The sequence below is a fragment of the Plecotus auritus genome, assembly GCF_963455305.1.
Source record: "Plecotus auritus genome assembly, chromosome: 2".
NCBI classification, from domain to species: domain Eukaryota; kingdom Metazoa; phylum Chordata; class Mammalia; order Chiroptera; family Vespertilionidae; genus Plecotus; species Plecotus auritus.
The window spans coordinates 32,542,095-32,672,374 of record NC_137771.1 but is presented as its reverse complement, the minus strand read 5'-3'; the positions used below and the strand labels follow the sequence as shown (position 1 = coordinate 32,672,374).

Sequence of the window (130,280 nt, the reverse complement as noted above, 5' to 3'; positions counted from 1 at the left end):
CACTGGCCCCCCAAGCCATTGCAGGTATGGCAGCTGGAGTAATCTCTAGGAAAACAAGGGACATGCCTGCCATGCCTCTGTTCAAAACCCTCCTGTCCCAGTGTCCTCGTCTGAAAGCCAAGCTCTTCCATACTCTACAGCAACACTGAAGGGCTTTGCAAGTCTCCCCATCCTGTCTAGCACCCTTGCTGTTCTTCTCCTCCCTGTCCCATCCTACACCCCTGTTTTTCTCCTCTGTGTCTTTGCTGCTGCTATTTCCTCTTCCCTTTGGCTTCCTGGCTGACTGCTATGTCCCAAGATGCCAACCAGCATAGCCTCCTCTTAAGAAGCTTTCCCTTGCTGCCCCCTGGCTGGGTTAGAACCCCTACGCTGGGCCCCCAGGACCTCTCTTACAGCGCTTGCCATCTGCAGTAATAACAATAGCTATCCGCTGAGCGCTAACTCCATGTATTTTTCTTTATTGACTCATTTGATCCTCACAACCATCCTACGAGGCAGGTTCTATGATCACCTCCATTTTTCCGATGGGTAAAAGGTTAAGTAAATTGCCCAGGGTCACACTATTTGGAGATCTGAGCCCCAGTGGCTAGCTCCAGAAAGCTGGCCTCTAATCCTGAGATGCCTCTGCCCCACTGGGTGGATATTGGGAGGGGGGTGTCTCTCTAGAATGCGAGGTCCAAAGGGTAGGGTGGCTTCTAACCCATCAGGATGAACTCAGCTGGCACTGGTAGGAGCCGAACGCCTGAAGATCTTGCTGCGGGGCTGTGAGGCCCCCCCCAGTGGCCGGGGCCTCGGGCAGCCCAGCTGGGACGGGCTTGGGGCCAGATGGGCTGCGCGGCTGCAGGGAGGCCAGGGCAGCCGCCCGGCCGCGCGTTGCCAAGGAGACGGGGCGGCGGCCCCGCCCCAGCGGGCGGGGGAGCAGGTGGCGGGACCGTGCGCGGGCGGGGGGAGGGGCCGGAAGGGGCCCGCGGGGCCGGGGCCGTGGGCGCGCCCCCAGTTCCTCCTCCTCTTCCCAGCCTCCGGGCTCCCTCGGCTGCCTCTGCTCTCGGCGACCCGGACCCTGCCCCCAGCTGGAGGCTGAGGCCGGGGGACCAGCGGTCCCGTCCAGGCTTCGGCTGTGCGTCCCCTGTGCGTCTCCGGCAAATCACTGCCTCAGTCTCCTCTAGTGTGAAGTGGAGGGGGCGGGTCAGGGGGTTTTCATGGACACTTCAGGGCCACTACTTTTTGTGGCTCCGGGATAGGGTTGGAGGACGCAGAGCTGGGCGATTCCTCATTCTTTTCCTAAGTGGAGGCATTTTCTCATCAAATGACGCCCATCCTAGGACTCGGAACCTGGGAAGGTTAGACTTAGAAGAGCTGGTGGAGTTTCCCACCCGTCTCATTATGCAGAGCAGGTAACGGCAGCCCAGAGAGGGCGAGGGACAATCTAGGGTCACACAGGGAGTAGGAGGTAAGAGGCCGGACGAGAAACCAGGTCTCAGCCTCCCAGTGCTCCACCCAGCACCTCCCGCCTCGGAGCCAAAACCGGGTGTGAGCGAGGGGGAGGGGCGGTTGCTGTGGGAAGAAAACAAACACCCCCGCGTGCTGTTGAGCAAGCCCCAGCTGCCAAGATGGCAGGAAGGCTGCCTGAGCGCAGACCTGAGACAGGGGCTTCCTGTCTGCCAGAGACCCTCGCGGTTGTCCTGCCACCACCCACACCCTCGCGGTCTCCACCCCTGCCTGCTGCACAGCTCTGTGCGGGTGCCCCTGGCCTGCAAAATGTGCGGAGGTTGTGGCCTCCCTTCCCCGGCCCCACCCCTAGAAGGTGAAGAGCTGGGACCCCAACCAGGCAGTCTTGCCCCAGAGCTGGGCCTCCTCCCCTCCCCAGCCCCCAGTCCGCAGGGAGGCCCAGCTTTCCTCAGGAATAAAGCCCCTTTCTCCTTCCTCTGGTAGGACCCATTTCTGAGCCCTCAAGCCTCTGCCTTGGCAGGGAGGGGGTGTATCTGAGAGGGCTGGGCTGGCCTCTCTTCCCTCAGGCAGGAGTCACCAGGGACAGGCCAGCTCTGGTTCCCAGCTGATGGTGGTGGGAGGTGATGCTGGCCAGGGGTGGAAGTGGAGGGGAGCAGGGCAGAGGCAGGGTCTGTGCCTTTAAGGTACAGCTTGCTGCTGGCTGAAGTGCCACACACACACACACACACACACACACCAGTCTCTTGCACATAGTCATGCAGTCACACAGCCACACACACACACACACACACACACACACACACACACACACACCAGTCTCTCTTGCACATAGTCATGCAGTCACACAGACACACACACACACTGCATACACACACGCTCCCAGGCTCTGTTCTCCTTCCCACCCTCTCCCTCCCTCTCTCCACAGAGATGCACACTCTGTCACACACGCAGAAGCACCCACACTTCTCCTTTTCCCCAAGGTCTAGTTTTGGAAAAGCCCACTAGGGAAGGAAAGGCAGAGTTCTGACCTAAGAAGTGGACCCTGCCTCCTCTGAGCTCCCTAGGCTGGCTTACTTAACAATTTGGTGTCACAGCCCTGGGTCAAGGCTTTAGGGACAAATGAAGGACTCAGGCAAGGTGAGGGTCAGGCTCTTGGAGAGGGAGGCAAGGGTGTTTACTGGCCATGGGACCAGCCTGTTGGCTACTAACCCAGGCATTGGGGGCAGGGGGACCATCCCCCCTTCTCCTACTCACTCAAGGTGGGACTCAAGGTTTAGGGAGAAAAGTAATTGTGTGGCTTCGCTATGGAGAGATGGACCAGTTGACCTTTGATTTATGGTGAAGGGGGCCCTTGATATTTCTTAGGCCATTTTATACCTTTAGTCAAATCTTGGACTAGCATTATGCCCAAAGCTCTGGGATGAGAAGTCCTTCCTTCTTAACCAAAATTCTTCTTGCTGTAGGTCCATGTAGGGGCTCAGCGTATATCCCCTATGGACCCTCAGCCTTCTTATCTCAAGTTCCTGATGACTTATAGGGAGCTTTTTTTTTTTTTTTTTTAAATATATTTTATTGATTTTTTTACAGAGAGGAAGGAAGAGGGATAGATAGTCAGAAACATCGATGAGAGAGAAACATCGATCAGCTGCCTCCTGCACACCTCCTACTGGGGATGTGCCCGCAACCAAGTTACATGCCCTTGACCGGAATCGAACCTGGGACCTTTCAGTCCACAGGCCGACGCTCTATCCACTGAGCCAAACCGGTTTTGGCTTATAGGGAGCTTTTATTTATCCTTCAAAGCCCCATGCACAAGTCCCCTCCGGTAGAGAGCTTCCCCTGCCTCAGTCCCTTGGGTGGAATGAGTTCCTGTTTCCCTAGGCATCTGGGCTTTCTGCACTTTCTACAGTTCTAACACTTCCATGATTTAATAACAAATGTGTACCTGACCTGTGGATGTTGCTTTTCTCCAATTATCTCATTTATTCGCCACACCCTACCTGCCTCTGGTGGGGATCCCCCTTAACTCTCGAGAATACTCTAAGCTAAATCAGTTGAACAGCTAAGCAGGATTTGAACCCACGCCTCCCTGGTGTTATATCTTGGCCTTTCCCTTGCCTCTCACTACTCTTCACAGGCACCTTTCCCTACAGGAGACTCAGCAGAGGAAGAGGAAGCTCATGAAAGCTCCCAGAGGGGGTTGGAACTGATGTCACCACTCTGTGCATTACAAGTATCATCTTCAGCCCTAGCCGGTTGGCTCAGTGGATAGAGCTCCAGCCTTCGGACTGAAGGGTCCCAGGTTTGATTCCAGTCAAGGGCACATGCCGGGTTGTGGGCTTAATCCCCAGTAGGGAGCGTGCAGGAGGCAGCCAATCAATGATTCTCTCTCATCGTTGTTTCTCTCTCTCCCTCTCCCTTCCACCCTGATATCAATAAACAAAAATTAAAAAAAGAAAATATAGTAAAAGTACCATCTTTAATTCAGCAAAGCTTTATTGTGTACCTCCTTGCTGCAGACCCTGTGCTGGGTGCTGGGATATGGAGACAAAACAGACACTGTCTTCCCATGGATGGGGACAGTAGGCACACAAATAGACAACAATGACCTACAGTGCCTGCACCTGAGATGTTGAGGAAGCTGTGACCCCACAGGAGGCCCTGGCTCAGACTGAGGCTGGGGGACTGGAGAGATTGAGAAAGAGCTCCCAGAAATGGTGACAAGGGAGGTTGAAGGGGAAGAATCAGCTATGTAGATAAGGCATATGCAAAGACACTGGGGATGACACTGAAGGATCTTGAAAGAAAGAAAGGTGAAGGAGCTTCACCTTTATCCCAGAGCGGAGGGGATCCTGTCACAAGTGTTTGCTGTCACTGGTCCTACTCCCCAAATGGCTGTAAGGTCAGACATTCCTCTAAGGGCCCTCTGACAGCTGCTCTTGACTCTGGGGGTGTGGGAGACCCAGATCCCTTCCCAAGGTCACCTCCAGAATCAGGAGAAAGAGCTTGACTATGACTCAGGACCAGCCACCCCACCTTCACAGAGGTCACGGCCAAGGTGATGCAGCTGACATTGAAGTTTGCTGAGGGAAATTCCTTGGTAAATAGAGTAGATTCATAAAATACCTGATGAAATGCCAACCTTCTCCCTCTTTTAAAAAAAGGACAACAGCACCTAGTCTCTAATCAGTTCCCTGGAAAAATGGCTGCTGTTAGAACTGAAGTCAGAGATGCCCCACCGAGGAGCTCCCTCAAGTCCTGTCATTATCTCCTTCACAATTTTTGCCGGATCGGATCGTCTTACCTCATCTGCTTAGTGTTTTCTTTAAATGAACTCACTTTTACAAAAAATTAAGAAGGAAAGGAAACTGTATCTGTACTCTAAATATTTTGGCTTTCTAAAAGCAGAAGGTAAATATAAAAATAAATTCCATGAAAACAAAACAATTCTAGCTTAGGTAGTCTTGCTTGCCAGGAGGCCTCTCTCTTTGCTATAAAGGGCGATGAGCAAGTGGCAGAGAGGCGTTAAAGACATACCAGCCTCGCCCTGGCCAGGTGGCTCAGTGGGTGGCAGCGCTGTCCTGTACTGCACCAAAAGGTTGCAGGTTCGATTCCTGGTCAGGGCACATACCTAGGTTGTGGGTTTGATCCCTGGTCAAGGCGCGTGCGGGAAGCAACCAATGTTTCTCTCTCACAACGATCAGCCTCAGACTGGGCCATTCTCCTTCTCCTTGACTTAATCAGAAGCAAGAACTGAAAAAGGAATAATTTCCCTGAGGTGAGCTTGGGGTTGGATGTTCTGTGGTCTATGCTCCCTGGCGTCCTTCCCATCCTTCGGGTCTACCTGACCCACGATGGGGAAGACTCTTTCTCAGTTCAAGCCCTTTGGTCCAGAGAGTGGAGGAGATGTAGCTAAGGCCATTCAGCAAGATAGTAGCCAGCTGGAGGCAGGGACGCAGGATTTGGGCTGAGGGTGGGGGTCCCTGGGCTGTGGGTAGAACACAAGAGGCCCAGCTCTATCGTTACCTACCTAGTTGTCCCTGAGCACGTGCCAACATCGCCCAGAGCCTCAGGTTCCTCACTGTGTGGCAGGACCCCTCCACTCCCACGCTCCAGTTCTGTTACCAGGATTGTGTCCCAGAAGATATAAACCCGTAGGGCCACCCCCTAGCTTGCAGAGCAGATTCCTGGCTCTCTTACAAGGCACACACTCCACCCCCATGGTCTGGCCCCTGCCTCCTCCAGCTCATCCCTTTCCCATCCAGCCACAGCCATCTGCTAAGCACAGTGCCTGCAACGTCACAGGCACGACATCAGTATTTGTTGAATGAGTGAATCAATGAACACTTCGCCATGTGCTCCGCGCTGCCGCATCCCCACGTCAGCTGTTTGCTGTGAATGCCCTTCCTTCCTTTCTTGGTCTCCAGGCTTTGCTTTCTATCTTAAAGCCCTGCGTAGAGGCACCTCTCTTCTAAGAAGCTTTCCCTGAAGTTTCCCAGAAGAGTTCATCACTCATCCCATCAACAGAGATCTATCGAGTGCTTCCTGTGTGTCAGGCATGATGCTAGGGGCTAAGAAGACCAGAATGAACAAGACAGACGAGGTTCCTTCCCTCTTGGATCTTCCATTCTCCTCTGAGCCTCCCGGAGCCCAGCTCTTAGTGCTGCTCAAACATTGGCCATAGGCATAGCAGTTCTACGTCTGTACCTGTCGCTCCTGAGCTGCTCAGGAGCTCTCAGCTTCCATCACTGTGGGCTCCCGGTGCCAGCCCTCAGCTCGAAACACAGTAGGTTGCATTGTCAACCACCAGGCACCCCTCCCCACCCCCAGAGCTGGAATTTATAGAACAATGTGGGCTTGAACAGAAGCCACGTTGGTCACCATGTACTGAGCCCACGAGAGCTTACTGTGTGCCAGGCACCTGATGCCCGTTGTCCACCGCCCTGACGGCACACTGGAAATTGGTAACTGTGAACTGGGACTCAAACCTCCAGGCCCGGCTTCTTTCCCAGCAGGCCCCTCAGCCCTGCGCCCTTCGGGAGCCTCTTCGCGAGGCCAGATTTCAGGAGCCTCCTGGTTCTGAGCCCTGCTCTGCGCACCCCCATCCCCCAGCACTGGCCTGGCTTCCTGGAATTTGTCCTCCTAATTGAAACCAAACACCGGGGCTCCTCGAGGGCTGTGCCCCAGAGGCCCCCGGTGGGTTTCTCTTTCCCTCCCTCCTCCCGTCCCCAGCTGGGGGCGGGGTGCTCAGCCTTAGGCAGCTATGGGGGAGGCACCTCCCCTGCACAGGGTGTAGGGTAGGAGATCCTTCCTGCTGCTGGGGCCCTAGTTTAACTCAGCTATCTCACAGCCTGGAGATGATAGGAGAAGACAAGGAAGCAAGCGAAGGGGAGAGAAAGGGAGAGGGGTCAGCTGGGAGAGTCCCAGGAACACCCTGGATGAGCCAAAGGCCTGTGAACTGGAGGCTAGATTTGTGAAAGTCAGCTCCTTTCAGACATCCCTTGTGACTTGTGCCTTGGCAAGTCACTTCACCTCTTCAGTTCCTCATCTGTACAAGTATGCGGATATGTAACACCTATCTCACAGGCTCACGGAGAAAATGGAATGAGTTAACCTGCATAAGCACCTGGCCTGTGGTTGGGGCTCAATGAAACCCCGCCTCGGTTACTGTCACAGCAGTTCCGTGGGTACATAGGCTTGCTGGAAGGATGTTAAGGATGGACTTGGAAAGGTTGCTCAGGGTCAGTGAATGTTTGTTGAACGAAGGAATTCATTCAACTTTCAACATTCACAGAGCTCTCCTGGGACACACTGTGTGTGCCCTGGACACACCACTCTGAGGAAGGAGGCACTGCCCTCAGGCTCAGAGTCAGGGGAGGGGTGGGCAGATGGTCACAGTCATTAGAGGCGATGACAAGGCAGACCCTCAGTGCTGTGACAGGAAGCCTAGGGCAGTGGTCGGCAAACTCATTAGTCAACAGAGCCGAACATCAACAGTACAGCGATTGAAATTTCTTCCGAGAGCCAAATTTTTTAAACTTAAACTTCTTCTAACGCCACTTCTTCAAAATAGACTCGCCCAAGCTGTGGTATTTTGTGGAAGAGCCACACGCAAGGGGCCAAAGAGCCGCATGTGGCTCGCGAGCCGCAGTTTGCCGACCACTGGCCTAGGGGGCTGAGGAGCTGTCAGGAGGACCTAACCCAGGCGAGGGAGGGGGTAGGGTGGTCAGAGATGGCTTCCCAGGGAAGGGGACTGGGTGAGGGCTGAGCTGGGGTCTCATTGGATGCCTCACCTTCCTTTTGCACTTATTTAACCAGCACTGGTCACTGCATGCCAGCTGGACCCCGGTGCTAATTGAGGTGTGTTGTTATGCTGGGAAGCCTAACTTGACCACTGTCAGATGGGGATCTTCCCCTAACTTGTGCCTCAAGCACCCTGTGTTTCCCTCCATCATTGCTCGCTCCCACCACATTATCATTTGTAGACATATGCACATCACAAAGGTGAGGCACATCAAGTAAAAAGACACAGAGGGAACTATTTTTAATAGTACATTTCATTAAACCCAACATAGCCCAAATATTATACACATGTAAATGGTATAAACAAATTATTAACAAGCTATTACTTTTTTCTTTTTTACTAAGTCTTTGAAGTCTGGCCTGTATTTGGCACTCACAGAACACCTCGATTTGGATTAGTACATTTCGTAGGCACAGTTGGTCTGTGTGGTGGGCAGTTAGCATAGTGGCTAGTGTAGGTATAGAATGCAGATTCCTCTAGGGCAGGGACCCTGTCCTGTTCACCCCTTTCTTCAGGGCCAAGAGGGGTGTCCTAAGTAGAGGGCTCGACATGCACAAAGTCACAGGCCTGGAGAACAAACGTGTGTTCAGGGAAGAGCCAGCCAGGTGACATGGCTGTAGTGTAAGACCCATCAGCTTGGAGGTGGGCAGTGGGATTGCAGCCAGAGCGAGGACTTGAAGAACATGCTGAGGAATTTGGATTTTGATTATGTGAGCAACTCAGCTCATCATTTACTTATAAGCAGAGGAGTGCCATATTCAGGTAAGCTTTAGAAACAGCCCTCTGGTAGCCCGGCTGGTGTGGCTCAGTGGTTGAGCATCGACCCATGAACCAGGAGGTCACGGCACATGCCTGGGTTGTGGGCTCGATCCTCAGTAGGTAGGCATGCAGAAGGCAGCCTATCAATGATTCTCTCTCTCATCATTGATGTTTCTCTCTCTCCCTCTCTGAAAAAAACCAAAACATATATAGAAAGAAAGAAAGAAAGAAAGAAAGAAAGAAAGAAAGAAAGAAAGAAAGAAGAAAGAAAGAAAAGAAAAGAAAAGAAAGAAAGAAAGGAGCCCTCTGGTAGGCATCATGGAGGGTGATTTGTGTGGGACTAGTGAGGAGGCAGGGAGACCAGCTAGGAAGCTGATGTCACCATAGAGATGAGTGATGATAAGGCAGGCGATGAGGAGGCAGGACTGACTGTATAACAGTAAGAAGGCTGAACACCAGGACTTGGAGACTGACTGATGGAGGGGGAATTGAAAGTCAAGAATAAGTCCCAAGAGAGAGAAACCAAGATGGAGGCAAAGGTAAACACCTAAACTGCTGCCTCGCACAACAATTTCAAAACTACAACTAAAAGACAAAACGGACACCATCCAGAACCACAGGAAAGTTGGCTGAGTGAAAATTCTACAACTAGAAGGAAAGAGAAAAGCACAGGGAGACTCAGAGGAGCTGCAAAAGGCTGAGGCATGGAGACACTTGCGCGGAGAGGTCTGACTGCTGAGTGCGTGGCTGGCTTTCTCAAGCAGGAGGGAGACGGAAGGTCCCGACTGTGCTGAACTCCAGTTCCGAGCAAGACTCTGGGAACCCAGACTCATTCTGGGAGAAACTGGACTGTCTGGCAGCAGGCGAAACTCGAGGGCGGCTTTCTCTCAGAGGTGCTTGCAGCAATTACCGAGGGACTCTGAGACCCAGAGACCTCATAGGGCAGCGCTGATGGGAAGCCAAGGCTGTCTGCTCCGCCCTGAGACTCTGCCCCATCCAAGCTGAGCACAGACACTTTTGTAATTTTGCAAGTCTTGTCTCATAAGGGTGTCTCCAGCACAGAAGTTCTCCCAGCGTAGACACAGCTGATCCTCACAGCCAATTGGCCTGGAGGTCAATTCCTCCCAGTGATACCAACAACAATCAAGACTTAACTACAACAAGGCTGTACACACAGTCCACAAAGGGGTGCACCAAGAGGGTCCACCTCAGGTAACTGGGGAGGCTGAGCCACTGGGCCCTATAGGACACTTAGCACACAAAACTACTCTACCAACTCAGGGAAGCTGCGAAAATACAGAGACAAAGAAACAGATCACAAATGAAAGAAATGGAGGAGCCCTAACCGGTGTGGCTCAGTGGATAGAGTGTCGGCCTGTGGACTGAAAGGTCCCAGGTTCAATTCCGGTCAAGGGCATGTACCTTGGTTGCGGGCATATCCCCAGTGGGAGGTGTGCAGGAGGCAGCTGATCAGTGTTTCTCTCTCATTGATGTTTCTAGCTTTCTATCCCTCTCCCTTCCTCTCTGTAAAAAAATCAATAAAATATATATATATATATATATATTTTTTTTTTAAAAGAAAGAAATGGAGGAAAGCAAACGACTGGATATAGAGTTCAAAACCACGGTTATAAGGTTTTTCAAGAATTTCCTAGAAAAGGCCGATAAATTTAGCGAGACCCTCGAGGATATGAAAAAAGACCAACTAGAAATTAAACATACACTGACTGAAATAAAAAATAATATACAGAGACCTAACAGCAGACTAGAGGACTGCAAGAATCAAGTCAAAGATTTGAAAAACAAAGAAGCAAAAACACTCAACCAGAAAAGCAAAAAGAAAAAAGAATCCAAAAATTTGAAGATAGTGTAAGGAGCCTCTGGGACAACCTCAAGCGTACCAACATCAGAATTATGGGGGTGCCAGAAGAAGAGAGAGAGAGCAAGATACTGAAAACCTATTTGAAGAAATAATGACAGAAAACTTCCCCCACCTGGTGAAAGAAATAGACTTACAAGTCCAGGAAGCGCACAGAACCCCAAACAAGAGGAATCCAAAGAGGACCACACAAAGACACATCATAATTAAAATGCCAAGAGCAAAAGACAAAGAGAGAATATTAAAAGCAGCAAGAGAAAAACAGTTAATTACCTACAAGGGAGCACCCATACGACTGTCAGCTGATTTCTCAACAGAAACTATGCAGGCCAGACGGGAGTGGCAAGAAATTTTCAAAGTGATGAACAGCAAGAACCTACAACCAAGATTATTCTACCCAGCAAAGCTATCATTCAGAATTGAAGGTCAGGTAAAGAGGTTCACAGATAAGAAAAAGCTAAAGGAGTTCATCAACACCAAACCAGTATTATATGAAATGCTGGAAGGTATTCTTTAAGAAGAGGAAGAAGAAGAAAAGGTAAAGATAAAAATTATGAACAACAAATACATATCTATCAACAAGTGAACCTAAAAATCAAGTGAATAAAAAATCTGATGAACAGAATAAACTGGTGAATATAATAGAATCAGGGGCATAGAAAGGGAGTGGACTGACAATTCTCGGGGGGAAAGGGGTGTGGAGGGTGTGGGAAGAGACTGGACAAAAATCGTACACTTATGGATGAGGACAGTGGGGGGAAGGTAAGGGCAGAGGGTGGGGTGGGAACCGGGTGGAGGGGAGCTATGGGGGGGGAAAAGAGTAACAATTGTAATAATCTGAACAATAAAAATTTATTAAATTAAAAAAAAGATTAAGTCCCAAGTTTTTAGTCTGTGATGCTAAGTTCTTTTTTTTTTTGTGGGGGGGGCGGGGGGCGGGGCAGGGGCTCGGAGAGTGGAAAGGAGGGAGAGGACAGAAAGGAACATCGATGTGAGTCTCCTGACTGGGTTTGGGGATTGACCCTGTAACCCAGGCACATACCCTTGACCAGAATCGAACCCAGGACCCTTTAGTCTGTGGGTCAACGCTCTAGCGACTGAGCCAAATCGGCTAGGGCCCTATTTATTTTTTTATGCTAGTGTTTTGAGTCAGGACACAGGAACAAGGGGAGGAGGAGAAGGTTGAGGTCTGTTGGGGATAACATCAAGAGCTCAATCTGGGTACACACTGGCTTTGAAGTATGAGCAGGGCATCTTGGTGGACAGGAGTAGTAGTGTTTGGGCTGTACTGTGCTCGAGTTCATACGTGGCAGTGGCATTCAAGCAGGGACTGGACAGACACTAGCATCCCAGATGACCTCTCAGCCTGGATGGTGTCTGACCCTAGGGTTTTGCTGCATGTGTGTGTGTGGGAGACACTGGATATTGGAGCTTGGGCATGTCTGTAATTTGGATACCTTTGCAGTCTACAGGTGATTTGTGTTTTTTTACTTTGGCCCACAACTGGAATTGGAGGGGGGCGGGGCAAGAGACGGGCATGAAGGCTGCATGGGGCAGAGGCCGATACCAACAGACCACCAGGTAAAATAGCGCCGAGGTCCTGTTGGACCCACATGGTAGAACCAAAGAGCAAGAAGGATCCTTGATCTTCAGCTGGCCTCCTGCCCTCCTCTCCCCCAATTTGATTTGTGGGAAAACTGAGGGCCTTGCCCAAGGTCACGCAGCAGGTCATGACTTCTCTGAGAGAGGGGCTCAGGCTGCATCTGGGGACTTCCTCCCCAAATCCCACACGCGAAGCATCTGCACCTCCTTCCCTTTCCTAGGCACGAGAGATGTTCTTCAACACACACGGAAAGGATCCTGGCTCTTCTAAATTAAGAGGATACAGAGAAGCCAGACAGCTGCCCCCACCCACGGTTGGGAGACTAAATGCTCCCCAAATTACACAGCAGATGCCAGGGCTGGGGCAACAAGACCCAGCTTGATAGCTTTGTGGTAACCTCAGCCAGCTCAACTTTATCCTTATGTTTTACCTCCTCAGTGATATGTAAACCTCTCAAAGGCAGGAGAAATGGCATTCAGAACTTCTCCCTTGGCGGGGCGGGGGGGGGGGCGTGTAGGGTGGGGGGTGGGGGAGGAGTTATTTTTGAACTTGCGCAATACACGCCCAGTTTAGTTAACCCTTTTGTCAGTACACTTGGTCTGCCCTGGGCTGGGTGAGAAAACCATTTCTCTCCTGCGAGATGGGTGTAGTGCAAACTATTGAGAGGCAAGAAGCGTGGGACTGGTGTGCCAGCTCGGCCACTGGGCCACTGTCAGGCTGAGGGACGCCCAACTGGCCCCTAATCCTTTTGGGACCTATGGGTCCCAAAGGACAACTCCCCGGACAAACAACACTATGGGCAATTGTATTTGCTTCCTCTGGGGTCTCCATTCTTCTGTAATTTCAGCCTAAGTTGCCTGTTCGATAGAAGACACAGCATTTCACTTCTGCACCTTCAAATCTCTATTTTGATACCGACTTACTATTGAGAACTGGAACCAGAACATTTTGAATCAAAGCTCACCTCTGACTCCTCCCGCTTCTTCATCTCCAGGTGCTGAAACTCCAATGTCCTTTTCTCTCCAGCCACACTGCCTCTAACTTCGCTGTATTGTCGCACCTCTCACTGCTGTCTCTCCTCCAGGTTAGTTTTCAGCGCTCAGCTCTGCTCTGCCACTTCCTGGGCCAGAAAACTTGAGGGGCAAACCCCTCCCCCATTATCTGAGGGCTAAAGCCCTGGTGCCCCAAGACCTAGCCCTTGGCCATTTTTGCAACCTTTCCTTCACCCCACCCTCCATTCCTTCAACATGCAAATATCTGCTGAGGCGCTACTGTGGGCCAGGAATTGTGTTGGCCATTGAGGACATAGTTGCACACATGCCCAGGAACCAAGTGTGTTTGGAGAGCTCGGGTGTGTGGGGGCTCTGAGGAGGGGCACAGAATTGAGAGAGGGACTGGGCTGCCGCCAGCTCTCTGCTCCCTGGTTTCCTGTTTACTATTAACAGCTGCCCATCCCGCCTAGCACACAGACGCCCAGGCGAACCTTGGTGTGTTTTCAGACTCGCAGCTCCATCGTGAACGTGAAGCAGGTCGCCTCCAGCTGCCTTGAAAATCTGCAAAGGAACCCCTTTCAGTCCCTCCCTCAGTACCCTGTGCACTCCCCAACTTCTGCCTTCCTCTCCCTCCTTGGAGGACAGATGGCCCCTTGAAGTTTTTTGTTTGCTTGCAAGGGGAAAAAAAATCCAGCTTCGTTGTGGAGAGGTTTTCTTTAAAATAATTTTATTTTATTTTATTAAGCATCAAGAGACATAGCAATCTGCTTGCAGATAGTGTACGTGCATAATTAATAAAATCTCATTATTTATTTATCAAGAGACACACGAGGAACTGGAGAATTAGGGCTATCCCCACTATATATGAAGAGAGGGAGAGAAGGAGTGGGAGAGGCAAATACTTTTTGAACATTAGATCCTTCCAGAGAAGTGAATCTTTTAATATGCAATGAATAAAAAGGCATCTACTCCTCAGCGAAGTGCTGCTCCATGCCCAGGAGGCATCAGAAAGCAGAAACCTGGTTCAGGGAGCTTAAAAAAGGAACGGGACCAACTCGGTGCTGGCAGTGCCCAGCATGCCGACTCTGGGGCTTTGGGTAGCTGGCAGGAGAGCAGTAGGCACAGTGGAGGGCCTGGCTGCAAGGGGGCTGGGGGGCGGGGGAAGGAGATTTGGGAGCCAATTGGGGGCTTCTAAATGGGGGGACTTGGGCACAGAACCCCTGCTAGGTGCGGGAGAAGAGGGCACAGTCACCCCACGGGCACCACATAAATAACCTGGTTCCTCTGGTCCACTGTAAGGCAGGTAACTTTAACAGGGAGGGGGGTCTAAATGCCAGCTTTGCCCTTGGACCTCTGCATGCCAGATGCCTGGCCAGGACCGCCAATATCAATAACCTAACTCATTATATAACGGCCCCCGCGGCCAGCCAGGCAGGGGTCAGACTCCCAGGCTTCGTGAGTTGGGGTGGACCTTCGCTCTCCTGGCTCCCTCTCCCTTCCTCCCTCCCTCTCTCATTTTTTCTTGAGACGAGCTTTAAAATAGAAAACAGGCTTGTACAGGAACCAACCCCATGCAAAGGGGTGGCGTGGAGGGATTTCTTCCCCCACCTCCCTCCAGTGCAAGCAACTCCTGCAGCGGAACGCTCGGCCTTCCCTGGGCGGTGGGCTCCGGGAGGGGGGCGGGGAGAGAGCCGGGGAGGGGGTGGCCTGGGCAGCAGCCCCCGCAGGGTTACCCGGGCGCGTGCAGGGAAACGTCTCAGCAATTCCAGTGCCGGCGCGGAGCGCGAGGGGGGGCGGGGGGCGCGCGGCGCGGGGCACCTTGAAACCGCCAGCGGCCGCGCGCTGATTGGCTGAGTCGCCGCCTCGGCGTTCCAGCCAGGCGCCCCTCCCCCCGCGCCGTCCACCCCGGAAGGAATTTCCTCCTCTGGCGGCCGCTATTGTTGTCCGGCTTCGCTGTTTGGGTCGGATCGCGTAACCATAGTATCCAAACTGTGTCCGCGCGGGGCCCCAACCTGGGACCCCTGTGCCCCTAGCCCCCCCCCCCCACTTTTTTTGCACTCTACTTATTATGACTTCATCGGACTCCGGGGAGCAGGGGAGGGGGATGAGGCTGGGGGGAGCTGGCCCGCTTCTGGCGGCCCTTACTTCGAGATGTTTTCAATTATAATTTTTTAAAAAACCTGCCTTGTGGGTTTGGGGCTTTTAAATTCTTGCCCCCCCCCCCCCCAATACACCGTTGGAGCAAACTTGAATGGGGTTTCCCCTCTGTTTCCCCTTTACCGTCTTCACTCCAGCCCCTGGCTTTGCTGTTCACAGCTGGAGGTGGGGTGACTTCGCAGCAGGAGTCGCCCCTCAAAACCAACCCCTCAAATCCCGGCTGTGTCCCGGCCCCTGGGCCTGGGCTAGAACCGGTGAAAGCGAGGCTGGTCGTGGAGTCGGGAACATCGGACCCTGCGAGCCCCTACCCTTAGCTCCTGGCACTTCCTGGCGGGGTTGGGGGATCCCTGGCGGTGGATCTGGGGGAGGCGGTGCGGGATGGATCCGCCAAACATCGGGGGCTGTCAAAGGGATAAGGGGTGATAGGGGAAGCAGATGACAGGTTCTTGGAAAAACAAGCCCCCTCGCCCCTCAAATTTCTTACTGGGATCTCTGGCCCCTTACATCCCAGTTCGCGCAAGCAGCCGGAGCCCAATACCTGCCCCCGCCCCCCCCACCCCTGCAAAAACACAAAAACAAAAGCCGGGTCCCCCGAAGTGCTCTGCGGAGAGAGGTGGGAGCCAGCAGCAAGCCCGCACCGGGCGGGCCGGGCGCGGCGCGGGAGCCCCCGCAGCGGGGCCGGAGTTTGTGCGGGGGGTGGGGGGGTTGTCAAACATTCCCAGAACTCGAGCATCCTCCCGGCGCCGGCTCGGGCGGGGGCAGCTGCGGCAGCGGCCCAAGTTCGGGGCAACACTGCCCCCTAGGGGCCGCCGACGGAGGTTTGCAGCCGGGCGACCAGGGGCCTAGAGGTTTGTCTAGTCCTGGACTGAGTGCCTGATAGGTCGGAGGTTGCAGGGATCCGTGGCCCACGGGTGACAGGCCAGGGGAGGGCTTCCAAGCGTCAGTAATGGGTGTGGGGGGGTGGGGGTGGGGGTGGGGGTGGGGCTTGTATGTTTGCTCTAGAATGTAAAACTGTAGCAGGCAGTTGGGTGCATCCTATAGGCTCCGGATGGACGGGGCTTTGAAGATCAATGGATCTAGTTGTCCCAGTGTGCAGTTGGGGAAACTGAGTCCCAAAGAGGGGTGCGACTTGCTCAGGGCAAAGACCTGAGGGTTGAGCCCAGTCCTGCTGGGGTCCTGTGGCTTTTTGGGTTCACAAAGTCCTTTTTCATCCCTGACCTCAGTGACTCCTTGTCTGAGAGGCATTCTCAGGCACTTCACACATGGAGTGAGTGGCCTTGACCTGCGCAGTCACACAGCTGAGGGAGAACTCGCGTCGCCTTTCAGTCCAGCCCTCTGTACCATGGGGACTTGAGAGTCTTGAACCTTAGGCTGAGCTAGTCTGCTCTTCCACTCGGGGCCCCTGAGACTTGGGTGGAAGTGCCTGCTCTTGGCTGAGGGGTCCCAACGAAGGGTCTGGGTCTACTGAAACCTGCATTCTGGGCCCCTACATTGCTGCCTCAGTTTCCCCATCACTGAAATGGGGGTGGGCAAGAGAATGGGAAGGCATCTAGCATCTCCACAGCGCGGTGACACTGCAGGCTCCTCCTCCTCTTTTGTCTGTCACGCCCTTTCTTTAGCGCCTCCCGGTTCTCGGTTGGGGTCGGCCAAACAGTTTCCTCCACCCGCCCTTCCTCCCTCCCTGCAGGGCTTCTGCGGCCGCCCCTCCCCTGCCCTTCTGGCAAGCGCAGAGCGGACTGCGGGAGGGAGCGGTGGGCCAGGAGCCAGCAGAGCGTCAAGTCAACCCCTTGGGAAAGCTGGGTGGGTGGGGGCTGCTGTCAGAGGCTGCAGCTTGGCGCTAGTGGGGGAAGGGCCCATGGGGGTTGTGTCCAAGGTAACTGGTGTTGGAGCTGGCTGCTGGCCGCCTTCCCCTCTCCCTAGAGACCAGGGGGGCTGCACTGGGAGCCCTTGCGCTCCTTCCTCCTTCCTCTTCCTTACCACCCACGAACAGTCAGACACAAAGTCTGGTCCTTTCTTCTCTTAAATCTCTCTGCAGTCATTCCCTTCTCCCCATCCCTCAGCCACCACCCTAATCTGCCGTTCTGTGGGTCTCCCGGGGCTCTGCCTTCCTCCCCACGGTCCCCTACGCCCAGCTTTCACAATCACAAAGTACACCCTCCTCTGCTGCAGGCCCTGCCCTGCCTTCCATTGCCCTCAGGACCACCCTACCTCTCCACCTCATTCTGGGCCTTCCTCTGTGACTTCCGGAACCCACCCTGCTCCCTGGGCTCCCACAGGTCATCACTCTGAGGTGCTGCCAGGCCTTGGGGAGACGAACTAGACCACCCATCTCTGCAGAAAGCCCACAGACCAGGGTAGAGACTACTAGCGGGGAAATGGAATGATGGTTGGTTTTATGGGGTCTTGAGAGGACCCTCACCCAGCCTGGGGAGAAACCAGGGAAGACTCCCTGAAGCAGGTGATGCTTGTGCTGAATCCCAAGGCAGGAGTAGGAACGGGGCAGAGGTAAAGGGGGAAGACAGTCCAGGGAGAGGGAATGATGTGGATAACACCGTGGGCAGACACAAGTCATGAGCAAGCACGAGCCTTAATGAAACCGGGAGACAGAGCAGCTGAAGTGTAAGGGCAGGCTGGAGAGGGAGCCAGATAGAGGAGTTCCTTGTGTGCTGACTGAGGGGCTGGGATTGCCATGTGCTGGCCTCAGGGAGCTGTGAGAGGGCTCTGAGCTCTGGGCTGAATTCACTATGGGACACCCTCCCTCTTGCAACCAGGCCCTGGGAATGCAGAAATGACTATTTTAATTTACTCAACCTACCCTTTTCCCATAAAGGATCTGAAAGGCTCCAAAGAGAACTCAGATATGGTTCTTGCCTTCAAGGAGCTGGTACACTGAGGAACATAAAGAATACACTGGGTCAAGCAGGATGAAGAAAGCACAGTGAGAACTTTCCAAAATACACAGCAAAGGGTCCTGTTCATTCCTGCTGTAAACCTCTTCTATAAACCTCAGGAACAAGCCCATCTCCTTTGTGTGGCATTCAAGGCCCTTGTGGTCTGCCTGTTGGCCTTGCCAACTCATCTCAGCCGAACCCCACACACTCCCTTTACTCCAGCTAGCTGAGTTATTTGCAGTTCCCCAGCTACACCACGTTCCCTCCAACCATCAGATCTGTGCCCATACTGTTTGCTTTGCCTGAAATCTTATCTCCTAGCACCCAGGCCTCTCGCCCTTTCTTTATTCAACAGTTGGCGTTTTGAAGATGCTGCTCAGGCATCCCCCCTTAAGGAAGCCCTCTTTGATCCTCAAAGCTGGGCTGGGTTCCTTTTTTGAACTCCTGTTGTCCCTTGTGTTTTCTTTTATCACAGAACCCATCACAGCATAGTTTAATCATCCAAAGGATGCCCGGCCAGCATGGCAGTGGTTGAGTGTCGACTTAGGAACCAGGAGGTCATGGTTCGATTCCCGGTCAGGGCACATGCCCAGGTTGTGGGCTCGATCCCCAATGGGGGGCATGTAGGAAGCAGCCAATCAATGATTTTATCTCATCATTGATGTTTTTCTCTCTCCCTCTCCCTCTCCCTTCCTCTCTGAAATCAATAAAAATATATTAAAAACAAAATCTAAAGGAGACTGGCAGCCTCCATTTCTGATTGACCCCTTGGTCTCTTGCAGGTTATACATATCCGGGGCACAGAGTAGATGCTCACTTAAGTTTTTGTTGTTGAAGACTGTGTACAAGCAGCTTGTGAAGAATAATAGTGGTAGGCATCCACTGAGTGCCCGCTGTGTGCCAGGCACTGTGCTGACCACTTGTCATAGTACCTTGCTCTCTTGCAACAACCCTATAAGGTTGACATTATCCCAGTTGGTAGATGGGGAAAATGACTCAGAGAGGGGAGATGACCATCACAATGACTAAGGTATTTGTCAAAACTCATTGAATTCCTTGAAGTTAAGAGCTGTGCATGCAAGTTATACTTCAATTAAAAAAACACACACAAAAAACACCAGGCAAGAAAACTACCATGGTATAATATTCCTTATGTCTGAAAAAACTTTGATAATGGTTTTTTTGTTATTACAAAAGAAAAAGAAAAGCACAGTTAGTGAGAAGTAGGGCCAGCCCTTGACCCATGTGGTCTGTCTCTAAAAGCCTTTGCTGATGGCACATCACTCTAGTCCACCGAGCCATCTGGTTGGGCCCCAAGGCGCTTCCCAGGAGAAGGTGGTCTTCCAGGATTTGAGGGTCCCACAGGCAGAGGAGGGCTGAGGAAGGCGTTCAAGGTGGTGTGAAAGGCCATGGCATGGCAAGGCCAGAGCGTGGTATTAAAGTCCATGGCATGGCAAGTACCAGCATCACAAGTGTGTAGGGGAGCGATGGGAGGTGAGGCTTCCCAGATCAGCTGGGTCCAAGTGTGGAGGGCGCTGAACCCCCGATGGAGTTGGACTTAGTGAATAGGTGGTGGCAGCCATCAGCTGCTAGAGGGCGCTGATCTGAACTTCTCTTGGAGAGACCCATTCTTGGGGGAGGGTGAGGGGAAGGGTTGCTGGCTCGTGTGGGGCTGGATTTGAAGGGGTCAGAGCTGGAGGGAGGGGAAAATCCCAGGGCATGGATGAGGCAGAGTCTGAAGAGGTTTGAATGCCAGCATCTAGTGGACACCCCTACCACAGTACCAGACGGAGAAGCAAGGCCAGGCTCCTGGAGCCAAATTCAGAGTTCAGCTGGGCTGGGATTGGTCAGATAGGACAGGAAGGAGGTGACCGCCATGGCCAAGGCCTGGGGTGGAAACCTGGCACTTGTACTCACTTCCACAGCGATGTGACCTTGGATGATATAATGATGTCTCCTAGCCTCAGTTTTCTCAACTGAAAAAAATGGAGATACTAATAGTGCCTACTTCTGCCCTAGCCGGTTTGGCTCAGTGGATAGAGCGTTGGCCTACAGACTGAAGGGTCCCAGGTTCAATTCCGGTCAAGGGCATTTCCTTGGTTGTGGGCACATACCCAGTAGAGGGTGTGCAGGAAGCAGCTGATCGATGTTTCTCTCTCATCGATGTTTCTAACTCTAGATCCCTCTCCCTTTCTGTAAAAAAATCAATAAAATATATTTAAAAAAAATAGTGCTTACTTCATAGAAATTCCAAATGAGATGATACATACAAAGCTCTGAACACTCTGCCTTTTTTTCTTCTTCCTAATCCTCCACCCGACTCATTTTCAGTTTTCTCTCACAGTCTCTTCTTTCCATGAGCACCCACTCCAGTGAATTCCATATGTGACCTTAAACACGAGCGTTGTTTTGGGTGGGAGAGGTCTCATTTTGAAGCTTCACTCTACCCCCTCCCCCCGATCAACACTGCATGTTTGCAGGCCTCTTTAGGTTGCTTCCAGTTGCTGTCCAGTTTTCTGATCACGCATCCACCATGTTTTACTGATCCATGCACCCGGTGATGGACATCTACACTGCCTCAAATTTCTTCCTCTCACTAATAATTCCTTGACAAACCAGCCTTGTACACATCATGGCTGTGTCCCCTTGGACCTGTGTGAGAATTTCCTTGGGATACCCAGGGGTGCAATGGCTATGTTATGGGACACACACCTACTTAATTCTACTAAACGTTGTTTGGTTGCTTTCTAGCATGACTGAAGCACTCGGCAGCCCTCCAGCAGTATGCTGCACGGCCCCAGGTGCCAGCCAGCACCTGTTATTATCCACCACTCTAGGTTTTGCCCTCGTGATGGACGTAAAGTGCCAACACATTAATTTGGATTATTTCTTGGATTGTTGGTGAGTATAAGCAGCTCTTTATGTACTTGTTAGTCATCTGGGCTTCTCCTCTGAGTTGTTTGTGTCCTTTGCATACTTTTCTGCTGAGTTTCCTGATCTGTCTTCCTGCTGTGTGCTCCACCGTCAGCAATGAGGACAGCCTACAGCAACTGTCTCAGAGCAGGCCTGTCCTCGGGGGAGGGGGTGGTCAGGTTGGCTCCAGTGAATTCCATATAGGACCCTAAATAGGGCCTGACTTCCGGCTCAGTGCCATTTGAAGTGCTGTCATTTCAGAAACCTTGCCTGTGTGCTTATCCTGTGTGGGCTCCAAGGACCCAAAGCTTTGACTTAGGCTGCTCCGGCTTCTAAGGACTCATAGTGCAGTGAGGGGAGGCAGACTAGACAGAGTAGAGTTTTTCCAAAGATTAAGCGATAGGACACATATAAAGCCCTTCCTCATTATAGCCCCTGTCCCATTTGATGGTCCTGGCTTGGGAATGGAAGGAAAAACCATGGCTGCATCAAGGAATCCAGGCCAATCTTATCTCCTAGCACCCGGCCTCTTCAGGCAGGGTGGCTCTAAACTTGGAAAGACTTAAGCTTCCAAATGAATGCCCGGGGCCAAGTTTATGGCAAGGGGTCTATCCAGGAGAACTGCTTAGCTGACAAAAATTTGGGTGAGTGGTGGAGTTGAGAGGAAGGGGTGAGGAAGAGAGAGGAGGGCAGGAGAGGAGAGAGGGGAGAGGGTGAGGTGTGTGGAGTGAAGAGGCCCAGAATAAACCTCCATTACAAGCAGGGATGTCTGATATTCATTTGCGAGTCACTGGAGTTGCTCCTCTGCCTCCTTAAATCTTCAGCAAAGCCCAGGTGTCCTCATTTGCCTTAGGTGACCGTTTGGTGGAAATGGAGGCAGGGGTTGCATTTCTGTTGAAGTCTTACGGCTTGTGACAAAATTAACATCCACAGGCCAGTGAGATAGTCCAAAAATTGATCAAATACAGCTGAAGCAGGAACTTAGAATCAGGGGTGATCATGGGAATGTAAATCAGCCCCTGGGGAATTTGCAGAAATGTGAAATGTAGAGGAGTTAACTTCCAAGGGTGAATGGAGCATTTGAGGTGATCTTATTTAAATCTAAGTGGGTTTTGTAACAGATTGTATTTTCTAAAAATGGTTGCAATAATATCTCCCATCCCATATGTTCCTCTTTCAATGTGACTCTAACACTCCTCCCATCAAATCAAGAGATGGGGTCTAAAATCAGTGGTGGGCAAACTCCTTAGTCAACAGAGCCAAATATCAACAGTACAACAATTGAAATTTCTTTTGAGAGCTGAAAACCGACTTCTGCGCATGGGCCACGAAGTTTCAATCGCACTGTACGTGCGCGCCTGCACGTGGTATTTTGTGGAAGAGCCACACTCAAGGGGCCAAAGAGCCGCATGTAGCTCATGAGCCACGGTTTGCCGACCACTGGTCTAAATGTCTTCTCTTTGAGCCTACATGGACCTTTATGACTGCCTCGACCTGCAGAGTGATGGAAGTGACACTATTTTTATGACTAAGGCTAGGTCATAGAAACACCAAGTCCGTCTGCTTTGTTCTCTTGGAGAATTCATTGTTGTGGAAGCCAGCTGCCATGACTGCCCTAAAACCGCCATGCTGTGAGGAAGCCCAAGCTCATTTGCATGAAGAGATCCTGTGGAGAAGTCCTGAGACTAAATGAAGAGAGGGATGCTCAGCCATCCCCAGCTGCTCAGCCCTCTGCTATTGCATCTCCAGATGCTGTCTGACTGTGGGACTATGAGCCAGAACCACCAGCTGTCCCCTTTCCAAATTTCTTGCCCACAGAAATAGTGGGAGGGAAGAAAGTGATGGTTGCTATTTTCAAGCCATGAAGGTTTGATATGTTTTGTTGCACAGTCCAGCCGTGGGCAAACTATGGCCCACGGGCCGGATCCGGCTGTTCTATCCGGTTCTCTTGCTCTCCCCTCCGCTCCTTTACTTTGAATTTATATTAGTTCACACAAACACACCATCCATGCTTTTGTTCCGGCCCTCCGGTCCAGTTTAAGAACCCATTGTGGCCCTCGAGTCAAAAAGTTTGCCCACCCCTAATCTAAGCAGGTTTAAACTTATTTTATTACTAGAGGCTCGGTGCACGAATTCATGCACCAGTGGGGTCCCTTGGCCTGGCCTGTGGGATCAGGCCGAAAATGGCTCTCCAACATCCCCTGAGGAGTCCCAGATTGCGAGAGGGCTCAGGCCAGGCTGAGGGACCCCACCGGTGCACAATCGGGGCTGGGAATGGACATGGGAGGTTGGCCAGCCTGGGAGGGACTGTGGGAGAGCTCCAGGGTGTATCCAGCCCGTCTTGCTCAGTCCCGATCAGCCAGAACCCAGCAGCAAGCTAACCTACTGGTTGGAGCATCTGCCCCCTGGTGTCAATGCACATTATAGTGAGTGGTTGAGCGGCCTTAGCATATCATTAGCATATTATGCTTTGATTGGTTGAACGGTGGACCGGACTCCTGGACACTTAGCATTTTAGGCTTTTGTTATATAGGATCAGTCTTCCCTGGTAAACTGTGGTTATTTTTTGTTTTTAGCTCTATTCCCAGCATTTAGCCTGAAACATACTATGTCCCACAGATGTTTGTTGTATAAATGAATGAAAGTAAACAGACCAGATAGCATGGTGTTGGGAAACCAAAGGGGTTGTGGGAGCCCCGAGGAGGCTCCTAACTGGGCCTGGGAGATCCAAGAAGGCTTCCCTGGGGGAAGTGACACTGGGCAGGGCTAGACCTACAAGAATATCTATTCCTTGTCTTTGGGTGCTGCTTGTTTGTTCTTGGCCCAAATGAGGCTTCCTGGCTTGATATGTGTCCAGAGGGCCCATCCCATGTCCATTTGGGGTTCTCCCTTCCCTTGCCCTGTTCCAGCTCTCTCTTGTCCCTCCCTCCCTGGGCCACAGGCTCACTCCTCCGGCCTCCTCTGACTCGGGGTTTGTGGGAGAAAATTAAGTCAATGGGGAGGGAGGAGTTGACAAATAGATGGTCTGGTAATTGAATTTTCTCTCTCTTGCCTCGCTCCACCTCCCAGAGAGCAGGAGGAATTAGCTCTCTATATGGTGGTTTTCCCTGCTAAGGAGCTCTGGTGTTGCACCCCTTCCCTGCCTAGACCTGCAAAGGAGTGGTGGGGTGGTGGCAAGCAGGAGCCTTAGGATCCCCTGGGCTAAGCCTTGTACAGAGGAGGAACCAGACCGAGGGAGGGGGCTTCGATGCAGGCACCCAGTGGTTAGCACCTGAGCCAGGATAGACGGGAAAGGCCAAGGAGCCAGTTCTTGCACTGCCCAGGAAAGTGGGAAGGACGGACTAGGAAGGGTTTGGAAGGGAGAAGGGACATAGGAGTGGCAGGCTGCTGGGAACCTGGGGCTCCTGGGGTCCTGGCAGGAGGGAGCCCCTTTACCATTGGTTGGGGTTTCCTTGGCTGGGGTGGGAGGTAGAGTTGGTAGGGTAGCCAGCCTCCTGGGCACCCAAGAGGTAAGCTATTACTCTGCAGGTCTAGCTATCCTATAGGACCTGGCCACCCTGCACAGTACCCTCTGAGATGGAGGCAAGGCCAAGGATTGGTAGTAACCTTGGGCAGAGGATTGGCAGGGCTGGAAATAACCAGCTACATGCTCTAAGTCTCACCATTCTGAAAAACGGGAAGGCCGCATCGCATGGGAAAGGCTGTGGTGGCTCTCTAGCCCTCCATCAACAGTGTCTGTATTGCTTCACTGACGAGGACATTGAGGCTCCCAGAAGGCCCTCATTCTAAGTCACAGGCTAGCAAGTGGCAGCACTGGGATTCAAACCCTGGGTGGTCTGAGCTCCCAAGGCCTCTCCAAAGGCTTCTTAGTACCATGGGGAGGCGGCCACAGGGAGGGTGTGCAAGCCTGGCCCCTTGAGGTTAGGGGTGCAAGCTTGACTCTGAGGAGTGGGGTTGCAAGCCTGGCTCCACTGGGTGGGAGGGGTGGTGCATCCCCTGACATTCTGAGCTCCTGGCCCTCCAGGCCCAGCAGGGGTGGGCGCCGAGCCCCTCCTCACAGAGCAGCGTGGCTGCAGGGCCCCAGGAGCGTTTGATTTATTAAGCTAATGTTCTAGCACATTTCCCCCATCCCATAATGAGCTGTTTCCACTAGGGGGTGTCTGCAGAGCGACTTCCGTCAGCTCCAGGAGGCAGGCAGGGCTGGCTGGCAGCTGTGGGGGGTCAGAGGTGTCTGGCTGCCTGGGAGAGGTGAGGTTGGAAAGTCTGGGTTGAAAAATCACCCCATGGTGTGTGTGTGTGTGTGTGTGGGGGGGGGGGCCTGCTGCTGAGAGGAGAGAGTAGGCCATCTGCCCATGCAGCCTGGGGAGATTGCACATTTCCCACCAACCCCAAAGGCCTGAGGGGGAGGACTCTGGCCTGGTTCCTCCCCATCCCACCCAAACTTCTGGGCTCAGCCTGCCTACTGCCTGCTTGTTATTCCCCAGAGCCTCAGTTTCCCATTTTATTTTTATTTTTTTATTTTTTTTATATTTATTTATTTATTTATTTATTTATTTATTTATTTTTTAAATAAATCTTTATTCAGATTATTACAATTATTTCTCCTTTTTCCCCCCATAGCTCCCCTCCACCCATTTCCCACCCCACCTTCTGCCCTTACCTCCCCCCCACTGTCCTCATCCATAGATGTATGATTTTTGTCCATTCTCTTCATGAACCCCCCATGCCCCTTTCCCCCTGAGAATTATCAGTCCACTCCCTTTCTATGCCCCTGATTCTATTATATTCACCAGTTTATTCTGTTCCTCAGGTTTTTAATTCACTTGATTTTTAGGTTCGCTTGTTGATAGACATGTATTTGTTGTTCATAATTTTTCTCTTTACTTTTTTCTTCTTCCTCTTCTTTAAGAATACCTTTCAGCATTTCATATAATACTGGTTTGGTGGTGATGAACTCCTTCAGCTTTTTCTTAACTGTGAAGCTCTTTATCTGCCCTTCAATTCTGAATGATAGCTTTGCTGGGTAGAGTAATCTTGGTTGTAGGTTCTTGCTATTCATCACATTGAAAATTTCTTGCCACTCCCGTCTGGCCTGCATAGTTTCTGTTGAGAAGTCAGCTGACAGTCGTATGGGTGCTCCCTTGTAGGTAATTAACTGTTTTTCTCTTGCTGCTTTTAATATTCTCTCTTTGTCTTTTGCTCTTGGCATTTTAATGATGATGTGTCTTGGTGTGGTCCTCTTTGGATTCCTTTTGTTTGGGGTTCTGTGGGCTTCCTGGACTTGTAAGTCTATTTCTTTCACCAGGTGGGGGAAGTTTTCGGTCATTATTTCTTCAAATAGGTTTTCAGTATCTTGCTCTCTCTCTTCTTCTGGCACCCCCATAATTCTGATGTTGGTACGCTTGAAGTTGTCCCAGAGTCTTCTTACATTATCTTCAACTTTTTGGATTTTTTTTTTTGCTTTTTGCTTTTTTGGTTGAGTGTTTTTTGCTTCTTTGTATTTCAATTCTTTGACTTGATTCTTGGGTTCCTCTATTCTGTTTCTGGGTCTCTGTATAATATTTTTTATTTCAGTCAGTGTATGTTTAATTTCTAGTTGGTCCTTTTTCATATCTTCGAGGGTCTCGTTATATTTATCGGCCTTTTCTAGGATATTCTTAAAAAGTCTTATAACGGTGGTTTTGAATTCTATATCCAGTCGTTTGTTTTCCTCCATTTCTTTCGTTTGTGATCTGATTCTTTGACCCTGCATTTTCACTGATTCCCTGAGTTGGTAAGGTAGATATTTGTGCTAGGTTTCCAATATGGCCCAGTGGGTCTGCTTCCCCAGTTAACCTGAGGTGGACACTCTTGGTGCACCCCTTTGTGGACTGTGTGTACAGCCTTGTTGTAATTAAGTCTTTATTGTTGTTGGTATCACTGGGAAGAATTGACCTCCGAGCCAGTTGGCTGTAAGGATCAGCTGTGTCTATGCTGGGAGAGGTTCGGTGCTGGAGACAGCCTTATAGGATTAGACTTGCCAAATTGCAATAGCCTCTGTGCTCAGCTTGGATGGGGTGGAGTTTCAGTTTTGGCTTCCTGTCAGCCTTGCCCTTGTGCGCATGTGCTCTTTCAGTCCTCCGCCTTCCCCAGCTCGAGTCTCCGCCTGAGAGTCCAGACTCCCCCCACAAGAGCGTGGGTCCCCAGGGGCTCGCCTGGAACTGGGGTTCACTGCAGTCCGAACTGGGGCTCAGTGCAGTCAGAATCCTCTGACTCCCTTCCACTAGGGAAAGCCTGTGGCAACTTCCGCAGCCTTTGTGCGCACTGGCACGCTCGCGCGCGTGCGCACTTTCAGTCCTCCGCCTTCCCCGGCTCCCGAGTCTCCGCCCGAGAGTCCAGACTCCCCCCACAAGAGCGTGGGTCCCCAGGGGCTCGCCTGGAACTGGGGTTCACTGCAGTCAGAACTGGGGCTCAGTGCAGTCAGGATCCTCTGACTCCCTTCCACTAGGGAAAGCCTGTGGCAACCTCCGCAGCCTTTGTGCGCACTGGCCCACGTGCGCCTTCAGACTTCTGCCTTTCCCAGCTCGAGTCTCCGCCCGAGAGTCCAGACTCCCCCCGTAAGAGCGTGGGTCCCCAGGGGTTCGCCCGGAACTGGGGTTCAGTGCAGTCAGAACTGGGGTTCAGTGCAGTCGGAGGCTTCCTTCCCCCTTCCGCCAGAGAAAGTCAGCCAGGCTCTCAGCCGCCCTTCCTCTCTGCGCGCACAAAGCCCCTTTGCTGTACCTCCAATTCTCTGTGAGCTTTCCTCTTTCCTTCTAGTTGTAGAATTTTCACTCAGCCAGCTTTCCTGTGGTTCTGGATGGTGTCCGTTCTGTCTTTTAGTTGTAGTTTTGAAATTGTTGTGCGAGGCAGCAGTTTAGGTGTTTACCTATGCCGCCATCTTGGTTTCTCAGTTTCCCATTTTAAGAAGCCATGTTTGTGAGGTTGTCCTGAGGGTCAGTGGTGATGCGTGTAGAGCTCTGTACAGAGTGATAAACTCTGCCTTGACTTTGGGGCAGACCTACTGGGCTACAGTACTCCGGCCCAGCCCTTGCCACCTGGGTATTGCTGGTCTGGTCAGAAGCTTTACTTTCTTCACATGGAACAAAGACAGTGCTTGGTATTTTGACTTAAACCTAATTCATCTTTTTCCTCACCAAACCTGAATCCCTGAGAGCCTGGACTCTGTGCCGGATTGGGTGACCTGCTCAGCAGCAAAACTGGCCTACTGGATGCTCATTCTTTGTGGTTTTTGTCTGTTGCTATTTTTTGTTTCTTTTTAAGTATTTTTATTGATTTTGAGAGAGAGAGAGAGAGAGAGGAAGGAAGAGGGAGAAAGAGAAACATCATCCATCGCTACCTCCTGCACACCCCCTATTGGGGACCAAGCCTGCAACTTGGGCATGTGCCCTGACCAGGAATCGAACCAGCAACTTTTTGGTGCCTGGGACGACGCTCAACCAATTGCGGCACACCGGCCAGAGGCCTATTGCCATTTTTCTTTGGCATGAGCCTGGCGCCTGGAAGGCATTCATCCAGAGGTACCTGTCTCTGCTCTGCACATCAGAGATGATGCTGTCCACTGGCCCCAGACCCTGGAGGACAAAAGGGACAACGGGCGTCTCTGGAGATGGATAGCCTCTGACGGGCGCGAGCAAAGCCCAGTCACCTTCTCTAGGAACCAGTACCCGTTTCACAGAGCAGGGCAGTCGAGTGACTTGACCAGGTATCTGGGACTAAGTGGCAGAGCGAAGACTGAGACCCAGCCTGCTGACTCCCAAACCAGTGCTCCTTCCTCTCCTCACTAGTGGTCGCTGAGGGAGCCCCCTGGTTGTTGGCAGGTCCTCAGGACAAAGGGGAGTTCCCTCGGCTCCTTTAGGGCCGCAGGTTAATCACCCTGGGCTCTGGGTGAACCTGGGAGTCTGTGGAGCCCTTAGGAAGGGCCAAGTTTGGAGGAAGAGAGGCCTGGGGGGGTGGGGGGGCCGGGCCCACTGGGTACCTGTGCCTGTTGTCTTGGTTTTTGTTCCTCACGGAATTCAGATCCTCCCTGCATCCCCCGCAAGATAACCAGCCACCCCAGAACATGAATGAGCACTGGGATGGACTGCAGGTTAAAGCCGAGGTGGCCGAGGCCATTTCCGTTCATGCTTTCTAGCAAAGAACCCAACGGAATCTGTGGGGGAGGTCTGTTCTCCCATGACCCTGCTCGGTGCTGCTCTGGGGGCTCCCCCTCTCCTGCCCTCTCACATGCTGCTCCCCACCTTGGTGGCATCCGCACCCTCCCACCCCTTCACCAGCCCTTGTACTAGTACATGCTGTTCTCTCCTTGGCTTCCCTGCACGTGGCTGGTGCCTTGAGGGGTTAGTCCTCTCAGTCACCGCCTCAGAGAGGCCTTCCCTGACCACCTGGCCCAGAGAAGCCCTCCAGCCACTCCATCGCCTTCCCGGCTTCTGTTGTCTGTGCGTCGTCATCTGAAAGGACCCTGTTCATTGCCTGCTCCCCGCCAGAACGGAAGCTCTGTGAGGGCAGGGACTCGACTGCCTTCTGCCCAGAATGCGGTGCTGAGCGATCCACTTTAGTTCCTTTCTTCTCGAATTCACCTGGGCCCCAGCTCCTGGCTTTAACTGCACACACCTACATTTACCTCAGGACTCCGGTTACCGGGACTTTATGTCCGTGGCAGCCACTTTTGCCAGCACTTGTGAATGTTTGCCGTTACCGGTTGCTACTCTGTGCTTTCTACATATTAATGGACTGAATCCTCACAATAACCCGCCGAGGCAGGACTGTTATCAGCATACCCCTTTCACAGACCAGGAAACTGAGGCCGGAGATCACTGGTCCGTCAGTAAGGGGCAGGGCTGCGGTGGAAACTGATGGTTGGTTCTCTGGAATCCCTGCTCCAGGCTGCTTCCCGAAGCAGTGTGACACGCTTGTCTGCCTCTCAGAGGGCAGCTCCCTACCCCCTTGTGGAATGTGGACAAGCCCTTGGAACTTGTGCCCCCACATCCCTACTGGTCCCCAAATGGTTTTACAGAGTATTTCTTCCAAACACATATGATGCTTGTTTTGAATTATACATGTGAAGGGGAGCAGAACAGGCCTCCCCAGAATGTGCCACTGTGGCATGTGGACTATTTTGAGCTGAAGGCAATCAAGACCCAGTAGACTCAAGAAAAATTTTAACCTCTCCCTCAACTAAGGAACTTAGATAGGGGGTCTGGCCCAGAAAGCGAGCTATTACCAGAGATAATTTTCAGCTGAGTGACCTCTGTGCGTGGCAGGGCAAACATCTACCTACCAGCCATCTGCCCTTCTTATGGTCCTGTGACTCACCCCTCCCCTCTGACGCCCAGGCTCCTGTCCCACTCCTTAGCCCAGGATGGTACATAAGCCTCATCATGCCCAACTTGCCCTTGCGTCTCATATCTTTGGGTTTGTACGAAATTAAATTTTTTCTCTTGTTAATTTGTTTTATGCCAATTTGATGATCAGACTAATCAAATGAGCCTAGAAGTAGAGGGAAAATTTTCCTCTCCTACACGTTTGGATGAGCAAAATTTCCTCCATCTTTTATACATTTATTTATTTATTTGGTTAATCCTCACTCAAGGATATTTTTTCCATTGATTTTTAGAGAGAGTGGAAGAGACACAGGGAGATAAACATTGGTGTGAGAAAGACACGTCAATTGGTTGCCTCCAATTGGGGCTGGGGGTGGAGCCTGCAACTGAGGTATGTGCCCTTGACCAGAATTGAACTTGGGACCTTTCAGTCTGAGGACCGACACTCTAACCATTGAGCAACACTGGCTAGGCCTCTTTCTACACATGGAGCAGAAAGCAGAAGAGAGAAAGGACATTTAAAGGAGACAGGAGCCTCACCTGGATGCCAGAAGACAAGGGCCTGGGATCTTTTTATCTCTCTGTGGCCCTCTTCTTTCCCGTCCTCGTGCTTGTCCCTTCATTTGTCCTCTCTCTGGGTTCCAAGTGGACAGAGCCTCCCATGGCTCCTGAGCACTTATACACCCCCCAGTTCCACATCCGGAAGCCCACTCCCAGGGGAAGAGAGAACATCTAACTGGCTGAGCTTGGACCGGGGAGGTCCAGCTGAGGCCCAGTCACCGGTGAGCTACAAATATGGCTATTGTGGCCTTGGCCTGTGTGTGGTGGGGTGTAATCTTCAAAGGGAGAGCGGTGAGGCGCTGTGCAGGCAGCAGTAAAAGTGCCTGCTCTGGTCATGAAGAGCCTGGAACGCTAAACTAAGGCACGTCTCCCCCAGGGGATGAGGGCTTTATGCCAGGGAACAGCAGAACCCGACTCACAGTTTTCAGTTTGGAAGGCTTGCTTTGGCTGCTGCAGGTGGAGGTGGGCTGCAGGGAGACAGGTGGGGGGCCATGACTCCATGTAAGGTGGTGAGGGCCTGGATGGGGGCACAGGGTCCCCCGAGGAGGAAGCAATGGCTCATGCTGCCTTCTTCTCTGGGCCACTTTAATTTCCTTCCTCCTGAGCCGGCTCTAAGAGCTGGCACTGAATCCGCGCCAGGCCCCGTGCTGAGTGCGAGGCCCTGCCCTTAGAAACTCACTGCTGGGGGAGAGGGAGGACATGGCCACTGCGACAGTGGTGTGTGAGAAAGGAGGGTCACCTGAAGTGCTGTGGGAGGCCCTAGGAGGCCAAAGTGACTTGGGGGTGGGGCGTATGGGTGGGAGAAATGATCTTGGTCATCCCCCCCCGCCTTTTTTCTGTAAAGCTAGCACTTGGTACAGGCCTGGAAGACCCGGTAGGAATTGAGTGCATGGAGCTACAGGTGAAGGGCTTTCCAGGTGAAGGGACAGCGTGGGCAACGGCATGGAGTTGGGAAAGTCGGAGGCATGGGGGGGACAGCAGGCAGTTGTATTGCGGCGGTGTGTGGAGCTGAGTAACGGGAGCTGGTGTGTGGAGCTGAGTAACGGGAGCTGAAACAAGAGGACTCAGGAACCTTGCTCTGTGGCGTTCCCTTGTGGAACATTCGAATGCTCAGCTAAGGTGTTTAGACTTCACACTGCGGCCGTGGGGAGCATTGACTGTGCCCAGATAGCAATGTGGTCGGTGTTTCCCTTCAGGACTCTGACAGCATGGGGTCTACACTTTAAAGCAGAGGAAAGCACTCAGGCCTTCAGAGCGCCAGGGCCTGGGGGACACGCTGGTGCTTCATCATCCCCCACGAAAGACCCACCCGTATCCCAGGGCCTTTGGGAGCTCAGTAGGCGGTCGATGAGGCCAGAGGAGGTACGTGCAGGCACGGGGTGGCCGTGGCAGCTGCCACATTGCTGAGGGCCTGCAGAAGCTGCTGAAGGCTGGAAGGTAATTAACAATTCAATTGTAATCACTCCTGTCATGACATCATTAAACTCAGATTGCACTGGCTGGGTGGCTGATGGATGAGCCCGGGAGTCACAGCTTGTGACTGGAAGGCAGGATCATTTGTCAGCAGGCAGAAGACCAGTGGGGACCCAGATCTCTACACGTGGGGTGCTGGTGGGTCTGAGGTGCTGGCTGCCATCCTGGGCCAGGTCATGGCAGGCGAGGCTGAGCCTGGACCCAGAGCAGGTCCAGACGCTGGCGTTTGACGGTAGGTCTGAGCTGGAAGGTCTTGAGAGATCATTCCCTGGAGGTGCCCCAGAAGGCAGAGGGGGCACAGAGGTTGTGGGGCTCCAGGCACCCTCCTCCTTACTTCAAACCCCCCTTTCTCTCTGAAGGGAAATCATATATGATTATACATGATTATTGAGAAAGAAATCCAAACAATGTATGGGAGAAGCATAAGTGCTCCATGATCTCATTCCATAGATGTAATCATTGTTAAAGTTTGGCTTATGTTCCAGTTCCCAAGGCCCCTGGCACTGCCACCTGGGTTCCTGCCAAGATTCTTCCTGTTCTGTGGGCTATCCCAGTGGCCTCCCAAGAAATCCCCTTTTTGGCTTAAAAATAGTTTAATGTCTTTCCTTTTAGCTGTGGTCAAACTCAAGGAATAGGACATTCCTAACCCCCGACCCTGTCCCCACTCCCACCCTGGGCTGGTTCCTCGGTGGCCTGCCACTGTCACTCAGTTAGCTCGGAACAAGCTGTACCGTCCCAGCTCTGCTGAGTCTTTGTGTTCCTCAAAGCGGAGGCTGGACCAGAAGTCTCTGTGTTTAGCCAGGCCCTGTGTTTGTACAGATGCTGGCTGGAGGCCTGGGGGGCGAGGAGGGGAGAGGAGGAAGAGCTAAGAGCTTGGAAAAGCAACAGCAAGGGGGAAGGGGGTGTGTGTGCGCACAGGCAGCTGGGCAGAGGGGTGGAGAACAGGCACAGGTGGGGGTGTGGGCTGTTAGCATCTCCTCCAGTCTGCGTTCCCCTTGCCGCCGGCTGTAGTTGTTGTGTTGGAATGATGAACATTCTTGGCCTCTCTCTCTGCTCTTCTTGCTTGTTCTCCATGGGGGCGAGGAGGAGAAGGGGGAGGGAGTGGGGGAGGCGGAGTAGTGACCCATTTGACTGATAGACTATAATCGCAGGGAGCCTGACATCCTTGGCCCAGGTTAGCCCAGGGCAGAATCACCGCTTTAAAATGCAGTGTAGCCGAAACCAGTTTGGCTCAGTGAATAGAGCGTCGGCCTGTGGACTGAAGGGTGCCGGGTTCGATTCCGGTCAAGGGCATGTACCTTGGTTGCGGGCACATCCCCAGTGGGAGGTGTGCAGGAGGCAGCTGATCGATGTTTCTCTCTCATCGATGTTTCTAGCTCTCTATCCCTCTCCCTTCCTCTCTGTAAAATATCAATAAAATATATTAAAAAATAAATAAATAAATAAGATGCAGTGTATGTGGAGGTAGAAGGTGTTCGATGATTTACTAATGCATATCAAGTTAACCCCAAAGACATGGCAATCAAACAATCCTGTATTCCCCTCACAGATTCTGGGGATCACACAATCGGGGAACTTCTGGCTGGTCTGGTCTTGTTCGAGGTCCCCTTAGGTGAAGTGCAGGCAGCCTCTGGTGCTGTTGGGATGGGGGAGACCATCACTCTTCAGCGTCTGCTGACATCTGGGTTAGGTGGAAGACCCCACCCCATTCCCCAATCTCACCTCACCAGCAATGAAGCTGATTCTTCCATCTGCCCTTCCTGGGGCTTCTGACCCTGTAGGGCAGTCGGTGGCGATGGGGCTCCCCTCCCTGCCCACCTGCCAGCTGCGTGAGTGGGTCTCCTTAGACGCGGATCCCCAGGCTGGTCAAGCCTTCAGTTGACTCCAGCCCTGGCCAACACCTGACTGCCACCCCTGGAGAGACCCCCGATGAGAGCTGCCCAGCTTCCTGAAATCCTGACCCAGAACTGGTGAGCATAATAAAGGATTGTGCTCTATCACTAAGCTTGGATGTAATTTGTTGCGCAGCATTTGCTAACTGGTATTCCCTATCTCCAAAGACTCCAGTGGAACATGGAAAGATGATCCTTGAGAGGGAGGGGGAGGAGGCAGATAAAGGGGGACAGAAAGGTAGACTGACCTCTGACATTCCTCGTGAAGCAGAAAGGGGAGAAACCAGCCTCGACTGGTCTGGGACCCTTAAACATGGCACTCTGCCGGTAGCTCAGTTGGTTAGAGCTTCTCCTAATATGCTAAGGTTGCGGGTTTGATCCCTGGTCAGGGCACATACAAGAAACAACAAATGAATGCGTAAATAAATGGAACAACAAATCTCTCTCTCTTCCTCTAAAATCAATACTTTTTTTTTTTTTAAAGGGAGTTTTGAATAGTTTGCACAGTGAGAGGGGCTGAGAGCTCTAATAGCACAATTAGGCCAAAGTTACATTATCAGAGAGAATATGTAGACATATGAGAGTTTTCAATAGGAAACTAATTTCTGAGGTGTGGGATGTGTCTGTTTTTATTTACTTTTATTATTTTTTAAAAATATTTTTATTGATTTCAGAGAGTAAGGGAGAGGAAGAGAAAGATGGAAACATCAATGATGAGAATCATTGATTGGCTGCCTTCTGCACACCCCCTACTGGGGATCGAGCCTGCAACCCGGGCATGTGCCCTGACTGGGAATCAAACCATGACCTCTTGGTTCATAGGTCAATGCTCAACCACTGAGCCTGCTGGCCGGGGGGATGTGTCTGTTTTTTAGATGCTTGGGGAAGGAGCACACTACATCCAAGTCCACGACCACTCCCTCCCTCACCAAGGGACCAAAAGTTCCCCCCTCCCCATAGCACACAACTTGGTGGAGAATAAAATGGTGTTGGTTTAGAAGATGCCAGGGACTGAGGAATTCACGAGACTCAAAAGGGATTGTGGGATATCAGGGACTCAATGGGGTGACGGGGAGGGAGGGAAGGATGAGGCCTGGAATTCTGGAGGGCAGGGGGTTGAAAGCCAGACAGAGAAGGGTCTTTGAAAAAAGCATTCAACTAGAAAAAGACTTGAAAATTATGGCTCTATTGAACACTCTCTAGCTCCCTCTCCCTCATTTTAGAGAGGAGTAGGGAGGAGTATCTTACATTGTGTTTATCCCTAAGCAGATCCCAGGCAAGGACTGGAAACCAAGCCTGTGTGAGAGGTGACCCCAGGAAGCAGGGAGAAGAGGGGAGTGAGACAGGGCATGGAAAGCAGCCAGCAAAGGGTGTGTTATCAGGCCAGTTACTCCTGTGGGCAACGGGGCAGAACAGGCCCCGCCTTGTCATGCCACCCTCGGGACAGGAAGCTGGTGTGTATCCTCCAATTCCCATTGGTGGTGGCTGGGCTGCCCTGGGCCCTCCCAGCCTGCCCCTCTCCATACCTGGGCAGGGAGAGCCTGGGGAGAGTTGTGTTGCAGGTTTTCGGCTTTTTCCTGGAGTGAGCACAAAGGGCTATGGGTGGGGCTGTGGTGCGATGTAGACAGAGCAGGCTGCTTTCCCAGAGTCCCCAGGCTTGGAGGCCTTTCCCAGGGAGTCAGGAGGCCCTGCTGGCCCAGGCTCTTGATTGGTGAACAGCAAAGCCTGAAGAAGGTGATTAGTTCCAGATTGATGCCTAGAGGGTGCTGCTGGATACTTGTTTTAAGGGAAAGACTCGAGGTGGAAACGAAGAGGAATTGATTCAAACTCTGACTCAATCCCTTACTTCCTGTGTCATTTTTATTAGGCTTCTCTCCTTTCTTGGCCTCAGTTTCCTTAGCTGCAAAATGGGGCTGATACTCCCTACTCTGCCTGCCTTGAATGCTTAGAACATTATAGTGGGTATTGGTAGCTTGCCTTCCCATCCTCCACCCATCCATCCCCCTTCTTTGACAAGACTTGGAGTCCTCTCAGTCCAAGTGGTTTCAACGAAACTCTACCCCTTGATCCAGCCAATCTGAGCATGGCATTCCCATGGCCATGCTGACTGGTCCAGGGGTGAGCATGTGCCCTGAGCCCAACTAACCAGAGTGAATCCCAGGGCTTCTGTAGCCTCTGGGAAAGCTCCTCTTCCCTGGTGGCCTTGAATGTGGTGCAGCTTTAGAAAGAAGTCAACACCTGGAGAGGGGAAGAATGAGAAAGAGAAAGGCAGGTCCTCATGACTGCTTGAGTCCCTGAATCAAGCTGTGCCTGAAGCTGCCTAGTACCTCCGACTTCTCAGTTATGTGAACCAGTACATTTCCTCTGCTGGAACTTGTTTGTGTTGGATTTTCTGTCATTTGCAACAGGACGCTCTTTAACTGATAGAAGTACTGGACATCATGTTGATGTGAACTGGGGGTTGAGCTGCAAGGTTTTTTTTTTTTTTTTTTTTTTTTTTTTTTTTTGGCTTAGAATAGTATTTGAGACCATCCATTCAGTTCTAGCCCAGAGGAATGCTCTGGAGTTTGTGGAATAGATGAATAAATGAATCTCCTAACTTGTGGTCCACTATTATCACTTTGATAAATGGGCATGCGGGTGTGTGTGAAAGGAGAGGCTGGAAGAGGGGTGTCAGAGTTTTCTTTTTATCCCTTAAATTGGGGGAAATTTCATACTTGTTTTGTGGGGTAGGCCAAACCCTGCGGTCATTATGGGGATGCTGAGCCAGGGTAGGATTTTAAGGAGAAGGACCGAGAGAGGAAGCCGGAGAGGAGTTGGGGGATTCATCTTAGGCTGTGGAGCCAGCCTCTCTCGAGGGCAGGAAGACAGAAGGAGCATGGGCCATGAGAAAGCGTGGGCTCTCCATCCAGTCAGCTTAAATGCTTGCTCTTCTAGTGACAGCCTATGTTACAGCCTCTGTCTCATTGGCTGTGAGCTCAGACCTGATTCACCCTGTGTCCCGAGTGTTGGGCCTAGCAGAGCAGACTCATGGGAGGAAGCTGAGGCTGATCCCTTTCCCATTGAAAATGACATTTGTGATAGAGTCTCAAGTGTGTGTCTCTCTCCTCACATCAATCCTCTTTCCCATGTGTTCAATTTTCTTCTCATCCCTGTGGCACAAGCCTGTGAGCAGCCCATTTTCACTCTGTGAGCTGTTGGTCCCCCCACTCCAAAGAGCTATTTTCCCAAAAGCCCACCAACTGCAAGCAGATAAAAACCCAGCTGTGTGGCCTTGGGCAAGTGTCTTGGCTCATCTGATCTTCAGTTTCCTGATCTGTAAAGTGGATATAATTCAGCCCTGGTTGGGTAGCTTATTTGGTTAGAGCATCGTCATGATATACCAAGTTTTTGGGTTCAATCCTCAGGGTACATACTACAATCAATCAATGAATGCATAACTAAGCGGAACAACAAATCAATGTTTCTCTCTCTAAAATCAATTAAAAAACGAATGTAATTCATTCTATGTGGGCTAGATGAAGATTACATGAAGTAATGTACGTGGAAGGGCTAAGCACAGTGCTTGGCACAAAGTTGGACGCAATAAAAGAGAATCCCCTTTGTCCTGCCTCCACCTATGATAGGTAGAACTTGGTTAAGAAAATTTCTGTGACTTGACTTTGGGTGATGAACACACAAAACAATACACAGATGATATATTATAGAATTGTACACTTGAAACATGTAATTTTATTAACCAACTAGAGGCCTGGTGCATAGATTCGTGCACTGGTGGGGTCCCTTGGCCTGGCTTGTGCCCTCTCTCAAACTGGGACCCCTCGGGGGATGTCGGAGAGCCGGTTTTGGCCTGATTCCCACAGGCCAGGCTGGGGGACCCCACCCTTGCACAAATCCATGTATCGGGCCTCTAGTATGCATATAAAATCTTTGGTTAATCTCTTCCCCTCCCCCTTTCCCTCTGAGATTCATCAGTCTGTTCCATGTTTCCATGCCTGTGCGTTGAGTGTCTGCCCCCTGGTGGTCAGTGTGCGTGATAGCTACCAGTCAAATGGTTGAATGATTGAACAGTCACTTAGGCTTTTGTATATATAGACTAGAAGCCCAGCGCATGAAATTCATGCACGGGTATGGTCCCTACGCCTGGCCTGTGATCAGGACCATGTTCGCCGGCTGCCCTAGCCGGCCCCATCCCCGCCGCCACCCACCCCCAGTTCACCATTCGCCATCCAGTGATCAGAGCCTGCCGGCCAGGGGGAAGGAACCAAGAGGTTGGCTGTTCCACCTGCTCACTGGCTCCGCCCCCGCCACGGGTTGCCCTCTGTGTATGGGGCAACTGGTGGGGCTGGGGCCATGGCCTGGCGCCATCCATGTCCCCGCCACCCACCCCTGGTTAACAATTTGCCATTTGGTGATCAAAGCCTGCCAGCCAGGAAAAGGGACCAAGAGGTTGTCAGTGCACCTCATAGTGACTGGTCCAGCAGTCATTCTGGTTGTTCTGCCCTTAGGGTCAATTTGCATATTACCCTTTTATTATATAGGACTAGAGGCCCGGTGCATGAAATTTGTGCACGGGGGTGTGTGTCCCTCAGCCCAGCCTGCACCCTATCCAATCTGGGACCCCTCGAGGGATGTCCGACTGCCTGTTTAGGCCTGATCCCGGTAGGATTGGGCCTAAACAGGCAGTCGGACATCCCTCTCACAATCCAGGACTGCTGGCTCCCAACTGCTCGCCTGCCTGCCTTCCTGATTGCCCCTAACTGCTTCTGCCTGCCAGCCTGATCACCCCCTAACCACTCCCCTGCCAGCCTGATTGATGTCTAACTGCTCCCCTGCCAGCCTGTTTGCCCCTAACTGCCCTCCCCTGCAGGCCTGGTCACCCCTAACTGCCCTCCCCTGCAGGCCTGGTTCCCCCCAACTGCTCTCCCCTGCAGGCCTGGGTCTCCCCCAACTGCCCTTCCCTGCAGGCCCAGTCGCCCCCAACTTCCCTCCTCTGCCAGCCTGGTCACCCCTAACTGCCCTCCCCCGCAGGCTTGATCACCCCCAACTTCCCTCCTTTGAAGGTCTGGTCCCTCCCAACTGCCCTCCCCTGCTGGCCTGATCGCCCACAACTGCCCTCCCTTGCAGGCCTGGTCCCTCTCAACTGCCGTCCCCTGCTGGCCATCTTGTGGCGGCCACCTTGTGTCCACATGGGGGCAGCCATCTTTGACCACATGGGGGCAGCCATCTTGTGTGTTGGAGTGAAGGTCAATTTGCATATTACTCTTTTATTAGATAGGATAGAGGCCTGGTGTATGGGTGGGGGCCAGCTGGTTTGCCCTGAAGGGTGTCCCGAATCAGGGTGGGGGTTCCCTTGGGGTGTGGGGCAGCCTGGGCGAGGGGCCTGTGGTGGTTTGCAGGCTGGCCATGCCCCCTGGCGACCCAGGCAGAGGCCCTGGTATCTGGGATTTATTTATCTTCTATAATTGAAACTTTGTAGCCTTGAGTGGAGGCCTGGGGTAGCGAGGGTGTGTGGAAAGCTTGGCTTCCTCCATTGCTGGGGAAACCCAAGCCTCCTGCTCTCTCTGTAGCCCCAGCCATCTTTGTTGGGTTAATTTGCATACTCGCTCTTGATTGGCTGTTGGGCGTGGCTTGTGAGTGTAGCGGAGTGATGGTTAATTTGCATATTACTCTTTTATTAGATAGGATAGAAGCCCAGTGCATGGGTTGGTTCCGGCCTGTCTGCTCTGATGGGGTCCCTGAATTGGGGTCGGGGGTTCCCACTGGGGGGCGGGGCCAACAGGAGCGAGGGGCCACAGGAATTTGCAGGCTGGCCATGCCCCTCATTGGGGTGGGGGTCCCCACTGGGAGTTGGGGCCGGCTGGGGCAAGGGGCCGCTGGGCAGTTTGCAGGTCAGCCATGCCCCTGATCGGGTGGGGTCCCCTCTGGGGGTGGGGCTGGCTGGGGTGAGGGGCCATGGGTGGTTTGCAGGCCGGCCACGCCCCCGATTCGGGCGGGGGTCCCTGATGGAGGACAGGGCTGGCCAGGGGGAGGGGCGGCAGTCATTCTGGTCTCTGGTCATTCTGATCATTCTGCTGTTTCAGTCGCTGGGCTTTTATTATATAGGATGTTAACCCAATAAATAAAATAAAAAAATTTTTAGAAAGAAAAAGAAATGATAGGTAGTATCCACTTTGGGAACAGTAATGGTCAGGTAGTGGTTTCACCTTGAGCTTGAAGTATAGCCCTTGTCATTTCTTTTCAGGTACATTTCTTCACCCCCATGTTAAATACCCAACCAGAAATACTCTTCTTTCAAAGAACATCTACAACAGAGGCTTAACTTAATCATTGAAAAAACAATTTCTGTGGATTGATTCCTCATGACCCCACATGTCTACATATGTGTATGTCTGTCTATCTGTGTGTGTGTGCATGTGAGCTGTGCTTATGGGTATGTGCATGCTATGTTTGCAAGCTAACGAAGTTGCGTTTATGGCATGTGTGCTTGTCTGTGCCCATGCCTGGGTGTTTTCCCAGTGCCATTAGTGGAAAGCTGTAATTCTATTTTATGGCAGCAGCAGCAGCCTAGCCATTAAGCCTCCTCCCTCCACCCATCTGGAGGTGGGGAGGAGCTGCAGCCACCGTGCCTCCCTTGTCCCTGCATGCTGCATGAGCATCCGGCCACCCCCTCCCACACCATATGCCTGTCTTTTACAGTTCTTTGGTGCATGGTGCTCACTGAGTGGCTAATTAGCTAAATGAATTAATTGACATCCATATATGTAATTAGCAAATGGTTATAAGCAGCTATTCTCCTTGGGATGTCTAAAATTTCTCAGGGTCAGATACTGCGGGTGTGTTTTAGGGAGTAAATAAGAATGGGCAATGTGAGTGCCAAGGACCGGCCTGGGGGACTCTGAGAGCTTGAGGGCCTGGTTGCAGGGAGGGGTGGCAATGGGAAGAAGGGAGGAGGTGCCCGTGAGTCTGGTAGGGGGAAACCCACTCCTAACATACTGGGAATTGGGAGGCCTGGGATCTGGCTGCATTCATGTTCTGTGAGCTTGGTTAAGGCTCCTCCCCTCTCTGGGACATGGTCTCCACTTCTAGGAGGGATGGATGGAACCAGCTAGTCTCTTCGGACAAGGGTCGGCAAACTCATTAGTCAACAGAGCCAAATATCAATAGTACAATTGAAATTTCTTTTGAGAGCCAAATTTTTTAAACTTAAACTTCTTTTAACACCACTTCTTCAAAATAGACTCGCCCAGGCCGTGGTATTTTGTGGAAGAGCCACATTCAAGGGGCCAAAGAGCCGCATGTGGCTCGTGAGCCGCAGTTTGCCGACCACTGTCTTAGGACTTTCCCAGCCCTGACATTCTTCCCTACCTTAAGCTAAACTTTCTAACAATAAATAGGACAAAGATGGGGTGATGTGCCCCACTTCTTTGTTCCACAGCATGGCATCATTGTGGTTTCTCATAACTGTAGGGTTTGGTACAAGCTGTGCCCTCTGCCCCAAATACCCTTGTCCATCATCTCTGCCTTTAAGGTCATCCAGGGGGGAGAGTTTCTGAATGATGCATGAAGCTTTCTAAGTCAGGTCAAGATGTGGCTCATTTTTTAAAAAATTATTTTAATATATTTTTATTGATTTCAGAGAGGAAGGGGGGGCAGAGAGAGAGAGAGAGAGAGAGAGAGAGAGAGAGAGAGAAACCGCAATGATGAGAATAATTAATTGGCTGCCTCCTGCATGCCCTCTACTGGGGATCGAGCCCAAAACCGGCTAGGCCAAATGTGGCTCATCTTAACCTGCAGATGTGAACTGGAGAAATGAAAATATGGTTCCTGCTGCTGTCCCACCTCCAACATATATGGTGGAACTGGAATATGGTAATTATGATAAACACTGTTATTCTGAAAGGAAAGAGTGGGAGACACACAGTAGTTGATAGTGGCTCCTAGCGATTCTGAAATTCCACTAGGCAGACATGTTTAGGGCCCCCTTCCATGGAGATGGAAACTATTCTTTGGGTAATGGTGCCTGTATGCATTGTTCTCTGTGGTCTCTGCAGGGCTCTGCAGGAGGTCCTTCCTTTTCATTCCCCTCCTTGGCCACATCTCAAAAGAATGTTGGGGACTATACCTAAATCGGTGATTGAGTCATTTCTCAGTCATTTTCTTATAGATGGCTAGGGACCCAAGAGACATTTTATTTCTTGAACAGTTACAGTCTTTTAGCTCAAGTTGGTAATTCTTTTGAGACTACAACTCTTTTAAAAACGTAGTTGACTTCTTATCTGGAACTGTTTAAAATTTATGTTTTGGCCTGGTTGGGTAGCTAGGTTGGTTGGAGTGTCATCCTGATGCACCAAGGTTTCAGGTTCAATTCCCGATCAGGGCACATACAAGAATGAACCAATGAATGTATAATAAGTGGAACAACACATCGATGTTTCTCTCTCTCTCTTTCCCCTCTCTCTAAAATGAATAAGTTAATAAAAGAAAAGAGAAACAGGGGAGTTTTTATTAAAATAAAAAAAAATAAAATTTATGTTTTAATTATAGTTGACATATAATATTACATTAGTTTCAGGCGTACAACATAGGGTCAGACATTTATATACCTTGCCTGTCTCCTTGATTTACATGTATCTTGGGCCAGCGTGCTTTGTTGGTGTCTGTTGTTTCCCATTGTCTCTCAGCTCCAAGCTCACCCTTAAATATTTTGGTCTGTGTGCCTGGAACTCAGCAAACCACCGTTCCCCAGATGCCCTTGCCTGCTGACTTCCTGCTAGGTTCTTCCCATGGGAGGAATTGGCAGGAGATGAGAAGGTGGCTGAAGGGGAAGCAGGACTTCCTTCCTAATTCCAGCACCTACCAGCATCCCCCAGCAGCAAAGGCCAGCTATGGCTTCAGCCTGCAGCTTCTTTTGGCATTTTTTTTTTCTTTTCTTTTCTTTTTTCTTTTTTCATTTGAAATTAAGGAGGGGACTGAGGAAGATTTTACATGGAGGTAGGAAAAGCAAGGTGGGGATTGGGTTATAGGGTAGTTCACAAGATTATGTGCTTGAGTGTGGTTACAGCTTATTTCAAAGGTGTGTTACCCTAAATACACAGAAACAAAGGACAGGGCTTAGTTAAGGCAAAGATAAACCTTTTACTAAGAAGTTGTATACCTGGGACATGACTACCCACCATGACCTGCCCAGTTAGGAATCTACGATCAGATCACCCTCTGAGGTTACTTTCCATAGTATTCCTTTTTTCCCATTCACAGATCCCCCTTTGGGTCATAAATCAATCTGAAGGTCAGACAGTGTTCTTTTGGCATTTCCCCAGCCACTCAAAAGTTTCAGTGGTGTGAAGTTTCAGTGGTGTGAAGACCAGTCCCCATTACCAGCTACGTGGTGTCCCACTTAAGTGTCCACACATCAGCCATGTGGTACCCCCTCAGAGGTCTGAGTAGCAGCCAAGTGGGCCCTCCCTCCAAACACTTAGGTCTGGTATCCACACCGCTTCCTTTTCATTCCTCAGTTCTGAACAGAGTAGCTGCTTTTGGCAGTTACTGGTAGCCGATTGCCTCAGCCCTGGGAGCAGTAGCTGCTTCCTGTAGTCATTAATATCTGGGTTATATCAGCATCCTCTTTTTGTTCTTCCAGACTCCCAGCATTGCAACACCAATTCCCTAAATTAAATCCCTCTGTCTGAGACTCCTAGCATGGCTTGTCCCTCTAGCTGGACCTGCTATAGTGGGAGAGCCATATCTCTAGATCCTTTTTCCTCAGTTATTTTGTCCAATTTACTGGGTGCCATGACCTTTACTGTGAGAGACCATAATGCAGGTAGAGGCTCCCAGCAGTTGGGAGAGGCTGGATTATGACGAGGAAACAAACACCCCCAGAGTCCAGTGGCCTAACACAACAAGGGCTTATTTCTTGCTCACATCAATGTGCCCATTCTGAGCCAGCTAGGGACTCAGCTCCATGTTCTCATTCCAGCTACCATAGTGAAGGTTGCCCCTCAGCCTAAAGAGAAGAGATAAATCATGCACTGACTTAAAGCTCCCAACTAGAAGAAACCATGTGACTTGGTAGAAGCAGTCACATGGCCCAGCCTAACGATGAAGGAGGCAGGAACACGTGATTCTACCATACATCTAGGTGGAAAACCAGAATCTCTGTGAACTGCACTAGTGATCATACTAGCAAACCTACTGTACAAAGCAACCAGGTCAGCTTAGAACAGGAGGATGGGGGGCTCTGTGCAGAAAAAGAGTGGGTCTGATAGACCACCTGATATAATGGAACGGTGACAGAGATAGCCACAGTGTAAAAGCTCAGAGCGCTGCAACTGCCCAGATCTAATGGATGAGGATAAGTGAAGGAAAACAGTACAAGGGAAAACAAAAATACGTAGAAACTCCAAGAAAAACAAACAGCTCTATAAGAAAGGAAATGTGACAGTACCCAATTGGCTCTGATGTAACTAATATTCCCCTAGTTGATAATAATGTAAAGACTGTACATTGAAATCAATCTATAGTCAAAGCTTTGAAGATTTAATTATGGTTACAGAACACAATTTCATGTCAACAACCTTGACAATTTAAAAATTCAGATAGGGAAGCTGAGAGGCAGAAGCTAAAGGGGGAAGTAAAGGCCCTCATATCCTTTACAAAGTGCAGAGTCAGGCACTGATGTCTATGGATTACGGAACAATGGAAAAAAGTGTGTGTGTATTACTTAACACTACAAAAGTAATCATGGAGAAGTTAAAAACACTGATAGGACACTGTGGGGTGTGGGGAGAGAGGAGTTATGATGGTGGTATATGTTATCACCTATCATGGAAGAATGGCTATAGATAACGTTTAAAACTGATAAAGCAAGAAATGGCCATATAAGCTCATTATTTGTAAAGATGTAGATACCAACCAGAAGAAATAGCTAAAAGAGTTAAGAAGTGTTGGTTCTTGGGAGCAGGACTGGCAGTTAAGAGAAGAGGGATAGAGTACAGTTGCTTTTTAGTATAAATCTTTCCAAATTAAAACTACTTAATTTTGAAACCATATGCATATATTTCTTTGGTTAAAAAGTCATTAAAGCCGTGGCTGGTTTGGCTCAGTGGATAGAGCGTCGGCCTGCGGACTGAAAGGTCCTGGGTTTGATTCCTGATTAGGGCACATGCCGGGGTTGTGGGCTCGATCCCCAGTAGGGGGCGTGCAGGAGGTAGCCGATCAATAATTCTCTCATTGCTGTTTCTATCTCTCCCTCTCCCTTCCTCTCTGAAATCATAAAACTATATTTTAAAAAAAGTCTTTAAACTAAAATTATGTTTTAGAAAAGGCTTATACAAACAGATGAAGAAACTGGATATCAAAGAAATTAAGTGACATGCTCAAGGTCCGAGAGCTTATCGGTGGCAGGCCCTTTAATGTTAGTCTAGGGCCGTGGTCGGCAAACTGCAGCTCGCGAGCCACATGCGGCTCTTTGGCCCCTTGAGTGTGGCTCTTCCACAAAATACCACATGTGGGCATGCTCGTACATTGCGATTGAAACTTCGTGGCCCATGCACAGAAGTCGGTTTTTGGCTCTCAAAAGAAATTACAATCATTGTACTGTTGATATTTGGCTCTGTTGACTAATGAGTTTGCCAACCACTAGTCTAGGGTTTATTTCACATGCTCACACAAGCCATTCGACAAAATTCATTGAGCATCTACTTTGGGTGGGATGTGATGTCAGGTGCTAGGGTCAAGAGGAATAAGTCCTTACGCTTCATAGTCTAGTGCAGAAGGGCCAACACTCCAACCAGTCCTTATAATGCAGTGTGGTTACATGATCATGGGATTGTGTAAAATTTGAAAAAGTAAGCTACTTTAACCACAGTCAGTTGAGATTGCTGTCTCTTTCCACTTTGACTTCTTCATAAATCTTCCACTTGTACTGGGTGGTGTTGGAATGGCTGTGGGTTTTTGTGAGGTGACTAAAAGGAAAATTGTGTTGGAAATGCATTTAGTGTAGGTTTAGTGGTATACATTTATGTGGTTCTCAGTCATTTCTGTGTATAGTTATGTTATTACTAATTATGCTAGCATAGGAATAAAGTAATAATTAATGCCCTCTCCCTAAAATCAAGAGCAAAGAGAGGATGTTGGGATCTTACTACTACTATTTAAGGTTGTGCTGGAGTTTCTAGTCAGGACAATCAGGTAAGACAAAAAAATAAAAGGCCTATAGATTGGAAATGAAAACATAAAACTATCTTGCCCAGCTGGTGTGGCTCAGTGGTTGAGCATTGACTCATGCACCAAGAGGTCACTGGTTCGATTTCCAGTCAGGGCTCATACCCCAGTTGTGGGCTTGATCCTCAGTAGGGGGCATGCAGGAGGCAGCCAGCCAATCACTGTTTCTCTCTCATTGATGTTTCTATCTCTCTCACCCTCTCCCTCTCTCTCTAAAAGTCAATACAAACTTAAGAAAAATAGCAAAACTGTCTTAATTTGTAAATATGGTCATCTATGAAGAAAATTGTAAGGAATTTACAAAATGCGACTAAAACTATGAGTTTAGTAAGTGCGGGAAGCCACCGCTTTCCCAATACTGTCATAAGAGTGCACCAAGGAACGCAGAAGGCTGATGGACCTTGAGTGTTAGCAGGGCTAACACCAAGCACCATTGTTCTGTTGAGACAGCGGTGGCTCAAAGCAATTTCCTGACCTAATAGCCTCAAAGTAAATGTTTACTGGACCTTACTGATCTTTACTGACCTTAGAGACGGTCTGTCTGCTACCTGTTTGCTGTGCTTTACTGAGGGCAAGATGTGTATCTAAAACTGAATAAAAAGCAGATAAGGCCAGGTTTTGGTGCGCCTCTCCAAGAGAGAGGTCTCCACCTGGCCCCCATGCCTTCCAAATTCATATTTTTTGTCTAGTGTTTTCATTTGTGCATTGACCCCTTCTTCAGATCCTGAAACCCTAGCCATGCAGGTTGCAGCAAGTAAGTTTCAAGATATATACTTAATATACAAAAAGCAATTGTATTCTTATATACTAGCAATATTCTGATTGAAATAGAAAAACTTTATTTTTAGTTTTAGAAATTGACAAACTGATTCCAACATTGAAAAGAAATTCCACTTATACAGAATTCTAGAAAATACAAACTAATCTAGAGTGACAGAGGCAGCTTATTGTTTGCCTAGGGATGTGGAGAAGCGGGCAGTGTGGAACAGAAGGGAGAGATTACAAAGGGCCATAAGGAAACTTTGGGGGTGAAGAACCTGTTCATTACCTTGATTGTGGTGATGTTTTTATGGATATATCTATATCTAAAATAAATGTCAAAACTCATCAAATTATATATTTTAAATATATGCATTGTATTGTATGTAATCTCAATAAAGCTATAAAAGCAGAAAGAGAGATTGGTTAAATAAATTTGAGTAGATCCATAGGAGAAATACTATGTAGCAATGAAAATGATGGAAAGGAAGGAGAACACCATGTGACTACCCAGGCAGGGAATGGACTGAAAACAATAAGCCAAGAAACACAGGGATTATCAGCAGCACCAGACGCTAAGAGAACAGCATGGAATAGCCTGTCCCTTTGAGCCTTCAGAGAGAGCACAGCCCGGTCAGCACCTTGGCTTCAGACTTCTAGCCTCCAGAATTTGGAGAAAATAAATTTCTGTTGTTCAGAGCTACAAACAAAACAAAACAAAAACAAAAACTATGGAAAGACATTTAGGATAATCATTGAGAGGAAAAAAATCATATTACAAGGTAGTATATAGCTCTGACCGGTTTGGCTTGGTGGATAGAGTGTCAGCCTGAGGATTGAAGGGTCCCAGGTTCGATTGCGGTCAAGGGCACGTACCTTGGTTGCGGGCACATCCCCAGTAGGAGGTGTGCAGGAGGCAGCTGATCGATGTTTCTCTCTCATCGATGTTTCTAACTCTCTATCCCTCCCTCTTCCACTCTGTAAAAAAAATAAATAAAATATATTTAAAAAAAAGATAGTATGTGGTCACTTATTTTTTGGATAACCTGAATATCTCTAGTGGTCACTGTTTGATTACAAGTAGTGTCACATTAAAATTAATCCATGATGAGGAAAACCAAGATGGCGGCATAAGGTATACACCTGTACGTGCTGCCTCTCACAACCACACCAAAACTACAACTAAAAGACAAAACGACTGTCACCCAGAACCACGGGAAAGCTGGCCGAGTAGAAGTTCTACAACTAGAAGGAAAGAAAGAAGCTCATTGAGACTGTGTAGGAGGTGCAGAGGCATGGAAAAGCAGAGGTATGGAGGTGTGTGAATCGGGCTGGCGACTGGGTGCGCTGTTTCTTTCAATTGTAAGGGAGATACAAGCTCCCAACTGCTCTGAACTCCAGTTTTTGGAGAGACTCTGGGGACCCAGACTCATATGGGGAGAAACTGGACTGTCTGGCATCGGGTCAGAAAGTGAGGGTGGCTTTCTCGCAGAGGTGCATGCAGGAATCATTGTTTACTGCTCAGGGGTGCGGGACACGGGGACGCAGAAAGGTGGAGATGCGGAAATGTGGAGACGCAGAGACAGCTAACTGGCAGCCATCGCTGTTTGCCATGCCCTAGTGATCCCCTGAGACCCCGCCCCACCCAATTTACAAACCCACCCGAGCTGTGCTCAGCAGCTTATGAATGGCCTGCCCTTTCGAAGCTTAACCTAATAAATTGCAGCTGGGTCAGAGAGCTCCAAAACTTCCAAACCCCAAACAAAGAGGAGAAATCTGCAGATCTCATTGTAGTTCCTGCTGGGTGGCCTTAGACAGTAGCTGACTTGCACCTCCTTGAAGATCCAGGAGCCAGTGTACCTAGTGGTCAGAGTGAGACAACACCAGATTTCAACTCCTCAATACATAAGTGACACACTCAAGAGGCAGACTCAGTGAGCACCAAAGCCCCACTGAAGCAAGTCCTGCCCCATAAGGGTTTCTCCAGCACAGAAGTTCTTCCATTATAGACACAGCTGATCCTCACAGCCAATTGGCCTGGAGATCAATTCCTCCCAGTGTACCAACGACAATCAAGGCTTAACTACAACAAGACTGTGCACCCAGCCCACAAAGGGGTGCACCAAGAGTGTCCACCTCAGGTGATTGGGGAGGCTGAGCCACTGGGCCCTATAGGTCACCTACCACACAAAGCCACTCCATCAACACAGGGAAGCAGCCAAAATGCGAAGACAAAGAAACATGTCATGAATGAAAGAAATGGAGGAAAGAAAACTACTGGATATAGAGTTCAAAACCACAGTTATAAGGTTACTCAAGAATCTTCTAGAAACTGCCGAGAAACTTAGTGAGACCTTCAAGGATCTTAATGAGAATGCCAAAAAAAAAAAAAAAAAAAAAAAAAAAGGAAAAGGACCAGTCAGAAATTAAGCATACAATGACTGAAATAAAGAATAATATACAGGGAAAGTGGAGCTTATCTGAAGCCTGAGAATCCACAACTGCGGCACCCCAGGAACAGCTGCGAGCCCCAGAACAACGCTCCCCAACTGGCGCAAGCACACGGGTTCAGAGAAGCTCTACACTCCACCACGGAAAGGTCAGATTTCGCCTGGGATAAGGTGAGGTCTCTGGTCCCGGCGGGAGAGAGGAACGCGCGTTTTGCGGGAGCTGGAGGACCAGGGAAGTCTGTGCCTAGAAAAATCCGTGGCTGTAGGGGCTGGCGTGATCTGTGACTGTGGAAGGGGGTCCTCAGAGCTGCTAAGAGAAGGGCACTCTAAAAAGCAACCCATTTTGATCTGAAGTGCAGGGACACCCTAAGAATTTCAGGCAGTCCAGACTTACGCGCAGCCCGTGCGCTCCCTGGGTGCCTGGGCTTACTCGCAGTCCCGGAGTTCGCACACTTGGGCTTTTTCCTCTTCAAATCCTTGCTTCTGATTACTAAGCCCAATACATAGGATCACCCAGTTGGGGACACCCTGGGAGACTGCAGGGGAAGGTTGTTTTTCTGGAACCTGGGGATCGGAGCGGGGAGTGACCATCAGAGAGTCAGCTCTGAGGCAGACCACTCCCACAGGCCCGTGGCGAGTGGCACAGGGAAAGAAGGCTCTAACACTGCCTAGAGAGGCCATAGATAGACCCGGAAGTCAATCCAGAAACACTGCCACCCAGGGGCTGAATCACAAATTGACTCTTGTGTAATCAAAAATAAAGGAATACGAGAAATTAAGACACACCACCTGCTTAAAATCAGGACTGGCTTACAACACCGAAGAGCAGTGGATCGCAGGGAACTGCAATACTGTCTGGACTGAGAAACAGGCGTGCCAAACAGAAAAACAGAGGAAGTGAATGACCTTCACTACTCCACATTTTATTTTTACCTTTTATTTTTTTTTTTTATTTTTTTTTTTAATTTTCATTTTTTGCATCTTCTAATCAAGAAACTTTTTTTTCTTTTTTCATCACTTGATTTTACCTTTTTAATGATTACATTTTTATTTTCAATCCGTATTATTACTACTGCTATTTTATCTTTTTTTTTTTTTTTTTTAAAGTGTCATTTTATTTTCTCTTCATTTTATTTTGGGATTAGGATTCTACATTCTATTTTTTATCTTTCCTTTAGCATCGTTTTACTCTATCTCAACTCTACCTTTAGGCCATCACTCTCTTCCTAACCTCCCCCTTTTCAGTGTCCTGTTTGTCTTACCCTTTTACTGCTTTAGATTTTCCCTATTCTTTCTGTTTACCCCTTGTTAAAATTTCACCCTACTTACATATCTAATCTCCAATCCCCTGCTCCAAGTCCACATACACCTCTCCCTTCGCTGTCTGAGTTATCCATAAACTTGTCCTTATCTCTGTCTTTTTGTTGTTGTTTGCTTGAATGTAGATTATATCCAATTTTTATGCTTTTTTTGTGAGATTGTTTTGCTTATTCTTCTTTTGTTTATTTTTTTGTTTGTTTTGTGCTTCAGCTTTCCCTTGCCTCACTCCATATTACTTGGTGTTGTAGTTTGTACTAATCCCCAGGCACTTGTTGCTGGCATTTGCTGGGATTAGTAATTGTTCTATTGGAGTTTTATCCCCAATATATATAGTCTGTTCCCCTTTCTCTCTTAGTCAATTTCTTGTCTCTCTTACTTTTTTTTTTTCTCTTTACTTTCCCTTTTCCCAATTTCATTTTCACACTCCTATTTTCTTTTCTTTCTTTCTTTCTTTCTTTCTTTCTTTCTTTCTTTCTTTCTTTCTTTCTTTCTTTCTTTTTTCCTCTTCTTCTTTCTCTCCTATCACCTAATTTGCCTTTCTCTGGTGGTCACCTTTATTGGAGGTTATTAATATCGTGAATACATTCCTGTTCAGTGCCTTGTGAGTTGTACCTGGTAGTGCTGTATTTTGTGCCTTTAAATCAACCCAGGAGAGAGAGAACTACATAACCAGACACCCAGAGAAGAGAGACCATGGGGAGACAAAGAAGCAGCCCGCATATGAAAGAAAAGCAGGCATCACCAGAAAAGGAAGTAAACGAAATGGAGGCAAGCAACCTGCCAGAGAAAGAATTCAGAGAAATGGTCATAAGGTGGCTGAAAAGAATGGAAGACAAATTCGACAATATGAGCAAGAATCAAGAGGAAATGAAGAAGAACCAAGAAGAAATGAAAAATGACATCGCTGCTGTAAAGAACTCAATAGAAAGCATCAAGAGTAGACTAGAAGAAGCAGAGGACCGCATCAGTGAGCTAGAAGACAAGATGGAAAAAAATACCCAAGAAAAGCAACTTCTAGAAAAAAAAATTAAAAGGCAGGAGGAGAGTCTAAGGGAACTTTGGGACAACACGAAACAAAACAACATCCGCATAATAGGGGTTCCAGAAGGAAAGGAAGCTGAGCAAGGAATAGAAAACCTCTTTGAAGAAATAATGACAGAAAATTTCCCAGATATAGGGAAGAAAAAACCCACACAAATCCAAGAAGCTCACAGAGTCCCAAGCAAAATGAACCCCAAAAGACCGACGCCAAGGCACATTATAATTAAATTGGCAAACACCAACGACAAAGTAAGAATCTTAAAAGCAGCAAGAGAGAGACAGAAAGTTACATACAAAGGAACCCCCATCAGACTAGCAACTGATTTCTCAACAGAAACTCATCAGGCCAGAAGGGAATGGAATGAAATATACAAAGTCATGCAAAGGAAGGGGCTGAATCCAAGAATACTGTACCCAGCAAGGCTGTCAATCAAAATTGAAGGTGAAATCAGGAGCTTCACAGACAAAAAAGGACTAAGGGAATTTATTACCACCAAACCAGCAATGCAAGAAATGCTAAAGGGTCTACTGTAAAAAAAAAAAAAGAAAGAAAGAAAGAAAGAAAGAAAGAAAGAAACAGGAAGCGAAGAAGTAACACAGGGGTAAAGAATAGGAATGGCGACAAATAAGTACCTATCAATAATAACTTTAAATGTAAATGGATTAAATGCCCCAATCAAAAGACATAGGGTAACAGATTGGATAAGAAAACACGACCCATATATCTGCTGTCTACAAGAAACCCACCTCAGAAAAAAAGACGCACACAGACTGAGGGTGAAGGGATGGAAAAAGGTTTTCCAGGCAAATGGAACTGAAAAAAAAGCTGGGGTAGCAATACTTATTTCTGACAAATTAGATCTCAAACTGAAGGACATAACAAGAGATAAGGAAGGCCATTTCATAATACTAAAGGGAGCAATCCAACAAGAAGAAATAACTCTGGTAAACATATATGCACCCAATACAGGAGCACCCAAATACATAAAAAAACTCCTGGAGGATATCAAGGGAGACATTGACAGCAATACAATCATAGTAGGAGACTTTAATACCCCACTATCACCATTGGACAAATCCTCTAAACAAAACATCAGCAAAGAAACATCAATCCTAAATGACTCACTAGACCAGATGGAATTAATTGACATCTTCAGAACATTTCACCCCAAAGCCACAGAATATACATTCTTCTCAAGCGCACATGGGTCATTTTCAAAGATAGACCATATGTTGGGACATAGGCAAAGTCTCTTCAAATTCAAGAAGATAGAAATCATATCAAGCATCTTCTCAGACCACAGTGGCATAAAACTGGAAATCAACTACAATAAAAACAACCCAAAGAAATCAAACACATGGAGACTAAACAGCATGCTATTAAACCATGACTGGGTTACCAGAGAGATCAAAGAAGAAATAAAAAACATCATGACAACAAATGACAATGAAAACACTACAATCCAAAATCTATGGGACACAGCGAAAGCAGTCTTGAGAGGGAAGTTCATAGCTCTACAAGCCTACTGCAAAAAACAAGAAACAGGGGTAATAAATTACCTAACCCAACAACTCAAAGAGTTAGAAAAAGAGCAACAAGAAAAGCCCAGTGTAAGCAGAAGGAAGGAAATAATAAAGATCAGAGCACAGATAAACGACATAGAGACCAAAGAAACAATACAAAAGATCAACAAAACCAAGAGCTGGTTCTTTGAAAGGATAAACAAGATTGATGAACCTCTAGCCAGGCTCACCAAGAAGCAAAGGGAGAGGACCCAAATAAACAAGATCAGAAATGAAAGAGGTGAAATAACAACAGATCCCGCCGAAATACAAAGGATTGTTAAAAAATACTACGAACAACTCTATTCCAACAAACTGGACAACCTGGAGGAAATGGACATATTCCTAGAAAAATATAACCTTCCAAAACTCAATCAGGAAGAATCTAAACAGCTCAACATGCCAGTAACTATGGAAGAAATTGAAGCAGTCATCAAAGAGCTTCCGGCAAACAAAAGCCCGGGGCCAGATGGCTTCACAGGAGAGTTCTACCAAACATTCAAGGAAGAACTAAAACCTATCCTCCTCAGACTATTCCAAAAAATTCAAGAGGAAGGAACACTTCCAAGCTCCTTCTATGAAGCCAGCATCACCCTAATACCAAAACCAGATAAAGACAACACAATGAAAGAGAATTACAGGCCAATATCCCTCATGAATGTAGATGCCAAAATCCTCAACAAAATTCTAGCAAATAGGATCCAGCAGTACATCAGAAAGATCATACACCATGACCAAGTAGGGTTTATCCCAGGAATGCAAGGATGGTTCAATATCCGCAAATCAATAAATGTGATACATCACATAAACAAATTGAGAGATAAAAATCACATAGTCATATCAATTGATGCAGAAAAAGCATTTGACAAAATCCAACACCCTTTCTTGATAAAAACTCTCAACAAGGTGGGAATAGAAGGATCATACCTCAACATCATAAAAGCTATATATGATAAACCCACAGCTAACATCATACTCAATGGGCAAAAACTAAAACCATTTCCCCTAAGAACAGGAACAAGACAGGGATGCCCACTCTCACCACTCCTGTTTGACATAGTACTGGAAGTATTAGCCACTGCAATTAGACAAGAAGAAGAAATAAAAGGCATCCAAATTGGAAAAGAAGAAGTAAAGCTGTCATTATTTGCAGATGACATGATATTGTACATAAAAAACCCGAAAGACTCCATCAAAAAACTAACAGACTTAATAAATGAATTCGGCAATGTAGCAGGATACAAAATTAACACCAAGAAATCTATGGCATTTCTATACACCAACAATGAACTTACAGAAAGAGAGACTAAAAAAGCAATCCCATTTTCCATCGCACCAAAAAAATTAAGATACTTAGGAATAAACCTAACCAAGGAGGTAAAAGACCTATATGCGGAAAACTACAGGACACTGAAAAAAGAGATAGAGGAAGATGTAAACAGATGGAAGAACATACCATGTTCATGGATTGGTAGAATCAACATCATTAAAATGTCCATACTACCCAAAGCAATCTATAGATTCAATGCACTCCCCATTAAAATACCAACGGCGTATTTCACAGACCTAGAAAGAACTCTCCAAAAATTCATCTGGAATAAAAAAAGACCCCGAATAGCCACAGCAATCCTGAGAAAGAAGAATAAAGTAGGAGGGATCTCAATACCAGATTTCAAGCTGTATTACAAAGCCACTGTCATCAAAACAGCCTGGTACTGGCACAAGAACAGACATATAGATCAATGGAACAGAATAGAGAATCCAGATATCGACCCAAACCAATATGCGCATTTAATATTTGACAAAGGAGGCATGAGCATACAATGGAGTCAAGACAGTCTCTTTAATAAATGGTGTTGGGAAAATTGGACAGATACATGCAAAAAAATGAAACTAGATCACCAACTTACACCATACACAAAAATAAACTCAAAATGGGTACAGGACTTAAATATAAGACGGGAAACCATAAAAATACTAGAGGAATCCACAGGCAGCAAAATCTCAGACATATGCCAAAAGAACTTTTTCAGTGACACTGCCCCTAGGGCAATGGAAGCCAAACAGAAAATAAACAAATGGGACTACATCAAAATAAAAAGCTTTTGCACAGCAAAAGAAACCATCAACAAAACAACAAGAAACCCCACTGTATGGGAGAACATATTTGCAAATGGTATCACTGATAAAGGTTTAATTTCCAACATCTACAGGCAGCTTACACAACTTAATAAAAGGAAGATAAATGATCCAATAAAAAAATGGGCAACGGACCTAAATAGAAGCTTTTCGAAAGAAGACAGAAGGAAGGCCAAGAGACACATGAAAACATGCTCAAAGTCACTAATTATCCGAGAGATGCAAATCAAAACAACAATGCGATACCATCTCACACCTGTCAGAATGGCTATCATCAACAAATCAACAAACGACAAGTGTTGGCGAGGATGCGGAGAAAAAGGAACCCTCGTGCACTGCTGGTGGGAATGCAGACTGGTGCAGCCACTGTGGAGAACAGTATGGAGTTTCCTCAAAAAACTGAAAATGGAACTCCCATTTGACCCAGTAATCCCACTTCTAGGAATATATCCTAAGAAACCAGAAACACCAATCAGAAAGGATATATGCACCCCTATGTTCATAGCAGCACAATTTACAATAGCTAAGATTTGGAAACAGCCTAGGTGCCCATCAGCAGATGACTGGATCAGAAAACTATGGTACATCTACACAATGGAATACTATGCTGCCGTAAAAAAGAAGGAATTACTACCATTTGTAGGCACTTGGATGGAATTAGAGAACATTATGCTAAGTGAAATAAGCCAGTCAATGAAAGAAAAATACCACATGATCCCACTCATTTGGGGATAATGAAAAACATTATAAACTGATGAACAAAAAGATAGTTACAGAGGCAGTAAAGCATCAAACAGACTGTCAAATTACAGTGGTAAGGTTAGGGACAGGTGGGGGAAATAAGAGATCAACTGAAGGACTTATATGCATGTATATAAGAGTAACCAACGGATGCAAAACATTGGGGGGTGAGGGCATGTATGGGAGTGGGGTGGGGGTGGGGGGCAATGGTAAGATATGTACACATATAATACCTTAATAAAAATTTGAAAAAAAAAATAAAAAATAAATAAATAAATAAATAAAAAAATATATTAAAAAAAAAAAAAAAAAGAATAATATACAGAAATCCAACAGTAGACTAGAGGACCCCAAGGATCAAACCAAAGATTTGAAATATGAGGAAGCAAAAACACCCAACCAGAAAAACAAAAAGAAAAAAGAATCCAAAATTATGAAGATAGTGTAAGGAGCCTTTGGGACAACTTCAAGCGTACCAACATCTGAATTATGGGGGTGCCAGAGAAGAGAGAGAGCAAAATATTGAAAACCTATTAGAAGAAATAATGACAAAAAACTTTCCCTACCTGGTGAAAGAAATAGACTTACAAGTCCTGGAAGTGCAGAGAACCCCAAACAAAAGGAATCCAAGGAGGACCACACCAAGACACATCATAATTAAAATGCCACGGGCAAAAGACAAAGAGAGAATCTTGAAAGCAGCAAGAGAAAAACAGTTAGTTACCTACAAGGGAGCACCCATACGACTGTCAGCTGATTTCTCAACAGAAACTATGCAGGCCAGATGGGAGTGGCAAGAAATATTCCAAGTGATGAATAGCAAGAACCTACAACTAAGATTACTCTACCCAGCAAAGCTATCATTCAGAATTGAAGGTCAGATAAAGAGCTTCACAGATAAGAAAAAGCTAAAGGATCGCTTCTCGGCCTTTTGGCTAAGATCATGTGTAGAAAAAGCTAAAGGAGTTCATCATTGCCAAACCAGTATTATATGAAATGCTGAAGGGTATTCTTTAAGAAGAGGAAGAAGAAGAAAAAAGTAAAGATAAAAATTATGAACAACAAAGTGACAACAAATACATATCTATCAACAAGTGAATCTAAAAATCAAGTCAATAAAAAACCTGATGAACAGAATAAACTGGTGAATATAATAGAATCAGGGGCATAGAAAGGGAGTGGACTGACAATTCTCGGGGGGAAAGGGGTGTGGGGGGTGCGGGAAGAGATTGGACAAAAATCGTACACCTATGGATGAGGACAGTGGCAGGGGGTGAGGGCATGGGGTGGGGTGGGAACCGGGTCGAGCGGAGCTATGGGGGGAAAAAAGAGGAACAATTGTAATAATCTGAACAATAAAGATTTATTTTAAAAAAATTAATCCATGAGCCCGGCTGGCACGGCTCAGTGGTTGAATGTCGACCTATGAACCAGGAGGTCTCATTTCTATTTCTGGTCAGGGCACATGCCCGGGTTGCAGGCTCGATCCCCAGTAGGGGGTGTGCAGGAGGCAGCCAATCAATGATTCTCTCTCATCATGATGTTTCCATCTCTTTCTCCCTCTCTCTTCCTCTCTGAAATCAATAAAAATATATTTAAAAATTAATTTACGGTTTATTATGCTAACCCATTGCCACCCTGCCAAGTCCACCTTTCCCATATGTTTCTGGGTGTCCTCAAATGTGACTCACTGCTCTTGGAAAGCAATCTCCGTGGTCATTTGCTGTGGCTGACACCTGGGGCCTCTGCTGAGCTGAGGCACCTACATTAATGCTGCACCAGAGACAGGCCTGGGCTGCAGCCATGTTCCTGCTCCGACAAGCTCAGCCTTAGGGTGCTCGAGCGCCGCCCAGGCAATGTGACCAGGGGAAGGGCCCCCTGTAGTTGCACAGCCAGAGGTCCCCACAGGAGACTGGTTGGGCCCCAGGTGTCGCTGAGCTCAGCGTGGCAGCTCTCCCCTTTTCTCCCAGAGGCGCTGGGGCAGGATGAGTTCAAGTGCCCGCCCCTGGGAGGTGTCTGAAATGACTGATCCCTCCCACTCTCCCATCCTGTGTGGAATGCACTCCTGCTGCCAAACTCCTCTTCCCCAGATACGCAGTCTTTCAGGGACTGCCATCATCCCCTGTCCAGTCCCTTCTAAGTTTGCCACATGAGCCTGTACCCAAACATGAACACTGGTGGAGGTTTTTCTAGGCAGCTCCTCCATGTTTATGATTGCATCATATGTTATATATTTCATATCTATCATATCATATATCACACCACATCACATATATCCATACTAGTACACGCAATGGGAGGAGGAGGGGTGCCTCCATCTCCCCCAGTCAGCATGTCTACATCTTTCAGCTCTAGTCTAGCTGGAAGCACAGACCCCAAAATATCAACAAGGATTCTATGAGTAAAGAGAGATCATAGATGGTATCTATTTTCTTTCTCCTTTTCAGACTCCCCATTTTTATTTTTTTCTGTGGATACACAGAAAGGCACCGGCCGTGCATTGGGCTCAGAACCTCATCCCAGCACCCAGCCGTAGTGTTTGGCACATAGTAGGTGCTCAATGAAAGTGTAAACAAATTGGTGTTACTTTTTAAGAGGGCGAGGGGCTGGTTTAGCTTTTGAGCGCCTGCCCTGCTTGCTCCACGTGGACCCGCCAGGTCCAGTCTCTGCTGGGTGCCAGGGATTGACGCCTGCCTCGCGGGGGCGGAGTGTCTGGCGCCAGCGGGTGCCCTGGACCTTTGTGAACCGCAGGCTCAGCAGCCCGCGGAGGGGTGGGGTGCTCCACCCGCTCCCGTGAGGGGGAGGAGAAGGGACCCGGCTCCTCCAGGAACTCACCCAGCGCCCCGCCCCTCCCATGCCTCTGCCCGACTGCTTCCTGTGCCTCCTTCCAGCCTCCTGCAGCCTCCCCCAGGAGCCTCTGCTCTGGGACTTCGGATGCTTGTTTCAGAGCCTCTCCAGCGACGGCTTCTCTGTTGTTCCCATTCGGCTCCTCCTGCAAGCTGTGGGACTAGAGTGTCCCACCACTTGGGTAAGGGCCCAACCACCAGCAGTCGCTCCCCCACTTCCCTGCCTCAGAAGAGCCACCTTCCCTGGGATCCTCCTGCTGTGGGCTCCTCCTCCGTCCCAGCACCCTCCCTATCAGATCTGCCTCTATGCGGGTACTGGGCTCCAGGGAGTGCCTGGTGCACTTGTGCTTGGGCGGGCTGGGGCAGCGGCATCTGGGATTTGAGCTGGGATGGGCAGGCCTCTCACTAGGATGGAGGAGGCTGGCCCTGGGGAGGGCCTAAGGGCACAAGACTCAGAGTCCAGAGTGTGTGAAGCCACTGCTGACTCACTTGGGCACTGTGTGCGTGTGCGTGTGTGTGTGTGTGTGTGTGTGTGTGTGTTGGGGAGCACTAGCCCATGTTGTGAGTAACTTTCCTGCAAGGACCCAATCGAGGAAGTCAGGCTTGGCCCAGACCCCCAGCAGCTGGGCCAAGGAGGGGGTTCAGCCTCCACAGGAGGATGTGTGAGAGAAGGGGAAGGAGGGCGTGTTTGAGCCTGCTGGGCAGCAGGGAGTTCAGGGCTGGCTGGACAGCATCCTGACTCTGGTTAGCATTCCCTCCTCCCAACCCCCACCTCTCTGTGTCTTCTCGTCCCTGCATCATTGAACAGGTTGTTCGCTGCTCTCCTTGCCCAGCTTCTCCTGAAAGGGCAGTGTGCGGTCTGAGAGGCGCCTGGCCTTGAAGCAATGTTTAGGTCACCTCCACTTCCTATCTTGCTGGTATCACTACCTCCTTCCTCTGTTCCACCCTTCTGTCCTCCTCCCCATTTATCCCACAACTTCCTTTATTGTATCATGCCATGCCCAGGGGCCCCCAGAAAGAACTGGGAGTCTTTAGCTTGGAGAATAGGAGAGGATGACAACATACTTGCATTCTTTCATTCATTCGTGCATTCATTCATTCATACATGTATTTACTTCCATTCACTCACACATTCCCTTGTTCTTGCCCATTCAATTACTCATTCCTTCATTCTTTGGACACTGAACATCTACTATTGATCAAGACCCTGAATATTTAGTGGGAGGGGGGCAGGATACCCTGATGAATCAACACTGCCAGCTTGCTCATGGTCAAGAAGGAGAAATTAACATAAACCAGTCCAATCTAAGAGAAAAAAAAACAGCACGAGAGAGAAAGAAAGGGCTGTGAAGTGTGTGTGTGTTTGTGTGAGGGGACTGAGGACACAGAGGGAGAGGATGTAATTTCCACTTAGGAGGGGCCCAAAAGACTTCCTGGAGGTGGTGCCACTTGAGCTGGGCCTTGTTGGGGGCAGGGTTGGGATGTAGAGTTATTAGAGGGCATCAGAATAGAGAGAACAGCAGGAATGGAGGAAACCCCAGGTGTGTGAAGCCCCATGGGAAGCCCTGCTCCTGGCTTGAGAAGACTAGAAGCAGTACGTCTGGACAGGGAGGCTAGGGCCAGGCAGAGGACAGGACGGGTGCTCCCACATCTCTGCCAATGTCACAGGCCAGAGAGCAGCTTTGTTCTGGGTGACCTAGAGCCATGGTCATGGGTTGACGGCAAGACCCACCTGCCTAGTAGAACTCCTTAATTGTACAGGCAGCCTTAGACGGAGCGAGCTCTTCGTCTGGGAGCTATGCAAGTGGAGGCTGGGTACTAGGGGTATGTGTGTGGTGGGTAGAGCTATAGGTTCTGGCCCATGGACGGGTTCAGCTAGGACAGTGCCAAAAGTGGGAGCTGGAGTGGATGCTGTCAGAGGTCCCCTCCTACCTAGAAAGTCTGTGGTCCTATCTGGGAAAACGAAAAGGCCCTTCCTGGGAGTTTGGTTATTCACTAATTCATTTCTTCATTTGCTCCTATACTCCTCCCTCCTCCTCCCTCCCTCCCTCCCTCTCTCCCTTCCTTATCATTTAGTCACTAAACCCTTGCTCTGGGCCGGCACTGTGCTGAGAACTCATGACTCAGATGAGGTCCCTGCCCTTGTGCGTTCCCAGTCTGATGGTGGAGACAGACGGTGCCTGACGATGACAATGAAGTATCACCATGGAATACAGATGGAGATTTTTTTCATTGTTTTGTCATTGAATGGTGAATTAGAGCTGGGATATGGACCTGAAGAATTAACACAAACATTTGTCCTCCAGCCAGGAAGGCTCCCTTGGTGGGGCCAGATCAAGGATGTAATGTGGGAAAAGAAGTATTTGTGGGAGAAAATACTCTGGGCTTACTGGGCTTAAGAGGGAGGCTTTCGCCGTGCTGGTTTTGCTCAGTGGCTAGAGCATCGGCCTGAAGAGTCCAGTGTTCGATTCTGGTCAAGGACATGCACCTTGGTTGCAGGCTCGATCCCGGCCCTGGTTGGGGGTGTGTGTGGGAGGCAACCAATCGATGTGTCTCACTCACATTGATGTTTTTCTCTCAGTGTCTCTCCCTCTCCCTTCCACTCTCTCTAAGTATCAATGGAAAATTATCCTCGGCTGAGGATTGGAAAAAAAAAAGTGGCAGGCTTTCTGAGATGTAGGGCACCGCAGAGGTCCCCTCAAGGACCAGGCCTTTGGACTGAGTGCACCATACCTCATCCCACACCAGAAATGAACCAACTGGAATTGGGAACCTCTAGAGATTCCTTGACCAGCTTAAGCTCTAAGCAGACTATGTAGAGTGGTGTTTGAACTTGTGGGCTACAGATTTAGATCAGGGTTCAGATCCTGCTGATAACTCTTCAACTGAGAGACTTTGGACAAATGACTCTTTGCCTTCATTTTCTCCTCTGTCAGAGGATGATCACAGTATCTTCCTCTCTGGGCGAGGCCCACGCTGGTGAGGTGCATGGAGTGCGTGCACAGTGCTGGGCAGGTCAGCAGGGCTGTGATGACGATGATGGTGCTGCTGCTGCTGCTGCTGCTGATATTGATAAACTGTCAGGAGCTGCCTTTGAAATCTTTGGGCCTCATTCTCCCCAGCTGTAAAAGGGAGGGCTGACCTAGCTCACTGGATCTCAAAGTATGGTCCCCGCGCCAGCAAAGTCAGCATCCCTTGAGATCTTATTAGAAATGCCGCTCCTCAGGCTCTCCTGGAGCCGGCCCAGCAGGCTGTATTCAACAAGCCCTCTGGCTGATTTTGATGCTGAAGTTTGAGGACCATTGACCTAGCTATGGCTTATGGCCTCTATCCGTCTGCCTTTCCAAGCCTGTGATTCGTGCAGGCTCTTTCATGTTTCTGGCATTTAGGGCCCTCGTCTGGGAGCTGGTGGGAAAGGGAGGCAGGTATCCATGGAAATAGTCACTGGAGTGCCACCCTGAACAGAACTGCTGATGAGACACAGGGGTCGGTTTTGTAATAAAGAGCAGAGAGGAGAGAGTCCTTTGTGGGTGGGAGGGGCCTCTGTTACTCGTTCCTGATAATAATACTGATTGCCCCTTACTGGACAGCCTCTCAGAAGTCTACCTGCAGCCTCTCTCATTTGATGCCTTGTTGTGGGAGGGGGTGGACAGGACTCTACATCTGAGGTCAGGAGTGGTGCTTCTGGACGCCCTCCTCACTGGGTGACTTTGGGGAGCTCACTTTTCATTTCTGGGCCTTCATGTTTCTGTCTGTAAGATGAGGGGACTAGACTGAGACCGGTGAGTCTGAGCCATGACAGTTCCCTGAAGAGGGTAGGGAGGGGTCAGAGGCTCTCTGGGTTTCCACTCCCGCATCTGCATAGCGAGAGCCTGAGATCGTCCCTGCTGCCTGCCCGAATCCAGTGCGGTTGAATGATATGAACTGTCTCCTCTCCGTGCTGGTTTCCTCATCAGTCCAGGGAATCTCATGACAATGACACCTGTCCTGTTCATCTCATATGGCTTTTACATTGCTGAGCATGTGTTGTTGTTTTTTTTTAATTCTTATTGTTCAGATTATTACAGTTGTTCCTCTCCCCCCCCCCCCCGACCCATAGCTTCCCTCCACCCGGTTCCCACCCCACCCCATGCCCTTACCCCCCACACTGTCCTCATCCATAGGTGTATGATTTTTGTCCAGTCTCTTCCCACACCCCCCACACCCCTTTCCCCCCGAGGATTGTCAGTTCACTCCCTTTCTATGCCCCTGATTCTATTATACTCACCAGTTTATTCTGTTCATCAGATTTTTTATTCACTTGATTTTTAGATTTACTTGTTGATAGATATGTATTTGTTGTTCATAATTTTTATCTTTACCTTTTTCTTCTTCTTCCTCTTCTTACAGAATACCTTTCAGCATTTCATATAATACTGGTTTGGCGATGATGAACTCCTTTAGCTTTTTCTTATCTGTGAAGCTCTTTATCTGCCCTTCAATTCTGAATGATAGCTTTGCTGGGTAGAGTAATCTTGGTTGTAGGTTCTTGCTATTCATCACTTTGAATATTTCTTGCCACTCCCATCTGGCCTGCATAGTTTCTGTTGAGAAATCAGCTGACAATTGTATGTGTGCTCCCTTGTAGGTAACTAACTATTTTTCTCTTGCTGCTTTTAATATTCTCTCTTTGTCTTTTGCTCTTGGCATTTTAATTATGATGTGTCTTGGTGTGGTCCTCTTTGGATTCCTTTTGTTTGGGGTTCTCTGTGCTTCTTGGACTTATAAGTCTATTTCTTTCACCAGGTGGGGGAAGTTTTCTGTCATTATTTCTTCAAATAGGTTTTCAGTATCTTGCTCTCTCTCTTCTTCTGGCACCCCCATAATTCTGATGTTGGTACGCTTGAAGTTGTCCCAGAGGCTCCTTACACTATCTTCATTTTTTTTTCTTTTTTCTTTTCCAGTTGGGTGTTTTTTGCTTCTTTGTATTTCAAATCTTTGACTTGATTCTTGTGATCCTCTAGTCTGCTGTTGGATCTCTGTATATTATTTTTTATTTCAGTCAGTGTATGCTTAATTTCTAGTTGGTCCTTTTTCATATCCTCGAGGGTCTCACTAAATTTATCGGCCTTTTCTAGAAAATTCTTGAAAAACCTTATAACCGTGGTTTTGAACTCTATATCCAGTATTTTGCTTTCCTCCATTTCTGTCATTTGTGACATGTTTCTTTGTCTCTGCATTTTGGCGGCTTCCCTGAGTTGATAGAGTGGCTTTGTGTGGTAGGTGACCTATAGGGCCCAGTGGCTCAGCCTCCCCGGTTACCTGAGATGGACACTCTTGGTACACCCCTTTGTGGGCTGTGTGCACAGTCTTGTTGTAGTTAAGCCTTGATTGTTGTTGGTATCACTGGGAGGAATTGACCTCCAGGCCAATTGGCTGTGAGGATCAGCTGTGTCTACGCTGGGAGAACTTCTGTGCTGGAGACACCCTTATGAGGCAAGACTTGCTTCAGTGGGGCTTTGTTGCTCATTGAGTCTGCCCCCTGAGTGTGTCCCTTATGGATCTGAGGAGTTGTAATCTGGATGGTCCTACTCTGACCCCTGGGTACACTGGCTCTTGGATCTCCAAGGAGGTGCTGATTTAGCCTCTGCCTGAGGCCACCCAGCAGGAGCTACAGAGAGATCTGCAGATTCCTCTTCTTTGTTTGGATTTTGGAGGTACCCAGATGAGACCCAGCTGTGAAGGAATGCAAGCTGCTGTGGGGCCTTGGGCCTTCTTTTGGATGTTCTGGGGCTCTCTGACTCAGCTGCAGTTTGATAGGTAAGTTTAGATTTCAAAGGACAAGGCCATTCATACGCAAAAGCCTCTGTGCACAGTTTGGATGGGGCAGAGTCTCATGGTGGAGCAAACAGCAATGGCTTCCCAGTCAGCCCTGCCCTAAGGGGCCCCCGGGTCTCAGTGTCCCTTGGTAATCGCTGCAAGCACCTCTGAGAGAAAGCTGCTCTCGAGTTCTGCCCGCTGCCAGACAGTCCAGTTTCTCCCCATATGAGTCTGGGTCCCCAGAGTCTCGCCCGGAACTGGAGTTCAGAGCAGTCGGGAGCTTGTGTCTCCCTCTGGCTTGAAAAAGCCATCCACGCCCTCAGTTGCCAGCCCTCTCCATGTGCCTGCTCGCCTCTGTACCTCTGCACTTTACTTCCTCAGCTCCTCTGAGTCTCAGTGTGCTTTTCTCTTCCCTTCTAGTTGTAGAATTTCCACTTAGCCAGCCTTCCTGTGGTTCTGGATGATGTCGTTTTGTCTTTTAGTTGTAGTTTTGAAGTGGTTGTGCGAGGCAGCAAGGTCAGGGTTTACCTATGCCATCTTGGTTTCTCTGCTGAGCATGTTTGTCATTTTCAGAGGCTTCTTGATGCCTAAACCCTGTTGCCTGGCATTCGAGGGCCTCCTCGACAGATTCCCCGCTTTTTTCTGCAAAGTGAGCATCCTCACTGCCTATGACGGCATCCTCTTCTGTTCCTGGTAGGCCTTCCCCTCACCCCTCTTCTCAGCCCAGCCAATCCGTTTTTGTTTGTTTGTTTGTTTGTTTGTTTGTTTTTATTTAATCTTCAATGGAGAATATTTTTCCATTGATTTTTATTTATTTGTTAATTTTTTTGAAATATATTTTTATTGATTTCAGAGAGGAAGGAAGAGGGAGAGAAATAAAAAAAACATAAATGATGAGTGAGAATAATTGATTGGCTGCTTTCTGCACGCCCCCCAGTGGGGATCACTGGGAAGCCTGCAACCCAGGCATGTGCCCTGACCAAACATTGACGTGAGAGAGACACATTGATTGGGTGCCTCCCAAACATGCCCGGACCAAGACCGGGAATCGAACCTGCAACTGAGGTACATGCCCTTGACTGGGAATCAAACCTGGGACCCTTTGGTCCGAGGGCCAATGCTCTAATCACTGAGAAAAGCTGGCCAGGGCCCCATTCAATCTTTAGACCAGCTCTAGCACTGCCTCCTCCAGGAAGCCTCTTGGCTTGCCCCAACCCCAAGTGCCATCCTTGGACCATCTTGCAGTCTTTAAGGTGTGACTTTACTTTCTCATCTGTAGACACTGAACTGCTGACAGACCATAAACAATTTGAGAGCAAGGCCTGAGCTCATAGGGGTGAACACTGGGGTCCTTGACTCCTAGAGCAGGGAGGCTCAGAGGGAGGAGGGAGCACGCCCACAGTCACATAGTGCATATGTGAAAGAACCAGGCCCAGAGCCCAGGGGCCTCAGGCCCAGGGGAGGCAGGATGCGATATGTGATGAATGAAATAGAGGGGCCCAGGGAAGGGCAGAGGCCTCAGAATCAGGGTGACCTCTGTGCCAGCGCAGCTCCGCACTCAATAGCTATGCCACCTGAGGCACGTCACCTACCTTCCCCAAGGGAAGGGACCTCTGGTGGGGTGAGAATGAGGACCATGGTGAGGCCTGATACACAGTAGGTGCTCAGTTATCGTAAGGAGTTCATTATTAGTCCTGATCCACTTGTCCATCCAGCTCCCCTGCCTGGATCGCCACCCCTCTTTATCCCTGAGCCTCTGAGCACTGTATTTTATTGCCCTGTCATAAGCAGCCCCACATGAGCTTCCAGGCCTCCTCATCAAGCCTCTTGCAGGAGTGAGAGGGAGAAGGGGAAAGCCTGGTGGTCTCTCAGGTGATAGTGGCTACAGAGGGGCTAGAATGGGTGCCCAGGGGCTGAGTCCTGTGGAGCCAATGGGGTGGGATGTGGCAGGTGCCACTTTTAGAAAAGTCATGCCACCTATTTTAAGGCAATGAGGGGTGTGCCCTGTCCCTGGCCAGCAGTGGCTGGATGCCAGCAGCCTGGAGAGGTAGGGTGGGGGAGCAGCACTCCCAAGGGTGAAGAGTCCTAGCAGGTGGCTCTGGTATCTCTCTGGGACTTGCTGGCAGCTCCCTGGCCTCCTGCCACCTCCCCACCTGATCCCTTGCACACGAGGGAAGCCTGCAGACGCGGTGGTTCACCAATCTGCCAACCTGGGGCTGGGGATCTGAAGCTTCCAGACTCCTGGGAGCGACCCCAGAGCCAAGAGACCCCGTGGGGAGGATTCAGGGGCTGGAAAGGGGGTGACTAAGTTTGGCTGGAAGCAAAGCGAGTGTCCGGCCAGGAGCCCAGTGGGCGGGCACAGGGCCCCCTGAGGTGGCTGTGCCCCAGCTGGCAGCCTCTTTCCTTCCTGTCCTCCAGGCAGGCACAGGAGCTGCTGTGCGGGGGCGCTAGGAGAAGGGGGGCAGAGGGCAGTCTGCGAGGAGGCTGGGACCTGGGCTCAGCGGGGGCGGGAGCTTGGGAGGAGGAGCGGGAGGAGACTGCCCACAGGCTTCATATGGAGCAGAGCGACTGTTGCTCAGGTGACTCGTGTCTCTTGGAGGGTGCTGCCACCCGCGCGTGCCGCCGGCTAGCTAGCGGGGTCTCAGCCACAATGATGCAGAATGTTGGAAATCAACTGCGCAAGGTATGGAGGGGTGCTGGGGGTGAGTTGGAGGCAAAGGGGCGGGGATGATCTGGGGATCCCGAAAGAGAATTGAAGTTTCCATTTTAAGTCAGAAGTTCTACGTCTCCTCTCTCATTTTCCACGGGCCATTTTCTCACTCTCTTCTGGAAGGAGCAATCGCAGGACCCTGGGCTGGTTTATCACAAGCAGCACGCCCCCACACAAGCCCCAGGGGCTGCTGGCTCCCCAGGCAGGCTGTGTTGAGAGCAATCATGTTCCGCATGTTCTTTGTGTTTGGGATTCTGTGTGTGTGTGTGTGTGTGTGTGTGTGTGTGTGTGTGTGTGTGTGTGTGTTTCTCCCTGCAGAGGTCTGTGTGAGTTTCTGCAGGACACACGAGCTCTGTGGCTGTGTGGTCTCAGAGTTCAGGGCTCAAAGGCGACGTTACAGGGTTTGGGTGTGTGGGCCAGCGCGACAGGGTGAAGCCAGGGTTCTGGGGAGCTGTAAGCTCTTGGCAGAGCAAGTGCAGGAACAAGTGAGGGCTGGTGACACGCGTCCTGCAAGGTGACCTCGCAAACGTTTCCCGGGAACCTCTTAACAGGGACTTTGGAGCTGAGATTAGATGCGGAGGCTCGAGACAGACCCAGCGCTCAGTTGGCTTTTGATCTGGGGAACAGAAGGAGGGTTCAGGACACACTGGCAAAGGTTGTGCTGGGCGTAGAGGGGGTGGCCCCTGAGGATGTTTTCAGGAAAAGCCCTTTTAAAAGGGGCGGGGGCAAGTAAAGAAATCTCCTACCCACCCCCTCCCTCCATCTGCATGATCACCACTGAGCTTGGACTCCGTGCAGACTCTGCCTGGCTCCCCGGTCTCACATCCAGTCCCCTCCACTCCACCTGCTCCTGAGGGCTGCTTCCAAAAAGTAAACGTGATTGTTCCTCACCTTCTCCGATGGCTGCCTTCAGCATAATGTTCACATTCCTTACTTGATACCAAAGGATTTTGGCAATGTGCTCTGCCCATCTCTCCCTCCTCCTTTCACCTTGCCCTCCCCTCTGCATCTAGGATGGCAGCCCTCCTGCACGGCTTGCCCCTGCCTCAGTATACCAACTTTATTCTCTCCTCGCGCTGTTGTACATACTGTACTTCCTGCTAGAGTGACCCCCAGCCTCCCCTCGCCTCCTGCTAACTTGTTTCCCGGGGAAGGTGCTTTTGAGCCCTCAGATCTCAGCTCAGATGCTGCCTCCTCTAAAAAGCTTTCCCCAGATTTCTCTCAGCACAGCGAGCCTCTGTGTTAGTGCCTTCTCACCCTGGACTGAGTGGTGGACTTCCATATAAATCTCTTCCATCAGCCAGTGAGTTCCCCAAGGCACAGTGTTGGGCAGGGCCAAAGCCCCAGGGAATTCTCAATGCCCAGACGGGCACGGGCAAGTTGGAAGCAAGGCCCAGGGTGGGATCTGAGCAGCAGGGTGTCTCCCTCCTGTTCCCTGAGCACAGGGCAGAGAGCAGCTTCCAGGTGGCTGGGCTGTCTGTGTCTTCTCTTACGTTCCATCATCTTTAACTCTTCTCCCGTTGACTTGACTCTTTCCCCATCATCCTCATCAGTAACCGGGGAGAAGGCAGCTGGGGAGGGACGTATCACTGCAACCATTTTACGAAGATAACACTATCCTATTCTGGCACAATTCCTTACATAGTGCTGACCATGCTAGGCCCCAGACCATGCATAAATTAACCCATTCCGCTCTCTAGGAGGCTGGTAAAGCTGTCATCCCCACATCCCAGGTGAGGAAATGGGGGCGCAGGGAAGCTGAGTGACTTGCCCAGGATCACACTGGTAGGAAGGGGCAGAGCTGAGATTTGAACATGAACTCAAATTTGGCTCCAGAGTTTGAGCTCTTGAGAACCTGAGGCTCAGCCTGATGAAAGCCTGGCGTGGGATTCCAACCCACACATCCTGACTCGGAGCCCCAGGGCATTCCTCTTCTTCACAGTGTCACCCACACTGAGTCTGGGAGGGAAGCTGGGTGTGGGGCGTGGAAGTGGACCTGCAAGGTGACACTGGTGACCTCGTGCCGGCCGAGAACACTCTGGCCTGGATTGCCACCTTTGACCCATTGCCTACATGGCAGATCTCCTTGGACTCCCTTATTCCCTCCTGAATTCCCTAAGTTCCCCAGGAATACAGGAGAGTTGGAGACTGTTTTCTGGGCTGTTATCAAAGCCATTTTTAATGAAAAGCAAGCAAACCAACCCCCCCTCCCCCAACACCCAGCTCTCTTCACTGGGGACTAAAGAAAGCCATGTTAAACTAGGAACAAAAGGGGGGCCTCACATCACAGGGGTGGGAACCCTTGTCAGTATCTTGGGGCTCTGCAGATAGCGGGCATTGTGGAGTTGGAATGTTCTGGCTTTTACCCACCACTGGGTACTCAGCAAGCACTCTGCATGTGAGAGGGAGGGAGGCAGGGAGGGAGAGAGGGCATTAGGGAGGGAGTGACTGGATGAGGGAGGTGGGTCTGCTGCCGAGCTGGGGCAGGGGGCTGGAGGAGCACTGAGTGTCTGTGTCTGCTGGAAAGGTCCCCCTGTCCTCCCGTCTCCCATCCAGGGGTCAGTCTACACTGGACACTGGGCTGCTAGGGACCTGCCGGCAGCTCAGTGGGAGGCTGGGTATCCCTGCTCAGCATGAGTTCTAGCCTGGCTCAGGTCAGCTCCTGGTGGGGCCCAGGAACTTAATTTACTGTGGAAACGGGGGCGGAGCTGTTTGTCCAGTTCCCCTGAGAAGCCCTGTGCTGGTGGTGCTGCTGACATGAACCCACAGACCTCCATGCTGCTCCCCACACTCTGTGGCAACCCACTGCTTCACTTTGAACCCGAGGAAGCTGGAGGTGCGCCTTCCCACCCCCAAACTCCAGCCGCATTAGGGGATCTAGTTCAGATATGGGGAGGTTTAGGGTACAACATTTGATCACCCTGGATTAGTTTATCTTCACCCCATTGCTCTCATATAACCTTGGACCAGGTGTTCCCCATCTCTGGGTGTCCCTGAGGTCCCCACCAGCCTTGACGTCCTAGGGGTCTGGATGTTTGTGAAGGCTTTGTGCATCACCGTGAGGTTGGTCCTGACAAGGAATGGCAGGGGTCATCCGATTGAGGACCCCCCCGTGTGGGGATGGAAGGGAGAACCATAGACATAAAATGACCTGCCCCTTATATGTAGGAGTGCGAAAACTACTGAAAGAATGAGTGACAATGGGCACTCAGAAGCAGGCTGAAGTGGTCCCAGAAGGCTTCCTGGAGGAAGAGGCAAGGCTCAGACACTTAGCTTCAGCCTGTTTAGGAGCCACATTTGAACCTCAGTCTCAGCCATGGGCAGACACCCTTAGCGCTCTTAGTCTGCCCTGGAGGACTCTTCTTTGTCTTTTAAGACCCACCTTGGCCATCATTTCCCATTCCAGTTCCCATCCTGCCTGCTCCCAGAATTAATGGCATTTCCTTAGGATGTCTTCCTGACTTCAGTTGTTCCCTCCACAGGATTAGCATGTGTCAGGTGCTGAGTACACTGGGATGAACGCAGGCTGTTTTTTGGAGCTACAGCTAATGAGGGAGACCAAGAGAAATGGTAGTCAAAGAAGTACAGGAGGAAAATCTGTGCTAAGTCTGTGAATAGTAACAGTAGGATGAGTGTCACACAAGTGCTAGCTATGTGCCAAGCATGCCTGAACTCAGTAATTCCTTATAACAACTCGGCAGCAGATAATAGCTTTGTGCCAGTATTAAAGATGAAACTGAGACAGAGAGGTTAAGTAACTTGTGCAAGGTCACACAGCCAGTAAGTGGCACTGCTGAGATTGAACTTGGGCTGTCTGGAGAATAGAGAACTCTAGAGAATAATGGGAGAGGCAGGAGCTCTCTGCGCAGGTGATCACTGGGTGAAACCTAGCAGCTGAGAAGGAGGCAGCTGTGGGAGGACCTGGGGGAAGAGCATTCCAGGCAGAGGAAACAGCATTCAGCTGCAGGCTCCAAGGTGGGGGGAGCTTGGCGCATTTGAGCAGCCGAATGAGGCCAGTGTGGCTTGGAGTGGAGTGAGCGAGGGCAGCGCAGCTGGAGGGGCTGAGTAGCAGGCTGGGGGGCTGGGCCCTGTTTGACGTCTGGAATACCCTGGGGTGTATAGTCCTGCCCACCAGACTGTGCACTCCTTGAGGACTCCCTGGCACCCCCGGGCTGGTGCCACGGTACGCAGTCCCTGCACACTGAGCTCAGGGACCAAGGCAGCACACCCTCACGGCTCTTCTCTGAATGGCCAGCACCTTCTCTGAAGGTCCCAGCCGCCTTCCCATCCACCCCTGCTGCTCACAATACATAGTTGGGCAATGGGATCAGCCCCCTGGTACCGAGGAGGTACCAAGAAGTGAGATGATGAGCCCGGGCTTGTATGGCTGGCGAGGGACTCAGAACCTCTACCAATGAGGCTGGGACCCTTTTCCAGCCCCTGTCTTGACCAGAGAGGCATCTGGGACCTCTGCACCCAAAATGTGGTTTCACTGTCTGTCATACTCGGACCCACCCACCACCCGAGCCTCCTCTGCCCACCTTCACACACTGACAGTGCCGATCCAGGGCTGCCCACCTTCCCACACCTCGCGCACACCAGCGTCCACTGCCTTCACCTGTGCCTGGTCCAGGAGGGCCGAGCTGGCATCCCTGGCGCCCCTGGGTGGCGGGGCTCACCACCACTCTGCTCACAGTGCAAGCGCCCAGAGACCCGCCTTGGAGACATTAACTCACTTCACTCTGGGCCTCAGTTGCCTCATCTGTGAGCAGGTCTTCCTGCAGATCTTGCTAGGCCATTGGTGAGCTGAAAGGCTTTGGAGGATGGTAGAACTTGGCACGTAATGGGCTCAGTGAACACTGTATTGGCTCTTTCATCTCACCTCATCGGGACGTCAGTTTCCTCAATGGGTGGGTAACAGGGTTGGCTGGTCAGCTGAGAAGGTAAAAGCTACCTCTTGTTGAGTACCTGCTGAGTGTCAGGCATGTTTAAAACTTCCCTCTGCTGGTATTCATCTGGCTTTACAGACAAGAACACCAAGGCCCTGGCATTGAGTTGCTTTGAGCCAGTTAGAGAATCCCAGGTCTGACCCCGGGCTGCCGCTGAGCGGGGAGCTGGGGCTGAGGGCTCTTGTCCTGGGCCGACCTGGCTGGGTGGAGGCATCGACAGTGCTGCCTCGTGGCTGCTGTGTCCTGTGGCTCCAGGGACAGATGGTGCTGGCGGGCGGCTCGCCTGTGGCTCCCTGGCGGTGGGCCTGCGTGCTCCTGCCATTCCCGGGAACAGCTTCCTTGGGGGCCGGAGGTGGCATCAGGGCAGTGATGGAAACAACCAGAGTCTGGTGCTTTGGGGACGCAGGGATGAGTCAGATTGGACCTGTCCTCAGGGGATCTTCCCGCGGGGAGACAGAGAGGAACAGACTGATGACGACAGCACAGTGTGGCCAGGCTGAGGCAGCGGGAGGCCCAGAGGTGGCCCCTCACAGCCTCGGGGACAGGCCGGGCTCCCTGGAGGAGAGACAGCTGCGCGGGAAAGAGCCCATTCCATAGAAATGGGGAGAGAATTTGGCAGTGACCCCTCCCCCATGTGATATGTACATCCTGCCCGGGGCTTCTTCAATAGTAATAATTTGCCCTCAGCAAATCAGACATTAACTAATTAACGTCAGTATTAAGCACCTTTTGATTGTGGTAATCATTTCACAATGTATATGTATATTAAAACATCACATTGTGCAACCTAAATAATACGTATAATTTTTATTTGCCAACCACATCTCAATAAAGCTGGGAAATTGTAATGAGACATTGGGACTCTGCAGAGACATGAGACTGGCCCCCTGCCCTCAAGGAGTGTCCTGTCTCCTCATTTGGGCACCGCTTTACAGCATAGGAAGCAAGTGTACCCGCTTTACCTAGTCTGCTTGCTCCTGCCCTGGGGCAGGATGGGATGCTGGGGCGAGGTATCCAGATTCCGTAAACAAAAGGAGCGGGCTCAGGGGCTCAGGGTCCGCACCTTGCCCTCTGGAGTGAGTGTGCCCTCAGGGCGGGTGGAGTCTCCCCCAAGCAGGGAACCTGTTGCTCATTGTGGGTGGCGCTGCCTGCCATACCCCAGATCTCCTCACTCCTTGGCCTTGTCCTACTTGTGACCTCTAGAGCAGGCTGTGACCCGCCCCTGGGGGTGTGGCCCGGCTCCCAGGCCTGAAACTGATTAGAGGTCCGAAGGGAGTGGCCCTTGAGCCTTCCTAGAGTAGCCTCAGGTGCCAGCACACTCCAGGCTGAGCTCCGCCAGGTGGGTCTCAATCTCCTTGATCCTTTGGGGAGGGAGGGTGTGGAGAGACCCGCTTCTCTCCTTCTCTGTGCCTGTGAGCGGTGGGAGGCCCAGATGGGTGGTGTGGAGTCAGAAGACTCCTGCTGGCTCTTGATTAGAGAGTAGCAGCTCGCCTTTCCCAGCCCTTTTCCTCACCTGTAACGTGGGACCTGTAATGTGGGGCTAATAATGGTCCCTGTCATTTGAGCCTGTTTTGTGCCAAGCAGGTCTATTCCATGCTGGCAGTTACACGGAGATGGGTTTATGAGATTGAATGGTGTGCCTACAGGCCTTGAGAGCAGTGGGGTGGCCTGGGGAAGAGGTGGGGAACAGAAGGGGCTGAGGATTAAATGACTTTAGGTCAAGGGGAGGGACCACCCCCCCCCCCCTGAAGAAAATGGGGAGGGGACAAGCACCGAATTGCTTCCCGGCTCGCTCCACCGCACCCTGAGGGCCTCCTGAGACGGAGCGTACAGTCCCCACCCCCACGGCCCCACCTGGCTTCTGAAGATAGCGAGCTTCCGGCAGCCAGGCTCAGGTGTGTCTCACTGCACAAACCTGATCTCTGCTAGGCAGGAAGGAGGCTGGGAGGCACTTCTGAGCCTGCTCCGCCTGTGGATAGGCCGTGGTGGGATGATGATGTGGGGTGCTGCCCAGGTGGGATGGACAGGTCAGAGACCACCCCCTTCCAGTTTTTCTCCATACCACCTGGGAGTCAGGGACGCTGGGAGGCAACCCATGGAGGGCCTCCAGAGTGCCAGGCTCTGTCTCAGAAGTTCCCCCGGGCTGGTAACTGGATTTCCCTCCGGACTAGCATCCCCCGCCCGAGTCAGAGAACCCAAGTTCAGTCTCGCCTCTGTCTTTTCCTGGCCATGTGTCTTTGGGTGGATCTTCCCATGATCCCTGAGTTTCTTTTTTCTCAACTATAAAGTGAGGGCTCCTGCTTCAGAGTGGAGCTGAGAATTAAAGGACCCCCAAGGACTAGGCCTGGCACACAGTAGGCACAATAAATGGCTGCCATCGATATCTAAAAAGGGATCTTTGAGCTTTTGGAGGGCAATTCTTGGGCAGCCCCCGTTCCGTAGGCAGCTCTCCGGCCCAGGGGGACCCCTCTCCTACTTGCTCTGTCCCATTAGCAGGCAAATGAGCTCTAATAGCTCCCAGCCTCTGGGTAACGGCCTCCCTCCCCTGTCCCAGTGTCCCCTTCCAACTGCTATCTTGCTTCTTCACTCCCCTTCCCCACAGAAATCTCTGAACGTTTTCTGTGGTCCCTGCTTCCACTTCTTTACCTCTCCTCCTTTCTCTAATTCACTCTAATTGGACTCCTCTCTCTCTCCACCCTCCCTCTTCCCGCTCCCTCATAGTTTCTCTCCCCATCTGCCTTGACTGCTTGGTGCCTCTGGGCCAGCAGCCCCCTCCTTCTGAGGTCCACCCCTCCTGGGGCTCCTCCCACCTCACCCAGTGCCCCTTCTCAGTCTCCTTTGCAGGGTCCTCCTCCGACCCTACCTCTAAATAGCTCTGTCTTGGCTCTCTCTTCAGATGATGTCTGTTCTGGTTGCTATGTTGTGTGACAAACTACCCCCAAAACTTAGTGGCTTAAAACAAGAACCATTTTATTATATTTTGAGACTAGAGGCCTGGTGCACGAAATTCGTGCATGGGTGTGGTCCCTAGGCCTGGCTGGCGATCGAAGTGTGAGGTCTGGTGTGGACCTCTGGGCCCTGGGCAGCACCTGGGACCCCAGTCCCCTGTGCGCCCCCCTTCACCTGAGTTATCGGGCCTCTGCCCGGCTCCCTCAGTGCCTGGGAGCCGGGCGGTGGCCCTGCCGCTGGTTGCCATCTGCGGGGTGATTGGCGGGGCGATCAGGCCCCGCTCTCACCTGCCTTGACCTGGCACTGCCCGCTCACCTGCTCCACCATCCTGCTGCGGTCTCACTCTCGTTGGGGCCGGTAGCGCCTCCACTGCTGCCCACTGCCAGCACCATGTTGTCGACGCCTGCTATGTTCCACGCCTCCCCCTGGTGGTCAGGACTCATCATAGTGAGTGGTCAAACTCCCAGTCCAACTCCAGGTCGAGGGGACAATTTGCATATTAGGCTTTTATTACATAGGATTTTGTTTGTTAGGAACTGGGCAGGGCTTAGCTGGGTGACTGTTCTGCTCTACGTGGCATTGATGGAGATTACGCCATCAAAGGTTACTTGGGGGTGTTCAGCTGGTGGATGGGCTGGACTAGGGAGTTCAAGATGGCATCGTGGGTATCTGGCTGCTTGGCATGGCCGGAAGGCTGGGCCTCGCTGGGACTGTCAGCACCAACGTGGGGTCTTTTTCGTATGATGGTCTCAGACTTCCCACCTGGCAGCCGCTCACCAGAGCAAGGGCTCCAAGAGGCCTGAGTGGAAGCTGCCAGTCTTCTCATATCCAGTCTCAGAAGTCACCAGGTGAAATGTCACAACCCGTGATGTAGATTCAAAGGAGGGGAGGGTTAGACTCGACCTGTCCCAGGGAATAGCAGCAAAGGATTAGCAGCCATATTTGACCGCCACAGGTGCAGAGTCCTGTGGACCTTAAATGCCCATATACTCTCATGTCTCCAGCTGCAGCTCTTCACCAGTGGCCTCCAAACTTGAACATTGTTGCCTCCTTGACACCTCTCTTTAAGTGTTTAATAGGATGTCAAAAATTCTTTATTCCATCCCCTACTTATTTTCCCCAGTCACCCCCAACTCAGTAACCAGCACCATCACTCACCAGCCATGTGTCCAAAACTTGGGTCCTGCCTGCATCCTCCCTTTCTCTCATGCTCAGGTATGGAATCCGTCAGCACTGCTGGCTCCACCTCCCAGTACTCCCTGGGGCCATCATCTCTCTACATCTCCAGTGTTACTAGCCCAGCCTGAGCTCCATCACCTCTCCCTGGACGGCAGTGGCCCATGAGGAGTCTCCCTGCTTTCTCTCTCTCACCCTCTAATTCACCCCCACACAACAGCAGGGTGATCTTAAAATGCAGGTCAGGTCACCTCCCTCCCCACTTCCAGCTTCCAGTTCTTCCCATCACACTTGGAGTAAAATCCAAACTCCACTGGAGCCTACGAGGCTTTGGGTGACAATGGCCCTACTTGTCTGGTCCCCTGGCTGCATTTCCCACTTGCCACCTCCCTGACACCACTCCAGCGGCCTGGCCACCCTGCTATTCCTCTGGCAGCCAAGCCTGTCCTTGTTTCTCCTTGGGATCTTTGTACTCTCTGTTCCCCTGACCCAACCTTGTGCCCCCAGAGCCTTGCAAAAATCACTCCTTTTTGTTAATCGCTCAGATCTTGATTACCCAACCTAAATTAGCTCCTCCCATCCACCACCTTCTCTTTGTCACATCCGCCACTTTTATTATTTTTTTTTGGTAGCACTTTTCACTCTCTAAAATTATTTTATTCCTTTATTTGTTTACTAGAGGTCTGGTGCACAAATTTGTACATGGGTGGGGTCTGGCCTGATTGGGGCCGATCAATGATTCTCTCTCATCCTTGATGTTTCTATCTCTCTCTCCCACTCCCTTTCTCTCTGAAATCAATAAAAATATCCTATATAATAAAAGCCTAAATGCTAAGTGTCCAGTTGTCTGGTCAGCTGTTCAACCCATCAAAGCTTAATATGCTAATGATATGCTAAGGCCACTCAACCGCTTGCTATGATGTACACTGACCACCAGAGGGCAGACAGTCAACCGGTTGACCAGTTGCTATGACGTGCACTGATCACCAGGGGGCAGACGCTCAAACCAGTAGGTTAGCTTTCTGTTGGGGTCTGGCCGATCGGGACTGAGGAAGATGGGCCAGACACGCCCTGGAGCCCGCCTGCGGTCCCTCCCTGGCTGGCCAACCTCCCATGTCACTCCTCTCCCTGGCCCCAATTGTGCACCAGTGGAGTCCCTCGGCCTGGCCTGCCACCTCTTGCAATCTGGGACCCCTCAGGGGATGTTGGAGAGCCGGTTTTGGCCCGCTGGCGAAACGACCGGTAGCTATTACACACACTGACCATCAGGGGGCAGACGCTCAATGCAGGAGCTGTCCCCTGGTTGTCAGTGCACTCCCACAGGGGAGCACCACTTAGCCAGAAGCTGGGCTCACAGCTGACGAGCGCAGTGGCAGTGACGGGAGCCTCTCCTGCCTCTGCAGCAGTCAGACATCCCCTGAGGGCTCCTGGACTGCGAGAGGGCTGCGAGCTGAGGGACCCCCCCCCCCCCCGCCCGAGTGCATGAATTTTGTGCACTGGGCCTCTAGTATATGTATAAAAGAAGGATCTATGTTGATCCCTAGCCAGAATTGGCCTCTTTCTAACCTTGTCCATCCCTGTCTGGTCTTGGTTTTATACCCTACTAGGACCCTTCCTGTCCTCTGACCCAGCCAATCCATAGATTTACAGCTACAGGCCTGTCACTCAGGTCAATTGTAGCCCAGCCCCCTCACTGTCCCTCCTGGGGTATGCTTGTCCTTTGCCACTCCCTGTTCCCTCACAGGGCTGGGCCATACCCAGTGGGAGGCTGTCTTCTCCCTGCCATTAAATCTTACTTGCCCTAAACATGCCCCCACCGCTCATGACAGCAGAAGCCTTCAGCAGCCACAGGGTGCTCCTTTAGTTACAGCAGGAGTTGTCACTGTTGAGCTGTGGACAGATGAAATCATGTGGCTGTTTTTGCATAAACAACCATTAAGTTAGAGCCACCCAGCATGCATATAACTTAAAGCAAAGTGATGGCAATAGAAAAAAATGTAAATGCAGGCTGATACCGTAAATCTTGTTTATTTTCATCTGCTTGGTTTGCCGTTCATGTTACATTTCAGGTGGTCATCAATGAGCAAATGTGTCTTTATTCAAGCCATTTGATCCAATGTTGAACAGAGCAGACAAATGGGGTAATCCACAGGATATACCTCCCAGGATCAATTTAACACATTTGCTGAGCACTTAACAATGTTCTGGGTCTATGCAAATGCAAAATATGTCTATTCCTGCCCCTGTGACCTCTACCCTTGTGCCTGGAGGCCTTGTTCCCAATGAACCTGAGCTGGTTTCTAGTGATTGTCTCCTTCCTTCCCAAGAAGCCATTTCCACAGTGAGGCGTCTTAGGACTTCCTGGGGCCCAGCACTCCCTGAGTGTGGTTAGATTCTGTGGACATCTATGTGGGCCGCCTCCGTGGAAAGCCACAGACTCCGTCCTGTTCAATATCTGGATCGGTGGCTGCAGTGAAGCCCTGGTGCTAACAGATTGCACGGTCACCTGACAGGGGTTGTCAGAGGGGGCTGACAGGCCTGTGCACCCCACCCCTGCTGGAAGCTTCCCTCAGCTCTCCCATCAACCTGGAAGTGGGGCTTCATCCTCAAGCTGGGTGATGGCTCAGCCAAGGCTGCCTGGCCAGTCACAGGGGCCTGTGCAGGCTCTTCCTGGCTCCGATGATTTCCTATGTCGCTCAACAATGCCTTGCTTTAAAAAAAAGTTTTTATAGATTTTTAGAGAGAGAGGAAGTTAGAGGGAGAGAGAGATAGGAACATCGATGAGAGAGAAATGTCATCGATCGTCTGCCTTCCACATGCCCCTACTGGGGCTCAAGTCCGTAACCCTGGCATGTGCCCTGACTGAGAATCGAACTGTGACCTCCTGGTTCATGGGTAAATGCTCAACCACTGAGCCATACCAGCCAGGCAATGCCTTCCTTTTTATTTTATTTTATTTATTATTTATTTTTAAAAAATATATTATTACTAGAGGCCCAGTGCACGAAATTCGTGTACAGGGGTGTGTGTCCCTCAGCCCAGCCTGCACCCGCTCCAATCTGGGACCCCTCGAGGGATGTCCGACTGCCCGTTTAGGCCCGGTAGGATTGGGCCTAAACGGGCAGTCGGACATCCCTCTCACAATACAGGACTGCTGGCTCCCAACTGCTCACATGCCTGCCTTCCTGATTGCCTCTAACCGCTTCTGCCTGCCAGCCTGGTCACCCCCTAACCAGTCCCCTGCCAGCCTGATTGATGCCTAACTGCTCCCCTGCCAGCCTGTTTGCTCCTAACTGCCCTCCCCTGTAGGCCTGGTCACCCCTAACTGCCCTCCCTGCAGGCCTGGTCCCCCCCAACTGCTCTCCCCTGCAGGCCTGGGTCCCCCACAACTGCCCTTCCCTACAGGCCTGGTTGCCCCCTACTTCCCTCCTCTGCTGGCCTGGTCACCCCTAAATGCCCTCCCCTGAAGGCTTGATTGACCCCAATTGCTCTCCCCTGCTGGCCATCTTGTGGTGGCAATCTTGTGTCCACATGGGGGCAGGATCTTTGACCACATGGGGGCAGCCATCTTGTGTGTTGGAGTGATGGTCAATTTGCATATTACTCTTTTATTAGATAGGATAGAGGCCTGGTGCACGGGTGGGGACCAGCTGGTTTGCCCCGAAGGGTGACCCAGATCAGGGTGGGGGTTCCCTTGAAGTGTGGGGTGGCCTGGGCGAGGGGCCTGTGGTGGTTTGCAGGCCGTCCACGCCCCCCAGCGACCCAAGCGGAGGCCTTGGTATCTGGGATCTATTTATCTTCTATAATTGAAACTTTGTAGCCTTGAGCAGAGCCATGCCTCCTGCTTGCTCTGTGGCCGCAGCCATCTTGTTTGGGTTAATTTGCATACACGCTCCTGATTGGCTGGTGGGCGTGGCTTGTGAGTGTATCAGCGTGATGGTTAATTTGCATATTACTCTTTTATTAGATAGGATTGATTTCAGAGAAGAAAAGAGAGGGAGAGAGAGATAGAAACATCAATGATGAGAGAGAGAGAATCATTGATCAGCTACCTCCTGTACACCCCTACTGGGGACAGAGCCTGCAATCCGGGCATGTGCCCTTGAACAGAATTGAACCTGGGACCCTTCAGTCCGCAGGCTGACACACTATCCACTGAGTCAAACCAGCTAGGGCAATGCCTTGCTTTTTAACAACATGAAGTGCTAACACTTTTCAAGTACTTTTGATGGGTCAAACCTTATTCTAAGCAACTTGCACATAAAATCTCATTGAATCCTCTCTATGAACATTATTGCCACTTTATAGGTGTGGAAAGTGAGGTTCAGCGTGTCTTACGTAAATGCTTAAGGTCATTCAGGGAGACAGGGCGGGGCCAGGATGCCCATGCAGCCTGGGTCAGGGGGGCCTGCTGCCAGCCCCCTAGGCCTTCCTGTTTTTTTCCTTCTTCTCTCTGTGCCCTGCTCATCATTTCTTCAACAAACCTTAACTGTGGGCTGAGATTCCTCAGACAGTATAGGGCACACATGGAGGTGCGATGGGGGGTGGGGAGGTGGGGCCAGCACACGTATCTTGCAACCAGAGCTGGAGGCCCAGGGAAGGACTTGGAGTGCCCGGTGGAGAGTGGGTGTGCACCTGCCTCAGAGCACAGCAGCCCCTGCCACAAATGGTGGGCCCAGCTCTGGGCCTCACCCTGAGACCTGGTGACTCAGGGCCTCAGAGGCAGCCCTTCCAGGGTTGGTGTCTCCTTGCAACGCCTCATTCTGAGGCCTGGTCTACTCCTTACCCGGTGTAAAGGAATGCGTTCCGTGCACTAAGTCACAACCCCTGCGCTTACCACTTGGCCCTGCTTAGAAAGGTTTCTTGAACACTTTGTATTCATTTGATTTTTTAAATTCTCACCCAAGGATGTTTTCCCATTGATTTTTAGAGAGAGTGGAAGAGAGAGGGAAAGACAGAGAGAAACATCGATGTGAGAGAAACACATTGATTGGTTGCCTCCTGGATGTGCCCTGACCAGGGCCTGTGCAGGGGAGGAGCCTGCAACACAGGTACATGCCCTTGACCGGAACTGAACCCAGGACCCTTGGGTCCGCAGGCTAACGCTCTATCCACTGGGGACATCTGGGGGCCTCAGGAAGTGTAGGGGAGGTCAGCCTGAAGGTGCTGCCCGAGGGGCTGGGGGAAGCAGCCTCACCTGCTGGGGGGCGGGGGGGACCATCCCTCAGAAGGAGGGGCCTGCAGGGGCTGGAGGAGCAGCTGGGCCTGGAAGGGGCCACCCAACATGTTGCTAGTTTCCTGGGGCAGGAAGTCCCAGCTGCAGCCAGAATCCTATAGGGCTGAGAGGAGCAGCTCAGGCCTGAGGAATGTGTGCAGCCTGGGAGGGGAGAGGGGCCCCTTTCCTGCTTCCCTTACTTCCCTCTGGAGAGAGAGAAAGCGAGAGATTGATTCTCTTCTAATTGCTCTGTTCTCTCCCAGCCTCTATTCTTGTACCTCATGGTTTGTCTATTCTCTCTTTTTCCCTCTTTCTCTTTCTCTTTCTCTCTCTCTCTCTCTCTCTCTCTCTCTCTCTCTCTCTCTCTCTCTCTCTTTCTCTTTCTCTTTCTCCTTTTCTCTCTCTCTCTCTCTCTCTCTCTCTCTCTCTCTCTTCTCTCTCTCTCTCTCTCTCTCTCTCTCTCTCTCTCTCTCTCTCTCTCTCTCTCCCTCTCTCCTCCTCCTCCTCCTCCTCCTCCTCCTCCTCCCCCTGTTCCCTCTTCTTGATCTCTCTCCCTCTCCCTTGCCCTCCTGGAGGGGACTTATGGTACCTGTAGCTGGTGTGCCCAGCTTCAAGGTCAAACAGGGTTGTTGTCAGGATGGCCGGGCATGACCCATCACCTGGCCACCTGTTGCCATGGTGACCCAGAGGCAGTGTCCAGCAGCAGCTTTGGCTGTGTACTGGGGAGGGCCTGAAGGGCTCTGAGGAGAAGGCTGGACCTTTTCTTCACAGCTCCTGCAGGGCTATCGGAGTGACTCCCCTGAGGGGCCACACGTACTATTAGAGCAACTGGGGACAATTGGACTTAGGGTCAGACTGCCTGTGTTCAGAACTCTCCTGCTTCTGCTGAAGGTAGGAGGTGGGAGGTAGCAAACAGCCCCCAGGGAGGAAGCAGCAGGGAGGCAGCTGTCAACTGTGTGGAGTGTGCCTGTGTGTCTGTTGGGGGGAGGGTGAGATGGGGGGGAGGGTTAGGAAGGACTCTGACTGGTAGACCTGCTCCTCAGTGGCAGGGTCTCCATCAGAAGGGAGTGAGCCTCCTGCCTCTGGGCGAGCAAGCACACGCTAGAAGCCACGGAAGGGGATGTGGTAGCTGAGAGTCCTGCGCCTGAGAGGGTGTATTTAGCCGACCAGCAGGTTTGCTCACTCTCCTGAGAGCTGAGGATTTACAGAGTACAGTGTGCAGCACGGCTGGTGGCCCCTGGCCCCCTCAAAGGCTCCGGCACTTGGGCATTCAGCAGGACAAGTGCCTTGGCTCTGGACTGTGCTGGGAGGAGGTACTGATAGCGGAGGACGTGAGGGTGGACAGGGAGGGGAGAATCCCTGTATGGGTCCCGGCCGGGCCTGTGTGGTGAGGAAGAGCTGTGCCTGGCACCAGTGCCTGGGATGAGGAAGTAACTACCTTGCTCATCAAGTGAGAGAGACAGTTGTTTATGGCAAAGTGGCCAAGCAGCCGCTGCCTTTGAGTTAAACAGACTTGGTTCAAGTCCCAACTCTGTCCTTTACTGACTTTGTGATTGTGTGTGTGTAAGTTACTTTCCCTTTCTAAGCCTCTGTTTTCCCATCTATAAAATGGGAATCATTACAGCACTCAACTAGTAGGACCGTGTGAAGATTGGATGAGATAATTCATAGAAAATGCTTAGCGCAGGGACCGGCCCATATTAAGTATTTAAGCAAGGGAGAGCGATTGTTCTCAATCTCACCTACACACCCACCCTTTCAATTTTATAAATGAGGAAGCTGGGGCCAGAGACATGAAAAAACCTGCCCATGTCCTGCTGGGACAAGCAATACGGAGAAGTGGCCGTGAGGATGTTGGCTGAGGTTAATTGAACCCCCTGCCCCACAGGCCAGTCCTCCCCCTGCCGTCTCCGCACACAGTCCCACGGGCTCCTGCCTCCCCTCTGTGTAACAGCACCTCCTAGGCAACCCCAGCTTTCCTACTCAGGCTTGTCCCTCTGGCAGGCTCTGCTCAGACGCCACAGGTACCATAATCCTCCAGGAGGGCAAGGGAGGGCAGAACCATTGCAACTGACAAAGCACTTTCCATATGCCCCTCCCTTTGCACTCTGGACAGAGTACCTACCATCTCATTGTACTGATGAGGAAACTGGCCTGTGAGGGGTGCTCACCTGTGGAACATATGAATCACTGGATGGGAGGGGGTGTGGGGGGGAAGCAAGTCACCTGTGCCCCCATGTTTCTGAGGGTAGGTCTGGGTTCCCGTGCAACCTACCTGGCTCTGGAACCCATGGTCCCAAGATGCCTCCTCCCCCACATTTTCATTTTCCCAAAGCTGAGAAGCAAAGGTCACTGGAGTCTCGTGAGGTTGAGGAAAGACAAGGCCCTGTCCAGCCCAACTGCTCTATCCTCTCTAGTCCCTCAAACGATGCCCCCTAACACGTGCACTCACTTCAGTTAGCCATGCCTCTCCCCTGGTCCTCACAGTGTTCTTGGAGGAGATGGGGTGGGTAAGCTGTGTGTATGTGTGTTGACGGGGGTGGGGGGAGGGTTTCCCTAGTCATATGAGCAGGCCATTGTAATCGACCTCCGACACCCTCCTCACTCATGGTGGAGGAAGGGGCTGCAAGGTAGATGGAGGCAGCAGGCCTGACTTAAGCTTGAGCCTGGTTCTGTGGTTCAGAACTGGGGGACCTTGGACAGGACTTGGGACTTCTCTGGGCTTGGGTCCCCTGTGTACCTCGCCAGTGACAACCCCTCCAGTATGTGTCCATGGGTCAGATGGGACAGGAATGGGAAAGCATTCAGGACATGCTCTGCTCCCTGCAGGCTCTTTGTGGGGCAGGGGGAGTTCTCCTGAGGACAGGTGAGGGTAGGTGCCAGATTTCAGACAAGGTTATTTTTACCCTGGGGGTGGAGGCAGGCAGGTGATGTTCAGGCTCTCTGTTCTAGAAGGGGGTGAAGGGGCAGGGGGAAGAGATGGACCTGCAGTGGGGAACCACACCTGACCTCATGGCTTGTGTTCTCCCTGCCTTCGTGGGCGACACTAGTGGGAATCGGGGACCCACTGAGCAAACTCATTCGTTTGTTCCTCAACGGGCCAGGCTCTGTGGGCCCTGTGGACACCAGGAGTAGAAGGAGAAGGCTCCTGCCTGGCCAATCTTCTGGTCTATGTCAACCAAATGCGGCCACCATTAAGTAAACGTCATTCATTACAGAGAGAGCATTCAAGAGGCGAGGTACAGGTGCCAGGAGCCTGAGGATGGGGGAAGAGATGAAGGAACTGAGGAGGGAGTAGGCATTGCGGAATGGAGAGGAGAGGGAAGAGTGCTCCAGGCAGAGGGCACGGCACGGCGCAGGCTCTGTGGCGGGCAGGGGCATGATGAGTGTGAGGAAATGACAGAGCCTGTGAGGCTGGGGCACATGGTGTGAGCAGGAGATGTGGCGGGCTGTCTGTGAGGGGCCTTGGGGCCTTGTTGAGGACTTCCTCCTGGAAGCCAAGTCTTGGAGACTATAGGTAAATGCCCCATTTGGCAGATGAGGAAACTGAGGCCCCGAGAGCTAATAACAAAAGCTGCCCACCATTTTTACCATGTGCCAGGTACCATGCTAAATAGTCAGCTTCCAACATCACTTTTTGCTAATGTAATTGGCATTTTACATTTAATTTAATTTAGGAGGCTTACCTGATACTTATCTAAAATGTTTTTCTGAATAATTAAAAATTTTTTCAAGGTGAAATATAACATACAATTACCCATTTTATTTTATGTTTTTATCCTCATCCGAGGAGATACATATATATGTGTGTGGTGTGTGTGTGTGTGTGTGTGTGTGTGTGTGTGTGTGTATTTATATTTAGAGAGAAAAAGAGATAGGGAGAAACATCAATTGGTTGCCTCCTGTATGTGTCCCAACCAGGGGAACAGCCTCCTCTGCTGTTCCTGCAGCACTAACCTACAACCTAGGCATGTGCCCTGACTGGGAATCAAACCCGAGACCTTTTGGCATATGGGACAATGCTCTAACCAACTGAGCCACCCTGCCAGGGCACAATTACCCATTTTAAAGTGTATAATTCAGTGACGTTTACTACATTCATCATCTTGTACAACCATCATCTCTATCTAGTCCCAAAACATTGCTGTCACTCCGAAGAAAAACTCCTGACCTATAAAGCAGTTTCCCCCAAGGACTGGGGGTCAGAGCGGGAGCCCACCGCCTGACCGTCTGTATCAGACTCTGGGCTCTGGACAGGGGCTCAGGGCCACGGCCTCTGTTTTCTCCTTGGCCACTGACTGGGGTACTTTGCTCCCCCTCTCTGAGTCTCATATGGGAAGAATTTCTTCTGTCTTCCCCAGCTCTAAGGCCTATGGAAGTGCTACAGAGATGCAAATGTGGACTATGGCTGGTGTGTCTGGGAGTGTCTTAAATTCTACCATTTCCCAGGTGCTCAGAAGCAATGTACCTGCTTCTCTGTCAGCCTTGGTTTGCTCATCAGTAAAATGGGTAGAGTAACAATGCCTCACAGGGTAGATATGAGAATTACTGAGATAATACATCTGAAAGCTCTTAGCATAGTACTTGATACCTACTAGGTATTCAATAAATGTTAATCAAATGAGTAGCATATAGGAAGTCGTAATAAAAATTATTGCTTTTCTCTACCTTTCTCACCCCCAAATTTTGAAAAATGTTAAATGCCAGTTCACCCTGTAGCTAGAAGTAAATGCGGATGTTTGTGTAGGGCACTGGGGACCGTTACGTATCTTCTAGAATGAAGAGCTGACCTGCTATTACTAGTATATGAGACTTAGAAGCCTGGGGCAGCCCACTGGTGTCCCCCCAGTCCTCAGGCTGACTTTCATGGATGACTGCTCCCCCTTTTCACCCGAGTCTGGAATCCACTGCTACCCTCTTTTTGCTTTGTCTGCTGGGACTCTCAAGGCCAAATGCAATTCTCTATGGCAGTATATTTGTGCAGCTGGATTCCTAACATAATTACTTCTCCCTTATTTGGTTTCTTAGCTCTGTTTGCATCTCAGCTCCCAGTGCATTGTGTCCTCTGTGTGTGCAGGCTGCCTCAGAGCCTTTTTGGGAGAGAGGTAGGGACCCTGAAGGAGAATTTAGGATGTTGACAAATGTGCCTGCCTTGCTGGGGGGACTCTACCAGGAGGCCATCCTGGTCTCTGAGAGACTGAGCCACCCCTTGGGGACAGGGCAGCTCCCTCAGACAGCTCAGAGTGGTCTCACTCAGACAGCCAGGCCTTTCATGGGCCTGGCCGCCGGCTCTGAGGGCGCAGGTCAAAGGCTGCTTCTCACTGCCCCCTCGAACCTGCATTTTAGTCCCATGACTCTAGAGAGCGAAGGAGGGAGAGTGGGAGGAACAGGGGCTCTCAGTCTCACACCCTGGGCTTGAGTCCAGGCTCCAACATCAATGGCTGTTTGAATTCTCACAGAACCTCACAAACGGGCTAATAATCTTGCCCTTTAACAGTCTTGCCCCATGAAGTTCTGGTGAGCTCAGAGGAGAGAAAAGGCTGCGTAAAGTCCAGTGTGGATTATATTTGGGTCTTTCCCAGCTAAGTTTCTGTAGGAAGCCCAAACCCAGCTTTAAATATTGACAGTACATGTTCAACAATGTTAGCCATATGGCTGACATGTACGAGGAACTTTAAGCCCCTGATCTCATTTAGTGTCATCCTTAGGATGACCCCTGGAGGTAGGTACTATTACCCCGTTTTTTACAGATGAAACTAAGGCCCACAGAGCAGCTTGCCCTGAGGTCACACAAGTTCCTTGTGGAACCAGATTTGAACCCTGGCCAGGTCAGCTTCAAGGCCTCCCCTGCCCTGGCCTGCTGTTCCCAGTGGTTTCTGCAGCACCAAGCTCTCTCCTCTGCTGTTCCTCCAGCACTAAGCTCTCTCCTCTGCTGTTCCTGCAGCACCAAGCCCTCTCCTCTTCTGTTCCTCCAGCACTAAGCTCTCTCCTCTGCTGTTCCTGCAGCACTAAGCCCTCTCCTCTTCTGTTCCTGCAGCACCAAGCCCTCTCCTCTTCTGTTCCTCCAGCACTAAGCTCTCTCCTCTGCTGTTCCTCCAGCACCAAGCCCTCTCCTCTGCTGTTCCTGCAGCACCAAGCCCTCTCCTCTTCTGTTCCTCCAGCACTAAGCTCTCTCCTCTGCTGTTCCTGCAGCACTAAGCCCTCTCCTCTTCTGTTCCTCCAGCACTAAGCTCTCTCCTCTGCTGTTCCTGCAGCACCAAGCTCTCTCCTCTGCTGTTCCTCCAGCACCAAGCTCTCTCCTCTGCTGTTCCTGCAGCACCAAGCTCTCTCCTCTGCTGTTCCTCCAGCACTAAGCTCTCTCCTCTGCTGTTCCTCCAGCACCAAGCCCTCTCCTCTTCTGTTCCTCCAGCACTAAGCTCTCTCCTCTTCTGTTCCTCCAGCACTAAGCTCTCTCCTCTTCTGTACCTCCAGCACCAAGCTCTCTCCTCTGCTGTTCCTCCAGCACCAAGCTCTCTCCTCTGCTGTTCCTCCAGCACCAAGCTCTCTCCTCTGCTGTACCTCCAGCACCAAGCTCTCTCCTCTGCTGTTCCTCCAGCACTAATCTCTCTCCTCTTCTGTTCCTCCAGCACCAAGCCCTCTCCTCTGCTGTTCCTCCAGCACTAAGCCCTCTCGTCTGCTGTTCCTGCTGCACTAAGCCCTCTTCTCTGCTGTTCCTCCAGCACCAAGCTCTCTCCTCTGCTGTTCCTCCAGCACCAAGCTCTCTCCTCTGCTGTTCCTCCAGCACTAAGCCCTCTCGTCTGCTGTTCCTGCTGCACTAAGCCCTCTTCTCTGCTGTTCCTCCAGCACCAAGCTCTCTCCTCTGCTGTTCCTCCAGCACTAAGCTCTCTCCTCTGCTGTTCCTCCAGCACCAAGCTCTCTCCTCTGCTGTTCCTCCAGCACCAAGCCCTCTCCTCTGCTGTTCCTCCAGCACTAAGCTCTCTCCTCTGCTGTTCCTCCAGCGCTAAGCTCTCTCCTCTGCTGTTCCTCCAGCGCTAAGCTCTCTCCTCTGCTGTTCCTCCAGAACTAAGCTCTCTCCTCTGCTGTTCCTCCAGCACCAAGCCCTCTCCTCTGCTGTTCCTCCAGCACTAAGCTCTCTCCTCTGCTGTTCCTCCAGCACCAAGCTCTCTCCTCTGCTGTTCCTGTAGCTCTAAGCTCTCTGCTGGCTGTCGCCTTTTCTGGGCAGTCGCTGTAGGGACTCCTTGGCCTCTTTTCCTCTGTCTCTACCCACACAAATACCTAGTACTTGACCTCAGGCTTTCCTTTCCAGGCTGTTCCCATCACCCGAGGCACCAACTTTCCTGCTTGTCCTTTGTGCTGTCTTCACATCCTCTCTGCACCTGCACTTTTCTGTCTTCAAGTCTCAGCCCCTGTCACCAGCCTCTTCTATAGGTGTTTATTCGGCACCTGCTCTGTGAGGCTTGAATCTGTCCCTGTCTGACGGGAATGACTGTCTGATGGCAGAAGCGTCTAGGAATACCGTCACTGCACAGCTTCACTGTGATGGAGACAGGCAAGGCTGTGGGGGCTGGGAGGACCGAACTCCCTGGGGAAGAGGCAGGGATGGGGAAACTTGAAGAAGGAGGAGGAGATAGTGCAGATAAAGGGAACCTAGGCAGAGGCAGCCCCCACGTGACAGAGGATGGAGGAGGAGGAGGGTGGTGTTCTGAGGGACCTCCTGTAGTTGCTCTGGGAGGGCAGGTGTTGGAGGCCAGAAGGAGGTGGGGACGGGAGGCCTGTGAACAGGCTCTGGAAACATCCAGCAAGCCCCAGTGTGGGGCCTCAAGCGTGAAAGTGGTGGGGTAGGCTGAGAGCTTCAGGGGTTGGATCCCTGTTACTTGGCTCAGTGGGGGAGGGAGGAAATCTAGGTCAAGTGTGTGAGCGTGGGGCTGTGGTCAAAGGAGCCCCTGCTCATCCCAGGAGGGATCTTCCTAGCTCCCCAGCTGTGTGACCCCGGACCAGCCTTTCTGTCCCCGAGCCTCAGTTTCCCCTTTAATGAAGGGATCGGACAAGGTGGCCTCTTCTGCTCTGACCAGCAGGTCTGTGACATGGATGGTCCAGGAGGAGGAACACAGAACCCCTGGTGTGGCCAGCTGAGGCCTAGTCTGGCAGTATCAAACCTGGCCAGTCCTGCCGTGGCATAGGGCCAGAGCCTGGCATGGCTGCCTTCTGAGAGGGCACGTCTCTGACCCTATGACCTCATCTATGTAGTGGGCTCTGCCCTCCCTGTCAGCTGTCTTGGCTCAGCCAGCCTGGCCGCCCCAGGACCTGACTCCATCAGGGCCTCTGCACTCTCTGTGACTGGCCCTGGGAGGAGTGTCCCAGCTCTAGAGCCCCATTGGCCAAGCCTCCTGCACCCTGGCTGGCTGCCTGCCCACCCTGGGACAAGAAGGAGGCCTGGCCTGGCCTGGCCTGACGTGGGCAGGCTGTCTTGGAGCCAAGCAAGGAGTTGGAGTCTGAGAGGCCATGTCCTGGGCCACTGGTGTTCTGTGCCCTTTGCTGGTGCCATGGACCAGGGCTCTGCTCGCCCTCTTTGAGGGGAGTGGGGAGATAGCCATAGTGGGGCTTGTCCCACAGCTTGCAGGGGTGGGGAGGTGGGAGCTCAGCCCTGCTCAGAGGAGCTCAGCATTTCCTGTCTGACAGGTGACAGGGCTCCTTAGCTTCCTCACTGGAAACCTCAGCTCAGCACGCCAGAGCCCTGCAGGGTTAAACCCCAGAATCCTGGAACCAGGGCTGGGGATATCTTGGGGGTTGGCAATCTCCCATAGCCCCTGCCCACCTTGTAAGTGAGAGATGAGGCTCAGGAGGAGAGGGGGCTTGCTCAGGATCACATAGCACCTGAGGGACAGGGCTAGCATTTAAACTCAAGTTTGGCCCTAGCTGGTTTGACTCAGTGGATAGAGCGTCGGCCTGCAGACTGAGGGGTCCCAAGTTCTATTCCAGTCAAGGGCACATGCCTGGGTTGTGGGCTAAATCCCCAGTAGGGGGCGTGCAAGAGGCAGCCGATCAATGATTCTCCTCATTGATGTTTCTATCTCTGTCTCCCTCTCCTTTCCTCTCTGAAATCAATAAAAAAATATATTATATAATATTTAAACTCAAGTCTGTCTCTGCTTGTCCCTCCACAAACCTTTGATGAGGTCCTACTGCGTGCCAGGCCTTTCTAGACACTAGCACTAGAGCAGAGCTTCTCAAAGGGATTGGCCCGATTTACCTTTGCATTCTCAGTGTTTGGCCCAGGGCCTAGTGCAGAGAAAGGAGGTGCTTGATGAATGAATGAATGAATGAATGAATGGGGCAAAGATCCTGCCTTCAGGCATGGAGAGTCCATTGGGAAGATAGGGACTCCTTTACATAGAACAGGAAATAGGAGGCTGGTAGGGGTCCGGACTGACCAGGTGAGAAGCAGAGAGATTAGAACTCAGGTGTCCTGGTCTAGGTCTTTTCCCATCCTCACTTTCCTCAGCTGTAAAAATGGGGTCTGACTTCCTTATGAGGATCCAGTGAGGCGGTGGATGTGAAAATAGACTTGTGAAGCTGGGACGTTGTGTGTGCATGCCCAGAACTGCTCAGAAACCCCACGTGTCTGCTCCCTTTCTTCCCGCTTACTCTGTGCATCTTGCCTCCTCCATTTCCCTAGCTTTCTCCAGGCTTCTTTCTAGAATGTTCTGGGCAGGAGTCCTGGCTGTGGGAGGGGTTTGGGAAGAGTAGGTGAACAGTCTGCCTGCTTCCTCCCTCTCCCGTCTCCCACACCCAGAAAGGCAGCCACCCGCGTTCGCATCCATGCAGGCCCCCAGTGCACACTAGGCTGGAAATGCCTTGGCAGTGGTTACCATGGTGATAGCCCTGCTTAGACCACAAGGCCTGCGAGATGCCTGCAAGATTCTGCAAGCCTGGCAGCCTGGCACCTCGAAGGCTTCCACCCACACTGAGAGTCCTGGAACAGCTGCCCTCCTCTTCCCCCTCGGTGCCCAGCACTGAATGTGGTACCCAGGGGCCGCTCTGGGGACCTACAAGCTGTTTTGGTTTAGACAGGCCCTGTTCAAATCTCAGACCTACCATTTACGAGTCAGCGACCTTGAACCAGTCACACGGTGTGTTTTGAATGTAGTGAATTAGCTACAGAGCCTCATGGGGGGAACTATCCAAGGAGTCCCACCGCCCCCCCCCCCCCACCCGGCCCCGCACGAGGGCCATCACTGTCCCCATCTGAGCAGTGGCAGGGTCAGCATCGGGTTGTGTCATTCTTTGCTGCTGAATCTGGCTTCCTTCTCATTGTGGTTCCAGGAGCCCCTGCAGGCAGTGCAGTGTGGTGGGTGGGACCTCAGACTGCAGCCAGACCTCTGGGGTCACAGCTAAGCTTTGCCACTTCCTTGGGCCTCAGTTTCCTCAACTGTGAAGTGAGGATAATAATGAACCTACCTCAGAGGTTTGTTGTGCGGATACAAATTAATTAGTACACGGAAAGTGCTTAGAAGAGTGTTTGATATCTCATGAGTGCTATGTAAATGTTGGCATCAACTGTTATCCCGCAGTTGGCATTGGCCATGAGAATTGGAACTCCTCCTGCCCCTCCTGTCATTTTTCTCACACATGCAGGTGTGCCCGCTCTTGTTCACAGTCCGATTAGGGAGAGAAGGGATGGCAGGTCGGCTCCACCTCCTCCATCCCACCCCATCCAAGGGACTGCTAGGCACTCGCCACCTCTTCTGCCTGGGGACTAAGAAAAGCTGGGGCCTGGGCAGAAACTCCACCTCTAATTAATGAGTTTGAGGATTTTCTCAGCTGGTTCTCCAGCTGGCAGCTGCCTGGGTCACACAGCTGCTCAGGCACTGCCCAGAGCCAGTGGAGCTAAGTGCTAAAGACAAATGAGCACCCAACAGAGGTGTCATCTGAAGAACAAGGAGCCGGGGAAGGGGCCTTTGGGGGATGAAATAGGACCTGCTTCTTGAAACACTTTATTGGGAACCAATCCTCAGGCTTGCCTGTGAGGGGGCTCTTGGGGCCTCTGCACAGAGAGGGGAAACCTTTCAGGCATGAAGGTCAATCAGAGGCAAAACTTTAAAAATCGGACCCACAAGCTGAAGCTCAGAGGACTGAGTTCTCTGCATGATTCCTCTCCCGCCCCCCCTCCACCCCCACCCCTTTGCCGGGAACCAATTCCAGCATGTAATAATTACAAGAGTTTCATCAAAAGGTTGGTGAAGCTTGGGGAGCTCAACAAGGGTTGAGTCATATGTAGCTTACCTGTTGGAAACGACTAAACGGCACTTCCCCCAAACCTGAATAGGATTGTCTGCTGCCAGACAGCTCAGGGCATTTTATTGCCTCCTGTTGGCCAAACACCTGAACAGCTGTAGGGCTGTTCCCCAAACTGACAATGCTTCTACCCTTTCATACCTTACCCTTTGAAGTGTATTATCTCCACCTTGCCTTAGGACAAATTGTGTTAAATAAATAGCACGGGGTCCTTAGACAAAGGGAGTCTTCTATTCCTTTAGCTGAAGATCCTCTGACCCCCAGTGCCTTTCAAAATTATCTTTCGTCTCCAGACTCTTTAATCATCTACATGCAGCCCCTTTCTCCAGAATGCTGAACCCTTTGTAAGGCTGGGAAAAGAACCCCAGCACCGCCCCCCCACCCCCCACCTTCCCCTGGGTCCCAGGCCATGTTAACATGGAGATATTGGCTAAAAGGAACCTGAACCTAAGTGACATCCTGGGTCTGAGCTCTGGGCTGGAGGGTGGTGACCCCTCTTGGAGTTGGGGTCTGGAGGGAGGTGGTCCTGGAGTGCTCTCTCCTCTCCCTCCAGCCCTCAGGTCTCAGGGATGGGCAGACTCAGGGGACCCTGCAGTGAGCTGACCTCTCTGATCCCACCTGTTCCCCAGGGCTTCGCCTCTGTGTTCTCGGGCCGTCAGTCCCGGAAGTCAACTTCCCATTCAGAGAAAACCGACGGCACCATGGCAGATGGCGAGGGGTACCGGAACCCCACAGAGGTGCAGATGAGCCAGCTGGTGCTGCCCTGCCACACCAATCAGCGTGGTGAGCTGAGCGTCGGGCAGCTGCTCAAGTGGATTGACACCACGGCCTGCCTGTCTGGTGAGACTGCCATCCTCCCACCCACTGGCCCACACCCAGGGGAGAGGCCTCAGTTATGCTGAGCCAGTCGCTGTCTCCCTGAGTGCCACACTTGTCCCTCACCCCAGCTGGCCTGCCTGCAATGCCCCTCCAATTTCCCAATGCTCAGCTCTGGCCCACCCTCTCCCCAGAAGTCCCAGTTCTGAGTGCCTTTAGATCCCAGTTCTGAGTGTCCTTAGGTCCCTGCTCCAACACAGCTCTGCCTTAAACGTGGCTGCTCCAGGGCTGGCTCAGGAGTGCTGTGAGCAAGCACAGTGCTGTCTGCCTTAAGGGCTCCTCCCTACATTAAGTTGAGAAGTTGAGTTGACTTTACTTCATTCCTTTTGATATCCCAGTATTCTCCAACCCACAGGGAGCTCACAGTCTGATGGGGAGCTGGGGGGCAGACAGGTGATCCAACTATCCCAGCACTGTTTTGTGGGGACTGGGAAAGGGAGGTGAACTTGGGGCTGTGGGAGAACAGACCAGAGGCCGTGACCCAGCCCTGGGGACAGAGAAGGGACTCTAGATGGACTAAGGCAGTGAGCAGGGCCCTGAAGGAAAGAATGACCCAGCAAGCAAATAAAGATGGGTGAGGTAGACTGGGCAGACCTGAGGGCCCTCTAGAAGGCTGGGAGCTAGCATTGCATGGCGTGACATTAATTTATTCAATAGCTACTTATTGCGTGTCTACTATGTGCCAGACACTCTCCTGGGACTGGAATACACCTGTGAACTAGGCAGGCAAAAATCCTTGCCCTCAAGTAATTTGCAGTTGAACAGAAGGGAGAGATACTAGACAGACAAAACTCATGTGATATATAAAGCAGGACGTGGCAACCTTCAGGAAAAGTAAAGAAGGCTATGGGTAAGGAGGCACGGCCTTAGCTCGGGAAGGCTGAATTTGATCAGAGGCCTGCGTAATGTGGGAGGCTGCTAACGCACGGCTTTCTTCTCCCGATGCCAGCGGAGAGGCATGCTGGCTGTCCCTGCGTCACGGCCTCCATGGATGACATCTATTTTGAGCACACCATTAGGTAAGTGGCCCCACCTGCCTCTAGGTCCTTCTGGGCTCCCCACCAAGGCCTAGGGACCCCTCCCCTGTCTCTCCTGCCTGGAACCTGACAGCCTTTGCAGGTGGAGTGGGGGAAGCCCCCGGGAAGCAGTGACCCGTCTGCAGGGTCTCTGGACAGTGCTGGGCTGGGAGCTGGTTTGCTGCTAGTTGCCGTGGGGTGGATTCCTTCAGCCAGTGTGGAGCCAAGGAAGTTGCTTCAAGTTTGGAGTTGGATGTTGCCCAGGCAACATCATGGGGTGCTATGTGACTTGGGCGAAGTCAGATATTTTCTCTGGGCCTCAGTTTCCTTATCTGCAGATGGAAGGGATTAGACATAATCAGTGAATGCCTTTTTGAACTTGAACATTCTCTGTGGGTCACTGGTTGCTGGATGGTAGGGAGGTCCCTAGATAAGATACCTTGGCAAAGCCTGAGCTAGAATCTTGGGTCATTCAATCTCTGCTCATAGTCCTCCAGAGACAAGGAGCTCACTACCTCAGAGTTTGTTTTTTTTTAAAGCCTGTGCTGGTCAGAAAGCTCTTCATTACACTGTGTTGAGCTTTGTGTCTGCAGAGCTTTGCTGGGACCCAAGGACCATGCCAAGCCCCCAGCTCAGGCCAGGCTGTAGGCTCTGGCCTGTGGGCCTGCTCCTAAACTCTCCACCATCGCCTAGGACAGTGGTCGGCAAACTGCGGCTCGCGAGCCGCGGCTTACCACTCTGTTGACTAATGAGTTTGCCGACCACTGGGATAGGGGCTTAATCACAAGGAACAACAACAGCCTGTAATTATTGGAATTGAGAGTTTAGGTCAGTGGTCAGCAAACTCATTAGTCAACAGAGCGGCAAACCGCGGCTCGCGAGCCGCATGTGGCTTGCGAGCCGCAGTTTGCTGACCACTGGCCTAGGACATCGAGTGCCAAGGGCTTTTTCAGGGCTTCCTTGGTGCCCAGAGTGTTGTGGTTAAGGAAAAAGTTCGGCCAGTTGCTATATTCATTGTTCAGTCATTCATCACTACTGGCACCTTTTCTGGGCCGGGGCCCATGCTGGGTTTGTGGTACAAAAGGTCCCGGTGCCCCAGGGGCTCCCAGACTGCAGGGAGGCAGATTTTAGATTAGTTTTTGATTTACACAACAGCTGTAGATAGTACAGAGAGTCCCCATACACCCCACACCCAGTTCCTCTGTTAACATTTTACATTCATGTGTGGGTACCTTTGTCACAATTGATGAACCAATACTGATGCAATAAATGCGGGACGTGTTAATTTAGTAGGCCACTAATCGTGGAGGAACTGCCCGGTGCCTGTGCCAAGCCTGGCCCCCGTGGAGCTTAGGGGTTGTGGGGGAGACAGAGGGCGATCTGCTGGAAGAAGTGTGAGGAAGGTGAACCTTACAGAGCGACAGGGTGCAGGGAGGGCTTCCCTGGGGAGGGGACCGGTAAACAGGCACAAAAAGGAGCTTGAGCATTCACTGGACAAGGGGGCGTGGGGGCGAGAGGGCAGATAAATGAAATCATTCCACTTCTCTCAGCCTCCTGGAAAAGGGGTGCTAACACTATCTTGCTGGCTTGCTTTGAGGACTCGGGTGACATCCATATGTGAATACGCTCTGTAAAGTGACATTCTCCTAACAGCTCCGCTCAGTAGAGGCTCCCTCCCTCTGTCCCCTCTGAAAGGCTCACCTTCGGCTTTTCTCTCCCAGAGTCGGACAAGTGGTGAATATCAAGGCCAAGGTGAACCGGGCCTTCAACACTAGCATGGAGGTGTGTGGGGCAGGCGCTGCCTGGGGATGCGTGGGTGCTGGGTGGGTTTTCTGCCTCCTTTCCATCTCAGCCCCCAGCCCAGGCATACTCACACTCGCGAAGCCCTGCTTGAGGCGGCAGAGTTCTGAACCAGCTGGGCAGAGCCTAAGGATCTTCCGGCCCAACACCCCATAACACAGAAGGGAAAACTGAGGCCCAGGGAGAGGCAGGGATTTGCCCCAGGTCACCAAGCCACATAGATCCCAATGTGGGACTTAACTTCTGGCCTCCTGGGTCTTCACGCCTAGACTCAGACCCTGTCTTCAGCAGCCTGGTGGCTGTGGAAATGCAAGGATGACAGCTGCTGTGCCTGGCCCTGGCAGCAGTGGGGCTGGAGCCGGGATAGCACTGGACGTCAGTCCTGTAGCTTACCTCCCATAGACTCTGTCTTCCCATCTGTAAAGTGGGAGCATGATTTCTGTGCCTCAGGGTTGTTGAAGGACTCTTGGTGATGCACAGGGCTCCGTGAGCTCTGGGGGAGGGACTCTCTTTGTCACCACGGGACGTCGGATGGAGACAGCTTCCACCCAGTGGTTGCTGAGGGACCACTGAGGCTGAGATAGCGAGTCCTGTCTGTGCCTCTGGGCACCCTATAAATGCACAGGCCCCCTGGGCACCCTCACATGTCTATCCTTTCAAGTTAGCCAGCACTTTACTTACACAGTCTCATGTTAATCCTCTCAGTAGCCCTTCGAGGGTGGGTTTGGTCATCCCCACTTTACAGATGAGAAAACTGAGGCCCAGAGAAGGGAAGTGACTTGCCTAAAGTTTCCCAGGGAACCAGGGGCAGAATCAGAACCTACCCCAGGTCTCTAGCCTCCTAGACTTGGTGGGTGATACTGAAATAGCAGAGTGGGACTGCCTGTGTCACTAGGCTGTGGGCCTCGGGTTTGTGAGCTCTATTTCTTCCTTCCTCACTCCTCCACCTACTCTTCCCCTCCAGGTGGGCATCCAGGTGGCCTCCGAGGACACTTGCTCTGAGAAGCAGTGGAGCGTGTGCAAGGCCTTGGCCACCTTTGTGGCCCACCGTGAGCTCTCCAAGGTAGGTAGCCACACCTGGCTGCTCAGTGCTGCTGGGCCACCTGGCTCCCAGTCATGATGGGCCTGGACCAGGGTGGTGAGGCTGGGGTTTGGCAGGGGGGTGGAGGTGGGGTGTGGCAGGGAATCATAGCCCCTAGAGCAGTGGTTCTCAACCTTCCTAATGCTGCGACCCTTTAATACAGTTCCTCATGTTGTGGTGACCCCCAACCATGAAATTATTTTCGTTGCTACTTCATAACTGTAATTTTGCTACTGTTAATGAATCGTAATGTAAATATCTGTGTTTTCCGATGGTCTTAGGCTCTATAGCAACGGTTCTCTACCTGTGGGTTGTGACCCACAGGTTGAGAATGCTAGCAGGGTCGCCTAAGACCATTGGAAAACAGATATTTACATTATGATTCATTAACAGTAGCAAAATTACAGTTATGAAGTAGCAACAAAAATAATTTCATGGTTGGGGGTCATCACAACATGAGGAACTGTATTAAAGGGTCGCGGCATTAGGAAGGTTGAGAACCACTGCCCTAGAGGAAGGCCCATCCCCCACTGCCACCAGGCCCCAGGCGCCCTCCCACCCTCCTTTCCCTACCTCTCCCCGTGCGTTTCACATGGGGAGTCTTCAGGGCTCACCATCCCCTTTCACGCCCTGCAGTGACCCCTCCCCCCATCCCCTGTGCCTTTGCCCCAGAAGGGAGCCTAGGGTTATTGGAGGATGAAGATGATGGATCAGTCAACATAGAAACAGGAAAATGTGGGCAAAGAGGGACAAGACTTGTAACCATCCAGCAGCCCTGGGCGTGCGATGGCAGCTGGGGGGACAGGTCCTGGTACTATTTCAGGGAACCCCACCCCTGTCCACAGGTGAAGCTGAAGCAGATCACGCCACGGACGGAGGAGGAGAAGACTGAGCACAGTGTGGCCGCTGAGCGCCGACGCATGCGGCTGGTTTATGCGGACACCATCAAGGACCTCCTGGCCAACTGCGCCATTCAGTATGGTGAGTGGCTGGGGATAGGGAGGGCAGCCAGTGCCCCCCTTGTGCCCTGGGCCCCACTGGGCAGAGGGAGGAGAGGCATTTCCTTGGGATGTCTACCCACTGCTGGCCTCAGGCCTGACTGGCCCTCTTGCCTCAAGGTCTCCTGCAGGCCTCTTGCCCAGCTCCCAGCAGCCAGAGGAAAACACTTTGTTAGCCACAAAATGTGTTTGGGTCTCTAGGACTGGAGGTACTTGAGGAGGTAATATTGAACTTGACCTTGAAGACTCTAAGATTTTTTAATTAAATGTATTTTTATTGATTTCAAAGAGGAAGGGAGAGGGAGAGAAACATCAATGATGAGAGAGAATCATCGATCTGCTGCCTTCTGCACGCCCCCTACTGGGGGCAGAGCCTGCAACCCTGGCATGTGCCCTTAATGGGAATTGAACCCAGGATCCTTCAGTCCGCAGACCTATGCTCTATGCACTGAGCCAAACCGGCTAGGGCATGACTCTAGGATTTTTAAAAAGCATATAGGTAGGTAGATTGGTAGGTAGATATAGATGTGGGCATAGGTATAGGCATAGATCTAGAGCTAGAAATAAAAACAAGTCCCTCCAGAGGCACCTATTGTTCCTCATTTTTGGGCATCTTTCCAGAAGCATTCCCTGCACATTCCCCCCTGTGTCTTACTTTGCCCCCCCTTTTACCCAAAAGGGAAGGCACAGTACATACTGTTCTGTATCTTGCTTCTTCCCCCTTAAAGTGCATCTTGGAGCTTGTTCTGTACCAAAGCACTCACATCTACTGTAGACTGGCAGGGTTTTATCAGGGGGAGATAAGGAAAGGTACTCCTGGCAGAGGGCATAGCTGGGCAAAGGGTCAGAGGGGTGACTTTGGATTTGCTCACTGAGCTCCAGAACATTAAGATGTGGAGCCTTCCTTGAAACTTCAAGGAGGCAATTTTAGGACAAGTCAAAAATAGTTCTGCTGCCCAGAGTGGGGAGGGGGGCAGGCGGAACTAGCCACCCCCGTGAAAGCAGTCGGCTGTGCTTTGAATTCTGTCACCCTATTTACACTGGGCCTGGGGGCTGTGGCTGGGCAGGTCCAGCTCTCCCTCCTGTAGTCAAGGCCCCCTGGAGCCATCCGTGCCACTGCAGCCCTCCGAAATCCCTCCTGTCCTGACCGCCCTTCTGCCCAAGGGTCAGTCCAGATGCCCTAGCCGACATCCAGGCCCTTGGCTGACCGCTCAGCCTCATCTGGTGCTGTCCCTTACTTGCCCTCTGCCCAGCTGAGCCAAGGCCTGATTCTCCCCGTTGACTGTGACTGTCTGCCTCGAGACTTTGGCTCAGGCCTGTAACCTCCCCTACCCCTGTCTGTGGCATCTGAGCAGCCTTCAAGCCAAGCAAAATGTGGCCTATTTGATGGGTCCTCCCCGGTGAGGTCTTTCTCCCTGGGAGACGGCGCTTCCTTGGGTTGGGTGGGGCATGTTAGCATCTGATTCCCTGACCTCTCTGGCCTCTCCTACTGAGGGTATCCTTAGGCCCTTGCCCCTCAGGGACAGCGCATGTCAGGCAGGGGGAGGGAAGATCTATCCTTCTTGAGTGTGCCTCCTGAGTTTGGTGCCAGGCACTCTAGTACAGAGATCACATTTCATCTTCACTGTCCTTTCCGGTTGAGTTTGACATCTGCCTGTTACAGATGGGAAATTGAGGTTTAGAAAGGGTATTGACTTGCCCAAGGTCATATAGCCTTAATGGGGTGGAGCTGAGTTGCACACCCAGGTGTGTTGTCTCAAAGCTAGGGTTCTGCCCTTTGCCAGCCTCATCTCTCTCATCCAGTTCCCCCCATTCCTCGTGTAGGTCCAGCACACTAGTGCTGAGTAAATAAAATAATGTGGGTGGGGCAGAGAGGTGGTGGAGGGGCCCTGAGCTGCCCATGCAAAGGCCTGCCCTTGGAAAGCCTCTCACCTCCCCGCCCCCCCCTCTGCCCCTCCTTGGTCAGATCTGGAGAGCAGAGACTGCAGCCACGTGGTACCAGCCGAGAAGACTCGGGTGGAGAGTGTGGAGCTGGTCCTGCCTCCCCATGCCAATCACCAGGGCAATACCTTCGGGGGCCAGATCATGGCCTGGATGGAGAATGTGGCCACCATTGCAGCCAGGTGAGGGGAGAGTGTACTGCTTGTGCCTCCCTTCCTTTCTCCCCTCCTTCCCTTAGCCACAATATACAAGCAGTGCCCTTTGGGGCAGTGCAAACTATGAGTGCAATAAGATCTCAGAGAAAAGTCAGAGTCTGGATAGTCTGGGAAGGCTTCCTGGAGGAAGAGCACTTCAGCTGGGCCTTGAATGACAAGTAGCTTTAGGTAAGGGGAGGACTTCCGGGTAGTAGGGACAGCAGGTGCTAAGATACAAAGGTTGGAAGGAAAATGGGGTGGGGATTACCCCAAGCCCTGCCCTAGCCTTTCTTCTGCCACTTCAAACTCAGCTGCTCTCCAGCCATGCACATAGACCTTAGTATTCCAGGCTCTGAAATGGGACTCAGTTCTGTTCCTCTGGGCAGAACTGTCACTGCGTGGGAGTGGATGGGCCTGAAGGTGGTGCATATGGTTTTGGCTAGGTCCGGGGATGGGGGTAGGGGTAGAGGCTGGTTTAAGCCAGTGGCTAAAGCACTAGGGGCATTTCTCCTGTCCCCAACCCCTGGCCTCCTCCAGCCGGCTGTGTCGTGCCCACCCTACGCTAAAGGCCATTGAGATGTTTCACTTCCGGGGACCGTCCCAGGTTGGGGACCGCCTGGTGCTCAAGGCCATTGTGAACAACGCCTTCAAACATAGGTGAGGGGCTGGGATGGGCAGGATCGGGGTCCCTGGGGGCTGAGGGCTCTTCCTGACCTGAGAATGGACCCTTTTGCAAACCTGCCAGGAACCTTTGCCCCAGCTGAGATCTAACCCTGCCCTGCTGCTCAGTCCTTTCACTTTCCCCAAGATTCAGCTCTGATGTCCCTGCTCTGGGTGCCCCCAGCCCTGGGTCCCCCGCTGTCTCAGGTCGTACCATGTGTTCATTCCCTGTCTCTCTCCCTGGCTCCTGCCTCCAGGCCTGCACACTGTGGGCCACAGGGCCACCTTTTGCCAGTATTCTGTTGTCATCATACTTTTTTCCACCCTTTGCCTAAAACAAAACTTAGTCCCCAGAGCCCTTATCTTTGAAATGAATCCTGACATCTGTGGCCATGAGAGCTTCCTTTAAATATCTTTTTGGTGATTCCACAGAGCAGAGTGTAGCTGATAAAGCAAAGGATCTGGAGCCAGGCTGCCTAGGTTCCAGTTTGGCTCACCTCTTACTAGCTGTGTGACTTTGGGCAATTTACGTAACCCCTCTGAGCCTCAGGTCATGTAAAGTAGGGCTCACCTCAACTATCTTATAGTTTTAAGGATTCAATGACCTGTTACTAGTAGAATGCCACAGAACATGTTCAGTGAAGGTCAGCCATTGCTGCTGCTGCTATTATTATTATTATTATTATTAATCACAGCCTGAGCAGCACACATTCTGCTGCCATGCAGGGGGAAAGACGTGAGGCCTGGTTTCTAGCCCAGATTCTCTCCTGACTGTTGTGTGACTTTGGGCAACTTACTGCCCTGTTCTAGGTCTTGGTGTCCCCATCTGGATGATGTCTACATTATGGGGTCAAGACCTTCTTAACTGAGGGGAATGGTGGTGGCTGCTATTTTATAATTAATAAAGACAGTCAGATATAGAGAAACAGCAGCCACTGAGCTGTTATAAAGTGCTGACGATTGGCTGTATAATAAACATGTTTTCTAATTGGGCTCAGCACCTCCCTCTCCTTGCTTGTATTCTTCCGTAACATATTTTCGTACTATCACCATATGTACATATTTGTTGTTAGTTAGTCCATGAGAACATGAACCGGACAGGTTTATTCATTTCTGAGTCCCCAGTGACTGGCATAGGGCCAAGCACACAGTAGGTGCTCTGTAGACACTGACCAAAGGGAGCAGCTCTGGGTTTCCTGCCACTGGGGCTCTGACCCAGGAGGGACTGCAGGAGTGCATGTGTGTGCTTGCACATGCGCGTGTGCATGTGTGTTGGGAGAGGTGAGGCCGAGGGAAGGTCTGTCTAGCATGAGAGCAGCCCTCCCTCGCCCTCAGCATGGAGGTGGGCGTGTGCGTGGAGGCCTACCGCCAGGAGGCCGAGGCCCATCGGCGGCACATCAACAGCGCCTTCATGACCTTTGTGGTCCTGGACCCAAATGACCAGCCCCAGATGCTGCCCTGGATTCGGCCCCAGCCTGGGGTGAGTGGGTGCAGCACCCTGCCCTTCCCCCGGCTCTGCTCCCCCTCTCTGCCCAGGGTGGGGGTGCCTGCCAGCTCCTGATAGGCCCGAGAGCAACAAGCCCAGCCTTGCCCGTCTGCTGTGTGCCCTTGTGTGGCCCCTGGAAATGCCCCTTGTGCCAGGTGGAAACCTTTCTGCCTCAAAGAATTCAGACCGTGCGTGTGGGCCTGGCTCCTAGTGGGTGTTAACAGAGTTGGAAGAGCACTGGCTTTGGGGCCAGATGTGAGTTGGAGCCAGCTCTGCTACATTCTAGTGGGTGCCTCTGAGCGCTCGGTCCCCACCTGTAAAGCAGGTGTACCTGCAGCCCAGTTCTCACAGGGCTGTGGGGTCTATGGGATATTGACCCCGTGCCTGGGTAAGGGCTGCAGACACTCAGGAAGTAGTGATAGTGATGACGATGGTGACAGGAGAGCAAGGAGGCAGGAAAGAGAATCAGGGCCTGGGTTCAAAGGCTGTCCCTTCACATAATGCTGCCTTGTGCCTCCGTGGAGCTAGGCCTGGCTTGCTCTGGAGGATCAGAGAGTGAGCTCTCTCTGGGAAGGTCCCTGCCCTGCCTGCCTCACAAGGCTGAGTGTGGCTGTGACATTCCCTGCTCCGTAGCTGGGTGTTGGCCAGTCAAGAGTGGGTGGTCGTGGAGGAGTGGGAGCCTAGTAGATGGGTGGTACCTTTCAGGCCTTTGCCATTTAATGCTCCCGAGTGAGGACACCTCAGAAGTAGAAGTTAAGAGGGAAGGCTCTGAGTCAGCCCGTCAGTGCTCTGTTCTGTGACCTTGGGCAAGTCACTTACCCTTTCTGTGCCTCAGTTTCCTGCTCTGTAAAGTGGGATTATACTAGTCCCAACCTCAGAGGGTTGCTGTAAGGCTTAAATGAAATTTTGCATGGAAAGCACTTGAGATGAATGCCTGGCACATAGTAAGTGCTCAATAAATGTGGGTTCTTATTACCATTGTAAGTGCCCTTAGGGACCCCATTCTACTGAGGAGGAAACTGAGGTCTGGTGAGGGCAGCGGTTCCCAGGGTCCCTCAGAGAGCCTGAGGGGAAGCTGGGGCTCCGTGACCTGGCATGTTCCTGTTCAGGTTGCTTTGACTCCGGCTGCCCCAGTGGGGCCAGCACCTAAGGGTTGCAGGACCTCCTTGGGCTCTTGCGGGGGCGGGGGGGGGGGTGGTGGTCAGACAGTAATAGGGATGGGGGGCAAGTTATTGTCCCATCTGTACCGTAGTCTGTCCCTGCTTCTCTCCCCAGGATGGCGAGCGGCGGTACCGAGAGGCCAGTGCCAGGAGGAAGATCCGCTTGGACAGGCAAGTTGGGGCTGGGTGGTGGGAGGGGACACAGGGTCCAGGGCTGTCCACCTGCTCCCCAGTCTCAGGGACTTGCATGTCTTCGATGCGGCCCCTGTGCTGGTAACTGGCTGGGCCCTTTACATCCATGTCACCTCATTCCACATTCCATGTCTGACTGGCCCATTGTACAGGCGAGGACACTGAGAACAGAGGAATTGTGGCCACGGGCACACAGGAATGACTGGCAGAGTGAGAATTTGAACCTGGCCGGATCTGGCCAATTTAAAATCTTTTGTTCCTTCCATTGACTCTGATGCCCACTTGACAGATGAAGAAAGAAAGGCTCAGAGAGGAGAAGTGATGGCTCAAGGAAGCACTTTATCACCATTTGTTGTTAGTAAGAAAAGGGTGTGTTTATGGAACATTTATATGCCAAGCACTGTTCTCGTGATGATCCTATGAGGCAGGGGTGACTACAGATCCCATTTCACAGATGAGGACACTGAGGCATAATGGTGAAATCGCTTTAGCTCAGCCAGGATGTGGGGCACTGGCACCGGCACTGGCACCCCTCCCCTCATCCCGTCCTACCTCTGCCTGAGTTTGTATGTTCTCGCCGCTCTATTCTGTGTGCCCATCCAGTCTCTCTGGCCAGGCAGGGGTCTCTCCTACCCCCTGGGCTGAGCACAGGGCCTGGCACAGTTGGCATACAGTGAAGCCTGTTCAAAGAGATGGGCTCCCAAGGGATCAAGGTTGTCCTCTTTCCTCTCTCCCAGGAAGTACATTGTGTCCTGTAAGCAGGAGGAGATGCCTCTCTCTGTTCCCTGGGACCCTAGCAACCAGGTAAGGCCCCTAGCTCTGAGGGGAGCATCCTCAGGCCCACCCTTCCCTGCTGTCAGAGCAGGTTTGGAGGTAGGCCTGAAGGGGATGGGATGCTAATGCCTTGAGATTCATACAGTTAGCAAAAGGCTTTCCTGATGTCCCTGCTTGGCAGGAGGGAGCTGAGGCCCTGAGAGGAGGAGTGGCTTGTCCAGGGTCCCTGGGCGAGTCTGGCCAGCCGTGGGCCTCCTCCCCCAAAGCTCAGCACCCACCTCCTTCCCCATCCCAGTTCCTCCCCACCCCAGCATGGCCTCGGCACCGAGCCTGCAGGAAGGGAGAAGGCAAGGTTTCTCTGTGTGTCCTGTCCAGGTGTACCTCAGCTACAACAACATCTCCTCCCTGAAGATGCTTGCAGCCAAGGACAACTGGACGCTGTCCTCGGAGATCAACCAGGTAGCTGACTGCACCCACCCACCATTTCCCTTCTGAGCAACCAGAGGTGGCAGACTGCAAGCAACAGAAAGTCTCTCAAGTCACTCATGTCAGAAGGGGATTTCTTTTTTTGCTTTTTTGTTTTTGTTAATCCTCACCCGAGGATATTTTTTTCTTTGAGAGAGAGAGTGGAAGGGATGTGGGAGAGAGAGAGAAACATCGATGTAAGAGAGACACACTAATTGGTTGCCTCCTGCACGCGCTAGGACTGGGGCCAGGGAGGGAACCCACAACTGAGGTATGTGCCCTTGACCAGGAATTGAACCTAAGACCCTTCGGTTCGCAGGGTGACACTCTAACCACTGAGAAACACTGGCCAGGGCAGAAGGGGATTAAAATATATATATTGATTTCAGAGAGGAAGGGAGAGGGAGAGAGAGATAGAAACACCAGTGATGAAAGGCTCCTTGATCAGCTGCTTCCTGCATGTCCCCCACTGGGGGTTAAGCCTGCATCCTGGGCATGTGCCCTGACCGGGAATCCAGCTGTGACCTCCTGGTTCATAGGTTGAAGCTCAACCTCTGAGCCACCCTGGCCGGGCAAGTCACTGCTTCTTAAAACACCTTTCTGTCCGCTTGTGCTGAATTATCTCAACAGCCATTTTCATAGGGATGTGACTGAGGCTCAGAGAGGTTGAGTCACTTAATTGCAGCCACACAGCAAGTCAGCAGCAGTTCTGAGCTTCTAGCCCTGGCCTCCAGCATCCCAGTCAGCCCATCCCACCACCAGCATAGTCTGGGGAGGGGGATACATGAATGAGGCCACCCTCTGTCCCACGCAGGTCGGCCTGTACACCCTGGAGGATGACAAGTACCTCTCCTTCCACATGGAGATGCTGGTGAATGTGGATGCGGCCCACGCCTTCCTGCTGCTCTCAGACCTGCGTCGGAGGCCCGAGTGGGACAAGCATTACCGGTGAGGGCCAGGGCGCAGGTGGGGCCGGTTCCTGTCTCAGGCCTGATGGGGAGGGCAGGTCCTCAGGTGTCCTTCTGCTGAGCTATTCCTTATTGTGCTCAGCCCAGTTGGCCTTTGGAGGGTGGGGGTGGTGGGGTGGGGTAGGGGACTGTAGTAATGTGTTAGGTGGGAGTCAGGGTCAGGGTTATTCTGAGCCTTCAGAGAAGGACTGAGCCTGGAATCGAAGTTGAAGGCCTGGTCCTGTTTCTGGTCCAACTAGCTGTGTGACCTTGGGCAGGTAATTTCCATTTCATTCCTGGGCTTAGTTTTTTCCTCTTAAAATGTGTGCTTCAGAGGTGAGGATTTACCCTTAGGGATAGATCAGTGATTTTCAATCTGTGTTCTGTGGAGTTTTCTGTTGCCAAGAGAGTACCAGATACTGCTTGGGGTGGGGAATGGAAGGCTGAAGGTGTGGCTGGGACCGCCTCCCCGATTCAGGCCAACTAATAGGATGGCCAATTTGCTGAATTTACCATGTGTTAGTTCTACGTCTGGATAGGGATAGAAATAGCCAGGATTTCAGTGTTTAGTATGTTAAGTTGAAAGTGGTATTTTGTCAAGTCCCTGTGACATCATGGTCTGTTATGCCAACAACCTGCTTTGGGGGCGCTTCTTTGATCATTTCTCCCCTGGCTTGTGATGAGGAGCCTCTATTTCCGAGTCTGTCCACAAGGAGGACCTGTGCTGTTAGAAATCCAGCGAGCAGGTCACCTGATTGTTGATAAATTGGCCTTCTCCCTCCTACCTCCGCGTGTCCTCACTTGAGCAGGTCCACTTGCAGCTGTTTATACACGGGCTTTCTGCTTAAGATTTCTTTGCAAAAAGGGCCGTGCTGCTTTAAAAGGCCCTGGTCTAGGTGACCCGAGGCCTGCTGGCAGTGCCATTCGAGAATCTTGAGAGGTGATTTGCTGGTGGACGTTGGGGAAGCTGGCTGTATGGTAGGAAGGCTTCTTGAAGGAAGTGGGCTGGGGTGGGCCTCGAAGGCCAGGTCAGATCTTGCTGTTTGACGGGATTTGGGGGAAGTAGCTTGAACGGAAAGAGAGCCCCAAGCTGCTTCTCCCCACCCTGCTCCTGAGACAGCCTCTGTGGGTGGGCAGAGGAGCAGGGGAGAAGGGAGAAGGTCTAGACAGGGTCATGTGTACCTCTGTGGATGTCCTTATGTGTGTGTGTGTGTGTGTGTGTGTGTGTGTGTGTGTGCGCATAAGTGTGAGTATGTGTGTGTGGGTGTGTTGCTATAAGCCAGGGGTGGGGAACATCGGGCCTGTGAGCCGTATAAGGTCCACGAAATCATTTGGTTTGGCCCTGCCAAGGCATTAGGGGTGAGTTAATGAAATGTCTGACCAAATATAGCAGGCTAATTTGTCAGTTGATAATTTTGTATGGCCCAGGAATCCTAATATATAAAAACCCTGGGTTGTAACAACCAGTAACGACCGGAGGCTGACCAATCGGAAGTCAGTGCTGGCCCTGCCCCCAAGCAAGCGGTACAAGCAAGCAGAAGGGGCAATCAGGCAGGCAGGCAGAGGGGTGATCAAGTAGGCAGACCAGCAGTTAGGGGTGATCAGGTAGGCAGGCAAGTGGTTAGGGGCAATCAGGTAAGCAGGCCAGCAGTTAGGGGTGATCAAGTAGGCAGGCAAGCAGTTAGGGGAGATCAGGTAGGCAGACAGCCCCTTGCAGGGCTGGCCCTGCCCCCCAGCAAAGAAAGAGGGAGGCACAGGCCAGCCAAGCCATTGCACCCCAGCCTGTCGCCTCCAGAGGGAGGCCACCCGTGGCAGGGGAGGGGGGCAGCACTGCACAGATGGCAAGCAGTGGCAGTGGTGGGGGTGGGGCCAGCTGCCTGCAGCCTGGGGAAGGAAAGCCCCAATAGGCCCTGATCTCAGGCCAGGCCTAGGGACCCTACCCGAGGGGTTCCGGATTGTGAGAGTGTGCAGGCCGGGCTGAGGGGACCCCCGCCCCCCCCGAGGGCACGAATTTTCATGTGCCAGGCCTCTAGTGATGTCATAAATATCCAAATGGCCCTTGGCAGAAAAAAGGTTCCCCACCCATATGCCTCTACATGTATGTGCGGGCACATGGGTACAGTGTACCGGGCTGAGGGGCACAGGCCTGGCACCCGACAGCCTGGGCACATTCCAGCTCTGCTTCTCTATTAGCTCTGTCTGTGGGCAGGTTGTTTCCCCGAGACTCAGCCCCTCCTCTAGAAGAGGGGCTGCTAAGAGTACCTGCCCCCGGGCTGAAATGCATGGTACACCGAAGCCCTTAGAGCGGTGCATGGTACACAGTGGATGCTCACTAGATGTTCAGCACAACCAGGAAATAAGCACACCTCTGAGTCAGCACGTCCAGACACCCTGGGTCTGTGTGTGCATAGTAGGTGTCTATCCATGTGTCTGAGCATGCAGCTATGCCTATAGATGTTTGTCTGTGCACTTGTATTTGCTTGTGTGTGTGTGCTCACCCACGTGTGTGTGCGTACATGTGTGTGCGTGCATGCATCTTGGCCAGGCCTTCTCGCCCTCCTGAGTGTGTAGGGGCTGAAGTGGCCCCCAAGCATTGGCTCAGGGAGGCTGAAGCTTGGAGGTCTGGGCCAGACCTGCTTTCCTACAAGGAGCTGGTGTGACCCTCTTGAGCCCTGTGGTCTGGGCCTCCTCACAGGAACGTGGAACTAGTGCAGCAGGTGGATGAGGACGATGCCATCTACCACGTCATCAGCCCCACCCTCGGCAATGACCCCAAGCCCCAGGACTTCGTGATCCTGGCCTCTCGGCGGAAGCCTTGCGACCATGGGTGGGTGCCTGCCTGCTGGGTGGGAGGTGGGCAGAGATCATCTCCCTCCCCAGGGAGGGGACTTCAGCCTAGAGTCGGCTCTCTGCTTTCTATTGGCTTTTCTGAGCTGCCGGAGGACAGGGAACACCCTCCCCTCTGGTTGCGCCCCTCTAAAGCAGGGTAATCCCTGACCCTGAGGTGGCAAGGCCAGCTCTCACAAGGCGCCGCCTTGGCCTCCAGTCTGACAGCCCTGGTGAGGATGCCGGACAGACGGCCTCACTTCTGCTAGACAGGCAGATGAAGCGTGCAAATCCCAAAGCCCGCACGCTTCCTCAGGGGCTTTTCCAGAAAATCTGCAGTGAGTCACGCTGGCTCCTGGCAAATGCAGTGCTGTTATCATACAGGTGCCTCCTCTCCAGCCTGGCCCGGAGCCAGACATGGGCCCGCCAAGAGTTTACATGACTGTAGACTCTGGTGTCAATGCCTAGGGGAGCTCCAGAGGCTGGGTCAGTGCTAGAGGGGGTTCCAGAGCCTGGGCTGGGCAAGACAATCCTCATCTTCTTCTGTGCTCTCCCCTCCCTTCACTCCAGGGACCCCTACGTCATTGCACTGCGGTCGGTTACGCTGCCCACCCACCTTGAGACGCCAGAGTACAGGCGTGGGGAGACCCTCTGCTCAGGCTTCTGCATCGGGCGCGAAGGGGACCAGATGACCAAGGTGAGGCCAAGGATCCCCTTCCCCGACCTGAGCCACCCCAAACCCACATGCATGGACGGAGCTCAGCACTGTCCGGCTCACAGTTCCAGCTGTGGGCCCCGCCCCCTGCCTGACAGTGGGTTCTTCCAGGAAGGGGGACCTAAGCATGTCAGGGGCTAGAAGTGAGCCTTCATTCAAATCTAATCTGTGCGGAAAAGTCTGAGGTCCCTGCAAGGTCTTGGAAAAAGCTCTGCCTGCTGAGGGCAGAAGGCCCTGGTTCTCATCTAAAATTCATTTACTTACTATGCTCCTTTTTGTCTGGGAGGGCTTTCTCTGGTTCTCAGGGCCCATTTGACTCAGCAGAGCAGTCGGTGTTGGAAATGTGGGTTGGGGGGCCTGAGAGCGAGGAGGGAGGGTCCGCACAGCTGCCTTCCATGGTGCACAGCTGTTGTCAGAGCCCTGAGACTTGTTCCGGTAACACACTTCCCTGATGAGCTTCTCAGGACAATCCCTGGGCGTAGCTGTCTCTAAGGCCCTAATAGGCCTTCATTTAAACAGGATTCTGTGTTGGGTTCTGCTCCTCGTCTTGCAGGGCCTCCCCGCTGGCAGGGAAGACACCCGATGACAGGACAGTGTGTGGTGGCAGGGACCCTAGGGTTGTCAGTACCCAGAGGGAGGGGCCAGGGGAACTGCTGGAGGAGGCCATGCCTGCCAGTCAGGTAGCCTTTGAAGACCCCAGGCGGCTGCCCTCTCAGCAGGCCAGTGGGGCTGACTGCCCTCCCGCTCCCAGCCCAGCACCCCTGAGCGTGGATCCCTGTCCTGCAGGTGTCCTACTACAACCAGGCCACCTCGGGCTTTCTCAACTACGTGACCACCAACGTGGCTGGCCTCTCTTTGGAGTTCTACAACACCTTCAAGGCCTGTGAGAAGTTCCTTTTGGACAACCGAAATGATCTGGCCCCCAGCCTCCAGACCCTCTAGGCACCTCAGCAGCTCACACTCCCACGCCATCCCGCCCAGGACACATGTGCAGCGCATTGAGGAAGGCAGAGGCGTTTATTTCTTCCTGCCTCCCCGATGGGAAGCCTGACACCAGGGGCCTCCTTTCCAGCACCACTGGGTGGTCAGTTTCTGCCAACATCTGCCAGCAGGTCTTCGCGGTAACTCCGGGGCAGCCTGTAGTAGACCCGGGTTCTGTCCACGGCCCTGGCCGCCAGCAGCTCTGTCCGCACAGATGCATAGCTGCCCGCCGCAGGGCTGTGCTCCACTGTGACCGTGGCCCTGGGGGAGGCTGCCAGTAACCTGGCCACCACGCCGGCCGTGCTCCGGCCCAGCAGCCCAGCCTGGAGCTGGAAGGACACAGGCTGCCAGAGGCCCTTGCACAGCTCCAGCATATCCGTGAGCAGCTGCTCCCCGTAGCCACTGCCTAGTGCCTCCTCAGGCCAGCCCGGTGCCACGGTCACGTGGGGGAAAACCTCGGCCACAGCGGTAAGCAGCTCCTTGCCAGCCATGTGGCCAGGCACTGCAAAACTCCCATGGGAGACTGTGGCCCCCACCCAGACAGGCAGAGAAAGGTGACTGAGGTTGGAGAGGTGGGCCAGCACGGCCAGGGCTGGCCGAAGGGCCGTGGGCTCTGCTATGTGCAAATGGACTCCCCAGTGTCCAGGATGTGTGGCGAGCTGCAGTAGGCACGACTCCAGCGCCAGGGCAGGGCCACCCGGGGCACGCACGACGGGCACGGAGTCTCCAGCGGCAGGCTCCCGGAGGCCGACGTTCAGCAGGATCATGCCTTCTTCTCCTGGGAGAGGCGGTGGAGGAACAATGACTGTGCCTGCCTCTTTCCTAGCTCAGTGTGGCTAAGGGCTCAGGGGTGCTGGTCCGAAGGCCAGGAACCCCATCCCCTTGGCAACACTGTCCTCCCCCACCTCCCAGCTGGTTTGCTGCCATGGTAACAGAGTCCCTGCCCCAAGCAAAGGAAAGCCCCTGCAGTTTAGCTGGGGGCACAGGGGCTGCAGCCCTCACCTGGGAGTTGAGCTGTTGCTGCTGTTCCATTGCCCTGGATGACAGGAACCTGCCACTCCACGCTCAGAGCGTCGCCCCCGGGAAGCTGGAGAAGAGGGATCAGGCTGCCTCCTGTATAGTAACTTCGCTTCCGTGTGGCATTCACTGTGGGACCCCAAATTGACATAATGACGCGGCTGCTATTCACAGAGCGCCTTCTGCGTGCCATGGCTTTCCACACTTTCTAACCCTCACAGCAACCTGCCACGTAGCTGTCCTTTCCCGTTTTGTAGATTACAGGAAGTGACTTGCCCAAGATCCTACAGCCAATGGCAGAGTTGCTGGGATTGGAACCGGATGGAGCCAGGTTTGTCTGGTTCCCCTTCACCTGGATGGCTCCCAGGAGAGGGATGTTGAACCTGACGGGTCCATGGCCTAACTGCAGGCTCTCCTAGGTTTGGAGTCGGGGAATGAGGGGTTTGAACAAGGGAACAGGCAGCATCTGGATCGTTGGTGAGTGGGTGCAGCAGAGGGGCCGCTCTCTGAAATGTTAGCGTAACGCACAGAGAAACGAGGCTGCCAGGGAAGGTATATGGGTTTGGACTTTCCTGGGTTCCCATCTGAGCTGTGCCATGTACAAGCTGAATGGCTGTATAAATTCCTTAACTGTTCTGAACCTCCGTTTTCCCGTGTATGAAAATGGAATCTCTGCTCCATGGATATATGAAGCTTAGATAGCATGCGACACCAGGTCTGGCACACAATAGGTGCTTTGAGTGGTTCCTTCTCCCTATTCCACCCAGGATTTCCCCTCCCGATGCCCCCTGCAGAATCCAGACCACTCCCTACTTGCAAGCTGCTTGAACTGCGACAGGACAGGCTCGAAGAGGTCATAGTAGATTTGGTGGGTGGCACAGTTGTCCCGGATGTAGAGGAGATCATCCACTGACACGGGGTCCGAGGCACCCTGCCACAGTGTCAGGCTGTACCTGGGGCCCAGAGAGCAGGCTCAGCGTCGGCCTGGGCCCAGCTAGGTCCTCAGTCCCTGTGCTTGGAACTGGAGCCTAGCTGGGTAGGGGCAGAGCCTCTGACTTCCCACGCGCCCCTTCTTCCAGAGCGCTACCCCCTTCCTGGGGGCAGAAGAAGCCGCAGAGGCTTTGGGGAGGATAACTGAAAGCAGAAGCCCAGAAGGAGGGAGAGGGTGCCTCTTTTCTGTTTTAGGAAAGTGGATGGGCGCAGGGGAGAGGGGAGCAGTCGGGTGTGGACGAAGGGGGAAGCCTCAGGACTCCTGTGGGGAGCTGCTGAAGGTGCGGCTGGGTAGCTGGGAGCAGCAGCTGAAGGTGGGGCTGGGAGACTACCCTGGGGCAGAGGTTGCAGGTGCAATTTGTGCAGCCCCACAGCTGGCTCCCCTGGGAGGAAGCTGTGGGGAGGCAAATTATGTCTTAGTGTAAACTCAAACAGGCAGGAAGTTAGTTATCCACCAATGGACGGGCTGCCTCAGGTGATGGTGAGCAGCCTGTCACCAGAAGTATACAAGCAGAAAGCGATGCTGTATAGGATGTGAGCACCAGTGGGGGTTAGACTAGAATGTTTAAGACCCAACCATGAGCATGATTCCTGGGGGCATCAGTGCCTAGGGGTGGGTTTAGCAGGAGCAGGGGCTGGGCCAAAGGGCGGGGCATTTTCACCTGTCCGACTGGCCCAGCAGCCAGCTGAATTGGGGCCAGGAAGCCCGCACCAGGACAGTCCGCACAGGGAAGGTGACCCTCTGCGGTAGCGCTCCCACCAGCTCCTGCATCTTCTCTATCATGGCTCGGGTGTATGGGCTGTTCGGCAACAGGGGCAAGTAGAGGGTGGTCCAGCCTGGAGACAGGGTGGCCTCAGGGTACTTCTCCTGGACCAAGGCCAGGAACCTGCAGAGAATCAGAGACACGTCTTTCAGAGCCTCGCTGGCCCCGTCCTCACCTCCTGGGTTCCCATCACTGTGCTGGAACGTGGCAGGGCCTGTTGAGTCTGTGATGTAAAGGCAGAAGCAGAGTCCTGAAGAGCAGGAGTGGCTTGTTCAAGGCCCCACAAATAGGGCATGGATTTTAGAGTCAGGAGGTCTGGGTTCAGGTCCTGGCTGTGACCTTGGGCCCCTTTGATTCTCAGAGATGGCATCCCTGGAGGGCAGGGCCTCTTCAGCATCCCCGTATAGACAGAAGCAATGAAACCCAGAGCCCCAGGGAATCTGGGCTCTGCCTTCTGTGAGAGCCTCTGAAGCTTCAGATTTTATTTTAAAATTTCATTCAGATTTTGCCCTGGTGCAAATTTTAATAGGCACATAATGTTCCCATCTCTCTCCCCAACTACTGAGTAAAATCAATACTCCAAGAAGACAAAGATATATTTATCTTGTGCCACTGACTACAATTTTCAAACCACTGCTTTCCAAATGCACCTCAGTTTGAGAATCACAAATATTGGATGAATGGATTGTTGGCTGGTTGGCTGGACAGATGGATGGACAGAGAGATGGCTGATAAGGAGTGTGGGGCTTAAAAACAAGTGTGGGGCTTAGAATCTTTGCTCTGCCAATTACTAGACTTAGGCAGGTCCTTTCGCTTCGATGAGATAGCTCCTATACTAATAAAATGAAAATAAGAGTACCTACCTCATTCTCATTGTAAGAGTTAAATGGGCCCTGGCTGGTTGCTCAGTGGTCAGAGCATGAGCTTTAGCCTGCACACCAAAGGGTTGCAGGTTTGATTCCTAGTCAAGGGCATGTACCTTGGTTGCAGGATGCATCCCCTGCCCTGTAGGTGAGCATACAGAAGGCAACCAATCTCTCTCTCTCTCTCTCTCTCTCTCTCTCTCTCTCTCTCTCTCTTTCTCCCCCCCCCTCACTCCTCCCAACCCCTCCCTCCTCCCTTCCACTCTATCTAAAAGCAATGAAAAATCCTCGGGTGAGGATTTAAAAAAAAAATTAAAAGGTATTCTTCAACTAAAGTGCCTGGGGCACATAATAAACATTCAATAAATTAAGCCTCAATTGTTGTCAGCTTTCTTATCTGCAAAATGGGGGGGGGGAGGGGCGGGGAGGGATACTCCTAGCCTAGTGATGCTGTATAAGAATTAAATCAGTAGTATCCTATCCTTTTATGTGGCCCTCTTTTGTAAACTGCAGAGTAGCATGCAGTGGTGTGAAGGCTGTTGGTGGCAGTGCTGGGATTTCATGGGGGCTGGGCAAGGAGTCAGCAGTTTAGACTTTTCTAGCAGGTCAAGCCCTGTCCTGGTCACTGGGGATACAGAGCATACCCAATGAAACCAGGGCTGTGGTAGGAGGAGGTGTGCTTGTCAGCCTGGGTGTTGGGGCTCTTTTGGAGTAGGTAATGACTGGGCAAAGGTTCATCAGGAAATGGGAGAAAAGCATTCGAAGCAAAGGGAACAGCCTGTGTGAAGGCTCAGAGGTCAGACTATATGGCATTTCTGGAGGCAAACTCAGGAAAGGTCCCCTGAGCACTTCCTGTGCCAGATGTTGAAGGAAGAGGGCTGGGTACAGTTGGGGCAGAGATGGGAACACTCACTGTGTGGCATTGACTTCGATGGAGATGGGCACGTTGGGGCCCCTCAGGATGTCAGCATTGATCCATACAGGCCTCCGGACTTTCCCATCATCTGTCAGCCGCCGCAGGAGGTCCAGGGAGGGGCCCACAGCCTTGATGCTCTTGAAGTCTAGCTTGATACCTGTGGGGAGGAGGCCGAGGGCTTGGGGAACTGGCTTCTCATCTCAGGGCAGAAGGAACTGGAAGACATGACTTCCTGGGGCAGAAAGAGCAGGTATGGTGTGTGTGAGGGGTGGGGAGGGTGGGGATGGGGGAAGAAAGAAAGGGACCAGATCCTGGCTGAGTGTGAAGAAGGGCTTTCAAACAGGCAGAACTAACCCAGGGAGGAAGGACCACTGCAGGAGGGAGCTACATCCTCCATCTCCCTTGTGTCCAAGAGATAACACCCAGAGCACACCCAGGAGGTACCCTTTCACATCCCCATCTCGCCTAGAATTCCCCCACCTGGGCCTCTGGAACACTGGGCTGGAAAACCAAGGCAATGAGCAACTCATGACAGCAACTGGACTTGCCTCCCAGGGGAGCGATCCCTGCCCATACTGCCTGAGGACCTGAGGGCAGGGAGCTGGGGGGTGGGGGGCGCGAGAGAGGTGCTCACCCTTCTGGGAAGAGGCCAGCACAGCATCCAGCCACTGCTGCAGGGTGTTGTCACTGTAGATGAGTGGGGGGTGCGCCATGATGGGGACCCCTGTCTCGTTGGCTGTGTTGAGCCCTTCTATGTTGACATCTGCCTCCAGGACCATGATGTCGCCTGGGCAAGACACAGAACTCAATCAGTTCTCAGTTGTTTTTAAACGGTTGTTTCTCATCGTAAAACCTACTGCATGTTTATGATCGAACACTCGGAAAATACAGAAAAGCAGGAAGAAGGGAACTGTCCATCCACATTTCCACCATAGCTCACGTTTTGATATACTTTCTTTCGTTTTTGTCACTGTATAGTTTTTACACAGGTGAGACCACACTGCATGTCTAATGTTTAATCTTTTTCTTTTGACAGTAGGAAACATTTTCACAAGCTTTTATATGCTTCGTTAAAGAAAAAACGGCGACAAAAGGCCCTGTCGATTTAGTTACCCCCTCCTATTCCTGAGACATTCCTGTAGTTTCTAATTTTTTCTACCAATAAATAATGATGCAACATTTGGGAACTTTTTATACAGGAACTAGATGCCTGATGCACAAAATTCGTGCATGGGGGTTGGGGGGGCGTCCCTCAGCTCAGCCTGTGCCCTCTCACAATCCAGAACCCCTCATTCCTAACCGCCTGCCTGCTCGCTCCTTACTGCTTGGCTCACTGCTCCTTAGCACTGCCACAGAGGTGGGAGAGGCACCGGCCACCGCCCCTGCACTTGCCAGCCATGAGCCTGGCTTCTGGCTGAGTGGCACTCCCGCTGGGGGAGCACACTGACCACCAGGGGGCAGCTCCTGTGTTGAGTGTCTGCCCCCTGGTGGTCAGTGTGCGTCATAGCGACCAGTCGTTCATAGCGACCGGTAGTTCGCCGTAATGGTCACTGGGCTTTTATATATATAGATGGGTAGGCCATCTGCCACGATGAAGCCCTTTCTCCTGCAGGCTCAATATCCACACTTTGCTTTCTGGGCTGCCTGGTTCTTTGGGCGGCAGGGTTCGTGGTTGTCCACTGCCACTTCAGGGAGAGCTTCAAAGACATGATTCATGACCTCCTCTGTGCTCCAGGGAGCACTCCCTACACCTCGGTACACCTCGTGACACAACAGCTTGGATGGGTCTGAGAGTACTATGCTAAGTGAAATTAGTCGGATGGAAAAAGACAAGAACCATTTGATTTCACTCCTCTGTAGGATACAAAACAAAAAGCAACAAGTGAACAAAGAAAACAAACTCAAAAAACAAACAAAAAGAAAACAAACTCATAGATACAGACAACACAAGTCGTTATCAGAGGGGAAACGGTTGAGGGGAGGACGAAGAGGGTAAAGGGGGTCAAATATATGGTGATGGAGGGAGACAAGATTGGGATGGTAAGACACAATAGAGTACACAGATGTTGTATTACAAAGTTTTACACCTGAAATTTACGTAATGTTATTTGTTAACCAACGTTACCCCAATCAATTTAATTTTTTTTTAGAAAAATATTTTTGTTGATTTCAGAGAGGAAGGGAGAGGGAGAGAGAGATAGAAACATTAATGATGAGAGAGAATCATTGATCAGCTGCCTCCTGCACGCCCCACTATGGGGATCAAGTGCACAACCTGGCATGTGCCCTGACCGGGAATGGGACTGTGACCTCCTGGTTCATAGGTTGATGTGCAACTATTGAGCTATGCCAGCTGGGCTCGATTTAATTTTTTTAAAAAAGAAACTAAAAAAAGTTTGTTGAATGAATGAATGATCAGACAGCCCAGGTCCAGAAAGGTTAAAGACTGCCCAAAGTCGCAGAGAATTTTCAGATTTGTCTAAAATCTCGGTGTCTAAGTTTCCAGGAGGGGAAGGAAGCAGAGTGCAGGTGGTCCCTGGCACCAAGCCTGGCACTTTGCATCACCTGCTTTCATCCCGTTTTTCATCCTGCCCAGAGCTCCGGTCTCCCTGGTTTCCTCATTGGCATCATGGGGATGAGCCTCCCCAGGCCACGAACACAGGACATGGACATAGAACTACATTGTAAACTGAGGGGCTTTATGAGGGTAGCCTTTATTTGTATGGCTTGAACACAAAGTCCTTTTTTATCTTAACTTTTGGTTACCTGGGAATATAGAGCGGTCCAAAGGGTTGGCCTCCAGTGAGGCCCAGAGAAGCCGGGTCCACCGGGACAGCTGGGCAGAACAAGGGTACACAAGCCAATGGATACTGAGGGGTTTCCCACCCGATCTAACTGGCCAGTTCCCATCTGGGGGAGGTGGGGGTGCATCGGAGAGCCAGGACTGGAGTCTGGACTGCTGCTGCCTCCTTGATTTGCACTAGCTGCTTCCCTTGTGACACTGTGAGCCCCTTAAAGACAGGGTCACATCTTACTTCTAAGTCTTCCTCCTGAGATCGGCCCAGAGCAGGAGCCCAGCAAACGCTCAGCGAAGTGGACTAAAAACGGATGGAGCGTGTTCTGGCCCTAACCTGTCTCCTTGGGATTGCCACCTGGGTCCAGCTTCTTCCTGGAAAAATCTCCCTTACCGTGAAAAGCTGTTACTTGCCTTCCAGATGCTGAATCTGGGGCTCGACTTGCTTGGGCCGAGTAGGAAGAAGGTACAGGAGATGAGGGAGGGATCAGGTTCCTGCAGCCACGGGGCTTAGTCAGGAAGGAGCGCTGCTCTCCAGAGGAACAGACAGAAAGTTACCAAGCCCTCTCTCCCCCGCTGCCTGGCCAGCTCTGCACTTCACAGCCCGGCAGGAGAACATTGCGGCTGAGTGGGCAGACCCCGAACACATTCTGCTAGCTTCCAGTCCCGGCGCTAACCCTTGCAGAGTTGTGTGACCTTGACCTCTCAGGTTACTTGACCTCTCTGTATCTCCTTCTCATTTACTAGAATTAGATAATAAAATATCTCTGGTTAAGCATTCACTGAGTGTTAATTATTATTTACACTCAGTAGCTCACTTAACTAGGTGACTGTTTGTCCCTATTTGCCTGGGATAGTCTAGTATATTTCTGTTACCTCTGCATAATCTTTTTATTTTTTAATCCTCACCTGAGGGTATTTTTCCATTGAATCCTTAGAGAGTGTGGAAGAGAGGGAAAGACAGAGAAATACCGATGTGAGAGAAACACACAGATTGGTTGCCTCCTGCACATGCCCTGACTAGGGCCCTGGGCCGAGGAGGGTCTTGCATCCAAGGTATGTGCCCTTGACAGGAATCGAACGTGGGACCCTTCGGTCCGCAGGCTGACGCTCTATTCACTGGCCACACCGGCTAGGACTGTATAGTTATTAAAAATGATCTCTTCCACTATCGGAAGTGCCCTGGTTGGAATGATAAATGATGCAGTCATCCTACCAACCCACCTTTTGTAGAGGGAAAAACTGAGCTGCAGACAGGTGAAGCCACTTATTCCGAATCACAGGTAAAATGTGAATTTAGTTCTGTCTTGCCTCTCAGGCCTTCACTCTGGCCCCTCCTCTCCGCATGGACGTTGGTCATGTCTAAGATGACTTCACCAGTTTAACCCTACCTCTGGCTCCCCATCAGGATCCCCACCTGCATTGTGGTACCACCCTCCTCCCAGGGGCCTACCACAGGGCTTTCAGGAAGAAATCAGGCCTGGGGTCCTCGCTGGACCCCTGAAGCTATGCTAAGGGTGCCTCTCCATGCGTCTGAGCTGTTGGCACTGCCTGGGTGAGGCCCTTGACTTTCTTCTTGGCCAATGTCAGTTTGGTAGGGCTGGATCAGTCAGCAGCCCTTGGGCTGACATGGGATGAGCCCAAGGGTGGTGAGTCCTGTTTACCCCAGGTCTTATCTCCCAGATAGGAGTCCTCCCTCTCTGGCCTGGCTCTCTCATCATGGGGAGGATCTGTTATTTTTATCACCAAGGTCTGGCTACAGCAAACTGGTTCTTCCCAGCCTGTGGTGGCCTTTCCTCTCCACCAAGCCTGCCTCCTCCAAGAAGCCCTCCCTAACCATTCATTCACTTAGCAAGCTTTTCCCAGGCACTTATACCCAGGCCGTCTGGTGTGGTGACCCTATAGGATTAAGAGCTAGAGGCCTGGTGCCTACACTTTGTTCTGCTTCAGACTTGCTGTGTGACCTTGGACAAGACTGTCTCCCACTCTGGACCCCGGTTTGCTCTTCTGAAATTGAGAGATTTTGGCTGAGCAGTGGTTCTGGGGCCGGCAGCAACAGCACTACCTGGGAACTTATCAGAAATGCAGATTCTCAGACTCCACCCCAGAATCACCGAGTCAGAAGCGTGGGGTGGGGCCAGCAATCTATGTATTCTGAAGCACGCTCCAATCTGAGGGCCATACCTTTCATTTCAGACAGTTTTAGTTTCACGTCTTCCTTATTGAACTGGGTCGGGCACAGTGCAGGGGCCAGGAGTGTGGGGCCAACCACCCTGGGTTCCTATGTTGGTGTCACCCTGGGTTAAGTCACCCAACTTTTCTGAGCTTCCTTTTTACTTTTGCCACATGGTACCCATGAAGCGGTTTGCTTGCAGGTCCAGGAGAACCCATGTGGGATGTGTGAGCAGTTGCGGACTGGCTGCCAAAATCACTCTCAGAGTGGAGACTCGGAGGAGTTGCACTATTTGCTCAGGTTCTTACAACGTGTGTTTGGTAGCGCTGGGTCTCAAACACACAGTTTTCTGGTTTCCTTAGGCTTTGAGGGCAAAGGCCTCCTCAGCAGGGACAGTTGTCACTGATGGGTCATGGGAGGGGTAGCCGGGAGAGAGGGCAGGACATGATGACTTTGGAATCAGACTTTTGGTTCAAGCCCTAGGCTCAGAGCTTATCAGCTGCATAGCCTGAGCCAGTCCCTTCACCTCTGAGCCCCCACTCCCTTGTCTGACAAGCCAGGTGAATAGCCATCATCGCGCCACCGGATAGGCAGTGCTGTCTAATCCCCAACTCTGCTCTCCCTGAGACAGGCCTGTCAGCCAGGACCAGAGAAGTAGGGAAACAGATAGTTCAACAAGCAGTTTGCAGCCATGCAGTGAATCCTATCTTCCCTAAACCAGGGACACTTCCTCCCCCGCAGACATCTCCTAAACTCTAAGGGACCCCACGAGGCTTGCAACCAGGGGAGCAGTGTCTCCAGGGCCCCCTTTCCTCTGACTTCTTAGGGGCCAAAGCAGACCAGCCTAGGCTCATTTCCTCAGCCAGTTCTTGTTTCGCTGCCCCCAGCTTTAATAAACGTCCTCTAAAATTCAGCCGGACTCGTGTTGTGAAATGTTTCCTGCACTAAGTCAAGAACCCACACACTGCCTAGCTGGTGTGGCTCAGTGGATAGAGCATCAGCCCGCGGAGTAATGAATCCCGGGTTCAATTCTGGTCAAGGGCACGTACCTCGGTTGCAGGAGGCAATCAATCAATGTGTCTCTCTCACATTGATGTTTCTCTCTGTTTCTCCCTCTCCCTTCCACTCTCTCTAAAAAACAATTGAAAAATATTCTCGGGTAAAGATTAACACTCACAAAAAGAACCCATACGCTACTGGCCGTTGTAGGCAGACACACCAAGGGCCAGGTCCCCTTTTGGGTAATACCTCCCCTCCCCCACTCCTGCCCTGGCCTGTCTCGGTCCTCACGCTGGACTTACTTTCCAGGGCAGCCCTCATGTCCTTCTGGCTGTTGGCAGCATGGTACCAGGTGACCAACAGGCCATCTTTCTGGCTGATCTGGCCCAGGCTTAGCAAGTAGTCCAGCATGTCTGCATCTGGTCGACAAACTGCATCCTGCTTACAGCCTGGAAGGAAGGCCAAGGTGATGTCAGCATCAGTTCTTGCCCCCCCCCCCCACCCTCAGCACAGGGCCCCTGTCCACTCACCACCCTCCCTCTCTGGGCTCCAGGGTGTGTCTAGCATGCCATCCAGCAGAGAGACAGTGGGACCCCAGTCACCAGTGTGGTGGGAGAGGGAAGTACATGGCTCCTGGGTGCAAGGAGGCTCCGAACCAACCCGGAGCAGTCAAGGAATTTACAGAGAAGGGAACATTTATGGGGCACCTTGAAGGATGGATATAAATTGACAGAGAAGGGGGATAGGTTATTCCACCAGAAAGGACACTATAAGCAAAGGCTTGACTGTAGGAAATAGGACCGCCTGAAGGACTGAACTTTGGCTTGGTACAGGTGGAATGTAGAGAAATGGAAGAGGGCAAGACTGATAAAAAGCTTTGTGATCAGGTTGTAAATGGCTTTGACTGACAGCAAAGGAGTTGGGTGTGTGCTGAGGACAGCGAGTGAGTTCTGTGTTTAGAAAGATCTCACTGGTGGCAGAGAGACCGTGTGGGAGGGAGAAGGCCACTTCGGGGGTTGGGAGGAGCCGGAAGCCTGCGAAGGCTAGGTGGTAGGTAGCCCATGGAGGGCAGAAGGCAGATGCCTCAAGGTGAAGGGCCTGAGGAGACAGGCAAGAGGCAGAAGATGAGGGGAGGCTGCTCCCAAGAGGAAAGAGTGAATTTGGCTCAGTGCACTGAGTTTGAGATGCCCATATCACCTCCAGGAAGGAACACCTATTGGGGGCACAGAAGGGAGGTCTGGGCTGAAGACCAAGATTTGGTGTGATTTTCAGGCCACGGAAGCCTGGTGAAGGAGGGCGGGAAGGAAGGCCAATGGGACCTTCTTCGGGAGAGAGGTCTTGGTGTGGTTGGTAATGGGAGAGGCAAATGGAGCTGAATCTTGGTGGGGATGTGGGATGGGAGAGAAGGCCACTATAGCTGTGGCTGAGGACCAGGAGGGTGGGTGACGAGGACAGATTAGGTCTGTCTTGGTGGGGACAAGGAGTGAACGATGGGGGGAGCTAAGCTAATGGCATGGTGGGAAGGGACCTACCTGGCTGGCTGACCCCCAGCAGCGTGAAACCCAAGACCAATCCGATGACACACACGAGGATCACACTGGCAACGCCGGCAATGGTCCACTTGCTTGAGCACTTCTTGCAGGCCATGGCGACCTCTCTGGAGAGTGCCTCCCACCTCCTCACGGCCCAGAGTCCCCGAATGCTCTGCAGCTGGGATTGGGTGGGAGGCAGGAGCTCCCAGCAGCACCTTTTTCTCTCCAGAGCAGGGCAGCTCCTTCAGGCAGCTCCTTTAGGCCGCTGTGGGGTGTGGAGCTCCTCCTCCCTCCCCACCCTCCTTTTCTTCCCTCTCCCTCCCAGGATCTTAACGGGTCAAGCAGAAAATCCTGTCACCCTGAATGTGAACTTTGAGCACGTGAAGAGGCAGCAGAGGATGTTGGCCGGAGCCCCCACCCCCAGCCTATCTGCCCTGCCTGGGAGTTGGGAAACCAGGGATCTAGAGATCTACAACAAGTGTCTTCCCTTCTCTGGTCCTGGTTCCTTCATTTGTAAAAGGAGGCAGGTGGATTATCCCTTCCTCTTTCTGCCCTGCCCTAGGGAGTCAAGAAGATCTGGCAAGGGTTGGTGATAAGGACAGATTAGGTCTGCCTAAGGAACTGACCTTTTCTTCCACCCCAGATTGTGGCTGATAGTCTATCTACCTGAGATAAACCAATAGGCCTGGCACGCTGGCCTGGGTCATGCAGGTCATGCCTGGGGCATTAAGTCCAGGGGGAGAGATTGAGTTACCATCTCCAACAGAGGGTGTCCTGGGGCCCCTGGCATGGGAAGGAAGTTAGAGACTGTCCCAACTTTAGCTACCCTGGAGTTTAAATGAGTCCAAAAATCACATGTAATGGGCACAATGACTTCAGCTTACAGAGGTTCACAGAGAAACCCATCAGGGCCCCTGGTGACTGACTCAGGTGTATATATGCGTGTAAGAGTGTCTAGAAGAATGAATGACGGGCAATTGAGGGAGCCTGGGAGCGGGGAGAAAGTTGGGAGGGGGTTTGGTTCAGGTCCTATGGAGTCCTGGGCTGTGGGTCATCCCCCAGGAGCTGCCCAGGAGGACACTCAATATAGGAGTCTGGGGCTCGGGACCAAAGACAAGGATGTGAGCATCATTTCCTGCCCAAAGCACAGAGAGGAGTAGACACAGACCACGGGAATCAGGGCTGGCAGAAGAAGAGGAAGCCGTCAAGAAGAGTGGGGCAGAATGAAGAGGGTGGAAAGGTCCCAGGAGCGAATGAAGGATCCCTTCAAGAAGAAAGGGGGTCAGTTATGCCTGGAGCAGAGTCCTGTAAGGACAGCAAAGTGCCGCCGGATTTGACAACTAAAAGATGGTGGCGACATTGGTGAGGACAGTGCACGTGGACTCCTTACAAAGGGATGATCACTTTTGAGGGGTTATAATGTTTAACACCAATGCTGGACGTTAACAAACAGGACCTCTTTTTGAAAGAAAAATCCAGAACTTAGATCTCACAGTTGAGAATGTTTCTCCATGTACAAACAGCCTTTCATTTTATTTATTTTTAAAAAATATGTTTTTATTGATTTCAGAAAGAGGAAGGGAAAGGGAGAGAGAGAAACATTGATGAGAGAGAAGCATCGATTGGCTGCCTCCTGCACATCCCTTATTGGAGTTCAGGCCCACAACCCGGGCATGTGCCCTGACCAGGGAATTGAACCATGACCTCCTGGTTCATGGGTCGAGGCTCAATCACTGAACCAACCTGGCTGGGCAAACAGCCTTTGTATTAGAGTTGCTTGTTTATTTAAATGGCATGACACACTTAAGGGGGAGGCAGCATCACCCCCCTTTTCAGCTAGGGAACAGGAGTGGGTGAGCAGCAGAGTGGGGATAAGGGCCTGGTCTTTCCTCCCAGAAGGGTGTGTGTTGCCCACCCCCCCTATCCCCCCATCCCTCCAAGGATGCAGCAAGCTCCTCTCTCGGTTCTGAGGGCTCTGCTGGCTGTGTCTTAGGGAAGAGGGACTTTATCCAGTTCTGGCTTTTGGCAGCAGGAACAGCTCTGGGGCAGACTCCAGGCTGCCAGTGACACTTCTCCGGAGACAGACAACTAATTAAGGTTCTGAGCCCTACTCTGTGCCTAGCACTGTGCTAGGCTCTGGGGACCCACCTGCTGCCCATGACCTATTGTAGGAGAGAAGAAATGGGGGGTTCAGGGGGCTCCAGCATCTCAGATGGAACAGCCATTCTGGAGGTGGTGCTGCTGGAGGGGCTCAGCCTGTAAGGGTGTACTAATGTCAGGGCCCCAGTGAGGGTGGGGGGCGCGGCATGATGGGTTAAATAGACACAGGGGATTAGGAGTCCAGAGGAGGACGGGTGACTTTCAGGAGAGTCATGGAGAACTTGGGGAATCATTAGGGTCAGAGGCCAGGGAAGGACAGTCCAGACAAGGGAGCAGAGTGTGTGGGAACAAACAGGGCTTGCTCGGGGACATGAGCAGCGCAGTGTGACTGGATCCCGGGGTGGTAAATGGGGGTGTTGCCGTTGGAAATGGGGTCCTTGCGGTGTCGTAAGAAAAGCATTTTGGGGACCATGCGTGGGAGGATGTGGTGTGGTGGGAAGGTTTACTGAAATTGGAGCACACAAAGGACTGTCCCGGCTTCAGTTTCATCCCTCCTGTGGCAAAGTCCAGCCTGGTCTGCACCCGACCCCGAAATAGGGCCAGCGTCCACAGCTTCCGTGCCATGCCATGCTGTCCCCATCTGGCCAGCTTAGTCTGCTCCCGGCTGTGCTTCAGCTGGTGCTGCGCCCAGGCCCGCAGTTGGAGTCCGAGTGGCTGCCAGACCCCAGGCAGCTGCTAGGCCCACGTGCACGCTATGTAGAGAGCACGTGAGTGCACGCCAAGTGCATGGTATGGGCAGAGAGAGAGCGCTCTCTTTGTTAAGCTTGGATTATATTACCTGGGGCTTGGGAAGGACCAGGCACTCTTTCAAAATAACCTGTCAATTTCCCAGTCCCTCCTGTGCTTGGGTTGGGTCCTTCCCCTAACCCAGTGGTCAACAAACTCATTAGTCAACCGCGAGCCACGGTTTGCCGACCACTGCCCAACCTACCCATTTCCTAGATCTTCTGGGGTCTGTCTCCCTCATCCAATCTGATCCTTTTTCCAGGCGAGGCTCTGTCCCTTAGTTCCTGCTGCCCATGCCTCCTAGTAGAAGCACCTCCCCTGTGCCGACCTGGCTTCTACTGCACATGCACCCAGCAGAGGAATTTCCCCTTTATTGTTTACTCCTCTGCCCTCCCCCCCGAAAGTCTGGTGAGTGGACCGTTGTACCCTGGGAGATTGAAAACCCAGGGGAGGGAGGGTGTGAATCCCTTTGGTGGGGCAATGCTGCAATTCCCTGGGGTGCCTATGAATGCTGCAACTTCCCAGTAAAGCAGGCCCCATTGGGTTCAGCTCCCCAGGCCATCAAACTCAACAATGTCTAGCTACTTCCGCTAACAGGGGTGCTCTGGGAGATGAGCCTGGGAGGTGAGCCAGTTTGGGTTGCCCCGATAGCGAACTTGGCTCCAACTGTTGGTGGTAAAAACAGCACCAGGTGTTAGACTGGTGGAGTCAGAGGACCTTAGTTTAGCCATCGGTACTTGGGTTCTGGCTAAGAATTCTGAGCCGAGACTCAAACTATAGAGAAAGTTCATTTTGAAAGTCACAGAGGTCGAAGTGGGCTGTAGAAGAAATGGGCTCAGGAAACATTACAGAGGCCAAAGAAGGGCTCTTAGAGTTTAGGAGAAAGGGAGGCAAGGAAAACCTGCCTGGGGGATGGGGCGGGGAAAGGTGGCTGAGCTCTGAGCTCAATTGGGTTCTTCATCCTGAAGGCTTTTAAAAATATATATATTTTATTGATCTTTTACAGAGAGGAAAGAAGAGGGATAGAGAGTTAGAAACATGGATGAGAGAGAATCATCGATGCCCTTGACCAGAATCGAACCTGGGACCCTTTAGTCTACAGGCCGATGCTCTATCCAGTGAGCCAAACCAGCTATGGCCATCTTGAAGGCTTTTATCAGCTCCCCAGAGGTGGAGTGTTCAGGACGGTCCCAGGGAGGATCTCAGCGGAATATTCATTAGCTTTCCAGGTGTGTCCCCCTCAGGCTCCTGGCTTCCACTGATTGGTCCGTGCTAGGGCAGTCATTAATCAATGCAGCTGGTCCTGACCTCAGCTATGCTGTAGCTCCCTCTGGTTTTGCTGCTTTTCTGGGCCTGGAGATGAAACACAGCTGAGGCCTAGATGACATCTCTAGGGCTTAATGCTTAAGGGAGTGGTTGTGCAAGGGCTTGTGGGGGGCGGCGGGGGGGGGGGGGGTCCCACGAGGCTATTTCCCGACCCCCTTGTTCCCCCTCTAAGGGGATCTACCACGTGACATGGGGGGGGGGGACTGAAGGGGGGAGAGGGTCAGGGGAGGGTCTAAAGAGCATGACCAGCGATATGAAAGGTCAGGGGGTCTAAACCGCATGACCAGCGATATGCCGGGGAGGAAAGGTTACCTTGGGGCAAGGTCTTTATTTTCCCAGTTTTGCCCATTGCTAGGTACTCAGGGCTTTCCAACTGGTGACCTGTGTGTAGCTGGCCCATTGTCCTTGCTGTGCTCATGTCTGCCTAACAGCCTGCCACACAACCTGGAGGTGACGGGAGCCTTCACCTGTGAGATAAGCATTTGTTAGGCAGAAAACCAAGGCCCCGAATAACGTCACTCATGCTGGAAGTCCTAGATTTAATACCCGACGTAACTATAATTTCAACCTTTCCCCGAAACATTAAATCTTAATCAACCAGTGTGGAATTTTCTGGTCAAGCACCTGTAAGGTCATCTGTCACCTGGGCCCTCTCCATTCCCATAGTAAGAGGTAGTCTGCTTGGATAAAAACCCTTTCCTTCTCTTTCCTCAAAGAAAAGGCATCATGGTCCCAAAATAATCCTTTCTTTTCTTTGCTTAATAGCTCCCTTTCCCCACCCTGCTGCCTATAAAACCCTCCTAATAAGATTTCCTGCCTTTCCTTAAGAAAAGGGGACTTTGCCTGAAATAATCCACTCTTCTAACGTCTGAGGCCCAACCCTTTTTCTGCCCATAAAAACCTTCCATTTTGTACAACCCCTAGGAGCTCCCTTCTCTAATTGCTTGATGGGCTGCAGCTGATTCACGAATTGCTTAATCAAGCTAATTAGATCTGCAAGTGTACGCGGGTAGGTGGAATTCATCTTTTGACACGAGATGCACTCAGCTTTGCATTTTGGTGGGTGATTCTGGAAGCTGCTATTGAAAATGGCTTGCGAAGGCCCAACTTTTTCTAGCACCTTGGCCATCCTGTTTTAGCACTGCCCAACCCCAGGCCCCGACAGAGCCACATGACTTCCCACACCATTCTGCTCAGAACAACCAAATGCTCAATGATGAGAGAGAATCATTGATCAGCTGCCTGAGGTTTGAGCCCCAGAATCTGTTACCTGGGTTACTTTGCTTGCCCATCCCCTGACAGATAGGGATGTTGCCAGGAAGCACCAATATCTCAGATGTGGAGCAGCCTCTAGGGCTGGTGCTGCAGGATGTTCTGCCCACTGGGCCTGCCTACCAGCTTCTGTGAGGCAGCACCCCCTTCTCTCCCCTCTCCATAGGGAAGCCCACGAGTATGGGGGGAAGCTGCCTAGAATGATCTCAGGAGAAATGGTTGTTCCTTATTCCAGCTTATGAACATTCGGCACCCACTAGCTGGGGTCTGCTCCCCAGAGTCGGCCCCTGGCCAAGGCAGCTGGGAGGCACGCATGTGAACTGGACCTTGAAGGATGGATAGGATCTCTTAGGGAAAAAATAAAAGCTCATCTTTTCCCCTTATAAAAGTGGTACAAAGAGATATGGGAAAACTCAGAAAAATGGAAAAAAGGAAGTATGGTTTTAAATTTATTTATTAAAATACATTTTTATTGATTTCAGAGAGGAAGGGACCTTTTTGTCTAGCGGGAAAACTAGATACTGTGAGCCCTGGCCGGTTTGGCTCAGTGGATAGAGCACCGGCCGGCGGACTGAAGGGTCCCAGGTTCGGTACCGGTCAAGGGCACATGCCTGGGTTTCGGGCTCAATCCCTAGAGGCAGGCTGGTTCTCTTATGGCTCTTCCACAGTCTTACTGGCCCAAATCTTAGCACCATGGATTCTGGAAGCGGCCATAAAGACAGAAACTCGGCAGATAAATGGAGCCTCTTTGGACCAAGATCCCTCCACAAGTCTGATTCTGGAGGCATGGCCACCCAGCCCTACAGAGGAGCCCAGAAGCCTTCTCCAATGGAACTGAAGCGCATGCAGGCCGCCCGATGGACGAAGATCCAGCAACCTTCAAGCCGCCCAAGATGGACCTCCCAGTGATGGAAGGGAAGAAACAACCGCCATGGACCCATGATCTCAAACCCCATGGCTTGAATGTGCTCACACCCACCGGCTTCTAGAGCTTTCTCTTCCAATGACACTGAATAGAGAGTGTCTTGCACCCACTTCCTTATTACCCTGGCTCTGACATAGGAATGGTTTGGGTTTGTTGTTTTTAAACCTCTTAACCTAGGGCTACCTAGAACTGGAGGCATAGTTGGTTTTTGAGAAACATTAGTGCAAAGCTTGTCCTTGTGTGGAAGAAGCCATTGTGTATTGCTTTAATTTAAAGTTAGACTAAATACTCTCAGCAGTGAT

At 51.6% G+C, this 130,280-nt stretch overlaps 2 protein-coding genes and 1 pseudogene across 3 annotated transcripts; 2 read left to right on the top strand and 1 right to left on the bottom strand.

Moving 5' to 3' along the window:
* The first annotated feature begins 67,674 nt into the window (after window positions 1-67,674).
* On the top strand, window positions 67,675-115,526 carry ACOT11 (acyl-CoA thioesterase 11). Its single transcript, XM_080656937.1, has 16 exons — window positions 67,675-67,798; window positions 94,039-94,249; window positions 95,235-95,304; window positions 97,023-97,083; window positions 98,066-98,164; window positions 99,028-99,163; window positions 101,147-101,303; window positions 101,853-101,972; window positions 103,311-103,455; window positions 104,737-104,792; window positions 105,551-105,617; window positions 105,963-106,046; window positions 106,867-107,000; window positions 109,695-109,826; window positions 110,396-110,522; window positions 111,327-115,526. The coding sequence occupies exons 1-16, from the start codon at window positions 67,766-67,768 to the stop codon at window positions 111,480-111,482; spliced, it is 1,788 nt and encodes a 595-aa protein (XP_080513063.1). The 5' UTR covers window positions 67,675-67,765; the 3' UTR covers window positions 111,483-115,526.
* Window positions 111,541-123,795, bottom strand: FAM151A (family with sequence similarity 151 member A). The gene is made up of 8 exons (XM_080656936.1): window positions 123,570-123,795; window positions 122,340-122,486; window positions 116,706-116,858; window positions 116,069-116,228; window positions 114,191-114,415; window positions 113,352-113,491; window positions 112,524-112,667; window positions 111,541-112,299 (listed from the first exon to the last, which is right to left on the bottom strand). The coding sequence occupies exons 1-8, from the start codon at window positions 123,682-123,684 to the stop codon at window positions 111,626-111,628; spliced, it is 1,758 nt and encodes a 585-aa protein (XP_080513062.1). The 5' UTR covers window positions 123,685-123,795; the 3' UTR covers window positions 111,541-111,625.
* A 5,951-nt stretch (window positions 123,796-129,746) lies between these two features.
* Window positions 129,747-130,042, top strand: LOC308242187 (putative monooxygenase p33MONOX; annotated as a pseudogene). Its single transcript has one exon. The product of its transcript is annotated as a putative monooxygenase p33MONOX (transcript).
* Window positions 130,043-130,280: the final 238 nt, after the last annotated feature.

What these genes read in the sequence shown, in the direction of transcription:
- FAM151A (XM_080656936.1), bottom strand. Translation starts at nt 123,684, where the DNA reads ATGGCCTGCAAGAAGTGCTCAAGCAAGTGGACCATTGCCGGCGTTGCC. An exon ending in GCTGGGGGTCAGCCAGCCAG is followed by an intron (nt 122,487 to 123,569) that starts GTAGGTCCCTTC and finishes CCTTCCTTCCAG; the next exon opens with GCTGTAAGCAGGATGCAGTT. An exon ending in CTGCTGGGCCAGTCGGACAG is followed by an intron (nt 113,492 to 114,190) that starts GTGAAAATGCCC and finishes TCTGGGCCCCAG; the next exon opens with GTACAGCCTGACACTGTGGC.
- ACOT11 (XM_080656937.1), top strand. Translation starts at nt 67,766, where the DNA reads ATGATGCAGAATGTTGGAAATCAACTGCGCAAG. An exon ending in GAGTGGGACAAGCATTACCG is followed by an intron (nt 107,001 to 109,694) that starts GTGAGGGCCAGG and finishes GCCTCCTCACAG; the next exon opens with GAACGTGGAACTAGTGCAGC. An exon ending in CGGAAGCCTTGCGACCATGG is followed by an intron (nt 109,827 to 110,395) that starts GTGGGTGCCTGC and finishes CCTTCACTCCAG; the next exon opens with GGACCCCTACGTCATTGCAC.